Source organism: Coregonus clupeaformis, unplaced genomic scaffold, assembly GCF_020615455.1.
Source record: "Coregonus clupeaformis isolate EN_2021a unplaced genomic scaffold, ASM2061545v1 scaf0238, whole genome shotgun sequence".
Lineage (NCBI taxonomy): Eukaryota > Metazoa > Chordata > Actinopteri > Salmoniformes > Salmonidae > Coregonus > Coregonus clupeaformis.
The window spans coordinates 230,016-374,194 of NW_025533693.1; the positions used below are offsets into that span (position 1 = coordinate 230,016).

General features: G+C 42.9%; 4 protein-coding genes across 7 annotated transcripts; 3 read left to right on the top strand and 1 right to left on the bottom strand.

The window, feature by feature from the left end:
* Positions 1-31,467: 31,467 nt before the first annotated feature.
* On the top strand, positions 31,468-35,937 carry LOC121557687 (fibroblast growth factor 3-like). The gene is made up of 3 exons (XM_041871190.1): positions 31,468-31,999; positions 33,454-33,557; positions 34,253-35,937. Exons 1-3 carry the CDS (start codon positions 31,723-31,725, stop codon positions 34,658-34,660), a joined length of 789 nt encoding a protein of 262 aa, XP_041727124.1. The 5' UTR covers positions 31,468-31,722; the 3' UTR covers positions 34,661-35,937.
* Positions 35,938-44,655: 8,718 nt separating this feature from the next.
* On the top strand, positions 44,656-52,097 carry LOC121557693 (fibroblast growth factor 4B-like). Its single transcript, XM_041871195.2, has 3 exons — positions 44,656-45,244; positions 47,810-47,913; positions 48,603-52,097. The coding sequence occupies exons 1-3, from the start codon at positions 44,944-44,946 to the stop codon at positions 48,777-48,779; spliced, it is 582 nt and encodes a 193-aa protein (XP_041727129.2). The 5' UTR covers positions 44,656-44,943; the 3' UTR covers positions 48,780-52,097.
* A 4,961-nt stretch (positions 52,098-57,058) lies between these two features.
* On the top strand, positions 57,059-74,610 carry lto1 (LTO1 maturation factor of ABCE1). 4 transcript variants are annotated; one of them, XM_045214341.1, is made up of 5 exons: positions 71,109-71,510; positions 71,671-71,776; positions 73,367-73,437; positions 73,528-73,666; positions 73,902-74,610. In XM_045214341.1, the coding sequence occupies exons 1-5, from the start codon at positions 71,458-71,460 to the stop codon at positions 73,977-73,979; spliced, it is 447 nt and encodes a 148-aa protein (XP_045070276.1). In that variant the 5' UTR covers positions 71,109-71,457; the 3' UTR covers positions 73,980-74,610. The 4 variants fall into 4 exon arrangements, 3 of the variants coding, with proteins under 3 accessions (XP_041727120.1, XP_045070276.1, XP_041727121.1); XM_041871187.2 differs by having other exon boundaries at positions 71,114-71,510; positions 73,549-73,666; XR_005998370.2 differs by lacking the exons at positions 71,109-71,510; positions 73,367-73,437; positions 73,528-73,666; positions 73,902-74,610 and adding exons at positions 57,059-57,361; positions 58,217-58,320; positions 58,988-59,362 and having other exon boundaries at positions 71,671-72,184.
* Positions 74,611-80,593: 5,983 nt separating this feature from the next.
* Positions 80,594-88,037, bottom strand: LOC121557697 (G1/S-specific cyclin-D1). Its single transcript, XM_041871199.2, has 5 exons — positions 87,510-88,037; positions 85,919-86,134; positions 85,304-85,463; positions 84,147-84,295; positions 80,594-84,005 (listed from the first exon to the last, which is right to left on the bottom strand). The coding sequence occupies exons 1-5, from the start codon at positions 87,705-87,707 to the stop codon at positions 83,850-83,852; spliced, it is 879 nt and encodes a 292-aa protein (XP_041727133.1). The 5' UTR covers positions 87,708-88,037; the 3' UTR covers positions 80,594-83,849.
* Positions 88,038-144,179: the final 56,142 nt, after the last annotated feature.

Below are 144,179 nucleotides of genomic sequence, written 5' to 3' on the forward strand. Positions count from 1 at the left end.
GTATTATTCTAAGGCCCTTTATGTTCGTCTCCATTTGTGGAATCTATGGCACTGAGAAAGAAAACACTACACACTTGAACCACAGAGCCAGCGACCTAGACAAACTGTTGTGAAGAGTGGTTTCCTTTCAAAAGCACACGTTAGGCATAAATAGAATCAGTAAATGTTCCTATTGAGAGTGGCCAAGTGAGGTGTTTTTTCTCGTAACTGTTTGAGCAAGGAAACACAGGGGAGACTCGTTGATTGAGCTATTGAGCAAAGTCTGGCTGCAAAAAAATAAGAACATGTAACTCTCTGTAACTGTAGCCACCCTGTAGGTGGCATAGTGGGTTTACAGTGAGGATACCTGTCTTACACTAAAACTCTCCCATAAAGTATCCACACAACCTACCAATATAGAATATACAGTGAGGGAAAAAAGTATTTGATCCCCTGCTGATTTTGTACGTTTGCCCACTGACAAAGACATGATCAGTCTATAATTTTAATGGTATGTTTATTTGAACAGTGAGAGACAGAATAACAACACAAAAATCCAGAAAAACGCATGTCAAAAATTTTATAAATTGATTTGCATTTTAATGAGGGAAATAAGTATTTGACCCCTTTGCAAAACATGACTTTGTACTTGGTGGCAAAACCCTTGTTGGCAATCACAGAGGTCAGACGTTTCTTGTAGTTGGCCACCAGGTTTGCACACATCTCAGGAGGGATTTTGTCCCACTCCTCTTCCAAGTCATTAAGGTTTCGAGGCTGACGTTTGGCAACTCGAACCTTCAGCTCCCTCCACAGATTTTCTATGGGATTAAGGTCTGGAGACTGGCTAGGCCACTCAAGGACCTTAATGTGCTTCTTCTTGAGCCACTCCTTTGTTGCCTTGGCCGTGTGTTTTGGGTCATTGTCATGCTGGAATACCCATCCACGACCCATTTTCAATGCCCTGGCTGAGGGAAGGAGGTTCTCACCCAAGATTTGACGGTACATGGCCCTGTCCATCGTCCCTTTGATGCGGTGAAGTTGTCCTGTCCCCTTAGCAGAAAAACACCCCCAAAGCATAATGTTTCCACCTCCATGTTTGACGGTGGGGATGGTGTTCTTGGGGTCTTAGGCAGCATTCCTCCTCCTCCAATCACGGCGAGTTGAGTTGATGCCAAAGAGCTCCATTTTGGTCTCATCTGACCACAACACTTTCACCCAGTTCTCCACTGAATCATTCAGATGTTCATTGGCAAACTTCAGACGGGCCTGTATATGTGTTTCTTGAGCAGGGGGACCTTGCGGGCGCTGCAGGATTTCAGTCCTTCACGGCGTAGTGTGTTACCAATTGATTTCTTGGTAACTATGGTCCCAGCTGCCTTGAGATCATTGACTAGATCCTCCCGTGTAGTTCTGGGCTGATTCCTCACCGTTCTCATGATCATTGCAACTCCACGAGGTGAGATCTTGCACGGAGCCCCAGGCCGAGGGAGATTGACAGTTCTTTTGTGTTTCTTCCATTTGCGAATAATCGCACCAATTGTTGTCACCTTCTCACCAAGCTGCTTGGCGATGGTCTTGTAGCCCATTCCAGCCTTGTGTGGTCTACAATCTTGTCCCTGACATCCTTGGAGAGCTCTTTGGTCTTGGCCATGGTGGAGAGTTTGGAATCTGATTGATTGATTGCTTCTGTGGACAGGTGTCTTTTATACAGGTAACGAGCTGAGATTAGGAGCACTCCCTTTAAGAGTGTGCTCCTAATCTCAGCTCGTTACCTGTATAAAAGACACCTGGGAGCCAGAAATCTTTCTGATTGAGAGGGGGTCAAATACTTATTTCCCTCATTAAAATGCAAATCAATTTATAACATTTTTGACATGCGTTTTTCTGGATTTTGTTGTTGTTATTCTGTCTCTCACTGTTCAAATAAACCTACCATTAAAATTATAGACTGATCATTTCATTGTCAGTGGGCAAACGTACAAAATCAGCAGGGGATCATATACTTTCTTTCCCTCACTGTATCCTATTTGTCTGCCTCTTCAGTCCAGGGTGCATTGCATGGTGCCGTTGTGAATGTCAGAATCCACTCTGTGAGGCACATTGATCTGCAGGTTGAACATGGTAAAATTGTATATTCCTAAATTGATTACATTTACATTTACATTTTCGTCATTTAGCAGACGCTCTTATCCAGAGCGACTTACAAATTGGTGCATTCACCTTATGATAGCCAGTGGGACAACCACTTTACAATATATTTAAAAAAAAAAAATTTGGGGGGTGGGGTAAGGGGGGGTAGAAGGATTACTTTATCCTATCCCAGGTATTCCTTAAAGAGGTGGGGTTTCAAGTGTCTCCGGAAGGTGGTGAGTGACTCCGCTGTCCTGGTGTCGTGAGGGAGCTTGTTCCACCATTGGGGTGCCAGAGCAGCGAACAGTTTTGACTGGGCTGAGGGGGAACTGTGCTTCCGCAGAGGTAGCAGGCCAGAGGTGGATGAACGCAATGCCCTCGTTTGGGTGTAGGGACTGATCAGAGCCTGAAGGTACGGAGGTGCCGTTCCCCTCACAGCTCCGTAGGCAAGCACCATGGTCTTGTAGCAGATGCGAGCTTCAACTGGAAGCCAGTGGAGTGTGCGGAGGAGCGGGGTGACGTGAGAGAACTTGGGAAGGTTGAACACCAGACGGGCTGCGGCGTTCTGGATGAGTTGTAGGGGTTTAATGGCACAGGCAGGGAGCCCAGCCAACAGCGAGTTGCAGTAATCCAGACGGGAGATGACAAGTGCCTGGATTAGGACCTGTGCCGCTTCCTGTGTAAGGCAGGTTCGTACTCTGCGAATGTTGTAGAGCATGAACCTACAGGATCGGGTCACCGCCTTGATGTTAGCGGAGAACGACAGGGGTGTTGTCCAGGGTCACGCCAAGGCTCTTTGCACTCTGGGAGGAGGACACAACGGAGTTGTCAACCGTGATGGCGAGATCATGGAACGGGCAGTCCTTCCCGGGGAGGAAGAGCAGCTCCGTCTTGCCGAGGTTCAGCTTGAGGTGGTGATCCGTCATCCACACTGATATGTCTGCCAGACATGCAGAGATGTGATTCGCCACCTGGTTATCAGAAGGGGGAAAGGAGAAGATTAATTGTGTGTCGTCTGCGTAGCAATGATAGGAGAGGCCATGTGAGGATATGACAGGGCCAAGTGACTTGGTGTATAGCAAGAATAGGAGAGGGCCTAGAACTGAGCCCTGTGGGACACCAGTGGTGAGAGCACGTGGTGCGGAGACAGATTCTCGCCACGCCACCTGGTAGGAGCGACCTGTCAGGTAGGACGCAATCCAAGAGTGAGCCCAACTCGGAGAGGGTGGAGAGGAGGATCTGATGGTTCACAGTATCAAAGGCAGCAGATAGGTCTAGAAGGACGAGAGCAGAGGAGAGAGAGTTAGCTTTAGAAGTGCGGAGAGCCTCCGTGACACAGAGAAGAGCAGTCTCAGTTGAATGACCAGTCTTGAAACCTGACTGGTTTGGATCAAGAAGGTCATTCTGAGAGAGATAGCAAGAGAGTTGGCTAAAGACGGCACGCTCAAGAGTTTTGGAGAGAAAAGAAAGAAGGGATACTGGTCTGTAGTTGTTGACATCGGAGGGATCGAGTGTAGGTTTTTTGAGAAGGGGTGCAACTCTCGCTCTCTTGAAGACGGAAGGGACATAGCCAGCGGTCAAGGATGAGTTGATGAGCGAGGTGAGGTAAGGGAGAAGGTCTCCGGAAATGGTCTGGAGAAGAGAGGAGGGGATAGGGTCAAGCGGGCAGGTTGTTGGGCGGCCTGCCGTCACAAGTCGCAAGATTTCATCTGGAGAGAGAGGGGAGAAAGAAGTCAAAGCATTGGGTAGGGCAGTGTGAGCAGGACCAGCGGTGTCATTTGACTTAACAAACGAGGATCGGATGTCGTCAACCTTCTTTTCAAAATGGTTGACGAAGTCATCCACAGAGAGGGAGGAGGGGGGGGGGAGGAGGATTCAGCAGGGTGGAGAAGGTGGCAAAGAGCTTCCTAGGGTTAGAGGCAGATGCTTGGAATTTAGAGTGGTAGAAAGTGGCTTTAGCAGCAGAAACAGAGGAAGAAAATGTAGAGAGGAGGGAGTGAAAAGATGCCAGGCCCGCAGGGAGTCCAGTTTTCCTCCATTTCCGCTCAGCTGCCCGGAGCCCTGTTCTGTGAGTTCGCAATGAGTCGTCAAGCCACGGAGCAGGAGGGAGGACCGAGCCGGCCGGGAGGATAGGGGACATAGAGAGTCAAAGGATGCAGAAAGGGAGGAGAGGAGGGTTGAGGAGGCAGAATCAGGAGATTGGAGGGAGAAGGATTGAGCAGAGGGAAGAGATAATAGGATGGAAGAGGAGAGAGTAGCGGGAGAGAGAGAGCGAAGGTTGCGACGGCGCATTACCATCTGAGTAGGGGCAGAGTGAGTAGTGTTGGAGGAGAGCGAGAGAGAAAAGGATACAAAGTAGTGGTCGGAGACATGGAGGGGAGTTGCAGTGAGATTAGTAGAAGAACAGCATCTAGTAAAGATGAGGTCAAGCGTATGAGTGTGAGTAGGGGGGGGTGGTGAGAGGGTGAGGTCAAAAGAGGAGAGGAGTGGAAAGAAGGAGGCAGAGAGAAATTAGTCAAAGGTAGATGTAGGGAGGTTAAAGTCACCCAGAACTGTGAGGGGTGAGCCATCCTCAGGAAAGGAATTTATCAAGGTGTCAAGCTCATTAATGAACTCTCCAAGGGAACCTGGAGGGCGATAAATGATAAGGATGTTAAGCTTGAATGGGCTAGTGACTGTGACAGCATGGAATTCAAATGAGGAGATAGACAGATGGGTCAGGGGAGAAAGAGTGAATGTCCACTTGGGAGAGATGAGGATTCCTGTGCCACCACCCCGCTGACCAGACACTCTCAGGGTATGCGAGAACACATGGTCAGACGAGGAGAGAGCAGTAGGAGTAGCAGTGTTTTCTGTGGTAATCCATGTTTCCGTCAGCGCCAAGAAGTCGAGGGACGGCAGTTCCAGAGGCTGCCGAAGACCTGGAACTCCATGTGGGTTGTGCGTGCAGGGACCACCAGGTTAGAGTAGCAGCAGCCATGCGGTGTGAGGCATTTGTATAGCCTGTGCGGAGAGGAGAGAACAGGGATAGATAGACGCATAGTTGACAGGCTACAGAAAATGGCTACAATAATGCAAAGGAGATCGAAATGAAATGAACTAAACATCTGGGAAAGCGAGAGAGCAGGGCCTCCCTCACTTACGTTTCACTGAAACACTCAAATATAACTCTCCCAACTTCCACTTTAGAAATTATAATTGTTGTAAACTACAGCGGTTCAATGTTTTCTAGGAATAGACTAAATTAGTTTATTCAGGAAGCTAACTTGGTACAGTATTCTTCCGTGAAAACCATCCAGGGCACCGAATCCTATGACGCCATAGCCAACTAGCATGCCAGGCTCCAATAACACGGTTTAGCACCAATATTCGGTTACAACAAACCACCAGTGTGTTAACACGCCAAGCAGATCATTCGTGTCCGTGTCTAACGTTGTGTAATGTTTTGGGTTAGTTTTGACAGTTTGAGTGAGTCCGTCGTCAACTTATTCAGCCAGTTAGTTAGCTAGAATAGTTAGCATACTAGCTAGCCATTGCTCTCTGCCAACGAAAAAAACCCTCCTCCCACGGCACGAACACACAGAGAGAGCCAAGCTAACGTTAACTAATCACCCATGTCCCGAATTCCCTTGAACGACTCTGGTTACCAGTATGTAAAAACGAAACACAAATGTAGGTTATAACTTACCCTTAGTAGCTACTGTTAGCCAGTTAGTTAGCTATCCAGGTAGCAACAAGCTAGCTACATTTCGAGTACAGTAGCTACTAACTACCTAACGTTAACGTTTCAGATAATGAGGTTAGAAAAACAGCTGAATGGTAGGCAGCTAGCTGGCATAATTACAGGTACTCTTAAGCGTGCAGTTTGTTTAGGCGATTTTACAGCTAACTAGCTACTTCACATGCTGATATTGACTTTGGTATTATTGTGTGTAGCTACCTAGCTAGATAGCCAGCCAGCCCATAAAGAGAGCATTGCATTGTGGGTTTTGTAGTCGACTTGAGTTGCAACAGATTTCCACAACGATTTTCACGTTGCTACCAACCTTATTATAATGACGAAATGAAACATTTGTTCACAAAAAATATTGTTCTCACATATTAGTGTTATGTAACACTGTAAATTATAGGAATTAGTGATTTTGGGAGGATTTTTTCCTTTAAGTGTAAACCACAACAGCCAGAAAGATCAATAATAACAGATGCTGTTGTAGCTCTATAGGAACTGTTATAGCCCATCCATGAACACACAAGAGTCATACCAGAGCAGAAACTTCAGCCCACCTTTTAATGAAACCGACTCATTCCTCTGGTTAAAAAACCCTTGTGTGGTTTAGCAATATGGGACGACTTCTAGTGGCAGACTAAACTTAAAAATAGTAACACCTGCTATAAACCACAAAGCTCAGGCCCAAGGACAACACACACACAAAAGGTAGAGAGGGAGAGGCTGTCTCCTGGAGATGAAAGACACCACGAGAAGGCTTTTCTTCTTTTGATGGAAACAAGAACCAGACGATTGAGAGCAAAGAGAACCTGCCATATCGTGGCTACGTTCAAAAGCCACACCTGCTGTTTGCAGTGGTTGTCTCGTCACTCCTGGTGCACAGACGAAACAACACATACAAAAAGTTCACTTCAAACAGTCCACTGTGTCCTGCACCCAGTGCCACACCCACAAAAAGAGAGACAATATATTTTTTACAAAGCATAGAAATCAATCGTTTTTTATTCCCATGTTACCTATACTGAGGGTTTAAACAAGTTAGATAATTCATGGCATCTGTAGTTTCATAAACATTTTAACATCAATGGCAACCATAGGAGATCTATGAGTTGGAATAACTTTGAACCTATGGAGCAGCATGAGGGTGATGACAGTCAGTAGACCATAGGTTATCTACAACTGGAGGGGCACTAAAAGTGGGGGTGAGGGGCCAAACACCCTGCTAAGTGAGCTTCATATGATTATATTTAGCTGGCCATGTCCTTGTCCCCTTTGAGGTGTCTCAGCACACAATCAGGCCAATTGACATGCACACACCGACTCCACAGTGAGGCCACAAAGCCATGTATACCTGAAAAACCTACTTGATGCACTTATTATGAGGTTGTCTACAGTCTTTAGTTGACAGCACTCACCTTGTAAGATTCATCCCATCACTTTACATGAGAGAACAAATTAAACAATATTCTTCAACAGGGAGAAAAACTCAGATGGGGTCTAATTTCAGCAGGAAATCATTGGGGAGGAAAACACAAACAGACACCACACATACACACCCAAACACACATAAAGAGTAAGGTCATGTTGCAGACATCAGAACACACATTCTTACAGCGCTGCGGTGACCACATCAAGAGGCCAACAGACAGCCAACTCCAAACAAAGTGCTGCAGCAAAGGGAATGGAGACGTCAGAGATTAGAGATCTACAAGGTGCCCCAGGAAAACAGCAGGTTCACAACAACAGCATCTAGATACAGTACAGTACGCCTCTCTGTGCCTCTATCTATCTACAGACTGCTGGAGTCCACACAAATACAGGAGAACGTTTCTAATCATGTTCACCTAGAACACCGTAGAACACTTCAACCCCTGGTCACCTACAGGCAAAGATTCAAATCAGAACAGATGAGTAGGTCATTTATTTTCCCAAAAGTAATATTTACTATAAAATGTATTACATCCAAACAAACACCCATACTATTTTGTTTCTGAATGACTAAGGGTAAGATTCTCTGAAATACTAATTCTCTGTTACCAGTGCAAAGACATGCTGTCTAACACAAGCAACAGATAAGCTTGGGACGGTTTCCTGACATGTTCCTCACCATCCTCTCACTATATATGTGCCCATGTCAAGCCTACAATGGTCACACACAGATCCCTCCCCCTCCAGCCCTGATGTAATTGTTTGTGTGTGTACCCAGCAGGAGAGGGGAACAATTTGGGAGGGAAGCTGGGGGATGTCTTGCTCTTTCTTTTGAGTTGTAGTGTCTGAAGGGGTTCCGCTTGCCTTAGGGGAGGGAAATTAATTTGTAGACTGCACACACTCCTGCACACTTTGAAACTAGAGTGGGCCTGGCACTGTGAATGGCCCGAGGCCTTCACCAGTCTCCCCCAGCCCGATTCAGCTCTGCTCAACCCCAGTCTGGTCAGTCTAAATGGAAATGGCTGGCCAATCTAGGCCACATAGCTGATCTCCCAATGGTTACCCAGAGCAGGGAGTAGAAACTGGTTGTACTCTGGGTATGTCATGATGAACAATCTCTCTGGCCCCATTCCCTCTGTTTGGGTGCTTCTGATTTTTTTTCTCCTACAAAGCTTTCCTTTTTGTTCTGCCTCTACCATGTCAGCCATTGATGTCCCACCCAACGTTTTTTTTTCTTCTTTTGATTCCTTTTTTTATCCAGGGATACCTGCATAGAGCTCTGTAAAGAGTGGGAGCGAGAGAGGGAGGGAGGGGACTCTGCGTTGACACATAAAACCTGAGTTTCTCAGTTTTCAAATGTTTCATTGAGCCTCTCGCTGCTTTGATATTTTAAGTAGGTATCACAACAAAGGAGCAACAAATGGCTGGAAAGGTAATTCAGAATATTAAGGCTGCTAATGGCCCAGGCCCTCTGGAGCAGATCTGCCCCGAAAGGAGAGCCCTGTCCCATGGGTCCTATTTGGTTTCCAAGGGGAGGGCAATCCTTCTTCCTGGTTACACTGGGCTACCCTCTGCATGACAAACATTCAGGCATTTTTCCTGTGTTGTGAAGGGCCGCTGACTGACATAGCAACCAACCAAACCTCACATACTTAGCTCATTTGACAGGTTATGTTATGCAAATGTTATTCCTTTAATAATCAGTTTAAGATTATTCTATGTGTATATTCCCTATCTCCAGAGAAAAACCCTTGCATTTGAAAGTTGCCCTCTAATACAATGTCTTAGCAAAATGTTATTGTACCACCGAGACATTGGTCAGGGAAGGGTGTCATTTCTTCTTTGTTGATCAAATCTATGATAAGATCGATAATCTCTGACTCGTGTATATCTGTATACCAAGCCTTAGCCATTACTAAAGCCACTTCTGAATATCTAAAATGTATATCTAAAATATATACAATTTAAAGGTGGGGCTGCCTCTCTCAACAACCTCTCTTCAACAATCAGTCTTATCTAGACTGACCTGGAAGCCTGCCAATTTGCCACCTCAACTCACACCAGGGATAAGAAGAGGAATCTGTGGAGCAAGTCAAAGGGAGCCTGTGCTTTAGATTCCCCTCCCAACTCACCAAGGTTGCCAACTGGATGTTTAAAAGATTAACTTCTGGTGTCATTTCCCAATGGAGGATCCCCTCTTTAGTCAAGGTATCAATCTGATTCAATTTTGAGACGGTGTGTTACATTTTTGTTGTTGTAAAATGTCTGTTTGCGGGTTTTTCACATACCACAAAAGTTGTCCACTTCCAGAAGGTCTGTGTGCCATATTGGCCTTTTGAAGGTTATGTCTGGATATCCTCAAGATGTGCTTATAGCACACTCACAATAAAAATGGGTGAATATCCAAATATGGTGAATAACATAGAACATGGTGCATGGATGATTACTTCTGCCTGGGCTGTCTTCATGCAGGTGGAAACACACTATGAAACTCGGAAGAGAGTCTTCAAACAGGATGTCTTGGGCTTTATTGGGGTATGCTATGCATTATAGCATCACGCCTCCTAACTGAAGCATATTGAGCAGAGCTCTGCTTTTCATTAGCTGCCCACCACCCTCCTCTGCTGCACCTATTCAGTTCTGTCTGAGAATAGCACTCCTGCATGATTAGTGTGTTTGAATGTGTGTTTAGGTGAGACGTGTTCTAAAGCTAGCCTGTGTGCCTGTCTGAGATTTTAATTTCACACCACTCAGTCTGGAAGCCACTCGATTGAGTTAGGATTTATCAAAGCATAAGAGAGGGAAATATGTAGCCAAGATACAATGAATGGGGTTAGCAATTACTGAGATTGGGCATTCCATGCTAAGTTTCAGGACAGAACTGTAAATGTAGTTAATAACATGATGATACATCTGCTCTCTAATTCATGCATAAGGAACAGCAAAATATAACTAATATATAATTTGCCATCACTGACGGCCTTTGTCAGTGGATCATTTGTGGTAATTTCTACTAGCAACAAGTAAGTTTTGGATGTCAACATCTAAATTCTCAAGGAAACTGTGTTCAAGGAAAGAGAGAAACAACAATACTTAACCCAGCGGTTCCCAAACTAGGGGTCGCGGTCCCATGTGGGGTCGCCTGATATGAAAATGGGGTCGCGGGAAAATTTCCAAAATCCCCCCAAAATATATAAATAAATATATTGTCTTTGTATCTCAAAATCATTGTAATGTGGTTAACCTTAAAAATCTAAATGAAAATTATTGAAATCTAAAAGATAAAATTAAACCACAGAATGCCTTTAGATCAGGGGTTCCCAAACTTTTTTCATCCACAACCCCATTTTGATATCTGAAATTTCTCGCCACTCCAACCATGTCAAAGAAATTCTGTAATTAACAGCCAATGTTAACTTATTTATTTGGGGCTATGGCAGTCAATTGCAAAACATTCTAACAGTATTTCTGATTCTCTTCTTAACGCACGATTATATACTTTTAATGTGGGGCTATGACAGTCAATTGCAAATTAGTCTGACATAATTTCTCTAATGCCGCATTCAAAACAACTGAGAACTCGGAAATTGCCGACTTCCGACTTCAGTGCGTTCAAGATAACTGGGAACTCGTAAAAAAATGATCTCCGACTGGGAAATATATTTTGGAACGGTCATCCAACTCGGAATTCCAAGTCGGGAACTCGGGCCTCTTTCTAAAGCTCAGACTTTCCGACCTGAAGATCACTGACGTCATGATTTGACCTAGTTTTTTTTTTGAGTTCCCAGATGTCTTGAAAGCACCATTATCTCACCAACACTAATAAGATGGGTGTGATTGATGCATGTCGCGTTGGAGCTTCTGTCAACAGTGCGCACCTCATTTCTGCTGTCACATCCAACCTGGATCGATATTTGGTTTTAATGCAGACGAGAGCACTGCTGAATCCAGCTTCACACAGATATGAGCTGGCGAAGGGTACCATGAGTTTTAATGCTCTAAGGGAGACAGCAGGGTATTATTCCCTTTGAGTCATGAACCAAAACTCCTCCGTAGTGACCTGTGAATGCATAGTTTGCAGCATTCGGTCAGCTTGAAGGCCCCCACTTGACTGTTGCAGCATTTTCCCACAATCTAAGGGCACTCTGGTTGAATTTGATCTTTTAGATTTAAATAATTTTCATTTTTAAGGTTAACCACATTACAATGATTTTGAGATACAAACACAACATATATTTTGGGGGATTTTGGAAATTCTCTTGCGACCCCATTTTCATATCAGGCGGGGTCGCGACCCCTAGTTTGGAAACCGCTGCCTTAGATCGTGGGAAAAGGCCGCACTTGACCGTTGCGCTTGAATCGGAATGATTTAAGTGCAACAGTCAAGAGGGGCCTTTCGAGCTGTCATGTGACCGAATGCTGCAGACAATGCATTCACGGGTCACTACAGAGTTGTCTTGAACGAACTGAAGTCGGAAGTGGGAGATTTATGAGTTCCCAGTTGTTTTGAATGCGGCATTAGAGAAAATGGAGAGTGACCGCATTTCGGCCGTGCGTAATTGGCCGACTCCAACCACAGTGAAGGAGGTGCAGCAATTTTTGGGATTTGCCAATTACTACCGGAGGTTTATCCGGGGCTTTGGTCAGGTAGCGGCTCCCATTACCTAATTGCTGAAGGGGGGACCGGTGCGTTTGCGGTGGTCAGCTGAGGCGGACAGGGCTTTCAATCGTCTGAAGAGCCTGTTTACCTCGGCTCCAGTGCTGGCTCATCCGGATCCCTCCTTGGCCTTCACGGTTGAGGTGGACGCGTCGGAGGCTGGGATAGGTGCTGTACTTTCCCAGCGCTTGGGCACACCACCCAAGCTCCCCCTGTGCGTTCTTTTCTAGAAGCTCAGTCCGGGGCGGAGCGCAACTATGATGTGGGGGACCGAGAGCTGTTGGCCGTGGTCCAAGCCCTGAAAACGTGGAGACATTGGCTTGAGGGGGCTAACCACCCTTTTCTCATTTTGACTGACCACCGCAATCTGGAGTACATCCGGGCAGCGAAGAGATTAAACCCTCGCCAGGCAAGGTGGTCAATGTTTATCACCCGTTTTTGTTTCACCCTTTCGTACAGGCCAGGTTCCCAGAATGCTAAGGCAGATGCTGTCCCGACTGTATGACACGGAGGGGAGTTCCATGGAGCCCACTCCCATACTTCCGGCGTCGTGTCTGGTGGCATCGGTGGTGTAGGAGGTGGACGCGGACATCGAGCGGGCGTTGCGTAACAAACCCACTCCTCCCCAGTGTCCAGAGGGTCGTGTATCGTTCGCTGGAGGTCCTTGATCGGTTGATCTATTGGGCTCACACGTCACCATCCTCTGGTCATCCTGGTATCGGTCGGACAGTGCATTGTCTTAGTGGGAAGTACTGGTGGCCCACCTTAGCTAAGGACGTGAGGGTTTATGTTTCTTCCTGCTCGGTGTGCGCCCAGTGTAAGGCTCCTAGACACCTGCCCAGAGGGAAATTGCAACCCCTACTCGTTCCACAACGACTGTGGTCCCACCTATCGGTGGATTTCGTGACGGATCTTCCTCCCTCACAAGGGAATACCACGATCCTGGTCGTTGTGGATCGGTTTTCTAAGTCCTGCTGCCTCATTCCTCTGCCCGGTCTCCCTACGGCCCTACAGACTGCTGAGGCCCTATTTACACACGTCTTCCGGCACTATGGGATACCTGAGGATATAGTGTCTGATCTGGGTTCCCAGTTCACCTCGAGGGTTTGGAGGGCGTTCATGGAACGTCTGGGCGTCTCGGTCAGCCTTACCTCAGGGTTTCACCCCGAAAGTAATGGGCAGGTGGAGAGAGTCAACCAGGAGGTGGGTAGGTTTCTGAGGTTGTATTGCCAGGACCGGCGGGGGGAGTGGTCTGCGTTCCTCCCCTGGGCAGAGATAGCCCAAAACTCACTCCTCCACTAACCTTACTCCTTTCCAGTGTGTATTAGGTTATCAGCCGGTTCTGGCACCTGCGGTGGATGGTTTCGGCGCTCGCAGGAGACCTGGAACGCTGCCCATGTGCGCCTGCAGTGGGTCATCGGGCAGCAGAAGGCGAGCACCGACCGCCACCGCAGTGAAGCTCCGGTGTATGCACCGGGGGACCGGGTCTGGCTCTCGACCCGAAACCTGCCCCTTCGCCTGCCCTGCCGGAAGCTGGGTCGGCGGTTTGTGGGGCCTTTCAAAGTCCTGGGGAGATTGAACGAGGTATGTTATTGTCACGCCCTGACTCAGGGGACTCTTATATGTTGAGTCAGGGTGTGTATATTCTTTGTTGTGTATGTTCTATGTTGTACGATCTAGTATGTATGGTTCTATGTTGGCCGGTGTGGTTCCCAATCAGAGGCAGCTGTCGTTCGTTGTCTCTGATTGGGGACAATACTTAGGCAGCCTATTGGCACTAGTGGGTTGTGGGATCTTGTTCTGTGTAAGGTTTGTTGTGTGTTACCTTAGGACTTCACGTGTCGTTGGTTTATTGTTTTGTCGTGTGTTTATTTAGTAAAATAAACATGTATGCATATCACGCTGCGCCTTGGTCCGTCCCGTCAATCAACGAACGTGACAGAAGATCCCACCAGACCTGGACCAAGCAGTGTGCCGAGGAGGAGCAGAGAGGATGGACTTGGCAGGAGATAAGAGAGGATCTGGCAAGAAAGATGGAGGCCCTGAAAGGGATCAGGGTGGAGAGGCAACCCCAAGATAATTTTTTTTGGGGGCACACGGTGTGGACGACGAGGCAGCAGGAGCCGCGATAGGGCGGATCTGCTGGTTAGGAGAGGAGGCCACCAGATTACGGGGGCTATTGGTTCAGAGGGAGCAGGAGGTATTCGGTCAGAGGGAGGCGCTACAGGAGGCTAGAAGGGAGAGGGAAGGTGTAGAGGCACGGCGAGAGGAGCTGGTTAGGCAGCAGAAGGAGCGGGGGTTAATAAAGGAACCCAGTCCTGCTCCTCGCACCAAGCAAGTGGTGCATGTCGCCAGTCCGGTCCGGCCCGTTCCTGCTCCCCGCACCAAGCCAGTGGTAAGCGTCGCCAGCCCGGCCCGGCCTGTTCCTGCTTCTCGTACCAAGCCAGTGGTGCGCGTCACCAGCCCGGCCCGGCCCGTTCCTGCTCCTCGCACCAAGCCAGTGGTGCGCGTCGCCAGCCCGGCCTGTTCCTGCCCTTCGCACCAAGCCAGTGGTGCGCGTCGCCAGCCCGGCCTGTTCCTGCCCTTCGCACCAAGCCAGTGGTGCGCGTTGCCAGTCCGGCCCGGCCCGTTCCTGCCCCTCGCACCAAGCCAGTGGTGCGTGTTCCTAGTCAGGTCCGGCCCGTGCCTGCTCCTCACACCAGACCAGTGGTGCGTTTGTCCAGTCCGGCACGGCCCGTGCCCGTTCCACCGGTGCCTGATCCAGCTCCGGTCAGCGGCTCCACTCCGGAGCCAGAGCAGTCCGCTCCACCGGTGCCCAGTCCAGCTCCGGTCAGCGGCTCCAGTCCAGACCATGACGTCAGCCCCTCTCCAGGTTCGGGGTCTCCCACACCAGGGTCCAGACAGGGCCTGGCGTATCGTGGGAGGAAGGAGAGGGGAAGTAGCGCGCCGAGGTCCAGACCAGACCAGGGGCGCAACAGGGAGGCGGAGAGTGAGAGGTCGTCACGCCCCGATCCGGATCCGCCTCTGAGGCGGAATGCCCACCCGGCCCCTACCCTGTTATGTTTATGTTGTGCGGTCGGAGTCCGCACATTTGGGTACTGTCACGCCCTGACTCAGGGGACTCTTATATGTTGAGTCAGGGTGTGTATATTCTTTGTTGTGTATGTTCTATGTTGTACGATCTAGTATGTATGGTTCTATGTTGGCCGGTGTGGTTCCCAATCAGAGGCAGCTGTCATTCGTTGTCTCTGATTGGGGACCATACTTAGGCAGCCTATTGGCACTAGTGGGTTGTGGGATCTTGTTCCGTGTAAGGTTTGTTGTGTGTTACCTTAGGACTTCACGTGTCATTGGTTTATTGTTTTGTTGTGTGTTTATTTAGTAAAATAAACATGTATGCATATCACGCTGCGCCTTGGTCCGTCCCGTCAATCAACGAACGTGACAGTTATAGGTTACAGCTTCCTCCTGAGTATCGTATTAACCCCTCGTTCCATGTGTCTCTCCTCAGGCCGGTGGTAGCTGGTCCACTCCAGGGGTCTGAGATACGGGAGGTCCCTCCGCTCCCACTGGACATCGAGGAGGCACCGGCGTACTCGGTCCGTTCCATCTTAGATTCGAGGCGTCGGGTGGGAGGCCTGCAGTATCTCGTGGAGTGGGAGGGGTACGGTCCGGAGGAGCGGTGCTGGGTCCCTAGGAGGGACATCCTCGATCCCTCCATGTTGAGGGATTTCCACCGTAGTCATCCGACTCGCCCCGCACCGCGTCCTCCTGGCCGTCCCCGAGGCTGGAGCTGCGAGTCGGGGGTACTGTCACGGATTCTGCCGAGGCTGCCCCTCCTCCTTGCTCGGGCAGGCTGCGCCGTTCGTCATCACCGGAATACTAGCTACTGCCGATCTATGTTATAGGTGTCTATGTTGCACCTGTTGTCTATGTCACACACCTGTTTCCCATTTGTGTAATCACGCCTACCCTATTTAACCCAGTGGCTCCCAATGTGTCTTGTGCGTGGTTGTTTTTTGTGTCGTTTGGTGAGCGGGTTAGTTCCTTCCTGCGTGAAGGTATTGCTGTGTTTTCTTTACTCAACTTCAGTAAAGTACGTTTCCTCGAGTTCTGTGTCCTGCGCCTGACTTCGATCCACCGCATTACACTGACACTCGTTACAGTCAGACTAATTTTCAATTAACTGTCATAGCCCCACATTAAAAGTATGTGATCGTGAGTTAAGAAGACAATCAGAAATACTGTTAGAATGTTTTGCATTTACTGCCATAGACTCAAATAAAAAAGTAAACATTGGCTGTTAATTACATAATCTTTTTCATATGGACATTTTTTCCATGTTAATTTTTTTCACAATAATTTTCAGATATCAAAATGGGGTTGTGGACGAAAAACCTACTTGCTACTTTGCAACTACTTAGCATGTTAGATAACCCTTCCTCTAACCCTAACCTTAACCCTTTTAGCTAACCCTTCCCCTAACCTTAACCCTAACTCCAACCCCTAGTATAGCTAACGTTAGCCACCTAGCTAGAATTCGTGACATATCATATGTTTTGCAAATTCATAATATATTGTACTTTTTGCAAATTCGGAACATATAATACGAAATGGGAGATGAACATTCCCAACTTAATACTTACCATACGAAACATAACATATCATACTAAATGGAGTGTCTCGGATTTACGTCCAAAATAATATGAAATGCTCTGAGACCAGGTTGATGAAAAGGCTGTAAATGGAAAACATTAGCATTGCTGTGGTTTCCAGCTGTACTGTCTAATATCATATGCATGCTTCCTGCAACCAGTTACAGCTTTTTAACTCTTTGGTTGATGTGTGCATCCTCAGTAAATATAAGCACTCTTAACTACCATTATGGCATAACTATACACATCTGTGACATTTCCATGAAACATTGGTAGAACGTTGAAATAGAAACCAATAACCCTTTTTTGCTCCTAATACAAATTGTTGTTATTCCCTAAGGGGGTGGATACAAGCTGGTTAGCGTCTCTGACCACGGAGGAAGAATGCGTGTGCACACATACGTATTCTAGAGTTACCACCCAGTATGTCAGAAGTAGCGACAGTCTCCGCATTCAGATAGGCAAAACTCTCCCAGTGGCCATAGACTGTGCCGGGCCACATAATAGGAACCCCCCTCTTCTGTCCCCTGAAATCAGAGAGCAAGGCCACTGGCCTCTAGCTTTACAGTCTGCAGCTCCGTAACACCTGTTCTCAGTCTAACTGACAAACAATTGTGTCTTTATTCATCACTAAAGAAGCCAGGCCAACCAGCCAACCGGCCAGGCTGACCAGTCTAGCCCCTAACCTCAATCTAACATATAATTTACATTATCCTTTCTATAACGATTCCTGCGAAATGGGGTGTCAGGAATGCTTTTTGACAGTGTAAATTGACAAAGCAGGCTCCAGGTTGGAAAATTGGTTTCAACACATTTCCGGCCGGAGTTTCTTTACAGGTTCTAAAGTACTACATCACTAAAACCTTGTGTTTGTGTTGTTTGTTTGATGCATATCATTGTATATTTTCTGGAGAATCAAAAGTTCCATGGCTAAACCCTGCAATAAGTGTTTCATTTATTTATGACCATCACAATACTGCATAAACTATAATATACTACTACACAAACCAATTTTAAGTTACGTATTCATATATGTTGTCAGTGCATTATTGCAGAAACGCTAATTCCTTTGCTTTTGACAAGAGTTTACGCTCCCTCTAAGAGCTCTAGGTTAAATCTTTGTTGTATAGTGAATTCAATGATAATCCTAATCCCCTCTTCACAAACAAGAGTTAAGAGGGAGAGAGAGAGAGAGAGAGAGAGAGAGAGAGAGAGCAAAAGCCAAGCCTTACCACATGCTTCAGTGTTATCACTAATTGCAATGTTGTATGTTGTCCTTTATAATGGCCTCAACATTTACATAAATTGCAGAGAATACAATTGGAAGTATGCAAGGAATTAATGGCATTTCATCTCATTTGGCAATCTTTTCCACAACCACTTTCTAATAGAGGATCAACTTCAGTCCCTGGGTTGGTATGCTTCTACATTTCATTCAGAATCCAAATCAAATTATTGGTTGCATGCACATATTTAGCAGATGTTATTGTGGGTGTAGTGAAATGCTTGTATGTGGCAGGTTTTTTTCTGATGTATACTATGACTGTGACTACAGAGAAGAGTAATCATCCACTTGTGTTCATGTATGCTGTAGCTATTGTCTGATTCCTAGGAACAGCACCACATATGCCCTCTCCCCTTCTTAAAGGTACTATATCCAGCAGGGTGATGAATTATGTGGAACCACTTCACACACGAGGTGCCATTTTGGGAGAGTCACTCAGAACCCATAAGAAAGAATGGTATTAACATAGCTCAGTCTTGTCGGCTGAAAGACATCAGCAAACAGTGCTTTGGTGCTAAGTACCTGCAGGACAGAGATCTGTCAGTGGGCCAATTTGCTCAAATAGTGAACGCGGCCAGGGAGAGACACTCTAGGAAGGTGGCCCAGTTCTAGGGCAGAAGCCTACTGTACGTATGGGTACACTCATTGAAAAAAGGGTTCCAAAAGGGTTCTTCGGCTATCCCCATAAGAGAACCCTTTTGGGTTCCATATAGAAACCTCTTTGGAATTTAATTGGATTGTGTGAAGACAAATCACAACCATCGTCCTTCCTTGAGTCATGTCATAGGTCATCCTGGTCTCTTCCTTGGACCAGCCAGGTGTTGATGGATACCAGCCCACCCAGAAACCCTGCAGCACGTGGCCCTCCACAGGTCAATGCAAACTCCACAGACACGCCAGCCAACTGCTCTATGGTGCAATCACCTTCACGCTTGGGTTGATTTCATGCCAAAACTGGTTATCAAAATTCCCATCCATAAAAAAACACCGAAACATGATCAAGCCTCATCAAGCTCCTTCCATCCTCAAATACAAACACAAACCTCTTTTTAATCATTCCATATATCTAAAATGTAATGACGCATACATCAATTTAATGAAGTATAACAGCTTAACCATCTAAGCATGAAGCTAGGGCCATACTCATGTGGTCTCTGTGGTGTTTTCTTGGGTTTCTATCGTGTGTCTCCCTGGAGGGGGGCACAAAAGAAGCCCAGAGTAAAAGTCCACAGAGGGTCCATATAAATGTCACTGAGAAGCTTTGAAAAGGAGACCTGAGAACAATACACCATGCTATAAACACTCCTCTGCCATCCGTCTTTTACACTATAAACATGCAGCTTTCTTATGCAGTGGCCCCTGTGGAGTACCCCACCGCTTGTGTCAATGGCCTTATATTAAAGGGAAATTAGGTGACATTGAGTTTTAAATGAGTTCCCGACATCTGCTCCGTCGCTGTCAATCCACACCATTCGTCTCGCTGCGACAAGGGGACGGCATTGCCCACCTCCCAAGCCCTGATGGTAAGTCCAGCCACTTGAGGGGAGCGCAAAGGGTGGGAATCACAGAGGAACTTCTCTAGAACCAGTGAGAGGAGTGTTTGACTGATAAACTAAAAACGATCATTAGATAGAATGTTTGTAATTAATCTAGTTGTATTGCAAAATGAATGGGTTTAAATGGAGCAATGGTTGTGGGTGTGTTAATATATGACTGTGGCTGTCTTTTTCATCGAACAACTGGATGCCTTTTGAGTGAGTTTAACGATTTGAGGACATCTGTATTGGAGCACTTGTTATCAACCTGTGACAAGAAATGGGCTACTGTTTTTGTCCCTCCCACAGGCTAACCCTTGCCCCGTGACTGTTTGGTGTGTGACATCCATTGATGGCTTATAGAGTTACAACCCACCACAATCATTTTACTGTTGGAAGGTGCAGTGCACTCCACTGTCCCACCGAAAGGTATTTGAGATCTGCAGGTAGGAATCAAAGGGCTAGAAGTATAGGACAGCCCTATCCGGTTTCAAGCGGGACAGAGTGAAAAAGCGAGAGAGAGAAAAAGAGAAAGAGAGCGAGAGAGAGCGAGAGAGAGCGAGAGAGAGAGAGAGAAGAAAAAAAATCCTCTTACCAGGACACAACTTGAAGTACTGCTGTTTAATCAGGCACAGCACACAGATCTGTACCTGTCTCTCACAAAAGGTACGTGGATGAAGTCTGCTCACCCCTCAAGCCATCCATGCTCACATAGTGCTCATATATCCAGTGCACTATATCAGAGCTATCCTGCACAAGGGGAAATGTGCATGAAGGTGACACGATATTATGTTTTTACATCTACAAAGTACCTGCTCCTTGCTTGAGTGCTGCAGTGGTTGCACCTTCAGTTTGAAGTGACTTTGTAATAGACCTACTTCTCATCATAAAAATAACATCCCTTTTGTTGTCCTTCAAATAAACAAATACATGTCAAAGGTTCAGCACTGAACCTGAGCACCAATATGACATACAGTACCAGTCAAAAGTTTGGACACACCTACTCATTCAAGGGTTTTTAGTGAAGACATCAAAACTATTAAATAACACATATGGAATCATGTAGTAACCAAAAAAGTGTTAAACAAATCAAAATATATTTTATATTTGAGATTCTTCAAATAGCAACCCTTTGCCTTGATGACAGCTTTGCACACTCTTGACATTCTCTCAGCCAGCTTCATGAGGTAGTCACCTGCAATGCATTTCAATTGACAGGTGTGCCTTCTTAAAAGTTAATTTGTGGAATTTATTTCCTTCTTAATGCGTTTGAGCCAATCAGTTGTGTTGTGACAAGGTAGGGGGTGTATACAGAAGATAGCTCTATTTGGTAAAATATCAAGTCCATATTATGGCAAGAACAGCTCAAATAAGCAAAGAGAAATGACAGTCCATCATTACTTTAAGACACGAAGGTCAGTCAATACGGAACATTTCAAGATCTTTGAACGTTTCTTCAAGTGCAGTCGAAAAACCATCAAGCGCTATGATGAAACTGGCTCTCATGAGGACTGCGACAGGAATGGAAGACCCAGAGTTACCTCTGCTGCAGAGGATACGTTCATTAGAGTTACCAGCCTCAGAAATTGCAGCCCAAATAAATGCTTCACAGAGTTCAAGTAACAGACACATCTCAACATCAAGTGTTCAGAGGGGTGTCACGATCGTCAGGTGATGAAGCGAACCAAGGCGCAGCGTGATATGCGTACATTATTTTATTGCAGTACACAACACGAACCAAAACAACAAAACAAACGATACGTGAAGTCCTGGGTTGAACACAAACCTTCCGGAACAAGATCCCACAAAATAACAGTGCCAAACAGGCTGCCTAAGTATGGTCCCCAATCAGAGACAACAAGCTACAGCTGCCTCTGATTGGGAACCACCCTGGCCAACATAGATATACACGAACTAGCACACAAACCTAGAAAACTAAACAATAGAAAATCCACACCCTGGCTCAACATTTAATAGTCCCCAGAACCAGGGCGTGACAGTAACCCTCCCAAAGGCGCGGACTGCGACCGCGCCAACCAAACACAAGAGGGTAGGGGCCGGGTGGGCATTCCGCCTCGGCGGCGGATCCGGCTCTGGGCGTGACCACCCCTCTTCCTCTACCCCCCCGTAGCGCCCCTGGTCTGGACCCGCTGGCTGGAGCTGGACTGAACACCGGTGGAGCGGATTGCTCTGACTCTGGCGTGGAGCAGCTGACCGGTGCCGGACCAGGCACCGGTGGAACAGGCACGGACCGTGCTGGACTGACGACGCGCACCACTGGCTTGGTGCGGGGAGCAGGAACGGACCGGACCGGGCTGACAACGCGCACCATTGGCTTGGTGCGGGGAGCAGGAACAGGCCGGACCGGGCTGGCGACGCGCACCACTGGCTTGGTGCGGGGAGCAGGAACGGGCCGGACCGGGCTGACGACGCGCACCACTGGCTTGGTGCGGGGAGCAGGAACGGGCCGGACTGGACTGACGACGCGCACCATTGGCTTGGTGCGGGGAGCAGGAACAGGCCGGACCGGGCTGGCGACGCGCACCACTGCCTTGGTGCGGGGAGCAGGAACGGGCCGGACCGGGCTGACAACGCGCACCATTGGCTTGGTGCGGGGAGCAGGAACAGGCCGGACCGGGCTGGCGACGCGCACCACAGGCTTAGTGCGGGGAGCAGGAATGGGCCTGACCGTAATGGGAACACACACCACTGGCCTTGTGTGGGAATCAGGAACGGGCCGGACCGGACTGGTGACACACACCACTTGCTTGGTGCGAGGACGGGACTGGGTTTCCTCATAAACCTCCGCTCCCTCTGCTGCCTACTCAGTTCCTCTCGCCGTGCCTCCACACTCTCCTTCTCCCTCGTGACCAGTGGCCCCCGTAACCTAGCGGCCTCCTCTGCTAACCGGCTGAACCGCTCTATCGCGGCCTCCTGCTGCCTCGTCGTCCATGGCGTGAGCCCCCCCCTAAAAATTTTTTGGGCTTGTCTCTCCCCCGTGCTCATGGCCTCCATCCCTCTTGCCAGACTCTCACTCATCTCCTCCCAGGTCCATCCTCTCTCCTCGTCACGCTGCTTGATCCAGTCGAGGTGGGATCTTCTGTCACGATCGTCACATGATGAAGCGGACCAAGGCGCAGCGTGATATGCGTACATTATTTTATTGCAGTACACAACACGAACCAAAACAACAAAACAAACGATACGTGAAGTCCTGGGTTGAACACAAACCTTCCGGAACAAGATCCCACAAAATAACAGTGCCAAACAGGCTGCCTAAGTATGGTCCCCAATCAGAGACAACAAGCTACAGCTGCCTCTGATTGGGAACCACCCTGGCCAACATAGATATACACGAACTAGCACACAAACCTAGAAAACTAAACAATAGAAAATCCACACCCTGGCTCAACATTTAATAGTCCCCAGAACCAGGGCGTGACAGGGGGACTGTGTGAATCAGGCCTTAATGTTTGAATTGCTGCAAATAAACCATTACTAAAGGGCTCCAATAAGAAGAAGAGACCTGCTTGGGCCAAGAAACACGAGCAATGGACATTAGACCGATGGAAATTTGTCCTTTGGCCTGGAGTCTAAATTGGAGATTTTTGGTTCCAACCGCCATGGCTTTGTGAGACGCGGTGTGGATGAACGGATGATCTCTGCATGTGTATTTCCCACCGTAAAGCATGGAGAAGGAGGTGTTATGGTGTGGGGGTGCTTTGCTGGTGACACTGTCTTTGATTTATTTAGAATTCAAGGCACACTTAACCAGCATGGCTACCACAGCATTCTACAGCGATACGCCATCCCATCTGGTTTGGGCTTAGTGGGACTATCATTTGTTTTTCAACAGGACAATGACCCAACACACCTCCAGGCTGTGTAAGGGCTATTTTACAAGCAGTTAGAAAAGCAAAGGCTAGCTTTTTCAAACAGAAATGTGCATCCTGTAGCACTAACTCCAAAAAGTTTTGGGACACTGTAAAGTCCATGGAGAATAAGAGCACCTCCTCCCAGCTGCCCACTGCACTGAGGCTAGGAAACACTATCACCACCGATAAATCTACAATAATCGAGAATTTCAACAAGCATTTTGCTATGGCTGGCCATGCTTTCCACCTGGCTACCACTACCCCGGCCACCAGCTCTGCACCCTCCGCTGCAACTTGCCCATGCCCCCCCCCCCTCCCCGCCCCGCTTCTCCTTCACACAAATTCAGACAGCTGATGTTCTGAAAGAGCTGCAAAATCTGGACCCCTACAAATCATCAGGGCTAGACAATCTGGACCCTTTCTTTCTAAAAATAGCCGCCGAAATTGTCGCAACCCTTATTACTAGCCTGTTCAACCTCTCTTTCGTAACATCTGAGATCCCCAGAGATTGGAAAGCTGCCGCGGTCATCCCCCTCTTCAAATGGGGTGACACTCTAGATCCAAACTGTTACAGACCTATATCCATCCTGCCCTGCCTTTCGAAAGTTTTTGAAAGCCAAGTTAACAAACAGATCACCAACCATTTCGAATCCCACCGTACCTTTCCAAGCTGGTCATGGGTGCACCTCAGCCACGCTCAAGGTCCTAAACTATATTATAACCGCGATCGATAATAGACAGTCCTGTGCAGCCGTCTTCATCGACCTGGCCAAGGCTTTCGACACTGTCAACCACCGCACTCTTATTGGCAGACTAAATAGCCTTGGTTTCTCAAATGACTGCCTCGCCTGGTTCACCAACTACTTCTCAGATATAGTTCAATGTGTCAAATCGGAGGGCCTGTTGTCTGGACCTATGGCAGTCTCTATGGGGGTGCCACAGGGTTCAATTCTTGGGCCTACTCTTTTCTCTGTGTATATCAATGATGTCGCTCTTGCTGCTGGTAACTCTCAGATCCACCTCTATGCAGACGACACCATTTTGTATACATCTGGCCCTTCATTGGACACTGTGTTAACAATTCTCCAAACGAGCTTCAATGCCATACAACACTCCTTCCGTAGCCTCCAACTGCTCTTAAACACTAGTAAAACTAAATGCATGCTCTTCAATCGAACGCTGCTGGCACCCGCCCACCTGACTAGAATCACTACTCTCGACGGGTCTGACCTAGAGTATGTGGACAACTACAAATACCTAGGTGTCTGGTTAGACTGTAAACTCTCCTTCCAGACACACATTAAGCATCTCCAATCCAAAGTTCAATCTAGAAAAATCGGCTTCCTATTTCGCAACAAAGCCGCCTTCACTCATGCTGCCAAACATGCCCTCGTAAAACGGACTATCCTACCGATCCTTGACTTCGGCGATGTCATTTACAAAATAGCCTCCAACACTCTACTCAGCAAATTGGATGTAGTCTATCACAGTGCCATCCGTTTTGTCACCAAAGCCCCATATACTACCCACCACTGTGTACGCTCTTGTTGGCTGGTCCTCACTACATATTCGTCTCCAAACCCACTGGCTCCAGGCCATCTATAAATCACTGCTAGGCAAATCTCCGCCTTATCTTAGCTCATTGGTCACCATAGCAATACCCACCCGTAGTATGCGCTCCAGCAGGTATATCTCACTGGTCATCCCCAAAGCCAACACCTCCTTTGGCCGCCATTCCTTCCAGTTCTCTGCTGCCAATGACTGGAACGAACTGCAAAAATCTCTGAAGCTGGAGACTCTTATCTCACTCACTAACTTTAAGCATCAGTTGTCAGAGCACCTTACCGATCATTGCACCTGTACACAGCCCTTCTGAAATTAGCCCACTCACCTACCTCATCTTGTTAATTATTTTGCTCATTTGCACCCTAGTATCTCTATTTGCACATCATCTCTTGCACATCTATCATTCCAGTGTTAATACTAATTGTAATTATTTTGCACTATGGCCTATTTATTGCCTTACCTCCATAACTTGCTACATTTGCACACACTGTATATATATTTTCTGTGGTATTTTTGGCTTTATGTTTTGTTTTACCCCATATGTAACTCTGTGTTGTTGTTTTTATCGCACTGCTTTGCTTTATCTTGGCCAGGTCGCAGTTGTAAATGAGAACTTGTTCTCAACTGGCTTACCTGATTAAATAAAGGTGAAAAAAAAGGGCTATTTTACCAAGAAGGAGAGTGATGGAGTGCCGCATCAGATGACCTGGCCTCCACAATCCCCCGACCTCAACCTAAATGAGATGGTTTGGGATGAGTCGGACCCCAGAGTGAAGGAAAAAGCGGCCAACAAGTGCTCAGCATATGTGGGAACTCCTTCAAGACTGTTGGAAAAGCATTCCAGGTGAAGCTGGTTGAGAGAATGCCAAGAGTGTGCAAAGCTGTCATCAAGGCAAATGGTGGCTATTTGAAGATTTTCAAATGTAAAATATACTTTGTTTAACACTTTTTTGTTTACTACATGATTCCATATGTGTTATTTTATAGTTTTGATGTCTTCACTATTATTCTACAATGTAAAAAATAGTAAAAATAAAGAAAAACCCTTGAATGAGTAGGTGTGTCCAAACTTTTAACTGGTAGTGTATACACAGAGATCGTCAGAGCTTTACCTGCAGTAAGTCAATAGAAAACATGGCAAACATAGATATTGAGAGAGAGGTTGATATCCACATCCAAAACTCCAGCACAGATGCTGTGGCAACCATACATCCAATGTGTCTCGCTCCAGTGCCCCGGATACTATTTTAGATCAAATAATTTCGATTAAAAAATATATTTATACTGCTAAAATATCTGGCCATATACATGGCAACAATAGGGCACCCTAAAAGACGTGATATAATTTCTATGCTGTCTAACAATTACAATTTCAAATGGAGCCAGTTAATACAAATAGGACCACAACCATACTATCTAAATCTATACGAAGATTTGGGGATTAAACTCCATCAGAATAAATATATAGTAGATGACTATAACTTCCCACAGTCTATTACAAAATAAATCTGAATGGGGAAGCCAAAATCATGTTCCGTTTACAAATCATTGTACAATCACTAAAAGTGTTGCAGAAAATCAATGCGGATGCGAAACTAGGGTTAACATTTTCAAACCAACTTGGGTTAAAGGGGTATGAGAGAAGAAAATTGTTGCCAATTTGTTTGCAATGCGTTCGAACTGTACGGGAGTTCTTTCTTAGTCTCTGACAAGCAGGTGAGATCAAAGTGAAAGTGGACAAAAGAGGCTCAGCAGTGATTTGTCAGGGGACGAGAAGCATTCCCGTCTGGGAAAGTGGCTGCAGCCTTGGCCGGGCCCTCAGATCACTAGCTCACTAAAGAAACCATGCCATGAGAAAAAGTACAGCAAAAAAGGTTCAAAGGTCACTTTGATTTGGTCTGGATTATTGGTGCCTCCTTTTTTCTGCAAAGGGGCCAAGAAAAGGACCTGTGGCTAATAACCTTTGTAATGTCAGAAAATACCCTATTGTGCACTTTTCTGGGAATTTGGGGTCAATTAAAAAAGAAGCCCTGAAATTCTTGCTTTCATTCTTCAAGTAAAAAGGTTCAAATGTATGTGTTGGTTGCACTTTATATAGCAGTTTTTAATAATTTGTCAAATGAATGATAACCACTTGGGTGCAATAGTTGGGTGTACACTCTTAGAAAAAAAGGTTCTGGATAGAACCAAAAAGGGTTTGATTACCTTTTTGTAGGGTTCTTTGATCAGAACCCAAGGGGTTCTTCTTCACTGAACCAAAATTGGTTCCATATAGAACCCTTGGGTTCCATATAGGGTTCTATATGCAACCAATTTCGGTTTGATGTACACTGCTCAAAAAAATAAAGGGAACACTTAAACAACACATCCTAGATCTGAATGAATGAAATAATCTTATTAAATACTTTTTTCTTTACATAGTTGAATGTGCTGACAACAAAATCACACAAAAATGTTCAATGGAAATCAAATGTATCAACCCATGGAGGTCTGGATTTGGAGTCACCCTCAAAATTAAAGTGGAAAACCACACTACAGGCTGATCCAACTTTGATGAAATGTCCTTAAAACAAGTCAAAATGAGGCTCAGTAGTGTGTGTGGCCTCCACGTGCCTGTATGACCTCCCTACAACGCCTGGGCATGCTCCTGATGAGGTGGCGGATGGTCTCCTGAGGGATCTCCTCCCAGACCTGGACTAAAGCATCCGCCAACTCCTGGACAGTCTGTGGTGCAACGTGGCGTTGGTGGATGGAGCGAGACATGATGTCCCAGATGTGCTCAATTGGATTCAGGTCTGGGGAACGGGCGGGCCAGTCCATAGCATCAATGCCTTCCTCTTGCAGGAACTGCTGACACACTCCAGCCACATGAGGTCTAGCATTGTCTTGCATTAGGAGGAACCCAGGGCCAACCGCACCAGCATATGGTCTCACTAGGGGTCTGAGGATCTCATCTCGGTACCTAATGGCAGTCAGGCTACCTCTGGCGAGCACATGGAGGGCTGTGCAGCCCCCCAAAGAAATGCCACCCCACACCATGACTGACCCACCGCCAAACCGGTCATGCTGGAGGATGTTGCAGGCAGCAGAACGTTCTCCACGGCGTCTCCAGACTCTGTCACGTCTGTCACATGTGCTCAGTGTGAACCTGCTTTCATCTGTGAAGAGCACAGGGCGCCAGTGGCGAATTTGCCAATCTTGGTGTTCTCTGGCAAATGCCAAACATCCTGCACGGTGTTGGGCTGTAAGCACAACCCCCACCTGTGGACGTCGGGCCCTCATACCACCCTCATGGAGTCTGTTTCTGACCATTTGAGCAGACACATGCACATTTGTGGCCTGCTGGAGGTCATTTTGCAGGGCTCTGGCAGTGCTCCTCCTGCTCCTCCTTGCACAAAGGCGGAGGTAGCAGTCCTGCTGCTGGGTTGTTGCCCTCCTACGGCCTCCTCCACGTCTCCTGATGTACTGGCCTGTCTCCTGGTAGCGCCTCCATGCTCTGGACACTACGCTGACAGACACAGCAAACCTTCTTGCCACAGCTCGCATTGATGTGCCATCCTGGATGAGCTGCACTACCTGAACCACTTGTGTGGGTTGTAGACTCCGTCTCATGCTACCACTAGAGTGAAAGCACCGCCAGCATTCAAAAGTGACCAAAACATCAGCCAGGAAGCATAGGAACTGAGAAGTGGTCTGTGGTCACCACCTGCAGAACCACTTCTTTATTGGGGGTGTCTTGCTAATTGCCTATAATTTCCACCTGTTGTCTATTCCATTTGCACAACAGCATGTGAAATGTATTGCCAATCATTGTTGCTTCCTAAGTGGACAGTTTGATTTCACAGAAGTGTGATTGACTTGGAGTTACATTGTGTTGTTTAAGTGTTCCCTTTATTTTTTTGAGCAGTGTATATAGAACCTTAAGGGATGCTATATATGAAGCAAGCATAGAACCATTTTTGGTTCTATCCAGAACCTTTTTTTCTAAGAGTGTGGTATATAATGAAGCAGTCTTGCTAACAGATTTAACCAAATGGACCATGGAAATGACACATTGTTTAAAGGAATAATCCACTCATAAAAACTATATTTTGGTATTTTTTTCATTAGCCCATTGTTGACACACTCCCAACATGTTTTGCATGTCATGTTTTGCATCATATGATGGAAAACGCATCATCATTATTATTATATTATTATTATTATATTATTATTATTATTATTATTATTATATTATATGATGCAGCAAGTTACAATTTGTTTTTTGAAAGTCCTATATCTTGAAAGATTGATTGCAGACATGCAAAACATGTTGGGACTGTATCAACAGTGGACTAATGAAAAACATACCAAAATATAGTTTTGGAGTGGATTATTCATTTAACTTACTTGTGGATAAAACTGGGGAACCATAACCAAAACACAACTCAAAACAACCAAATCCAGCCATATAATCAAGCCGGACATTTACAGTCTGGTTCAATTGTTAAAACTTGATTATGCCCAACTTAAGGGGGTCTTTATTCCAAAAGGTTTGATGAAAGATAGGTCAAACACTGTGAAGGATAGGTCATATTAAATCAATATTGAGTTTGTCACTAAGTTTTATAACAGTTTTATTACATTTTCAAACCATTTAGACATTTATAATGAAAAAGTATTTTTAAGAATAATTTGAGCATCAACCATTCAGTGTATTTCTTCCTCCCTCTCCCTCTGTGTGTGTGTCGCACAAATCAGACTGTTCATACTGATTATTACTGAGATGCTTTGGGGGCTGCTATAGGCCATAATTAAAATACTTTCTGAAAGAAACAGCAGACCACATCTTAAGTCCCAGTAACCCACCCTCTGTCAGAATCAAGCCACATCAAGACAGTCTCTCTCAGAAATGTTCACCAGCACAAAGTATGATATACATCGGTTGGCTGATGTTTTGGTATGTTGTCTGACTCGCAGGCGTCTACGATGCGCAATGCTGAGTATGTTATTGCCACCTTTCTATTGATTCAAGTAAACTACTTTATTTGACAGACAGGGCTACCACAGTACTGTATCGGAAGGGAAGACAAATGAACAGTTCACTCCTTAGGGAGTTTTGAACCATGGGCTTTATAGTATGCTCTGGAGCAGCGCCAAATGGCAGAGAGATTTGTAGATGGTGCTAATTACGAGAATGGTAACCATAATGCGACCAAGATGGAAGCAATTTAGGCAGTAGTCATTTGCGTGTTACTCTTCCGCCCACCGGCTGCAACATAGCCTGAGCCTTAATATTAGGAATAGAATAGCCTAGGACTTCACAATCTCAGACAGAGGAATGAATGCGCATATTGTGCAGGAGGAGACAATACAATTGTGGACTGCACTGGGGACTCAAACATTGGATTAATGCCAATAATGGTGCATCTCTGCTTAATAAAAATCTGCTGGAAATGTATCATGGAGAATAATAGAAAAACACGTCGATATTTTTAGGTCAATATGGAATTTAACGGTTTGCTCTCCAGGATGGCGATTATATAAAATTCTGAGGATACGGGTCTGTGACAAAAGGTCGATTCCCAAAAGTTATTCTGTAGCTTGCCATGTTCAGTCCCCGTGCGTTTCATGAGTTATTGGAGATAGGCGATGCTCTCCATCAGAGGCACATTGCTTGAAGATTCCGTTGTGAAGGGATCTCACCAAAAGAAAGATTCGGGCAAATTATAATATACTAAAGCTTATAATAATAAATGTATTGCGTAATCTTTAATGACACCTATTAGCGTAAATAACTTGGTAGGACAGTCACTTAAGATATTTGGAACACTCTAAAAATGACTGAATATTTAAACGAATATATTTCGATTATTTGAGAGTATGATAGTGGAAACACCTCATATATGTTAGGCTGGTTAGATAATCTGATCAAAATCTAATAGGAAAAAGACTGAAATGTAACATAATTATGCAAATAATTGACACAAACCAAAGGCATGATCAAACAAATGAAATGCTCTGGAATGCTCAGTTAAATCACTTAGACAAACCGTAGCCTAATATATAATATTATGTGAGACACTATTTTAATACGGACCTAATAGGCGAAAGAAACTGAACCCTAAAAAGTTGGTTTACTGATCCCTGTGAGTGCTTGGTTAGGATAATTGAAATTATATAAAAGTTTGCAGATGTTTCAAATAACCCTATTTTTGAGCCACGACCAAAATATTTTGTTTCGTTTAAGACTCCTACCTTCACCTGTTAAACTGAATTGACAGGGTACTTGGATAAGCACAAATGTCTTAAACCACGGTGTATAATTTGGGATGTAATTGGTCTTTGGGATACTTCAAAAGAGGAGTTCAGAGGAAAACTCTGCCATCAGATGCCTGGCTCGCTCTTTGTGATGCGGTTTTCCGCAATAAGCCACTGTGTGTAATGCTGTGTAATTTTATCCACGCTGCACTCTCTTGATTCACACAAGGCTGATACCTTGCCTCCCCCTTTCCTTTGTATCAATTGGTCGGAGTTCAGGCTATTGTCACTGGAAGGTTCTTTTATATCTGTGCACGCTGTCGATCAGCGAAATCTCCCGATTGGCTCCTTGTAGGATCCAGAAGTTTTTACAGTCCGCTGTAGGGAGAGCAAAGGAGACGACAACCGCCTGAACGAGACCACACTGTTGTAAACGCGCCGGCCCTAATCGATGACCACGGCTTCACCAGATCACTTCAGATAAAGAGACGGCTGGGGAACACACCTACTTGCCAATGTTTCTTGGGCAGGATCATTGGGTTTTGCCGACACTACGGCAAAGGCAAACGCCAACTCTTTAATGGGACCCCGGATGCCATTTCTATCCATTCTTGCCAGAATCTTACGATATACAGCCATGCCACAATGGTTATAATTCAGCTCCTGTTGTTGCTGAGTTTCTTGGACCAAAGCAAGCAGGATTATCTGTCTCCGAGGCTTGCTAGGACATCAGGGGCGCCTTGTGCCAGGGGCCAGGCGTGTGACCCAAGGCAGCGGAGAGATGCTGGGGGACGCGGTGGAGTCTACGAGCACCTCGGAGGAGCACCAAGATGCAGAAAACTTTACTGTGCAACTAAATATCATTTGCAAATACATCCAAGCGGGAAAATAGACGGTTCTCTTGAGGAAAACAACCAATTTAGTAAGTATAGGCTTTAATTCATGTTGTATTTATTTTATATGTGTAGCCTACACTTAGAAAAAAAGGTTATGGGTAGAACCAAATAGGGTTCTATGCTTGCTTCATATATGGCACCCCTTAAGGTTCTATCAAGAACCAAAATTGGTTCCATATAGAACCCTATGGAACCCAAGGGTTCTATATCGAACCGATTTTGGTTGAGTGAAGAAGAACCCCATACAAAAGGGTTCTATATAGAACCTTTAGGGGTGCCATAATATATGAAGCAAGCAATATAACCCTTTTTGGTTCTATCTAGAACCTTTTTTTCTAAGAGTGTATATATTTTGTTTTATATTGAAGATATCATGTGGTTAAAGAACACTGTTTGTCTTTATAAGCATTTGAATAACTAAATTATAATGGAAATATCTGTTGAATGCAATAATTTATGTTTTAATTGTGTGGCGCTGGAATTACCATTCCATGCGATTTTGACTATTTTTCATGAAAGATGTAGAAATGTGTGTGTATCTTAAAGTGTATATTTGCCTCTGTGGGAAAACGTTGGTTTAAAATAGGTCAGGCATGCTCTATATAAAACAGAATTACCCTATGGGGTACAGTAGATCATATAGACGACAACACCAGTAGGTAAGCTGTCATACTTGTGAAGCAATCTTTCCAAAACTGATCACTTCCCACTGTTCCCCACGTAAACTGCCCCCAGGCTACTTCATCAGGGTCACAATTACGGCGTTCACAGATAATTGGTATGCTGAATGGTTTTCTCTTGCACATTTGACTTGGGCAGTGTAATCATGTTTGTATATCTTTGAAAACGTGACCAGAGGACACTTGTTACCTGTTTTATTAAACACTTAGGCCTAGTCACTTATCAGGCAATAGAGCGCCCATTAGCCAAACCCAAACTCGAAAATGAGGCCTATTTCCATATGAACATCAGAATTAACAGACTATGAGAGACACAATAGCTGGGTCGTAGCGGATGTATTTATCCAATCAATTACGATTATCCGAAACCACTGAATAACCTACATAGACTAATCAATGGATGATGGAGCAAATAAACCCAAATGTAATATTTTTCAATCTTACATCTTCTAAACATCCAATTGGCTTTTAATAAATCAAAATTATTTGTGCGCAAATTGACTTTTGTGATGACATTACAAACAACAATTAAAAAATGTACACAGTACAAGCTATGTTATTAACATTTCATAGTCGTTGTGTTTCTACATCCGGCACTTTACCAAAACGCATAACGTTTATTATCCAGATAAGCCCAATGTTCTGTGCGTAATGGAGCCCGAGAACTGGGAACCCACTGCATGTCATCAAAATGATAGCGTCATGAAGGAGAGTACTACTACTCCTATAGTCTACTATAGCTGGATGTAAATGTTCTTCAGAATGCATCAATGCATAACATTTGGTCTCATCTTTTTCAGGCATCATGGAGATCACAGCAGTGGATGTTGGAGTGGTCGCGATAAAGGGGATATTTTCCGGGAGATATCTGGCTATGAATGATAAAGGACGTCTATACGCCTCGGTAAGTGTTATGCCACATTTGCCAAGATATCTAGATATGCATTTAGAGGATTCGGGTAAAAAGGAACGCTATTTGATTCCATCTAGCCATTGTGGTGTTTATCTTGCATAAAATTGCACCAAATTGTAGTGATTTCCCTATTCAACCTCTCTTATACAAGGCTTGTGTGACTGCTCCAACTAATTGGTCACTGCTATAGTTCTCAAGAGTTTGAAGCAGCCCATCATCCTTGTAAGGCAATATGATCAATCAAATGGAATGCCTTTGTGTGGGTGTCTGTGTTTGGTTTTACTATCTTTGTGGGGACCAGAAAGGAAAAAGGCAATTTTAGGTTTAGGGTTTTGGATTAGAATTACGGTTAGAATTAGGGTTAAGTTTAGGGTTAGGTTTAGGGTTTGGGGTTAAAGTTAGGGTTAGGTTTAGGGGTTATGGAAAATAGGTTTTTGAATGGGAATCAATTGTTCGGTGCCCACAAAGATAGAAAAACAAACCTGTGTGTGTGTAGATGTCCGTGAATCAAGGAGGCCTAATTGAATAGCTTTCGCAGTAATCATGTGAAATTGTGATTTCATAGATTCATGTCTATTTGAGTATTGGTCCAAGGCCATAAATGAAAGGATTAATGAAAGGACTGATTGACAATGATGAAAGGTTGACCATGATGAAAGGTTAATTGACATTGTGTTCTCTTTCAGGATGTGTTCAACCAGGAGTGTGAGTTCCTGGAGCGGATTCATGAGCTGGGCTACAACACCTATGCTTCACGACACCACTCCACCCTGCAGCCCCCTGCAGGGGGTGGCAGTGGCAAACGACGAGCCAGTGCCAAGAGGCAGTGGTATGTGTCCATCAATGGGAAAGGCCGGCCAAGGAGGGGCTTTAAGACACGCAGCACTGACAAAGCCTCCCTTTTCCTGCCTCGAGTGCTAGGCAATAAGGACCATGAGATGGTGCAAAAGCTCCGTGACAGCCAGAGGCACCCAGCTGGACAGCAGAGTCCCCCTATGGACCGGGCTGAGCACCGGAGACGGAGACACCGGGCCCGGGGTAGAAAGGGCAGAACCAAGAGGCCTGGTGACAGACTGACACTAGCCACTGTCTGAGAGCAGTAGGCCCTATTTCTCAGCTGAGGAGCACCAGTTTACGGCACATGAAACTGACCAAAAATGAAATATCTGCCTTAGAAGGAGAACATTTCACTTGGATCAGTCAGTGGCAGCAAGCTATACTTTGTTGTACAAGCTCCCGCCAAAATCCTTGCTTGAGATACATGCAACTTGAACCATCCCCCACAACTATTGCAATACCGACACAAGATTTGCCTGGGAATTCGAGTTAGGCAGATACAGCTAAAGTTTGATCTACCACTACACAAGTATGAAAGGATGATACGGTTTGTGTTTGTTTTGTACATACACGTGTGAATGTGACCAAAGTCAACCCAGCTGGATATCTTCTTATTGTTGTATTACCTGGAAAAAGACAAATTGTTTTTGTGTTCTTGTGGAACTTTTTAAAGATCATAAATAATATATGTATATAAGTGTACAGTTCTTTTTAATATCAGTTTCATTTATCAGCAGCTTTAATTTTGGGAAAATGAGTTAGAGTAAGACCTGGATATCATTCATGTGCTTACAGATACCAAGGAGGTGGTATGCTCCAGAGAAGTAGAATTACAGCAAAGCACTTTTTCATATTAGCGTAAAAAGAAAACAAGTAAAAACATGGGAACACATTTATTTTGAAATGTACTTATGATGTGATAGTCTACTGTCTGTAAACTGCGAGAAGTACTTTGTAAATTACTAATGATATGAATATTTATTTGGTACCTGTGTTTTTTAAGTTATTGATGAGATTGTTTCTACATTTACCAATGTTATTATTTTTTTACTTTGTTGTAACCAACCAGGCGTACCCCTCACTCAAATGTATGGTAACAATAGATATTGTCAAAACAAATGGTCAATCTGGCTTGTCAAACATTACTTTGTTTTGTTAATTGGTGTAACTAGCTAGTACAACTGAACAGACAAAATACATCAAATTTACTTACTGAATCCTATTTGTCCCTTTTTGGGCATGAGACCACACTCAGCGGACTCCATTTTGTCCTGCCCATGACCATGTTTTGCACTTCACCACAGGTTGGGTTCATCTCTGTCAGTTCTGACACCACTGTTCCTACACCAGGTAGACCTAGCTTTGGCCTTCCATGTTGCTCGTAGATTGCCGTTCTGTTCAGAGCATGGGGGATGCAGCTTTGTTCCACTCTATGTTAACACAAATATGTAATTGTCATGATTTTTTTCACCACCAATCAATTATTTTATGGTGAATGTTGAGTCATGAGGCTATAGTGAACACTGTAACATGTAAACAATAAACTATCAAGTATTTGGATTAATGTCATAAGGAAATATTTAACCTGTGAACGTTGTGTTTAAAAAGGCTTCTGGGGTTAAGAGGGGGGTCTAATTTTAGCATCTGAGTTACTCCTGTCAAGGTGAGGTGATTATTACACAGTTTCAAAAACAATATAGGCTACTGATGGCAAAATGTACATTTTAAAAGCTGAATGGTTGTTTCTTTATTTTCAAGTACCAGGACTTTGTAGCTTGCCTTCACCAACCCCACTAGTGTGATCCCACAGTCCTGAAGTAGAATGCTCTCATGGCCTCCAGCAGAATGGAACTCTCTCAGGGGAACCAATCCCTTCTCTGTGCAGTACTGTACCCTGCTCACTCATTCACAGTGACTGCACCTGTTTTAATGAGAGAGAAAGTGTTAGGGATACAATAAGATATTTTTTTCAAAGTGAGTGTTTTTTAATTGCAAGCACTGAATCTGTCTTTGAATGTCTAATTAAAGTTTATATGAAAATCTGAACCTAGCAACCAACCACTAACTGTGTTGCTAAATCTATAGGAGCATATAAAGAAGTGTTATCCTATACCTTGAGGGTCTGAAAGCTTCCTGAGCATGACAATAGAACGTCTCTGGGGGAACCTGGGAAGCCGTGTCGCCCGAGACATTCTGCTTTTTTTCAACACTGACCAAAGCCTCAGATCCAATAAACAAGGAAATCCCTCCTGAAAAAGAAAATGTGTCATAGAAAGTGTAACACCTTGCTATAGGTTGTTATGAATGCCAAACTCTAATATTACTTAACAGGAATGTGGGACTTCGGATAAGTGGAAGTACTTGAATTAGCCTTTGTCAGCTGCATCTCATCTAATCTGACGGGACAAATCATCATATCTTCATCTCCATAGCCTATTGACTAGGGCCTAGGCTAAGCGGTCGCCCTACAAAGATATGCATTTATCAGCCGGACAATAAAATCTACATTCTGATGTAGCCTAATATCCACTGGCTGACGAAAATATATGATATTTCCCGGGAAAGCATTAGACGAGAATTATATATACTGAACAAAAATATAAACGCAGCATGCAACAATTTCAACAATTTTACTGAGTTACATTTCATAAGGAAATCAGTTAATTGAAATAAATACATTCATTAGGCCCTAATCTTTGGATTTCACATGCCTGGGCAGGGGCGCAGCCATAGGCCCACCCAATTGGAAGTCTGGCCCACCTACTGGGGAGCCAGGCCCAGCCAATCAGAATGAGTTTTTCCCCACAAAAGGGCTTAATTACAGACAGAAATACTCCTCAGTTTCATCAGCTGTCCGGGTGGTTGGTCTCAGACGATCCCACAGGTGAAGAAGCCCGTTGTGGAGTCCTGGGCTGGCGTGGTTACACCTGGCCTGCAGTTGTGAGGCTGATTTTCCAGTATGAAAATGTATGCACTCACTAACTGTAAGTCGCTCTGGATAAGAACGTCTGCTAAATGACTAAAATGTAAATGTAAAATGATTGGACGTACTGCCAAATTCTCTAAAACAATGTTGGAGGCGGCTTATGGTAGAGAAATGAACATTCAATTATCTGGCAACAGCTCTGGTGGACATTCCTGCAGTCAGCATACCAATTGCACGCTCCCTAAAAACTTGAGACATCTGTGGCATTGTATTGTGTAACAAAACTGCACATTTTAGAGTGGCCTTTTATTGTCCCCAGCACAAGGTGCACCCGTGTAATCATGCTGTTTAATCAGCTTCTTGATGTGCCACACCTGTCAGGTGGATGGATTTTCTTGGCAAAGGAGAAATGCTCACTAACAGGGATGTGCACAAAATTGGAGAGAAATAATCTTTTTGTGCATATAGAACATTTCTGGGATCTTTAAAAAAAAAAAAATATTTCAGCTCATGAAACATGGGACCATCACTTTACATGTTGCGTTTATATTTTTGTTCAGTATAATTAACCAACACAATCAATAAATTCACCCATCATCAATGTGGGACCCCCTGGCACTTTTGAAGAGGAAAATAAAGAGACAGGATCCATTTAGTTTGAGTGTAAAGGTTGTAGTCTGCCATTATAACTGCAACTGGGTTATTCACTAGGCCTATATTTTAGACCCACAATTACACCCCGCCAACAAACAATGTACAAAAATGAAAAATTAACGGTTGATAACCCCCAATTAAATGTTGATATCGGCTTTATGGGACATGTTCATTCAACTTAATAGGAAGCATACAGAAATCAGGAGTTAAAACTGATTTAAATTGTAGAAATTGAGGCTACCATGCAGCTTGGCCCCTTCTGCATATTCCCACACAGATCATGTTTTTCTCCTGTTCCCCTTTGTGCTCCCGCAGAACATCTATTCAGGCACATGGCGCTCTTATTAGTTCAGTGGCATTAAGCAAGTAAACAAAAGCTCAGTAGTTAGTTTGCGTCTCAACCGGGCGACTTATGTTGACCCGCACAACACAATGATGTGTCTGGCTGTCGCCATGTCAAGGGGAGATGCTCATTAGCGCACTAGCAAACTTTCCCTCCCACAGTCGACGCGGTAAAACCTGTAATGACATCCAGCGATTGAAGGCATTATATTCCACAACTACGGCAGACGGCGGGATACGCCATAGGCTATCACAGGTAAGGAAGCACAGACTTTTCCCATCTATGGAAAGCATCTCTTGTGTTAACTTGTAGACACTGCACCCTAGGGGTAGGACGTTAGGCTAGTGGTTTCCTAATAAGACAAACGCTTTACAGAAAATTACAACATAGCCTCATTTTTCTATTCATTATTAGGCCAAACGTTTACAACGTGAAACATTAACATTAAACGTTTTACACTTTTCCGCCAAACAAAGATTGTAATAATGACGCATGCACATCAATGTGGCACCAACTTGGATTTTTCAGCAAATACAGTACCAGTCAAAAGTTTGGACACACTACTACTCATTGAAGGGTTTTTCTTTATTTTTACTATTTTTTACATTGTAGAATAATAGTGAAGACATCAAAACAAATAAAACATAAAAACAAACAAACAAAATAAAACAAAAAGTTTTAAACAAATCAAAATATATTTTATATTTGAGATTCTTCAAATAGCCACCCTTTGCCTTGATGACAGCTTTCACACTCTTGACATTCTCTCAACCAGCTTCACCTGGAATGCTTTCCCAAAAGTCTTGAAGGAGTTCCCACATATGCTGAGCACTTGTTGGCTGCTTTTCCTTCACTCTGCGGTCCGACTCATCCCAAACCATCTCAATTGGGTTGAGGTCAGGGGATTGTGGAGGCCAGGTCATCTGATGCAACACTCCATCACGCTCCTTCTTGGTAAAATAGCCCTTACACAGCCTGGAGGTGTGTTGGATCATTGTACTGTTGAAAAAATGATAGTCCCACTAAGCCCAAACCAGATGGGATGGCGTATCACTGCAGAATGCTGTGGTAGCCATGCTGGTTAAGAGTGCCTTGAATTCTAAATAAATAACAGACAGTGTCACCAGCAAAGCACCCCCACACCATAACACCTCTCACACATGCGGAGGTCATCCGTTCACCCACACCGCGTCTCACAAAGCCATGGCGGTTAGAACCAAAAATCTCAAATTTGGACTCCAGACCAAAGGACAAATTTCCACCGGTCTAATGTCCATTGCTTGTGTTTCTTGGCCCAAGCAGGTCTCTTCTTCTTATTGGAAACCTTTAGTAGTGGTTTCTTTGCAGCAATTCGACCACAAATGCCTGATTTACACAGTCTCCTCTGAACACTTGATGTTGAGATGTGTCTGTTACTTGAACTGTTACTTGTAGCTCAATTGGTAGAGCATGGCACTTGTAACGCCAGGGTAGTGGGTTCGATCCCCGGGACCACCCATACGTAAAAATGTATGCACACATTCGCTTTGGATAAAAGCGTCTGCTAAATGGCATATTATTATTATGAAGCATTTATTTGGGCTGCAATTTCTGAGGCTGGTAACTCTAATTAACTTATCCTCTGCAGCAGAGGTAACTCTGGGTCTTCCATTCCTGTGGCGGTCCTCATGAGAGCCAGTTTCATCATAGTGCTTGATGGTTTTTGCGACTGCACTTGAAGAAATTTTCAAAGTTCTTGAAATGTTCCGTTCTGACTGACCTTCATGTCTTAAAGTAATAATGGACTGTTGTTTCTCTTTGCTTATTTGAGCTGTTCTTGCCATAATATGGACTTGGTATTTTACCAAATAGGGCTATCTTCTGTATATAACTTTTAAGAAGGTACACCTGTTAATTGAAATGCATTCCAGGTGACTATCTCATGAAGCTGGTTGAGAGAATGCCAAGAGTGTGCAAAGCTGTCAAAGGCAAAGGGTGGCTATTTGAAGAATCTCAAATATAAAATATATTTTGATTTGTTTAACACTTTTTTGGTTACTACATGATTCCATATGTGTTATTTCATAGTTTTGATGTCTTCACTATTATTCTACAATGTAAAATATAGTAAAATAAAGAAAAACCCTTCAATGAGTAGGTGTGTCCAAACTTTTGACTGGTAGTGTATATGGAGTGCAAATACTTTTTATTTGAAACGTCAAATGCTTATATACGCATATATGACAGGAAATGTGACCTATATCAATCAACAATGAGCTTATGAACAGCAAGTCATAATTTGAGCAAATTCAATATAATAACCAAGCGATCATCAGAATAATGATAAAAAGAAGAGGAGTGATGATGCAAAGATGAAGAAATCGAAGAATTTGAATAAGCTACTATTATTGTTGTTGCTATTGTAGTTTGAACATGCAATCTTAACAATCAGTGAAATGTGTCCTACCAAATTAAGAGTGCAGGCATTCAGTGTCTCTCCAAGAGGAGACAGGCCCTTATGCCTGCCTAATTGGTGTGGCCAGGAATTCCGCCTTCACAGAACCTGGGATGCTTTTGTCTCTGCCCTCTGCAGGCCGTCTGCACTGCTTACCATGAATTCTCAGCCAAAGAGACACTTCACTGTTTTGGTTTTCAAATATTTTATTTGTTGAGCATCTTCCCATAATGGTCAAATAACTTGACTGAGAAGTGACATATTGATGTGAACTAAATTGTGCTTATATAAATATAAATATAGACACCATTTCCAAATTGTGTGAGACTCTTTGTCTCAAATAATATTTGGTGCACATCAGCAAGTATTTAGAAGATGCCATCAAATAATGAGCAAAAGTGTTACAATCACGACTTATATCCTACAAGAGTGATAGGCCTACTTCAAAGCCCTATTGATCTATTAACTTTAAAATAAAAGTGATGTAGCCTACCTGGAAAACATCCACCCCTGAGTCAATACTAAAATTTTGTTATACTATTTTTTTTCGTAAATACATTTGACACAATTAGTGACATTCACTTTCAATTTCATTTTCTTTCACCAGCAGAACTAAAACTATAAAGAAATTATAGTCACTGAAATGGCTGATTTGTCCAGCTACTGCCAGTTAGCCTGGCTGACGCAACCCACGTGATATAGGAGGTCTTCGAGTTTGGTATCAGCAGTAACTGCCAGTAGCAGGCATTAAAGAAAATCAAACCAGGATGATTTCTCCCTTTAAAGATTGACACAGGCCAAATCAAACTTGAAAATCATCAAGTGGTTGGTATTCAAATTAACAATTGGGAAAATGCTAAAAGTTTCAGCACTGAGGAAATATTAAACAAATCGAATACAGCTTTTAATGATTTTACTCATAAAATACATAGTCGAGTATGTTAGGTAATGTGGTGCACTATGCAAAATGCATACTCCTAGACCTAGAGCATGCTAAAATGTTGTCATCATGTTCCTTTTAACAAAATATATTTCAAATAGGGTTATCGAGTGTATAGCTTGTACGGTTTGTATCTGTTTTTTTTTATGACTAATGTGCAGTTATGGGTAACAGAAACACCTAAGCTCAAAACACTGAAGTGTGACTATCACAGCTTATCAACGCATAGCCTACAACTCCAGTGTATAGATCACAGTTGCATGCAGTTTGGTCAATGTCCTTTCAAGCTTGCACATTTCTATTTCTAAACGCCGATTACAACAAAAACAAAAGGTTTAAAGTTGAGTAAATGGAACTGTGAACAGTCCCTTGCATAATACACTATAGGTCTCTGCCAGCTGTCTTTTGTAAGGGGACAAGGGGTGGGTTTTCACGTGCAGACTTGAGGGCAATTTAAGTTTACGGTGTCCCTCGATCTCGTCAGGTAAAGGGCGAAAGCAGAGGACATCACAGACACTTGTCGATTGCCTTGCTGACCAGGAGAGATTGAACCAAGGGAACAATAGATTTGGACCAAAACAAACTACAACCACCTGCCAATTGATGAAAGTGCTGCCAGATTCAAGGTATGATGCAAACATCCTCTTTACACATTAATGTTGTTCTTATTTAACACGTTTAAAGACATGCTCAAAAGTTACAGGCTTAGTTGTGGAGTAACCTCAAGCTATCAAGACGTCGAAAATGTATTCAGTCAAATATGTCAGTGAAAAGATATTGAGCAACCGAACTAACATGAACACAGTTAAAAAGTCAAACAAAACATTACCCTTTCATAGCGAATCCCTATGCAGCGCGATGTGTAGCCTACTTAAAAATGCGGAGACAAATTACAGTACCATGGAGAGCGGTACCACAGGACTACATGAAAGGAAAAACGTCACTTCTTGAAGTATGGGCAAATACCGTGCATCTTCAAAGGACAGTTAGAAACCGTGTAAGTCCATTATATTTGCTTGAAAAGTCTGCAAGTTATTAAATACATTATTAAAATATTTGTTTGTGTTGTTAGATCTTTGTCCAGAAAAGCTTTTTGATGTATGTCTGTTTCATTTACACAATAGTTTATTTCCCATCAGTTATAAGGAATTGATCCAAAACGAAACCAGGGGAAAGTATAGGCCTGAAGCTCAGTTGACATGGGGGAAAACCTCCAGAGTCGACGCTCAAACGTGTACAAATAGACCAAAGTTGTACTGGATGTGTACAATGGTAATGAATGATAATCCACAGTGTACCTCAGTGATCGCTGCCAACGCAACAACAAATGTCACTCCCGATCTTTTTGATTATCCATAAGGCAGAGAACAAACAGCCCACTTGTGTGACACAGAAAAATATCAAATGAACCGACTGAAAAAGACGCGTCTTCTGTGTCATCAGCAGGCAGCGTTTAGTGAACTAGCGAACCCAGGAGAGAGGGGTCGCCAAGCTAAAGGTTGAGCAACTCGAGGTACGGCTCCAAGATCTGACTGCATTCAAAGTTCCAATTTGCAGCATAGAGTGACGGAATGTTATTAGCCTATACATTGAGGATTACCCAAACGTGAACATGAGAAAACGTTTTCATGAGAATCATCAGCTTGTGACTGGGGGGTTCAGGGTCCCCAAGAGCGCTTGTAAACCAATCAATGATTTCCAAGGGGTGTTTCTTTCTCTAAGCATTGTGTGCATAGAGATCTCTATGTTATTAGAGATACACGAAAAGGCAAAACAACTTTTTTATTAGAGATGAAGGAGGGTACTTACTGTTCACAACGCTATATGGCACAAGTGCGCATTCAAGATGAAACATATTTTACCTAACAGTTTTGACTAGCCAAATGAAAATGTTGTTTCCCCCAATCCATTTCACCAACGTGTAGAGATGTAAGTAAGTCTTGTAGAAGCAAATTGGTGGCTTATAGTAGACAGTTCACGCAGACTGTCACTGATGGAATTTGGGCATTATTTGGACACACTTTCATTGCTTTGGGACACCCTGATATTGGCTATGTAACACAAACCTTTCTTTTCAAAAAGTATTAACTAAGCTTATTGTCCACATTCTCAAAATGATCTTTCTCCTAATGAAGCATTGGCACTGCAAATGAATTCGTAAATTGAGTAATAATTGTTTATCATTATCAGTGATGTTATAGTCTACTACTTTATTTATGTTATTATAACTTCAGAACTATGACAGAGCTAGAGCCAGCAATAGCCCAATGACTCACATTGTCGCGATATCCTCTACAAGGCAGGCAATGAACACTGAATAAATCGTGAATGGCTTTTCTGTGCCACTATTTTCACTGTGCAGATTATCAGTCGGAGCATCTACTTATCATGCTTTTCATATTCTATTTAGTCTCACCATTGTTCTCTTTAAGAACCGGGGTCATTTTTTTCTCTCTGCCAGTCTTAAATTAGTGTTTTCGATTCGTTGAATTCAACTTTTGTTTTTTCCTGTTATTGTTCATTTATAGAACTGTCTCCTGTCTGACACCGCAGTTTGTAAACTTGGCTATTTCCTATTTTACATCCTCCCATACATAAATTATTTCATTTCAGTCCGATAATGAAGGAAGCTTTACACAAATAAACCCTATTACAAAGTCTTTATTCTAATTTCCACTATTAGATAAGGGCATTATTTGTATAGACAACTTCCCGCGGTCTTGCTTGTTTCAATATGAGTGAACACTGGCAACTGTTGTTTTGTTATCTGGGCAAGTCTAGTTTTTACATTTGTTAAACGCCCCCCTCCCTCCCCACCCTTGGCACAGCATGTACATTATGAGGGATCCGTCTGTTTAGAGTGGCTTAGAATACTGTCCCGTGATGCAGTAGGTAGTGCGTGATGTAATTTCGCAGCAGATATAAATATCGTCGGAGAGGGAAAAGCGGCATGGCTGAGCCGCGCTTGCCTAGACGGCCAACACTTCTCAACTTATACTTGGACAAGTTCGACTCGAATCTATACACGTTACCTCGGAGAGAACAGTCATACCAAGTAAGAATAGATGTCGCACCAAAGGGAACTCATCATCTTTGTCTTGGAATGAGAGTCTTTCGTTGCTTTTTTTCATTCGTTCGTTTTTTCTTATTCGGAGTCCAACTTAAAGGCCGGCACAGTGGTGATATTTTTTGTCCCTTAAACTCCCTCAACAAACACTGTAGGCTACTGCAGTGTTGGTAAGGATGGCCTTTCAATCGGCCCTCTTACCAATAGGCCTATTGGTCTTGGGACTGATGTCTAGTTTGGTGCGTTGTGCCCCCTTCCCTGGCAGGCTGAATGGCACAGTGGAACGACGCTGGGAGACACTGTACTCGCGGTCCTTGGCTCGGATCCCTGGGGAGAAACGAGAGATAAACCGGGACAGCGACTATCTTATGGGCATTAAACGGCTACGACGCCTTTATTGCAATGTAGGAATTGGGTTTCATATTCAAGTTTCACCCGATGGGAGAATAACAGGAGTGCACAATGAAAACCGTTACAGTAAGTTCAAAATGATTATTGCACTTTTACGCATTAGATTGTCTTCTCACATTGGTTGCATGTACCTCTTGTGCTGTCATTCCCAACCTGAACTCTGGCCTGCCTGGTCATTCCATGCACTTATAGCCCGTTCCCGTGCGAGCCATTGGTATTAGAATAGGCCTTTCATAAAATGAAATCAAATATTTAATATTTCATAACATATTTCATGCAATCAATTATAAAGAACTTAAGTGACTTACGCAAATGTTTTTTTAATTAGATGTATAAAAACATGTTTTTATGTGCCACTTGTGTATTCCAATTAGCCTATAATTATTTGAAGAGACTGCTAGATCGTGTCTTCATCAACATATTATCACGATATGAATATCTGGCATATTATGTGATAGTGTCAGTGTCGGGGCAGGGTTATCTTGGCACGGTCTGAAATGCCTCACCAATGTGTTTAATTTGAAAGTGGAATAGATATGACTTGATTGCAGTTTTAGAATTTGCTTCTTATTTCACTGCTGATGAAATACGTTGTCTGTGTGGCATCGGTAACATGCAGTGCTATGCTAGCTAGCTAAAAAGCAATGCCTATTAAATAAACAGGCCTAAGTGTCTTGTGTCAAAGGAGAGAATAAGGTAGGTATGCGTTGGAACATCTGGAGGCTAAAAATGATGTGTGGGTGCTTTCCACTCTGAAACCAGTGTCTGAAATAAGAGATTTCTAGGAACCAAGCCAATATCCAATACGTCCTAAAGTTAGGACGGCGATCTGTTACGGTAAATTAACCCCTTGGCCTTACGTGTCAAATTAATGTCCCATCGAGACAAAGTCATATTCGATTACATTTGCAGACACAAAGAATAACAAACATTTACTTGTCTAACAGTTGTCATTGCAAATATGACCCTGTATCTTCTCAACGATATAATGTGACAAATACGCCCCTATCGCCTATATCGACAAGGTTTGCCTGTGAACTTAAAGGTTGTTTTGTGTTCCCTTGGCCTATTTTGAGACATGACATAAAATTCAAGGGAGATACATTACATAGATACTGTTTGAACAGCTCTAGTCGCCATAAAAACACCTTTAAAAAAGGGAGCCAGACATCATTCTGGACTCAAAAGTCCAGGATGTAAAGTACAAGTGAGGACTTAAATTGGACATTAGTTGACATATGATGCTTCAGTTAGGACACTTTTAATAAAAAGGCACAAGAACAGCATCAGAGGTCCATAGGCTGCTTGATTGACCTTATCTGTAACAAATGATGTGTCAATGTTTGTTAATGCACTGTCAAACATTTCCTGTAAAATGTACACTAACTTACTGGCAGTAATTGGCCAGTAGGTTACTCTAATTTATTTTACAGTACAGCTACTGTTATCCATTTTACGGTAATCCATTTTACGGTACCAAAAATGTTACTGTAATATACTTTACAGGATTTTACTGGAATTACCCATGCAGCGACATGTTACCCAGTGTTCTTTGCAAGTTTTCATTTTTACATTGACATTTTGTTCATTTAGCGGTGCTCTTGTCATTAACAACTTACAGTCAGTGCATTCAACCAAGGTTGATAGCAAGTAAAAAGTAATAGCAAGTAAAACGTTTCTGTAACCGTTACTGAAAATGTTGTTGTAGTTGAGGATACATTGGTATTCAAAATAATTATAATTACAACAAGATATCTTATGAGAATTCTCTGACTATCTGTGGATAGTGTCAATACAATACTGAGATATTCATGGTAACTTGATGCCAGAGAAATGAAACACAGTGCAATATGTTACAAGTCACTATTAAAACGGTAAGACAATTATTTCTACAGTATTTTACTGTAATTACAAGGGATTAGAGCAAGCAAGTTGGCTGTATGCATTTGCATATTACAGCATACTAATGAATACTTGGTGTTTTCTATCACTTGCACTTCTAGAGGCCTAAACAAAGGCTTCCAAACTGTCCGTGATTACAGGGCAAAACAGATCAAATGGACATGGGTAAATATTCAACCATTAAAAGGTTTAAGACCCGCTACCACTCTGATCTGTTCCCTATATACATTTAATTGTTAGGGAACTACTACCACATATCACTTAAATTGGTACAGGACTCTCACTATCGGATGCAACCAATATAGCCACTACAAGGCATGCCTTAAGATATGTTAATGAGCCAGCAATTCTTTCTCCTGCCACAATATTTCTCCACAATGCACAATCATTTACAGTATGCTGCAGTAAATACATAGCAAAACAGCAATACAGTACTTTATTGTTGAATTCCATTTAATATTTCATATTCACAATTGCTAATAGTGAATATTTAATTATATATTACACTATACCAACTGATATTTTGGTGTTATATTTCACTTGCACTTTAGGCCTTAACAAAGGCTTCTAAATTGACAGCGACTACAAGCCTCTTTCTTGGAGGATGCATGCTCGCGCAATTTGAACATTTGTTTCTGTCTCCAGACATGAGTGAAATCAACTGATGACGTGATATGAAGATAGTTGCATGTGAACCACATACAAGACTATTTGTTTTCCTCTTTCCAGGTCTCCTTGAGATATCTCCAGTAGAGAGAGGAGTTGTGACAATCTTTGGCGTCCAAAGCGGTCTATTCGTGGCTATGAACAGCAAAGGGAAGCTGTACGGATCTGTGAGTGTATGAGATGATCTACGGTTGATTTCCGCCGGTAGATGTTCTTATCGGTAGCCTACTCGATGACATGTCACCACTTGAGCTGTAGCAACCACTCCCTCTGCTACATACACCACAGCACCCCCGACAGCTCCTTTCCGTGTCACATTGTTGGGCTGGGTTATGGCATGCTTCCAGTGCCTGGCCATGTTTTCATTGTGGGCCGGATAAACCCAGGAACGGTAGCGCAGTAGATCATTCAGACTGCGCATTCCATTCTTAGCATTGCCAGCCACCACATGCACCTACTGTCCTTCCCAGAGTAAAGATGAACTGGCCCAAAATACCAACCACACACACTGTCTATAGACCCCACAACACAGCACATTCATTAATGTTCTTGATGGGATAGTTAAATAGTTGGATTGTGGCTCTAACATAATCGGTTTTATCACCTGCCCTGGTTATCCCTACCAAACAAAAGCATCAACATTAAAGACAAAACCAAGCAGTCAAATGGACTAGCCTACCCCTATGGCATTCATTAAGGATATATGGAATATAACTGTTAGAAACATTATACACTATTTTGTCAAGTTTCAATTTCTACAAAGTAGGTCACGTCTAGGTCATGTCTTTGCCATTATACTGCTCATACTAAACATATAGCCTATAATTAAACATCTTTCTAATCTTCTCTGTTTTAGGTTCATTACAACAACGAGTGCAAATTCAAAGAAACTCTCCTGGCAAATAATTACAATGCTTACGAATCGGTGGCATACCCGAGGATGTACATTGGACTAAGCAAGACCGGTAAAACAAAAAGAGGAAACCGAGTGTCACCAGCCATGACGGTGACGCATTTCTTGCCAAGAATCTGAGTCACTCAGAAATAGACTTAACCTCAATAAGGTGGGGTGAGGGGGACTCAAAACGATGCACTTTCAACTGGAGTTTTATGCAAGACTAAGTGTATCATCCTGCTTAAATGTTATGTATAAGTTTGTATATCAGTTTATTTATTATGTAAAACTATTTTGTATTTGGGGGAAACAGGTCCTGACTTCAGGGGGAATTTCAGAGATCAACACATTTATTTATGTTTTTTAACTTATCAGAAGTCTGCTGCTAATAAGTGTTTGGGTAAGTGAGATTCCTTTGTTGAATTATGGTTTTCTTTGCACTGTTTATAGACAAAATATTATACAGTGACAGAGCAAAGGATACTTTTATATTACTTATTTTTCTTCTATGGAAATAACTTTTAAGTCTTAGACGGAAGTTCAAACAAGTGAAATTATATAAAATTATTGGTTTTAGAAGCAGAAGCAATTGTCCAATGGCAGGACTCTTTGTATGGCATTGGAGTCTAATTGAAACAGTATCAGCTTACTACTGGTTACAGAAAGAGCCGCGTTGAAGTCCTACCCTCTCAAATCTGTTTTTAGCTCTGCCAGGGGGTTGAACTTTGAACTTTTCTGCAGTCAATCTTTGTCAGATCTATAAGACTCTGGATAGAGAGAGGCATCTTCTTGACATTGTATAAGCAGAGAATTTTAGAGTTTAAAGGCAAGGTCAGTGTGCTGACACACAAGTCAGAAACCATAGCCATGGCTCTATAACATACAGCTTTTATGATGGGAAGTAAAAAATCAAAGTCCTCAGCAGTATGGAGGATATTTGGATCTCAAAAGGATCAGAACTCCTCCCTGAGTGCAAAAAAAGAAGCCAAGATAATGTAATGATTGTCACAGGTTATGTTTTCCCCAAGTGTGTACACCGAAAAGCTATAAATTATTTTTGGGGGAGACATGTATTGGCTCCCATTTCTTCCCATTGCCCCACTTTCCTTGTTATCTATCATCTACCTCACTTAATCAACAAACCCACCAAAAAACCTTTCTAGAGTTTGTCCTGAAGTCATTCTATTGAACCAGTTTGAGATTAGCCCCAATCTCTTCGGAGCACCATGCCATAGGCAGAAGTGCAGGCAGCCATTTCGTCCTAGTTGCGCCTTGTCACGTTTGAGCTATCTTTACCCTGTGATTTACTTTTAGAAAGGATGATCATGGTGGAAATATTTACAGACAGCTGTTAGACTGCACTATATGCTCAACCAGTAACCCTATATTTTTCTTTATATATTTTGTAAATATAACCCCTGGTAACTGGCAGAGCATAGCGAAGCTGCTTCAAAGTCTGTTATTCCTCCTTTGGGAACATTCATTCAGACTAAGGGGATTGACCAGGAGATGGTCCATGCCATAGGGTGTCTCTCTCTCTCTATAGTCCTAGTCGGTATTTACGTAATAATAAGGAATTCCCCTCGACCACGCCCACAAATTGGGGAAAACCAACATTCTTTCCTATTGACCCCCATTGTAAAAGAAGCAACTTCGTCATCGTTTTTTTTGTCATACAGAAATAACAAAACATGCCAAAAAGCTGCTGTGTTGTTCAATGTAACCAGGTAAAAAAATCCTGACCTATGGTTCGCAATGCTCCCACGTAGGGAAATAGAGCCTGCAAGAAGAGCGCTGTGCTGTGGCTTCAGGCTATTTGGCGTGGGAGAGCGGGAAATGTGGGGACCCGGTGTCCAAGTAGGCATCACGTAGCTAAGTGTGTGGAAAACATTTCATCACAGGTAAGACATTTAACTTGTATAGTATAGTCTGTTTGTAACTCCACTCATTACTTGTAGCTGTATAGTCCGTTTGTTTGTTGTTGGTCTTGGCTAACGTTCGCTAGCCAGCACTCACTCACTCGGCTGCTAGCACTGTCATGAAAAGGGGCATAAGGGAAGACCTACAATATTACGTTTTTTCTAAGTATTGAGAATGCTAGGAAGCTGGCAATGTTGAAAATTAATCTTTAGGCATGTTTTACTTTTCTTAAATGTAGTTTTGGAATTGACTAAGACAAGCAGACAACAAAAAATTGCGTTTGAAAAAGGTAAAGTTTTTACTCTGAGCCAATAGGGTAACCTATGTACCCACCAGTTGTTTTCCCCACAAGCGGGCAGGGCCGCAACGTTCTATCAAATACCGACTGGGACTATTAGAATAGTTCTAGATTGTACGATGGTGTTCATTCTCCTCTGAGAAGGTTCCATCTCAGGTTCAACATTCCACATACCATGGTAGTTTACAATGTACAGTACTGATTTTAGATAACTCAAACTGGAAGCGATGGCCCATTGTTCTATATTCAATATAACAATAGTAACAATAGTGTCCAAATCCTAAGAAATCTAATGAGGCGTAACTTTGAAACAGCAAATAGCTTTGCTAAATTCAGTCAATGGAAAACACATAATTTGCTACAGCAAATATCTCAGGGTGTTGTTGGTGAACTCTCTGTGTCCATGTTTAAACACCTGCTGTGGAAGTCTCTGTCTCCCATAAAACAATCCTATCCTGGATGCAATCTTCCCCTTCAAAAAGACTGGAGCACATGGCAGCCAAAATGAGTCAAGACTATGATGCTCTTGCATACCATCCAGCTCCTGAGACTGAAGAGTCAGAGAGCTATCCAATGCTGTACCTGACTTAATATTGTCACATATGACCTGGATGCTCAAACACCTGTTGGTAATATTATTTAGTCACCCAAGACATCAGGCTGCACTGCCAATCCCATAATTATTTTCCTTTGCCACAGCTGTGCCAAATGTTCCCCAATAGACTGTTTTGCATGGCTCACCATAATGTTTACAAAAGACTGAGAAGCCACTGGCAAATATTCTGTGAACCCGGTTCCATCCTCAGTAGAGGCACCTCATTTGCTTATACAGCAAGTGTACAAGCAACACAACACAATGTTCTGAAATATGCACCTTATAGACAAGACATTAGTTTGAACAATTGTTCAGACATTTCATCTATCCCTGAATCTTTCTGATGAGATGGTACAGAGACAAGAACTTAAAATGCAGAATAATTAGCATGTTTCAGTGTTAAATGTTGAAATGTTCATTATCTATTGTCTCCTATGGGTGCTTATTTCTTCCATTGCTGTGCTGTTTCTGCTCTTGGGTCTCAAGTAACACGTGTCTTTGAGTCCTGTGGTCTTGTTACTCTTGTTTCCATTGTCTTTTTTATATTTACTAGACATTATCTGTAGTTTTATACAGGTCTTGTTAAATATCTTGATGTATGTGCTGTGCACATGACTAATGCCTAACTTAAATTTGAAGTTAATAAAACTCCCACTGTTGTAAAAAATGACTCTTTCATGTCTGAACCCTTGTTAGTACAGGTCTACCAAGACTAATACTTGTTTCTGACAACATCAATTGTACAATAATTGACTGAAAGGTTTGGAAAGAAGTGTGATAACATAGGAGTTCAGAATTCCAATGGCTCTCTAACTTTTCAAACTAATGTTACATCAAATTATATTGTATCTATCGTACTACAATACACATTATTCAATGGAGAAACCAGAAATATATTTGTCAAACTGAGGAGAGGAAAGCAAGTTATGTAAATTCCAAGTTATTTATTTGTTGAACTGTCCATTTTGATAAATGCCTCTTAAAGAAAAATAGCCTTGGAAGAGTGAGACAGGTGTGGCCACTCAATACACATGTATTTCTGTCCACTGGATAGCTTGAGCTAAATGGAGCTAAATGGAGCCTTGTCTTTGCCTGAAAGAATTACAGCTTTCTGCTCCAGTAAACTGAAGTTGCAATGTTTAAGGATTGTAAACAATCCCTAAAAATAGTGGCTACACTCTATCTATCTGCCTTGACTCTATTGTCTGTCAACCAAATAAACATCCATCCACCCAGGGCCAACATGTCTTTCTAGTTCAGATGTGCCTTTCAAGTTCTGTAAAACACAAAGACTTCACAGAGACAGCCAGGGGAACTTGCAACGATGTGTTCGCTAGCAGAGATGGGTAATTGAATGGTTGTTCGATGGTGCTATGTAAACTGGCAGCAAGGTGTTGGAGGATTCCAGCGAGGTAGGATGAAGGCAGCCATTCTACATTTCCAATGTGATTTTGTCCCTCTGCCACAACAGATGTCAATGAATACAAGGGGTTCAGCACTGGGGAACTGACACAAGGCATGTGATGTGAGGTAGAGTATCAAAGTCTGTTAAATAAACAGCAAAAAAATGCAAAATAAAAGTGAATATGCAGAATTGTGAACGGCATAAACAATCTCCACAAATTATGTTTTTCACTGCCAAAAGCTATTTAAGACTGACACCTGCACGCATGCACCCCCAACATATACATTATACACACCAATCAGTATTTTTAACTCCAAGATCAACAACAGTGTCCAAAGTCATCGGTGTAGATCCCAGTTGTAAAGAATGATTAAAACATCATGCTGCATTGGGATGAGGCCAGGCGTGTTGCTGACTGGCAGGGGCACCTTGAGCACTTAGTTATCTAGGCCCCCTCAGAGTCCCTGGATTCCATGGGTATCGCACCTTCTAAGCCCCAGCTTATAGGGTTTTGCTGCTTTATCCTGCAGGCAAACACAAGCGAAGCCTGAGTCTTTAACGCTAGTGAGACTGGATCATCTCTGGGGAAAAGGGGCAATGAGAGGAGATGGATGAAGCGGGACAGGGCTCAGTTGTTCCCTACTGTCAAAACAAAAGGAGATTGTGTGGGGCTATCCCTCATAAGCACAGAACAGAGAGGATATAATGGGAATGTTTCTGGTGGTTGTTTTCTTTTACTAAGGTTGCATTATTCCCTGCTATTCAACCACAATATAGATGCTTCAGATTTACTAACTTCTCTCAAGACTTCAATAAGTGGAGTTTTGATCTATGGCACTATGACACTGTTAATGGGCTCAGACAGAGCAAACCAAAACAGTGAGGCACTGAAGCACATCAGCCAGACGCAAGGACATTCAAATAGCCACACCTGGCCTAAACCACAGGCAAACAACCGTTTGTGCTAATAAACACCTGGTGTAGTATCAGGTGACTGGCTCCTCAGTGTTACCCTTGGTTTAGCTTTATTCAGCCATGATAGTAGGCGGCATCTTTGGCAGACCGAGTGGGGTTGCAGAACTTGGCACGTGGGAGGGCATCAGAGCCAGGGCGTGTCACCCTGCTGCACATTTCAGAGACGTATTATTATATCACATAATGTTTCAGTGTAACACAGTTATTAAAACCTTGATAGTGTCTCACTTGAAATGTACTACGACACTGACTGAGTGATGGAAATGAGTATATTTTTGTTCTAAATGGCTAAATCACACTATGGATTGAATTAGCCAAAACTCGACTTGAGGGTCAGTACTTTTAAGTCGAAATGCACTCCACCCATAATGTTTGCACCGCGGTGATGAGCGTGGGATATGGCTCGAAAACGTACCTCAATCCAGGGATGGAAGATGTTGCTGTACTCCTAATTATCCCATTATCCAAAATGACAAATCGAGAAGATTAAAATACTGCTCGTTTTTTATTAAACTGCCTTTTTCGTCCCCATGCTATCCTAGCTTTAGCATTTGCTAGCCTAGCATGAGAACGAAAAACGTTTAAGACATATCTCGTGCTAGTCGCCGCGGTGCAAACATTATGGGTGGTGTGATCTGTCTGGGGGTCTGGGCCTGAGGGAGTAAAGGGGTACTTAAATAGGGTGTTTGTACCCCATACTCTCTTTGTAGGGCCAGCTGTGAGGTGTCTGTTTGAGATCCTCCTGATGTTTACCTATAAAGACAAGGTACTTCAAAAGGTGCTGAAAAAACTCCCCCTCTTTCACTTCCATGCTGTGTAATGCTTTCTGTACTGGGGCATTTAGGAAATGACATGGACCATTGCCCTGTAATCAAGGGGCCGATGGTCACCATTTCAGCAGAAACAGTGGAGGCCATGGGCCACTTGCCTTAGTTCATGCACAAACACATTTCCCTGGAGCTTTAGAAAATGGTTAAGCCTATTTCTTGGGAACTAGAACATGACTTTGAGTAACACATGAGTATTATGCAGCCTATGACATCACTTGGTGTGTGTGTCAACTTGTTTAGCAGTTTTCCCAATGCACTACAAAAGCTGTGCATTCTATGCACAAAATCCATCTGCAGTTTAAGGGGGGATGATGGTATCCTTTATATGCTCTACTCTTTTCGCTCTGAATATTTATATTGTAAGAAGGTCTATTTGAATGAGCCCCAAAAGGAGTGGCCTCAATAAATCTTGGCCAACAGGTGATCAACACTACCTTACACTATGTTATCCTATGTTCCAATAAAACTACAATATATGTATAATAACGGATAGGAGTTGCCTGCCAGTGAGTGCATTAGCAGAGCAATCAACTCTCATTTGATGGGGAATCAGGATGACCACATAGGTCAATAGTACTGTACATCAGTAGGCCTATGAATGTTACATCCTCTGCACTGCACATCACACAGAAGCCATGCATTCACTTCAGCATGACATCATTTTTCTAAAGTCTTTCACCAGACAGTTCGGCCTGGCAAGAGAGCCTAGTTTAACCGTGACTCAAGCAGTGCAATGAACATTATTCACTCATCCAAAGCATGAAGGCATTCTCTCAAATGTCACCATCAGGTCACAGCACAGGATTGCAGTGCAGGCCTTCAATTCACTGTTGTTGAGGAGGCAATTGGTCGAGGCACGCCAACTGACTCTTACTAAGAGGTCTGGAGCAAACATTCCACGAGGCCTACCACCCAGTAAACACAACATTTTTGTCGCCATTCGATCATCAGAGGGCAGAAGCCTGTGTGAGACTATGGGAATGATACTGACTGACAAGGCATACTGATCAAAAGTAAAAAGACAACAACAGCATGGCAATATGACTTTTCCTTTTCGGTATGCCTACAATTAAATGTAGCTCTAAAAGTTAAGGCTACCATCTAATGTCGTTATCCAGCCTAGGTTCCCCTACTCACCATCACTCTCTATCACCCTGAACAGACAGCTAGCCTCCGTGCAAATAAGGAAGGCACCTGCGCAGTGCACCCAATTCAAGGTGTAAAAGTGCGCAAAAGTAGGCCTATCCTATCCAGCATACGTGTAACCTTTGAAGATGTCGTTGGCGCGAACTTCACCAACCAATTGCATGTGTCAAGGTAAGACTACATGGAGCCCACAACGCTCACGAAGACGCTTTAGAATGTAAAATTGATAATGTGGTATTGTGCGCCACCTAGTGAGTATAATGACATGGACCACTGAGTGAAAATAAATCTGGTTTACAGAATAAGTAGGCTATTTATTTTAGGCAGAGCACGGTCTGTAGTGGTTAGTCACGGGTTAGTCAGTAATCTTCAAGTAGTCTCCCGTTTAGTCGGTCAAATCGGTCAAATCATAATGTTATGAATAAAGTTAAATACATCAGTTTGATAAAAAATTCTAAACATGTATTTTGACAAATATTGTCCTACTGGAATAAGCTACCCACCGATGGACGGTCCACATAGTTTAATACTACCTGATCTGATATATTGCGCTTTGGAATGTAGGTCCTCCGCTGCATTTTCATGAATGGGGATATTTGCTCTAAATTACTGTTTAACTTTTATGTAGCCTACATTTCACATTTCACGGAGGAGTTTGTCAATTGACAACGCTTGCGCACTAAGCATCGGAAACCCTCGGTCAAAATTAGATAACAGAGGGGTAAATCTGTTATTTGTGCTTGTTGACCAAGTCCAACAAGGACATATATGCTCCTGTGCCAGAGCTGGTTTGAATTACACATGACTTGCAGTGTACACCTGGCATTTAGTGAAATAACTAAATGCTCCCCCTGATTGAGCAATGGCAAATTTAAAAAGGTTGTTGTTATATTATAATGACGAGTGGATGGCTAAACTTTAATCCAGTAGCCTATAATTCACTTCAACTTCTCAAGACCTTATAAATCACATAGGGCTATAAATCAAATGGAGTATACATATTTAAACTAAACATATCATTATAATCAATTAATTATAATACATTATGATCATCAATGTTTTGACTTTGATAACTAAAGGCCTAACTTCTCTTATAAATCCTTGGTCGTGGCATGTGCCACCAGTCACCTATGATTTTGTTGCATGTCGAGAGGGTGTGTTACGTTGTTCCAAGAATTGGCTTTGGGAAAAGGGTTATCGATCGGACTGATAAGCAGCACATTTAAAAAGGCTGGGACATTGTCTTACTAGAAAATAGCGACAGATAGAAAGAAGGCAGAGGGTCTGGGATAATAGACAGAGAACAGCATCAGGAAAGAAAATTTGACATAGTCATGAGCAAAATGACACTTGCAGTTACTGCAGTATGCATGGTCAACATATTTTTTGCAGTTGGAGTTTGTCTGCCACTGCCAGACTCCGGGCCTCATATAGCCAACGGATGGGGACAGACGGTCCGGCTCAGACATCTGTATGCGGCCAAACACGGTTTGCACTTGCTAATCAACGAGAATGGCAAGGTGCACGGATCTCCTGAGCAGAGTTCTTACAGTAAGTAGGCTACCACTATACATAGAGCAGCAATTAAACAGTTTTATTTTGTTGAGACATAGGGGCCCTATTAACTTTGCCTTTGCTTTGCCATCTTTCAATATCACTGGCAAGGTCATTCACAATATTGATTGGAGACTGCATAACCAAAATTAATATTCTGGATGGGTTGTTCTGATGAAAGAGGTGGTTACTTTTGGTTGAGCATTGTATTGGCATCCTTTGAAAAAGTCATTTGAAAACGTGTGATTATGAATTTGAAATTTGTGGATTATAAAATGGTAACTCTATTAGGTTGTACATAATACTTACATACATCAGAGATATGCCTAATAGTCAATACAATACATTTAGAAAGTGTGTAAACCTGTCTAAACTCCAAAAAGTAATATCCACTTATAAACTACACTTACTGCAGCAAAAAATGCCACTTTGAAAGCATGGTTTGATCAGGAAGCTCACTTGAACAATCTGTGGATCTATAATTGTCATCTTAACCCTGGAGAGATCCACCGCTAGAATCCACAGAGCTAAAGCCACAACAAGATCCACCTAGCCCTCTGCCTTCTCCTTCATAACATCCAAAATAAGGTCAGCTCATGACCAAATACTGAACTTTTCCCATTTCATCCCAAATTTGAGATATTATTCTGATTAAGTACAATATAAACTTATATTTCTGTCTGTTTTATATGTTTTGTCTTTGTCTTTTTATTTTATTTGTATTATCATGTGTTGTGGTTGTCTATTGGTATGTCTTTATGTATTGCTGTCACTGTTTTATTATTATTTGGAAATATAAATATATAACAATAAAAAATAAAGTAAACTGAATGACCTGTTGTGTTTATACAGGTTTGGTGGAAATCCGACCTGTAGACACAGGCTGTGTCGCAATCAAAGGAGTAGCAGCTTCGCAGTATCTCTGCATGGAAGGGAATGGAAGACTGTACGCATCCGTAAGAGCACTCACATTTGATATTTGACTGTAAAATTAACGTTCACAATGATTGGAATGACTAAAACTTCACAATTTCAGATGCAGCACCGACTTGTGAATAACAGCAATTCATAGTTTGGAGGAGCATTAATAAATCGACATTTATATAAAATTAACTTAAAAAAATTAACATACTCATTTTGAGAAAGTGTTTGTGACAGTTTATCCAATTATCTAAAAATGATCTAAAAAATCATCCTTCATCAGATGTCTATAATCTTAAGGTTTTGATATAAATGCATATAGTAAAATATAGGCAACAAAAAGATTATAGCTCATGATAGTCAAATATTTAATACCTTTCCTTGCATGAAATGTTACATTAACATTTGCATACCAGATTTAAAATACATATGGCAAATACTGAGAATTATATGGTTTATTATAGGTCATATGTCACTGCAGCAACCTTTGTCCACTGGTAGGGTATATATTTAAAAGTTAAAACCTTTTTGGAAAGGAACTGGAAAAACAACCTTGGCCTCTAGTGACTCTGTATACGCTATGCAAATAGCTCTCGAATAACTCCTGGCAGGAGTCAGTCAGGATGAAGAGGGTCTGACAAATAGCCTGTGTGTGTCACTCCATATACACTAGATGTTATTTTCTCCCTCCTCTTCCCATAGCAAACCTATATGAAAGATGACTGCTCCTTCAAGGAAAACATCCTCCCAGACGGCTACAATATTTATGTCTCCGACAAGCATGGGACCCTGGTGAGCCTGGGTGGCAGCAGGCAGAGGCTCCAAGGGCGAGACAGAGGCATTCCTGCACTGTCCCAGTTTCTGCCAAGGGTGAGCACCCTGCCCCTGGATATAACAACAGATTTGGGCTTGTCAGCCCACCCTGAGCAAGGCCCTCAGTCAGGCCTGGACATAGACACTATGGATGCCTTTGGGAAACTTTCACAGATCTCGATCCAAAGCCCCAGTTTCAATAAGAGATGAGCGACTGATGGTGCTAACATATAACCTACACTAAGAAGCTTCTATATCTACAAGGTGTCTCCAAACTCATAATTTGCACATGACATTATACACCACTCCAAACATACAGGCCCAAGAAGAACTGGATTGAAATCATTTTGTAGTATTTATTTCTAATTTTTTTTCTTCTATTTTTTTCTTTATTTAATTTTATTTACTTTTTAGCCATATTATGTAATGAAAATACTTGATCCATGTATTTTGAAAAACAAATATGGGAATTTGTATGCACTTTTTTGTCTACATTTTTGTAGATATTTGTAAATACTTATATATTTGTACAGCTTTTTATATATATATATATATATATATATATATATATATATATATATATATATACATACAGTGGGGGAAAAAAGTATTTAGTCAGCCACCAATTGTGCAAGTTCTCCCACTTAAAAAGATGAGAGAGGCCTGTCATTTTCATCATAGGTACACTTCAACTATGACAGACAAATTGAGAAAAGAAAATCCAGAAAATCACATTGTAGGATTTTTAATGAATTTATTTGCAAATTATGGTGGAAAATAAGTATTTGGTCACCTACAAACAAGCAAGATTTCTGGCTCTCACAGACCTGTAACTTCTTCTTTAAGAGGCTCCTCTGTCCTCCACTCGTTACCTGAATTAATGGCACCTGTTTGAACTTGTTATCAGTATAAAAGACACCTGTCCACAATCTCAAACAGTCACACTCCAAACTCCACTATGGCCAAGACCAAAGAGCTGTCAAAGGACACCAGAAACAAAATTGTAGACCTGCACCAGGCTGGGAAGACTGAATATGCAATAGGTAAGCAGCTTGGTTTGAAGAAATCAACTGTGGGAGCAATTATTAGGAAATGGAAGACATACAAGACCACTGATAATCTCCCTCGATGGGGCTCCACGCAAGATCTCACCCCGTGGGGTCAAAATGATCACAAGAACAGTGAGCAAAAATCCCAGAACCACACGGGGGGACCTAGTGAATGACCTGCAGAGAGCTGGGACCAAAGTAACAAAGCCTACCATCAGTAACACACTACGCCGCCAGGGACTCAAATCCTGCAGTGCGAGACGTGTCCCCCTGCTTAAGCCAGTACATGTCCAGGTCCGTCTGAAGTTTGCTAGAGTGCATTTGGATGATCCAGAAGAGGATTGGGAGAATGTCATATGGTCAGATGAAACCAAAATATAACTTTTTGGTAAAAACTCAACTCGTCGTGTTTGGAGGACAAAGAATGCTGAGTTGCATCCAAAGAACACCATACCTACTGTGAAGCATGGGGGTGGAAACATCATGCTTTGGGGCTGTTTTTCTGCAAAGGGACCAGGACGACTGATCCGTGTAAAGGAAAGAATGAATGGGGCCATGTATCGTGAGATTTTGAGTGAAAACCTCCTTCCATCAGCAAGGGCATTGAAGATGAAACGTGGCTGGGTCTTTCAGCATGACAATGATCCCAAACACACCGCCCGGGCAATGAAGGAGTGGCTTCGTAAGAAGCATTTCAAGGTCCTGGAGTGGCCTAGCCAGTCTCCAGATCTCAAGCCCATAGAAAATCTTTGGAGGGAGTTGAAAGTCCATGTTAACCAGCGACTACCCCAAAACATCACTGCTCTAGAGGAGATCTGCATGGAGGAATGGGCCAAAATACCAGCAACAGTGTGTGAAAACCTTGTGAAGACTTACAGAAAACGTTTGACCTGTGTCATTGCCAACAAAGGGTATATAACAAAGTATTGAGAAACTTTTGTTATTGACCAAATACTTATTTTCCACCATAATTTGCAAATAAATTCATTAAAAATCCTACAATGTGATTTTCTGGATTTTCTTTTCTAATTTTGTCTGTCATAGTTGACGTGTACATATGATGAAAATTACAGGCCTCTCTCATCTTTTTAAGTGGGAGAACTTGCACATTTGGTGGCTGACTAAATACTTTTTTTCCCCCACTGTATATACAGTGGGGAGAACAAGTATTTGATACACTGCCGATTTTGCAGGTTTTCCTACTTACAAAGCATGTAGAGGTCTGTAATTTTTATCATAGGTACACTTCAACCACGAGAGACGGAATCTAAAACAAAAATCCAGAAAATCACATTGTATGATTTTTAAGTAATTAATTTGCATTCTATTGCATGACATAAGTATTTGATCACCTACCAACCAGTAACATTTCCGGCTCTCACAGACCTGTTCGTTTTTCTTTAAGAAGCCCTCCTGTTCTCCACTCATTACCTGTATTAACTGCACCTGTTTGAACTCGTTACCTGTATAAAAGACACCTGTCCACACACTCAATCAAACAGACTCCAACCTCTCCACAATGGCCAAGACCAGAGAGCTGTGCAAGGACATCAAGGATACAATTGTAGACCTGCACAAGGCTGGGATGGGCTACAGGACAATAGGCAAGAAGCTTGGTGAGAAGGCAACAACTGTTGGCGCAATTATTAGAAAATGGAAGAAATTCAAGATGACGGTCAATCACCCTCTGTCTGGGGCTCCATTCAAGATCTCACCTCGTGGGGCATCAATGATCATGAGGAAGGTGAGGGATCAGCCCAGAACTACAAGACAGGACCTGGTCAATGACCTGAAGAGAGCTGGGACCACAGTTTCAAAGAAAACCAATAGTAACACACTACGCCGTCATGGATTAAAATCCTGCAACGCACGCAAGGTCCCCCTGCTCAAGCCAGCGCATGTCCAGGCCCGTCTGAAGTTTGCCAATGACCATCTGGATGATCCAGAGGAGGAATGGGAGAAGGTCATGTGGTCTGATGAGACAAAAATAGAGCTTTTTGGTCTAAACTCCACTCGCCGTGTTTGGAGGAAGAAGATGGATGAGTACAACCCCAAGAACACCATCCCAACCGTGAAGCATGGAGGTGGAAACATCATTCTTTGGGGATGCTTTTCTGCAAAGGGGTAAGGACGACTGCACCGTATTGAGGGGAGGATGGATGGGGCCATGTATCGCGAGATCTTGGCCAACAACCTCCTTCCCTCAGTAAGAGCATTGAAGATGGGTCGTGGTTGGGTCTTCCAGCATGACAACGACCCAAAACACACAGCCAGAGAAACTAAGGAGTGGTTCCGTAAGAAGCATCACAAGGTCCTGGAGTGGCCTAGCCAGTCTCCAGACCTGAACCCAATAGAAAATCTTTGGAGGGAGCTGAAAGTCTGTATTGCCCAGCGACAGCCCCGAAACCTGAAGGATCTGGAGAAGGTCTGTATGGAGGAGTGGGCCAAAATCCCTGCTGCAGTGTGTGCAAACCTGGTCAAGACCTACAGGAAACGTATGATCTCTGTAATTGCAAACAAAGGTTTTTGTACCAAATATTAAGTTCTGCTTTTCTGATGTATCAAATACTTATGTCATGCAATAAAATGCAAATTAATTACTTAAAAATCATACAATGTGATTTTCTGGATTTTAGTTTTAGGTTCTGTCTCTCACAGTTGAAGTGTACCTATGATAAAAATTACAGACCTCTACATGCTTTGTAAGTAGGAAAACCTGCAAAATCGGCAGTGTATCAAATACTTGTTCTCCCCACTGTATATATTGTGACGTCACGAGAGGCTACACAGCTTTCAGCGGGATTGCTCAAGTAGTGCAAGGAGACAAGGTTCAAACAAAACAAGGATTTTATTATAGGTCTTGGGAAATTAACGAAAATATAACAAAATTCTGTTCTCTTGTGGCTCTTTAAGGGTTAACAGTTCAGGGATGTCTCTTCCACATCCAAAATCATAATTCTCACTCGCTCAGATAACTTTTCCCCAGCCTTACTGTAGTCCACGTTGCAGCTAGTGGCCAACCCAGCAAAAAGTCCTTCCAAATGTCTCTCACGTATTTCCACAGGTGCATATATCCAAAGGTGAGTATTTCCCAAAGGTAAGTATCTCCAAATCCTTATATTCCTCATGGAAGTGGACGTGCAGCACTCTTGTCCTCCCGAGAGCCCAGCTTGGAGACTGTGTCTCTTCCCTTCCCAAACCTTCAGCTCATCAGCTCCTCATTTGTTTCAGCTGCGTGGGAAGATTGGCCATAGAGGGGTGGAGTTCCCGACCATACCAGCAGATGGAGCCATAGCTGTCTGGGTTTGCAGCCACCTCAGGGGATGTAACGTCCCTCCAGGACACAGCCTCTCGTGACATCACACATCCCCCCTCCTCGGGACCGACGTCCTCGTCGGGGTAAAGGCAGCGAAGAAGGCATCACGCCGGGAGAGGGCGTCTGCATTGCCGTGGTGCTTGCCAGACTGCTCTCTCTTCAACTCCTCCAACTCTAGGACCAGGGACTCAGCCTCCTGTTGTCTCTCCTTGAGTTTCTTACTGAACGCATCAGCCTTGGTTTTAGCAGAGTTTAGCTTCTGTTGAGCAGCTTTCAGTTCCTTCTCTCTCTCTGCCTCCGCATTCTTCATCTTGTTCTCCAACACCTTGTACTTCTCCTCTGCCTTCTTCTGGACCTCCTTACTACTGCGCAGGGTCTCCTCACACTCCTCGATGGTCCTGCGCAGCCTCTCCAGCTCCTCCGGTTGCTTAGGGAAGGAGCTCTGTTGGAGTTTAGCCTGGAGGATATCTAACTCTTCTGTCTTCATGTCTAACTGTTGCTTTAACAAACGATACCTCTCAGCGGTCCCCTTCAGACCAGACAGTTCTTTGTCCAGATTCTGTAGCTCCGTCTCTGTGTCGGTCTGGGCACCTGCCATCCCTATCAGAGCCCGGGCGGGAGTGAGTAACTCGGAGGATTGCACCGGAGCCTTCCCAGGATGAGTCTTGCCTCTCCGTTTCCGAGGTACTCGGGTTATCCTCTCCTGAGACTCTCTCCAGAGTGGGTAAAAGGCTGGGCAGTCTCGTCCAATTAGGACAGGGACGGGGAGGGAATCAACCACCCCCGCCGTCGTGTGTATGGTTCCCCGTGTGCTGGTCATTGTAAGTTCAGTAATGGGGTATTCTCTGGTGTCCCCATGGACACAGGAAACTGGGAGGACTTTCCCCGGGGTCAGACACGTTGGGCCCACCAAATCCTTACGCACCAGGGTGGCCCGGCTACCAGAATCTAGTAAGGCCTCCACATCATGGTGATTCACAGTTACCGGGCAGGTGGGGGGTCGATCTGGGCCGCCATCTACGACTCCCAAGAGCGAGGCAAAACCGGTGTGTGGGTGCTGAGCTGGAGGACTCCGCAGTGGGCATAGGTTCATCGGCTGGTTTCCCACACTGCCAGGAGATATGTCCCATCTCCCCACACCGGTAACACTGTCGAAGTTTCCCCCTCCTGGTGTACTCTTCTTGGACCCGCCTGGTTTCTGGCTCCCCCTGGAGCCGGGATAAGTCCTGACGTGGCTGGGTTCGAGACCTTGGGGTCCTTTGGACGGGTTCTTCCCATTTGTGGTGGGGCCGCACTCCTGGGGTCTTTTCGGGAAGCATTCAGCATCTCCGCTGTGGACTGGTACTTTTCCACAGCTTCCACGGTCAGATCAGCCGTGGTCAAGGCCTGTTGACTGATGAACCGTTTTGCCTCATAAGGCAGGGCGCGTGAGGTAACGATCCACCACAACGGCCTCCACCACCGCCGCTGCTGTATTCCTCTGCGGATCCAGCCATTTCCTTGCGATTCGGACAAGTTCATGCATCTGCGCCCGAGGAGGTTGGTCTGGTTGGAAGGTCCAGCTGTGAAAGCGCTGGGCCATACCAAACTTTGTGAGTCCATATCTGCTGAGGATCTCAGCCTTCAGGGCATCATAGTCAGTAACCTGGTCAGGGCCCAGGTCCCGGACAGCATTCAGCGATTCCCGGTTAGAAAGGGGGCTAACAGACCAACCCACTGTTGCTTGGGCCAGGCTTCCCTAGTGGCCGTGGCCTCAAATGCATGCAGGTATGCCTCAATGTCATCGGTAGCTCCCATCTTAGATATAAAGTCACTTGCCTTTATTGGGCGGGTATTTTGGACCACCCTCTGTCTCTGCAACTGCAATTCCTCTGCCTTCAGAAGGTTGGCTTTCTTTTGCTCCTCCAAGAGAGCCACGTTTGCTTGCATCTGGGCTTGCTGGCCAGCAACAAGGGCTTTCAATATGTCCTCCATTTCAGTCGGCGGGGAGCCTACGGCCAACTTGGAAAACTGGGTGATCAAACCTTCGGTATCCTCCTCTGACATGCACTATTAACGCTTGAGCGTGCCCGTATTCTCCACCATCTGTGACGTCACGAGAGGCTACACAGCTTTCAGCGGGATTGCTCAAGTAGTGCAAGGAGACAAGGTTCAAACAAAACAAGGATTTTATTATAGGTCTTGGGAAATTAACGAAAATATAACAAAATTCTGTTCTCTTGTGGCTCTTTAAGGGTTAACAGTTCAGGGATGTCTCTTCCACATCCAAAATCATAATTCTCACTCGCTCAGATAACTTTTCCCCAGCCTTACTGTAGTCCACGTTGCAGCTAGTGGCCAACCCAGCAAAAAGTCCTTCCAAATGTCTCTCACGTATTTCCACAGGTGCATATATCCAAAGGTGAGTATTTCCCAAAGGTAAGTATCTCCAAATCCTTATATTCCTCATGGAAGTGGACGTGCAGCACTCTTGTCCTCCCGAGAGCCCAGCTTGGAGACTGTGTCTCTTCCCTTCCCAAACCTTCAGCTCATCAGCTCCTCATTTGTTTCAGCTGCGTGGGAAGATTGGCCATAGAGGGGGTGGAGTTCCCGACCATACCAGCAGATGGAGCCATAGCTGTCTGGGTTTGCAGCCACCTCAGGGGGATGTAACGTCCCTCCAGGACACAGCCTCTCGTGACATCACAAATATATATATATATATATATATATATATATATATATATATATATATATATAATGCATTTAGCTTAAGCCTTAATTTTAACTCGTATGTGTTTGCAGTTACATTTTCAAATTGACCAAAGACATACATGTGAAATAATATGTCATAATGTTATTGGAATGCATTTTGATCATTCCATCAGTCATCAGCTCTAGAAAGCCATATTGATGATTCGTTTCTCACAGCTATTTTTCGTTCAACAAGATTACCACATGCCACAAGCTGTGTGCAAAAAAGGTGTTTATTATTGGGACACAATGTAGTAAATTGTAGCACACTGAATGTTTTCGAAGTCACACAATTCTTTATCAGTTTTGGAACTCTAAAAAACATCATTATCATTCATTCCTCTTGCACGCTCTTGAGTTTGTCCAGAGTAGCTTTGATGATTCAGTGTATGGGCTTATTGTACACTTGAACGCCTATCATTCATACAACAGTATCAGAGATGTAATCTGTGATAGTATTTTATTATGATTATTTCAAATATGACTTGTCACAGGGGGTTGTTTGTACATTTGACATTTTAGTCATTTAGCAGACGCTCTTATCCAGAGCGACTTACAGTTAGTGCATTCATCTTAAGATAGCTAGGTGGGACAACCACATACAGTGGGGGAAAAAAGTATTTAGTCAGCCACCAATTGTGCAAGTTCTCCCACTTAAAAAGATGAGAGAGGCCTGTAATTTTCATCATAGGTACACGTCAACTATGACAGACAAATTGAGGAAATAAAAATCCAGAAAATCACATTGTAGGATTTTTTATGAATTTATTTGCAAATTATGGTGGAAAATAAGTATTTGGTCACCTACAAACAAGCAAGATTTCTGGCTCTCGCAGACCTGTAACTTCTTCTTTAAGAGGCTCCTCTGTCCTCCACTCGTTACCTGTATTAATGGCACCTGTTTGAACTTGTTATCAGAATAAAAGACACCTGTCCACAACCTCAAACAGTCACACTCCAAACTCCACTATGGCCAAGACCAAAGAGCTGTCAAAGGACACCAGAAACAAAATTGTAGACCTGCACCAGGCTGGGAAGACTGAATATGCAATAGGTAAGCAGCTTGGTTTGAAGAAATCAATTGTGGGAGCAATTATTAGGAAATGGAAGACATACAAGACCACTGATAATCTCCCTCGATCTGGGGCTCCACGCAAGATCTCACCCTGTGGGGTCAAAATGATCACAAGAACGGTGAGCAAAAATCCCAGAACCACACGGGGGGACCTAGTGAATGACCTGCAGAGAGCTGGGACCAAAGTAACAAAGCCTACCATCAGTAACACACTACGCCGCCAGGGACTCAAAATCTGCAGTGCCAGACGTGTCCCCCTGCTTAAGCCAGTACATATCCAGGCCCATCTGAAGTTTGCTAGAGTGCATTTGGATGATCCAGAAGAGGATTGGGAGAATGTCATATGGTCAGATGAAACCAAAATATAACTTTTTGGTAAAAACTCAACTCGTCGTGTTTGGAGGACAAAGAATGCTGAGTTGCATCTAAAGAACACCATACCTACTGTGAAGCATGGGGGTGGAAACATCATGCTTTGGGGCTGTTTTTCTGCAAAGGGACCAGGACGACTGATCCGTGTAAAGGAAAGAATGAATGGGGCCATGTATCGTGAGATTTTGAGTGAAAACCTCCTTCCATCAGCAAGGGCATTGAAGATGAAACATGGCTGGGTCTTTCAGCATGAGAATGATCCCAAACACACCGCCCGGGCAACGAAGGAGTGGCTTCGTAAGAAGCATTTCAAGGTCCTGGAGTGGCCTAGCCAGTCTCCAGATCTCAAGCCCATAGAAGATCTTTGGAGGGAGTTGAAAGTCCGTGTTGCCCAGCGACAGCCCCAAAACATCACTGCTCTAGAGGAGATCTGCATGGAGGAATGGGCCAAAATACCAGCAACAGTGTGTGAAAATCTTGTGAAGACTTACAGAAAACGTTTGACCTGTGTCATTGCCAACAAAGGGTATATAACAAAGTATTGAGAAACTTTTGTTATTGACCAAATACTTATTTTCCACCATAATTTGCTAATAAATTCATTAAAAATCCTACAATGTGATTTTCTGGAGAAAAAAAATCTCATTTTGTCTGTCATAGTTGACGTGTACCTATGATGAAAATGACAGGCCTCTCTCATCTTTTTAAGTGGGAGAACTTGCACAATTGGTGGCTGACTAAATACTTTTTTCCCCCACTGTATCACAGACATAGTAAGTACACTTTTCCTCAGTAAAGTAGCTATCAGCAAATTATTTAAGATACTCTTTGAAGAAGTAGGGTTTCAGGTGCTTTCGGAAGATGGGAAGGGAAGGGGGGGGGGGGTCAATGTAAATAGTCCGGGTGGCCATTTGATGAAATGTTCAGCAGTCTTATGGCTTGGGGGTAGAAGCTGTTAAGGAGCCTTTTGGACCTAGACTTGGTGCTCCGGTACCACTTGCCGTGCGGTAGCAGAGAGAACAGTCTATGACTTGGGTGACTGGAGTCTTTGACCATTTTTGGACCTTCCTCTGACACCGCCTAGTATCGAGGTCCTGGATAGCAGGAAGCTTGGCCCCAGTGATGTACTGGGCCATATGCACAGCCCTCTGTAGCGCCTTACGGTCGGATGCCGAGCAGTTGCCATAACAGGCGGTGATGCAACCGGTCAGGATGCTCTCGATGGTGCAGCTGTATAACTTTTTGAGGATCTGGGGACCCATGCCAAATCCTTTCAGTCTCCTGAGGTGGAATGGACCACGATAGTTTGTTGGTGATGTGGACACCAAGGAACTTGAAGCTCTCGACCCGCTCCACTACAGCCCCGTCGATGTGAATGGGAGCGTGTTCGGCCCTCCTTTTCCTGTAGTCCACGATCAGCTCCTTTGTCTTGCTCACGTTGAGGGAGAGGTTGTTGTCCTGGCACCACACTGCCAGGTCTCTGACCTCCTCCCTATAGGCTGTCTCATAATTGTCAGTGATAAGGCCTACCACCGTTGTGTCGTCAGAAACTTAATGATGGTGTTGGAGTCGTGCTTGGCCACGCTGTCGTGGGTGAACAGAGAGTACAGGAGGGGACTAAGCATGCACCCCTGAGGGGCCCCTATGTTGAGGATCAGCATGGCAGATGTTGTTGTCTACCCTTACCACCTGGAAGTCCAGGATCGAGTTGCAGAGGGAGGTGTTTAGTCCCAGGGTCCTTAGCTTAGTGATGAGCTTTGTGGGCACTATGGTGTTGAACGCTGAGCTGTAGTCGATGAACAGCATTCTCACATAGTTGTTCCTTTTGTCCAGGTGGGAAAGGGCAGTGTGGAGTTCAATTGAGATTGCGTCATGTGTGGATCTGTTGGGGCGGTATGCGAATTGGAGTGGGTCTAGGGTTTCCGGGATGATGGTGTTAATGTGAGCCATGAACAGCCTTTCAAAGCACTTCATGGCTACCGATGTGAGTGCTACGGGGCGGTAGTCATTAAGGCAGGTTACCTTCGTGTTCTTGGGCACAGGGACTATGGTGGTCTGCTTGAAACATGTAGGTTTTACAGACTCAGTCAGGGAGCGGTTAAAAATGTCAGTGAAGACACTTGCCAGTTGGTCCGCGCATGCTCTGAGTACACGTCCTGGTAATCCATTTGGCCCTGCAGCCTTGTGAATGTTGACCTGTTTAAAGGTATTGCTCACATCGGCAACGGACAGCGTGATCACACAGTTCTGGAACAGCTGGTGCTCTCATGCATGCTTCAGTGTTGCTTGCCTCGAAGTGAGCATAAAATACATTTAGCCCGTCTGGTAGGCTTGCGTCACTGGGAGCTTGTGGCTGGGTTTCCCTTTGTACTTCAGAATAATTTGCAAGCCCTGCCACAGCCTAGAGACCAGAGGTGGCAGAACAGAGTGCTCGGGTTGGGGTGTAGGGTTTGTGCATAGCCTGAAGGTAGGGAGGGGCAGTAGCCCTCTGGTCCTCTGTAGCTCAATTGGTAGAGCATGGTGCTTGTAACGCCAGGGTAGTGGGTTCGATCCCCGGGACCCCCCATACCTAAAAAATGTATGCACACATGACTGTAAGTAAAAGCGTCTGCTAAATGGCATATTATTATTATTATTATTAGCCTACTAAAGATATAACACAAATATACCACCATAGGGAAAGTACTAGGCCAGTATGATAACTGATAGGTCTACCCATGCATGGACAGAAATGCAGCGAATCCTGTTATTTTTTCATCAATGTTTTGTCATTCATATATACAAATAAATATTTGTTTGTTTTCTGTATTTTCCGGCAGCTTTCATCTCCTGGTAGGCCTTTTTAGGGTAAAGGAAATGCGGACCTTCCTTGCACTCCGTGGTGGAAAAAGTACTCAATTGTCATACTTGAGTAAAAGTAAAGATACCTTAATAGAAAATGACTCAAGTAAAAGTGAAAGTCACAGAGTAAAATACTACTTGAGTAAAAGTCTAAAAGTAGTTGGTTTTAAATATACTTAAGTATAAAAAATAAATGGAATTGCTCAAATGTACTTAAGTATCAAAAGTAAAAGTATAAATCGTTTCAAATTCCTTATATTAAGCAAGCCAGACAGCACAATTTTCTTTTTTTATTGACGGATAGCCAGGGGCACACTCCAACACTCAGACATAATTTACAAACGAAGCACTTGTGTTTAATGAGTCTGCCAGATCAGAGACAGCAGGGATGGCCAGGGATGTTCTCTTGATATGTGTGTGAATTGGACCATTTTCCTGTCAAAATTAAACGAGTACTTTTGGGTGTCAGGGAAAATGTATGGAGTAAAAAATACATTATTTTCATTAGCAATATAGTGAAGTAAAAGTTGCCAAAAATATAAATAGTAAAGTAAAGTACAGATACCCCAAAACACTACTTAAGTAGCACTTTAAAGTATTTTTACTTAAGTACTTTACACCACTGCTTGCACTGGGTGCTGCTAGAGCATAGAGTCATTGAGATACCTTCATTGGCTGTTATTACGTGGCACTGTCCATGGTGTTAGTCGTCATGTTCATTGCGATATGTGACAATGTAGCGCTAAATGTAATGTTTATTTTCAGCACTAGCATCTCTTTACTGCTTTTAACTGGAACCTCGGCTCCAACAAACTCCAACACAGTAGATGGCAGTGATGCGCGAGCTAACTGTTGGGCTGTCCAAAGCAATGCTGTAGCCACAAACTGATGTTTGCGGAAGCGACAGATGTTGGCTAGATAGCTAACCAAGTAAACATTTTAATAGGCGATACTCTTTTAATACTCTTCGAAAATGGCCCACAAAAGTGAAGATTTATTTGACTGTATTCTCATGGCTGACGACAGGTAGGCTAAACACTGCCTTGCTCTAGTTTATTTAGCTAGCTAACGTTAACTAGCTAGCCAGTACTAGCATGACGCCTGTCTGTTTATAGTTAACGTTAGCTAGCTAGTTAGAGTTGGAACAATGTTCATTGATTAACGTATGAGTTTTTATTAATTTCAGGTTCCATGGAGAGGGGTACCGCGAGGGGTTCGATGAAGGCACGCGACAAGGAATGATTGATGGTCGTAAACATGGAGCATCACATGGCGCCAAGCTTTCAATGGAGGCAAGTTGAGCATCACTCACCCAAGGTCATGTCTAAATTGACGTCAAAAGTTGATATTTTTTTGCATTTGAGCTAAACCTAACGATTTGCCTAACCTTAACCTAATTATCCTAACATGCTACGTTAATTATCGTAACCTACCGCGTAAATTCTAACATGCTACAAAAAGTCAATTCTGACATAAACTGTAAACCATCTAGTCAACAAAATTACACATTGGTTTCCTTACCCTGTAAGCAGTCTATGGACAAGGTATGACAGCAATCCATGATTTGGTTTAGTTTCGCTGGCACTGCTTCCCCATGCTAACGTTCTTCCAAGTCGGGAATGGAGTAAGTATCAAATCAAATTTTATTGGTCACATGCGCCCAATACAACAGGTGCAGACATCACAGTGAAATGCTTACTTGCAGCCCTTAACCAACAGTGCATTTATTTTTAACAAAAAAAGTAAAAATAAAACAACAACAAAAAAAGTGTTGAGAAAAAAAAGAGCAGAAGTAAAATAAATTAACAGTAGGGAGGCTATATATACAGGGGGGTACCGGTGCAGAGTCAATGTGCGGGGGCACCGGCTAGTTGAGGTAGTTGAAGTAATATGTACATGTGGGTAGAGTTAAAGTGACTATGCATAAATAATTAACAGAGTAGCAGCAGCGTAAAAAGGATGGGGTGGGGGGGCAGTGCAAATAGTCAGGGTAGCCATGATTAGCTGTTCAGGAGTCTTATGGTTTGGGGTAGAAGCTGTTGAGAAGTCTTTTGGACCTAGACTTGGCACTCCGGTACCGCTTGCCGTGCGGTAGCAGAGAGAACAGTCTATGACTAGGGTGGCTGGAGTCTTTGACAATTTTGAGGGCCTTCCTCTGACACCGCCTGGTATAGAGGTCCTGGATGGCAGAAAGCTTGGCCCCAGTGATGTACTGGGCCGTACGCACTACCCTCTGTAGTGCCTTGCGGTCGGAGGCCAAGCAGTTGCCATACCAGGCGGTGATGCAACCAGTCAGGATACTCTCGATGGTGCAGCTTTAGAATTTTTTGAGGATCTGAGGACCCATGCCAAATCTTTTCAGTCTCCTGAGGGGGAATAGGCTTTGTCGTGCCCTCTTCACGACTGTCTTGGTGTGTTTGGACCATGATAGTTCGTTGGTGATGTGGACACCAAGGAACTTGAAGCTCTCAACCTGTTCCACTACAGCCCCGTCGATGAGAATGGGGGCGTGCTCAGTCCTCTTTTTTTTCCTGTAGTCCACAATCCCATTGCCAAGTAAAGGTTGGTTTAAAATTCTCTGTGCTATGCTTAACATGACCTACGTAATAACGCCTATCATCCAGCTGGAACAGTAATAATGACTAGTAACTATTTTTAATAGCTAGTCAAAACCCCAGGGCAGACATGGCAAGCCAGTGTTGTTACAGCAGCTGATTGCTACTCAGCTGAAGTCATACATATGATTTTGTTAAATGCACATTACATGTATATGCTTACTGGTTTGTGAAAACAGCTTAGTTAAATAAGTGTGATTTGTGTTTTTACAACTAATTTCTCCCCAACTACAGATAACTTTCTAAACTACTCACCTCATTTTATAGGTTTCCTTCTATTATGGATTTGGAATCACTTGGAAATGCCTTCTTCAAAACAACACAGATGTGAAGTCCAGGTTTGACCTCTCATCAGCAGTAATAAAATACCTATCAACTCATTAGTCACTTGTTCCTGTTGGCTTTCATGCAAATAAAATGATCTTCAGTTTGTCTATTTTATGTTTAAGAAAAAGGCTGAAAGCTTTGGAATCTCTTCTTGGGTTGATTCAAAAGTTCCCCCATGAAGAACCTCATTATGAAAATCTCCAGGAGGACATGGAGAAGGTTCGGGCCAAGTTTAGACAGGTAGGACTATCTCACTCAAACCACAAGTCAATTGTGTGAATAAGCTCTTAGAAACAAACAAATGGTTGACTCAACCATTTTTCAATGTGAAGGTTCATGGCCTTTAGATTATCCATGACCTAAACTGACCACTGGTTAGCAGTGTTTTTCATGCTCTTATTTTGATGTCTAAACTAATGTCTACTGAAAAACAAGGTACTGATCTTTGGCTCTCCTTAATCTCTTTCACCTTTAGGTCTGCTCTCTTTTAAATGTGCCAACAGACTTCAGTGATTATGTGAAGACTGGAGGGTCTGGAGGGATATCCTTCTGAAGAGAACTGGCAACCCTGAAGTCAACAGCTTGTGGATCTCAAGGGGGTTCCTTGAATGCAACCTTTCCTGTGAAGCATTGTGGCTTTGAAGACGAGAAGATAGGAGAACAGTTGAGGAGGAGGAACCTGGAGGTGGGCCTGCTTTTATGTAAACAGGAGGTCCTGAGTTGGTCTGTAGTGTAGTTAACTGACTTTTAACGGGTGGAGCATGAAGTATGCTATCGATTGGTACTATGAAGAATTGGTGTTTACGAATGACAAAGGTTAGGATATCAATTGATGGGGCATCAGTCTATTTTAGAAATATGGAGTGCCACTGAAAACACAAAAGTGAACTGAAAGTGCTACATAGGCCTAACTGGTATTATATAGACCATAGTCCTGGATGTTTAGTGCTTTGTCTGGGTGGTAAGAGAGAGCTGAGTTGCATCAATTATTTTGTCATTCTAAGGATTCTATATAAAACAAGTGAATGTTTTATTTATTTTATCTACAGGAATCATGATGTACACTCTTTGGAAAAAAGGTTCCAAATGGAACCAATAAGGGTTCTATTGCTTGCTTCATATATACAGTGAGGGAAAAAAGTATTTGATCCCCTGCTGATTTTGTACGTTTGCCCACTGACAAAGACATGATTAGTCTATAATTTTTATGGTAGGTTTATTTGAACAGTGAGAGACAGAATAACAACAACAAAAAATCCAGAAAAACGCATGTCAAAAATGTTATAAATTGATTTGCATTTTAATGAGGGAAATAAGTATTTGACCCCTCTGCAAAACATGACTTAGTACTTGGTGGCAAAACCCTTGTTGGCAATCACAGAGGTCAGACGTTTCTTGTAGTTGGCCACCAGGTTTGCACACATCTCAGGAGGGATTTTGTTCCACTCCTCTTTGCAGATCTTCTCCAAGTCATTAAGGTTTTGAGGCTGACGTTTGGCAACTCGAACCTTCAGCTCCCTCCACAGATTTTCTATGGGATTAAGGTCTGGAGACTGGCTAGGCCACTCCAGGACCTTAATGTGCTTCTTCTTGAGCCACTCCTTTGTTGCCTTGGCCGTGTGTTTTGGGTCATTGTCATGCTGGAATACCCATCCACGACCCATTTTCAATGCCCTGGCTGAGGGAAGGAGGTTCTCACCCAAGATTTGACGGTACATGGCCCCGTCCATCGTCCCTTTGATGCGGTGAAGTTGTCCTGTCCCCTTAGCAGAAAAACACCCCCAAAGCATAATGTTTCCACCTCCATGTTTGACGGTGGGGATGGTGTACTTGGGGTCATAGGCAGCATTCCTCCTCCTCCAAACACGGCGAGTTGAGTTGATGCAAAAGAGCTCCATTTTGGTCTCATCTGACCACAACACTTTCACCCAGTTCTCCTCTGAATCATTCAGATGTTCATTGGCAAACTTCAGACGGCCCTGTATATGTGCTTTCTTGAGCAGGGGAACCTTGCGGGCGCTGCAGGATTTCAGTCCTTCACGGTGTAGTGTGTTACCAATTGTTTTCTTGGTGAAAATGGTCCCAGCTGCCTTGAGATCGTTGACAAGATCCTCCCGTGTAGTTCTGGGCTGATTCCTCACTGTTCTCATGATCATTGCAACTCCACAAGGTGAGATCTTGCATGGAGCCCCAGGCCGAGAGAGATTGACAGTTATTTTGTGTTTCTTCCATTTGCGAATAATCGCACCAACTGTTGTCACCTTCTCACCAAGCTGCTTGGCGATGGTCTTGTAGCCCATTCCAGCCTTGTGTAGGTCTACAATCTTGTCCCTGACATCCTTGGTGAGCTCTTTGGTCTTGGCCATGGTGGAGAGTTTGGAATCTGATTGATTGATTGCTTCTGTGGACAGGTGTCTTTTATACAGGTAACAAGCTGAGATTAGGAGCACTCCCTTTAAGAGTGTGCTCCTAATCTCAGCTCGTTACCTGTATAAAAGACATCTGGGAGCCAGAAATCTTTCGGATTGAGAGGGGGTCAAATACTTATTTCCCTCATTAAAATGCTAATCAATTTGTAACATTTTTGACATGCGTTTTTCTGGATTTTTTTGTTGTTATTCTGTCTCTCACTGTTCAAATGAACCTACCATTAAAATTATAGACTGATAATTTCTTTGTCAGTGGGCAAACGTACAAAATCAGCAGGGGATCAAATACTTTTTTCCCTCACTGTATGTATGTATATATATATATATAACATCCCTAAATGTTCTATACAGAACCCAAATTAACCTTTTTTTTCTAATAGTGTAAGTCAATTTTGAGTGACCTGGTTGAGAATGAGTGCTGTGAGATTGCTAAAATTACTGGTTGATGTGTAATAATAATAATAAAAAGCTATTTCTTTCAAATACTTGTGTGAAGTATGTATGTTAGCATATTCCAATACATTTGTTTCCTTTTGTATTCACACTTGCTAAAACATTTTGAAATGGTCGCAAGGAGATGCATAATTTCAGCGGTTGAAATTATCAACAAGTAGTTGGAAGTCATATGGATAGCCAGAAACTTCAACTCTACTACAACATCCCCACTGTGTGGTCAATGAAAAATATCACACCCATGTTTTAGGGAGCTCCTCCTGCTGTGATAATGTAGAATGGAGACGGATCTCCTCCATCAGCTACGGTGTATTAGTTTACAAGCATTAATTCAACTCACAATTATATGAAATAAGTGACCGAAACCACAATTCTTTACTATGCAATACAAACTGAGGTGGTATGTGTTTCTAAGCAATTTTTTGTAGTAAAACTACTTTATATACAGTATGACAGATGACAGGAGAGTTGATTCACCTGCCAGAGGCACAAAGCAATCACTGTCTGTTTGTTTTGTTTAACCAACTTCATCCCCATAAAATTCCACCACTGGGCCTTTCAGCCTGATTTCAAGGGTGGTCACTAGTCGATTAATGTTCGGCCCCTTCTCCTGGGTCATGTGTGGGATTGGTCTCTGGCTGTAACAATGGCATCAAGAGGCAACAGCGATGGCAGGGGCTGCGAAGCGCTTGTTTTTGTTCGAGGCCCCCCTTTCTATTCGATATACAGATCAAAATTCAGATAGACAAAACCAGATGGGGAGGTGGGGGGGCAATAGTGATGGTGGGGGCCAGTGGCAGCTGGTTGGTGCACTGTGCAGCAGCAGGTGAACACTGCCCCGCGGCACCTTCTGAGGGGGACAGATAAAGCCCAAATGAGCTGGAGGGAAGAAGGAACTGCCAGTGCACTGCTTATCTTTGTGCAGTCAGACCTGATTCGTAGTTACTTGTGTGTGTTTGAGTCCAATGCAAAAAAAAAAAGAACAGAGAGAGCGCGATGGTAAGCCAGTGAATGAAAGCTGTTGCAGCACTGTTTCTTTGATTCTCCATGTTAGGCGAGCAGACTGGATGGGGCCAAGGAAAGGGAGGAGGCAGAGAGGGCTATGGGGGCACTGGAGGGTTTAGAGAATGTTCTGGAATTTCTGGAGCAGGTGGCGAGTGGTGACATGAAAAGAAGACGTGACAAATGAAACCGCCAGGCATTTCGAGGAAAAGCATCCCCAAACTAATTGGTGGCATAGAGTTTTTCCCTGCCTTGGTGCCTCATATGCACCCCCCACTCCCCATCTCTGTGATGAACTGCCTGCATTGCATGATTCATGATAAATGTGAACTTCCCATTCAAAACACATACAATAAGTGCCAGGCCACACAACTGAGACAATGGCCCCTATTTCATGCTAACATCAGGCCATTCCAGTCCTGGGGGCAGATGGCTATAGCCCATTATGCAGTATGTCTGTAGATCTGAAGGATTCCAGTATATGTTTTCATGCTTTTGTTTTTTGAACATTCAGAATCAGCTACTCAATTTAATATTTGAATGTTGATATGTATCACTGTGAAAGTCAGGATAACTTTTTAAAAGACCTTGATCGACTAACCTGTGCCCCCGCACATTGACTCTGTACCGGTACCCCCTGTATATAGCCTCTCTACTGTTATTTTACTGCTGCTCTTTAATTATTATTATGATTGTATTTTTTTACTTATCAATTTTTTACTTAACACTTATTTTTCTTTAAACTGCATTGTTGGTTAAGGGCTTGTAAGTAAGCATTTCACTGTACAGTCTACACCTGTTGTATTCGGCGCATGTGACAAAGAGGATTTGATTTGATCCATGATGTTGTCACAAGCTGCTCAAAGGCAAGGAGGGATCAGGTCAGCACAGCATTCTCCTATGTGGCTGCCTGGCATAGAAACTGTTTACCAATGGCATGAGTGAGAAATGCCTAATTCTCAGTTGTGAAGGTCTGCACTGCATCATAGCTACAGACATGGGTAAAAATGTTGAAAGTATACCACACTGAGATAGCATGTCCTGACGAGTCCATCCCTGTACCCTTTGATGGCACTTGGGGAGCAATGTTGATCCTTCCTCTGAAACCGCAAGCGCTAAGATGTCAGAGGCTGAGGACACCGTATTAATGCGAACCTCAGACGCCCACAGGTTTATGTGAAATACTCAAGAGTTCCTTCACAAATGCCCAGGGCCTTAGATCAGTGGGTACCATCTTTTCTTTACTCTGGCCCATCTGAAAGCCTTTGACATTTTATTGTGACCTACCCCACAATCAGTTGCTTTTACACAGTGGTGTAAAGTACCTAAGTAAAAATACTTAAAAGTACTACTTAAGTCATTTTTGGGGGTATCTTTACTATTTACATTTTTGCCAACTATTACATTTGCTTCACTACATTCCTAATGACAATAATGTAATTTTTACTCCATACATTTTCCCTGACACCCAAAAGTACTCATTACATTTTGACAGGAAAATGGTCCAATTCATGCACTTATCAAGAGAACATCCCTGGTCTTCCCTGCTGCCTCTGATCTGGCAGACTCACTAAACACAAATGCTTCGCTTACAAATTATGTCTGAGTGTTGGAGTGTGCCCCTGGCTATCCGTAAATTACTTATATTTATACAGGGTGGGTCACCAATGAGACCAGGGTCTCATTTGCAAGGGAGCCTTGTGAACATGTTGTGAAAAGTGTTATTAAAATGTAATGTCATGTAATATTTTAAATTGTATATAACTGCCTTAATGTTGCTGGACCCCAGGAAGAGTAGCTGCTGTCTTCGCAGGACCTCCAGAACCAGCCAGTCCAGAGAGCGGGTCTAAAAATTGCTGGATCTCCAGTTAATACGTGCGCTGAGGTAGTGGGGGAGTATATGAAGAACAACTTTACATACAAAAAGTAGCCAGTACTGGGCCCTTCTGATAGTCAGATACTCCCAGCCAACAGAACTATACAAAATGCAGGGATGTGTACGAAAATTGTCTCCAGTGATAAAATGCAGTGCTGATTATTGGCAAAAGAGCTGATCTGGTCAAAGGACCAATTAGTATAAAAATATCAGAATTTGGCGGCATATGGTAATGGTCAGATATGGATGCAAAAGGTTTACGATATAATCAACAACAGGTTAAAGCTAGGGCTAGTGTTAATAAATCTCCTGTACTCCTGAGTGGCGCAGTGGTCTAAGGCACTGCATCGCAGTGCTAACTGTGCCACTAGAGATCCTGGTTCGAATCCAGGCTCTGTCACAGCCGGCCGTGACCGGGAGACTCATGGGCGGCGCGCAATTGGCCCAGCGTCGTCCAGGGTAGGGGAGGGAATGGCCGGCAGGGATGTAGCTCAGTTGATAGAGCATGGCGTTTGCAACGCTAGGGTTGTGGGTTCAATTCCCACGGGGGGCCAGTATAAAAAAAATATGAATTCACTAACTGTAAGTCGCTCTGGATAAGAGTGTCTGCTAAATGACTAAAATGTAAATGTAAATCATTAGTAAAACAGTTATAACCCTGGGTTAGAGTAGACATTTTATGATAGTTGTTTTGGTGCTTGTCAAATAGTGAGCATTATGGCTGCAGTTTTATTAATCCTTTAGTTTACAAATGCTATAAGATACATTGTGGCATGATGTTGAGAGGGAGAGACAGAGAGAGATGTCTGTGTGCCAGCAGGGATTTGGTGCCGCATTGCCTTATGTGCTGAAACCCTTTATCCACTGTTTGTCCAGCTCACGATTGCAGGGCTGTGGGAAAGGATTAGAATTTCACGCCTTTTTCTTTATAGAAAACCCTGATCAAAGGAATGATTTGCATAATAAATCAATGAGTACTGTCACACACTCATGCTTTAACCAATAGCATGGGTAATCATTAGCCCCACAAAAACATTTCTACTTTAGATTTTGGAAAATGTCCTCAATATCATCATGTATATATCAATGTTGCTTTAAACTATTCAGTCAGTGTCAGTAATCTATAACTTCCTATTCAAAATGGATGATTACTGATCATAACTGAGGAATGTTCATGTAATTAGGTATGTATGGAATACAATAACTGTTTGTTTTAGAAATAAATATGTATCATGTGACATTGTAAAAGACATCAACATGAACATTCTTTTTTTGTTTTCCTGTCAAGAAAAGACAAAACAGGATGTTTTTTATCCACTTTTAATTCTAGTTTAGTTTGATATTTAAATCATGTTTCTAGAATGGATCTGCAAAAGGTTGTGCATTTCAGACATCATAAAGCAGACATTTCAGAATCTTTGCTTTATTTTCTTGGACCCCAGATGACCTTTGACCCATTGCAATGAACACAGATCCTGACCCACAGCTCAGTAAGAGGGGCGACCCACCCGACCGTCATTAACAATAGAAGCAATGGTAAAAAGCTGGGGGGGTTGGTGGTGGCGAGCACTGCAGCACATTCTGTTGAAACGTTTGGACAAAGATCTCCACCCCTTCTGTTTTCTTTTCACTAACAACACTTTTTATTAATATGACAAAAATATGTAATGTCATCTTTAGTTGAGCACAGGGGCATCAACATGTATTTTTTCCATTTTTTGAGGTAACAATTATTCCTTACACTAGACAGAAAAACAATATTTCCATCCTGGGTCCTTTGTTAGCGAGTAGAAATTTCAGCAGCTTGCAGCAACATCATTTGTCAAATACTTGGCAACACTAGACCTACCTCACATCTACAACCGGAACATATAGCAGCATCATGTCTATGGCTAAGTGAACCACTGTTGGCTCTCACACTCATTACTCTGATTGAAGGATGTCTGGGTCAAATGGAAGTGTGCCAATAATATCTGTAGCCCATTCTTTTGGTTCAATGTTCCAGTAGCGGATCAGTTAAGAAAAAACTGCAGTGATCCAAGATTGAATCTATTTACCGTTTATTGTGCAGTTGACACAAATATAAATATGCTATGCTTCTTGGTGGAGGATAAGATATCTAGAATAGCATGAACTGAACTGTGTGGAATAACGGCATGATGATTTGAAAATAATTCTATGGCTTGGTATTTAACAAACTCAAACTCATTAATGGTTTTAACTCGAGCAAATGCTTTATAAATATAAAATAGATGGGCCTTCGGGGGCCTAAAGGGGATAAAGACTTTCAATGAGACAGCTTAACACTCAAGAGTTATACAATCCAGTCTGTTATGGCACCAGTTTCAATCAATGCTCTCTCTACTTGCTCACATCAGGACCCATTTGGATAATGATCAATGCATTACCATTAGCAGTTTAAACAGGACTATCAGCCACTGAACAAACAAGTAAAATAAAAAAATAACTAAAAAAAACTAACTAAATTAAAGATAATCTTGACTGTAATATGAGGTATTGTTGATAAAAACCATGTCTATTGTCTAATTTTTCCTCTTTTTGGAATAGCACTGAAATCATATTAAAGTAAAAACTGATGACAAAACTACAAAAACAAAGATGTCAACATAATTTTCTCATAGAAAATTAAAAACCTATTACATGGCAGTATATTGACATTTATATGTATAAAAAAAAATATAGCAGCAAACAATAGGATAAAAAGCATTGTTTTTTTCTTGTTGTTTTTCATTTTGTTTTACACTTTGCTGGGAATTCCTCCATAGCAGCTCAAAAGGAGGAGTGTGCTCTCCCATTATCCTGTTCTCTCATCTCTTTTTCTCAATGTACAATCAAACACCTTAATTCAGCAATTCAACAAAAACTTGTTGCTGTCAAGCTGTCACCCTTTTTGCCTCCCTTTTTCCCACTCCCACTTTTCAACGTTACCCTTCCCATCTTAGTGATCCACTTCTCTTAGGCAAGCCACATAAACATAGCCTAAGTCTTCAGGTTTGTGCAAAATCATCTCTAAAACATTTTTTTTGTGTTTTTATCCCCTCAACTACAAATTCTAAACAGCATTTTAACTATGGTGTTTTCTTTCAGTTCTGTATTGAGAAAACACTGTCATACATGATTTTGAGGGCAGGCATGTGTTAAGCACTATGGTAAATAGTTGTGTACAAAATGTTAGAGACATACTTTGGCATCCTGTCTCTAATCTGTACTGGCTCCAATAGTAAAATATGCAATAATAAACACACTTAATCTTTGTTTTAGCGTTCAAGTTTGATACTTTAGTGTTTCAAATGCTCTGGATGCCGTTCAAGCGATGGGATACAGGATGCTGAAACATGCCACACACAATCCTCATCTCACTATAGACCCCTCCTGTAAGAACTGTGGCATAACAATCTCCAAAATAATACCCTTCTACATCAAGGGTACACGGGATTGCTGCTGGGCTGCGTTGACTTGTACGCAAAATTGTAACACACAGAACACCACAGTTAAAAGAGACCTGCTCCACTCCATTCCATTTTTTCTAATTTTTTCTGTGATTTTTTTTTATGAGTCAGAAAAAAACTGACTAAAAGTGCTTTTAAAAATGGAATGGTATTAGAAAGTAAGATATAACCACAAAAAACGTAACTGTGGATTGCATGGTAAAGATTTGCAATTCTTGCTAGACTTTAGCTTATCGTGTCATTGCTAGCTGTTGAAATATGTACAATGAGGAAAAAATTTATCACAAATCAACAGCCAAACAATGCTGGTTCATTCAATTTACTCCTAATTGAATATAAAGTAATTGTCCTTATATTGAAGAATAAATTAACTTATTTGGCAAACCTCAGCACCAGCAATCCACAATCATCTAAACAATAAAACAGAGCAATATATACTAAAAGTATACTGTTGAGTTATACAACCCAGTTAAAAAGAGAAGAGGCCAAAACTAGGGGCTCAGAATTTCTTTAGAAGTCTAGACAATATAATAAAGTGACTAAACGCATAAGCAAGCGGGGATCCACAGATGCCCAGACTGCAAAAAAAACAGGGGAGCTTTGATAGCAAGTAAAATGCCTATCTAATAGAGAGAAAAAAATGCCCCTTCTCTTTTATAAATGAATTTATACTTCAAATAAAAACCTAGACACAAAGACAGACTAAAAATACCTACTCGATGTTATTTTGAATGTTTTAAGTAAGCATGTAGAGTCAGTCTATGGTATTTAAAAATCCTAGTTCAACATTAGGTGGTAAGAATGTATATTTCTGTGGCTTACTCTTGCACATGAACTATAATGTTTTCATTTCATCCATATAGTTGTGTATCTTTCATAAGAATTCGTTTTTGCTATCATCCTTGTTGATGTCTTGAGCCAGACAGGATGGGAGAGTGAGAGGGAACATGACTGGTGGTCTCAGAAAAGTGAGGTGTTCAGTCTTTTCTTGACAGCCCTGGCTGAGGGCGGCCACACGTCACTGGGAGGCCATATAGGCCAGGGCACCGTAACAGGTGTGGCACAAAAGCGTTTGCCAGAGGGTGTTCAGAGGGTGACGACTCGAGGGTGCGCTGGTGTCCTCTTTTCCCAGATGGCCTCTTGGTAAGGCCAGAGCCTCAAAAATATTTCCAAAAAAATGAGGAGGATGACACTCAAATGTTAATGTCCCTCACATCTGTAGGGGTGCAGGACAGGTCCACGTCCTCATCTACCCTTTTTGTTTCTGTGGAGACATTATGTTGCTGTGCCTGTCTCAGACTAGACTCAAGCAGAGACTCAATCTGTTCCTGACATGACCTCAGGCAGTCCTGTGACGAGAGAGAGGTACTGTCAGCATAATGATGCAAAATACCTTAAAGACAATAGTAGCGAAAGGGTTTGTGACAAACAGTCAATGCAAGCATGTGTGTGGTGCAATGTAAAGGTATGGGGAGCTGTGTTTGACGTACCGGGTCACTCCTGATGACTTGGGACAGGAAGTTGGTTAGGTTCTGGGATGACAGTGCACCGTCTTTGATCTTTAGGTACAGCCCCTGTACCGCTGCTGCCACACTGCCCGCTGCGATCATGGAGGGAGGGTTGGCAATGAATTTGACATCTATAGGGAAGACAAAAGAAAGAGAGATGGTAAGTACTTGAGTCGTAAAGCAAAACATCTGAAACAGATCATTGGCTAAATGGTACACCTGAGCTTTCAATAGGATTAATGTGGTAAATAAAACAGAGCTATCAAGTATTGTATTTAGGGGTAGAGAGAGAGACCACGGCAGATGGAGGGTATGTGAGGAAGGCCATTCTAGGCTGTGGCAGAATGAGGTAGGGGACAATGGATATCCTGTTGCTCCTTTCCACTCACAATATCCTGAATGTGCCTTATTTCACAACCAGCCATTGACAGGACACCAGTGCTTATGCACACACACACACACACACTTCCAATAACAATACATCTAGCTCATGGACAAAATAGAACAGGTACAAAAGTACTTCCAGCACACTCATTCAATGGGTACACCACTTCAAAACTTTTTCCAAGAAGAAAGGAAATACCACTCTCCTTCCTACCCGTTTCCCTCACATACATTTTAGTTTTAAACCCCATTGAGCTGATCTCCTCTTAAGAGGTTAGCACCCCACTTCCAATAGCCCTAAAACATACCCCCAGTGACAACTGATTCAAATTCTATTGAGCAAACCCTGACTTTGGGGAGAAACAACTAAGCAAACAAACCAATGTGGTGAGAAGCAAACTCATAATCACATAAAACTGATCTGGAGAAAAAGAGATCACTGACTCCATTCCAGTATCTCCTCTACTTCTCCACACTACAAAGTGACTGAGACACCCTCCATAAAACATGCTAGGCCTTGTACACTCAAACATTCCTGCACCAGAGCCCATACCCCCAACCAATTAGATTGACCATTGGCCACTTGGGGGCCTTCAAGGAGGAAGAGTTATCCTCAAAAGTGGTAAAAAATGCAGACAAAATGTAAATCTTGCATCTGACATATATATTAGCCATTGGTCCCTGAAAAAGTGGTTATGGAGCAGTGACAGGAAAAAGCTCACACTTAACAGACAATGGTTCATGCCTGGGCCTACCTGTTGCACAGAGAGCCACGAATGTCTGGGCATGCTTGCGCAGAATCTGCTTCGTGTTCTGATGGATTGGTAGCTTGGAGAGGAAATGGTCTATGAAATCGTGCGGTGTTACTGATGCTAGATCCCATTTCAACTTGTTTAGAGTCAGTAGTTCCATTTGCTACAAAGAAAGACAGACGGGCGCAATGAGACAATCGAACTTCACAAGTGGCTTCACATAATTTCTTCTACATTTTACGTTATATCCACTAGAGGGAGATGTCGCCCTCGTCATGTAATTGCGCTACACTGGCCTAATGGCTGTATGGTACCATGTGAAATGTACAAGAAACCAAACTCTTTCTTTGATGCAAACTTTCTTTAAAATGAACAACAAATTATGCAATAATGATTTAGATCCAGTCGAAGAGAAACTAAGACAAGTAGTAGGCCTATAGGCCTACAAACTGGATGCATTGTAGTAGGCTACATATAGGCATAGGCCTATATGCTACCATTGCATTATGAGATAGCCTACTATAGAAATGCTCATCAAAATAGCCTGGCCGATATTAAATGGATCATAACTACAGCCATATACAGTGTCTATTTAGAAGATTGACATTGCTCATTTACCAATAGATCGATGGGCCGGATGGAGTTGTCGGTGTAAATGCACAACTTCTCTGCAGTTAAAGGGACCGTTTCCTTCATCTTTGAGGCCAAAAACATACAAGTAGCTCCCAGGAGTTGTAATCTGGTTTTATTTGTGGGCTCCACAGACAAAAATCTATCCAAGTAGTTCATAGCCAGGGGAAAAACCTCCTCCTCGCATTTCTGTTCCTCGCACACCTAGAAGTGAAAACAGCAATTTAGCCTATAGCCTCAAATTACAGTAGCCTATAATATAGGACTATAAGTGCATTCAGGTTGATTGTATATACCAATAAATATGCCTGTCCATAAGTGAAAACGAAATACTGTAATGACAACACAACACATTTTTTGCATTATCCTTCCATTCCTAAAGGCTGTCCTTAAAACAATAGCTATGGCCTAATTATAGGCTTCAGGTGGCGCAAAGTAGGATATAGTCTGCCAATGCAATTAACATAAAATCATGTATTTCGAAAAACTGAAACAGTTGCTTAGGCCTAATTAAAACGGAAATTGAAATAGTTGAGAATTTAGGCTGTTTTCAGTCGCTTCTTACTAAGGCACAAAGGTGGCGTCAATGCAACTTTCCCCTTAAATTTCTACTTCGTCATCTTTTCAAAAAAGAAAAGAAAATATGTAAAAATTGTCCCGGTTTGTCAAATTAGCATGTAAATGATCCTTATGATATACCTTATCGGATAGTTTCAAGATGTGTCGAATTTTCATATAGGAAACATATGAAAACAATTTAATTTTCACGACACTGCTCTTTCTCGTGGAGCCTGCGACATTAAGATCTTGTGCTGACTCACAATTTCTGAAATTAATAAAAAATGTATGTCGACATAAGACTCAATCTCTAACTACATGTAAATGTTGATTAATCGATATAGTATCATATCCGACCATTTAAAATGCATTCTTATTTACATTTTTGGTGAAAATGATCATGTTTCCAGAGCGACCTTCAGAAACTGCAGCAACAGCAGCCTGATTAGTAAGCCGAAACAAACTTTATGGTTTTATATAATCATTTTTCGCTATCCGTGCGACAGGATTATAAGTGCATACCCAAGATATACTTTTCGACTTGCTGATTGAGTTACTGTCATTGCTGTCATTATTAAAGATTTTTAATGATATTAAAAACCTACGCATACGACAACAAAGATGGCGCATAATACTGGCAAGAGTAGGACTGCATACGTGTACATTGGTATTAATTTGGAATGTTTTTTCAATATAAATACATTTCCTAAGTCTCCGACAAAATAAAATAATCGAGCAGCTACATTGCAAGTGTTGTAATTACTGAACACACACAATACATGGGAAATAGCCTAATATGCTACGACCGTGTTCCAAATCTATTTTAGCCTACTTGGACAACCGTACACAAATGAAACATTAGCCTACTACATGTCAGTATGTTTACATAATATGAATGATCATGCTCATAAAACGTAAGATGCATAAAACGACCAATTCAATACATTGCGTCCAAAGGGCATGGTTAGTGTTTGGACACAAACTTTTAAGCAATACATCTAGACATCATAAATATACACACCTCTAACATCCATGTAGCCACAATTTTCCTCATTTTAGGTATTATTTCTTTCTGGACACACTTGAAGTAATTCGGAGACGGAAGGTAATTTTCCTCTGCTTTGAGCATTGTCTGTAGAACTCGGTCATTTAGTAAGTTGGCATCTTGGTAAGCTCTTCTGATGGTTTCCACTTCACAGCACAACAGCTGGTGTTCCATGTCTTTTGCGGTAGTAGCTTGCGTTTTAGGGCTGAATAAATAATCAAAAGAGGTGCTTCTTGTTAGGAGTGAGTGAGCCTCGGTAGATGCTGCTTGCTGCTCCTACAGTGTAAGCCCTCTGAGAGCTCCAACGCTTCACCCTACTAGACAAAACTCCCCTTCAGAGGGCTATGCGATGACGTTAACTGTTGTTAAGGAGGAGATCAAAGCAAGAGCGAGTCTGAGAGAGCGGAGCTAAGGAGTCTATAGCGAGAGGAGGATAACTCTAAAGAACTACCCCTCTAAAGTTCCAAGTCCTTCCCATCGCTGCTGATCCACTCCTATAGGTATGGAAATGGGAGGTCCCAGTATTCTGGGTGGCGTAGCCTATACAGCCGAGGGGAGTCAGGAGGGGGTGAGGAGAAGGGACGCTGAGTGGTGGGGGTTTGAGGGAGGGGGGATATAGGGCTAGTGTCGGTATAGGGAAATTGGTTATGCAGAGATGAATGTGAATTTGTTCGATTTTGATAGGGGGCGGTATAGACACATTCATGAAAAAAGCCATCTGAGAATAGCCCCGGCTTCTCTTCTCGTCACCCTGTCGAACATGAGGTGAGCACATGGGCAAGCTTCTACCACACAAAGACACTTAACAGTAGGACATGTCTTTTTAAAATAACTTTAACGTAATCATTATACAGCAATTTATATAGTTGTTCAGATTGGAGGCATATTCAATAGGCCTATGCATCACAAAACCTATAAAAAGCATTTAAAACTATCAGAGCCATTGAATCAGGCAGGCTATTGAATATTTCAAGAGTAAATCATGATGTGCAAAGTCGTTTACGTTAAAACCTAATAATAATTGCATTATAAACATCTCTAATTTAGACATAGTAGCTTATTAACAATATTGATTTCAGGTTTCAGTTGAATTTTATGTCATTACGACGAAGCACTAATGGGAGTGACGACGAAGCACTAATGGGAGTGTTGAAATGTTTTATTCAAATTAAAGTTATCGATAATCATGTGATTGGTTAAAATACCATTGGCTGTAGGCCAACTAAAAACGTGTTGAATTTATGTTATATAACATTCAAAAAAATTACAAAAAAATTAAGTTTGAACAGAAAGGGATGTTCTTTTGCCTTTAGAACAGTTGCAAGTCATGGGGAGTGGAAGATCAATATTAGTGTTGTTGTGTGGAAGAGGATCTAAATAAGGGATCAATTCTGTGAATAGTCGAAATCAGATTTGTCACAATTTTTCTAAGAGTGGCAATAACATTTAATCTCACAGTCGTTTCAATAGGAATAGGAGCTTTTCACATTCTTAACATTCCTCTCCATAGGCAATTGAATAGCTACCGTAAAACTACCAAAAGAGGCTTTCTTTTTGTCAAGACTTACTATTGCTGACTGAATGTGGGTGACTCTTTCACCTTGACTCTTTCACTATTACAAGTTTTTAAACGAAACTTATTTTCAATCAAAATCGATGTTCATTGCATTGTGCTTTTTATCACTAACCCATATGGCCTAAAAGGTAGGCCTACTATTCTTATAACCCAAGGTGCACATTATTGCACTCTTCAACTTTTTTCATACTTACCAAAAGCCCTACATATTTTCAGCAGGGGCTTCAGCTAAACGTAGGGTATGGCAAAATTACAGTGGGGATTTCCTACCACAGCCATCTTCCACCTCTGCACTATTTTGAGAGAAAAGTCATGCTGTTCCCTGCAGCGGTGTAAATCCACTCTCCATAGATGGGTTGGCAGACAAAGTCACAAAATAATGCGCACGCATGGATAGGGCCAGAAGCCCTGCTTTGTTGTGATTCTGAATGGTCAGATAGCTAGAAACAATGACAAGAAGCTGCCATGTGGGGAATGGTAGGTGGCTTAAACTCAAACTGAAACTGCCTGACGGGTATCCTACGAAGCAAGCTAGATCTACTCAGGGTTTTCTAAAGCTAACCAGCTTCAGTTAGCTTCACATTCCAGCCCAGGCTACGTCCGTACTACGATGGTGGATATTGCTCAACCGCCTGCCGCTAACTCTAGCAGGCTTGTAACTGCGCATGCATGTTGCACATGGCTCTTCATTGAGACAATGCTGAAACATAAATCCATGGGCAATTTTATTTTTGAAGATAAGTTATCTTGCAAATTCAGCAGGCTATGGTGTAAAATAGGCTTTTAGAAATCATTTCCATAGAAATGTACCTGGCTAAAAGGTGAGCCACTTTTGTATGACCTGTTATCCCGAGTTGAACTCAGAGTTGACCAAAGTTACCTCGCTAACTCCTCAAAACTGCTTCGTAGGATACCCCTCTGGTATTGTTTTGACGGATTTCATTTCAACGCTAAAATGGCAAAAATTTGCTAGCTAGTTAACCAAGAACTGTAACGATGTATATGAGGGACAGCAAGTGCTCATTGTGCAAATGTATTTATATCTTCTCAATAAACATTTGGAAACGAAATATACACTGAACAAAAATATAAACGCAACATGCAACAATTTCAAAGATTTTACCGAGTTACAGTTCATATAAGGAAATCAGTCAATTTAAATAAATTCATTAAATCTATGGATTTCACATGACTGGGAATACAGTTATGCATCTGTTGGTCACAGATACCGTTAAAAAAATGTAGGGATGTGGATCAGAAAATCAGTCAGTATCTGGTGTGACCACCATTTGCCTCAAGCAGTGCGACACATCTCCTTCTAATAGAGTTGATCAAGCTGTTGATTGTGGACTGTGGAATGTTGTCCCACTCCTCTTCAATGGCTGTTAAAAGTTACTGGATATTGGCAGGAACTGGAACACGCTGTCGTACACGTCGACCTAGAGCATCCCAAACATGCTCAATGGGTGACATGTCTGATGAGTATGCAGGCCATGGAAGAACTGGGACATTTTCAGCTTCCAGGAATTGTTTACAGATCCTTGCGACATGGGGCCGTGCATTATCATGCTGAAACATGAGGTGATGGCGGTGGATAAATGGCACGACAATGGGCCTCAGATCTCGTCACGGTATCTCTGTGCATTCAAATTGCCATCGATAAAATGCAATTGTGTTTGTTGTCCGTAGCTTATGCCTGCCCATACCATAACCCCACCACCACCATGGGGCACTCTGTTCACAACGTTGACATCAGCAAACCGCTCGCCCACACAACGCCATACACGCTGTCTGCCATCTGCTCGGTACAGTTGAAACCGGGATTCATCCATGAAGAGCACACTTCTCCAGCGTGTCACTGGCCATCGAAGGTGAGCATTTGCCCACTGAAGTTGGTTACGATGCCGAACTACAGTCAGGTCAAGACCCTGGTGAGGACGACGAGCACGCAGATGAGCTTCCCTGACACGGATTCTGACAGTTTGTGCATAAATTCTTTGGTTGTGCAAACCCACAGTTTCATCAGCTGTCTGGGTGGCTGGTTTCAGACGATCCCACAGGTGAAGACATCGGCTGTGGAGGTCCTGGGCTGGCGTGGTTACACGTGGTCTGCGGTTGTGAGGCCGGTTGGGCGTACTGCCAAATTCTCTAAAATGACATTGGAGGCAGCTTATGGTAGAGAAATGAACATTAAATTCCCTGGCAACAGCACTGGTGGACATTTCTGCAGTCAGCATGCCAATTGCACGCTCCTTCAAAACTGGAATCATCTGTGGCATTGTGTTGTGTGACAAAACTGCACATTGTAGAGTAGCCTTTTATTGTCCCCAGCACAAGGTGCACCAGTGTAATGATCACACTGTTTAATCAGCTTCTTGATATGCCACACCTGTCAGGTGGATGGATTATCTTGGCAAAGGAGAAATTCTCACTAACAGGGATGTAAACAAATGTGTGCACAACATTTGAGAGAAATAAGCTGTGCTGCTGCAAATCCCAAAACAAATAGCTGCCTAATGAGAGGATTACAGATTGTCAATCACTTAACATAACGCCCACCATCTCCCAGCCACTGCCTCCCCCCACTTCTCTTTGTCTTTGATGATTGCTCCACGTTGACACTCATCAAGCCCCCCACTTGTTGTGCGTATGGAACATTTCTGGGATCTTTTATTTCAGCTCATGAAACATGGGACCAACACTTTACATGTTGCGCTTATATTTTTGTTCAGTGTAGTTTACATGTTGTCATCAATCTAAGCCAACCCCGTCTGTTTTGCTCCATAGTTGCGCACGGTAAGCCTATTGTATTGGGTATGCCTATTTTATGTCGCATGTAAACTAAAGGTATATTATTTTTAAAGTTGTACAAAGGTTGTCAGTCTACTAAATGATCCTTGGACATATTAAAGTGAGAACTCTGTATCTTTGTAGTGACTGGGTGTATTGATACACCATCCAAAACCTAATTAATAACTTCACCGCGCACAAAGGGATATTCAGCGTCTGTACCAATCGGTGCCCTTCTTTGCGAGGCATTGAAAAACCTTTGGTCTTTGTGGTTGAATCTGTACTTGAAATTCACCACTTGATTGAGGGACCTTACAGATAATTGTATGTGTGTGGTACAGAGATGGGGTAGTCATTCAAAAATCATGTTAACCACTATTATTGAACACAGAATGAGTCCATGTGATTTGTTAAGCACATTTTTATTCCTGAACTTATTTGGACTTGCCATAATAAAGGGGTTGAATACTTATTGACTCAAGACATTTCAGCTTTCCGTTTGTTATTATTATTTTTTTAAATCTACAAACAAAATTCCACTTTGACATTATGGGGTATTGTGCGTAGATCAGTGACACAAAATCTAAATTTAATCCATTATAAATTCAGGCTGTAACACAATAAAATGTGGAAAAAGTTAAGGGGTGTGAATACTTTCTGAAGGCACTGTATGTGCATTTTACTACCACATTAATAGACAGGTATTTGAGACACTTATTGTAAAATGGGACCCATCATTGGCAAGTATCTGATTCATGAATAATGATGACATCCATAGGCAACTTTAGTTCATTCCCTCTGCAGCTGCAGCACACAGTACCACTCCTTCCGTCCTTTGTTAGCATGATCTCACACTGGTTGACATGCATACTTCTTTTTCACATGTCAGAGCTTTGTGGTAGATTATTGCATGGCCCTTCTGTTGGTTTAATGCTTCATGAGCACTAGGAATTCACTCCTTTTTCATTCTTTGTGATAGCAAAGCTACAATTATGTGCCTCTCCCCTTCTGAAAGAAAGCAATGCCGTTTTTTATAGCCGTAGAAGTGAGATGATATGTAGTCTCTTGAAGGAGTTCTGCTTTGTTAGTAACATACAATACGAGTGCTCTTCCATGTTAATGGAGGGTGGGTGGTATTATCTACTGTTTATAGCTAGTACTGTGTGTTTGTATTGTGTTTATGTTAATATATGAAATATATGTGTTTTAAAGAGGACATGCTCACTGTCTAAATGGACCACAGTCATTTATCAGAGAGGGAGAGAGAGAACAAAGAACGATTTTCTAGGAATTAGAATGCTGCTGTGTAGTGGAGGGTGGCCTGACTCTGTGTCCAGAGGCCCTGCTGCTGTTGAAACTCCCTCCCACAGGTGTGCAGTAAATCAGCTGTAGGCCAGGTGATGAATTCTGGTGTCTTGCCTCCAACCTGTGCTGCTGCATATCCCAAAACAAATAGCTGCCTAATGAGAGGATTACAGACACCCACCTGACCACCTCCCACCATCTCCCAGCCACTGTCTCCTCCCACTTCTCTTTGTCTTTGAGGATTGCTCCACGTTGACACTCGTCAAGCCCCCCAACTGTCTCCACTCTCCGCAATGGACTCAGATGCATTGAGTTCACTTTCTTTCCTCAGAGGGTGTCATGCATGCACCCTATGCTAATACAGGGTCATCCCTCAAGACATCCTTGACCTATAGAGGTTAACGACTTAAGGGCGGGGCGACATTTTCAGTATAGCCTATGGATTGTGAAATGTGCTTCGGTAAACTTCTGCAAAAGTTTGCTGGTCATGAAGTTTCAGTTTTAGTAATGTGTGTGTCTATTGTACATTACTGAGCGAGATTCCTGCCCAGTTGATAATTGCACACATATTGAGCTGTGAAAATGGAAGACTTTACACTAATAGGCTACTGTTAGTTAAAGGCTCTGTTGTGTGAATATGCGAATCAGAGTAGATGTTTTATTTCCATTGATGGATCAACTCTCTCAGTGTCTTACTCTTCAGTGAGTAGTAGTTTAGTATGGGGACCTGGTACTGCAGAGTTCAGAACCAGCTGGTCAATGAAGGTCCAGGCCTCTCCTTCATTAGAGGGGCTGGTCCTACGTTGAGACGTCTCTGAAAGTATAAATCGTGGCCCTTGGAAGCAGACCACCTCAGGGACCCCCTGATGCCACAATAAATCACAGACCTATAATGGAAAACCAACTACACAAGGAGTGCTAAAGTACTGTGTAGCAGGTATCAAAGATTAATGGGCAGCATTCTCAGTCTATGGGCTATGGCAGTGCCCGACCCCCACCGACCCCTGCTGTAAATCAAAAGAACAGCTCTGAAGTCTGCACTGCACAAAAACAAAACTTGAATGGGGAATCTGAATATCTTCCACATAACAATGTTAATAAGTGAAAGCTCAATTTAAAGAGGTCATAATCAATCATTTTTGCCACCATCATTATAAACTAAACACAAGTTTTGTAGGTTGATGTTGATCTGGTTTGGCTGCCACAGAGCTAAGCCACCATGTTTAGTTAAGTACTTGTTAGATATTACTGCACTGATGGAGCTAGTAACACAAGCATTGCGCTCCACCCGTAATAACATCTGCTAAATATGTGTATGCGGCCAATACAATTTGATTAGATTAGATTTTGTACATACATCTCTCTTTTACTTTCTCACTCTCCACTGTTTTTTCACTTACACATAATAATGTATTAACATACATGGCCCCTCGATTATTGAAATAACATTTATTCCACACAAATTACATCATCACCTTTGCATGCAATTTGAAAATGAGACTCACAAGATTTAATCTCATTGTGAGAGGCCCAACACTCCCTCACACCACTGTCTCTGTGATCCATCTCTCCACCACTCCCAAAGACACTCTCCCCTCAAAGCCACCTTTTATTTGGCTTATGGTGATCAAGATTAATTTGGTGCCAAATGAAGTCAAATGGATTCCCAACTCACCCCCAGTGGAGGCCAAACCCTGGGCAGACCCCTCTCTTTCTGCAGAGATTAATGGAGACGTGGCAGATTGCTCTCTCTCTCTCTCTCTCTCTCTCTCTCTCTCTCTCTCTCTCTCTCTCTCTCTCTCTCTCTCTCTCTCTCTCTCTCTCTCTCTCTCTCTCTCTCTCTCTCTCTCTCTCTCTCTCTCTCTCTCTCTCTCTCTCTCTCTCTCTCTCTCTCTCTCTGTGTGTGTGAAAGACAAAAAGAGTCAAACTCAAATGTTTGGTTAGACATAAAACTCACTGAGTAGGTGAGACACTGGCTTTGCCTTGATCTATCTGACTGACCAATAATAGTAAATAGATTACTGATGGGACTACCATAGTAAGAATTACAGTTCCGCAAAGTGCTGTTTCTCAGAAGTGTGGTTGCTTGAATGGTTCAATGAGTTTTGAGACGCTCTGACTCCATACATCAGACTGAGAAAGACAGGAATCTCTGTTCTCGAACAGGGGCTCTGGCAAAAAGGCCACAGGGAACACATTTGATATTCAGTAGGTCCATTTATACAGAGCATGGTTGACACCAGAAGTATCTCCGGGTTCATGGGTCAGAGGAAGCCTGCGTGCCAGACATAACTGCTTTATGTTGGCCATCTCATGTGGTCAACTCGTGCTCATGTAAAACTATAATGTACACTGTAAAGGGGTAGCATTGAATTTGACAGTAACTTACAGGCAGCTCATTGGCAAGTAAGTTACTGTATTTCATGTTGCAGTACACCTACTATAATCTAAATACAGTATCAAAGCAAGTATTGTGTAATGACACACAGTACACTAATGTAGAATTGACTGTATTATACTGTAAAAAAGTAAATGCCACTGTAATCGAAATGAATGAGTGAATAAATGGATGAATGAAATTCATTGTGGGGAGGTGGGGTTTGTATTTCACAGTATTTTACTGTAATTACATGGGATTGGTGCAAGCAGATTGGCTGCTAGGTAATGTGTTTACACATACAGCATATCAATGAATATTTTGTGTTTTATATCACTTACACTTCTAGAGTAGCCTGACGACTTACACAAAATTATTCCGCTCCTCTGTCGTTCGCTATATACTTTAGTCTGAGACTGCAATCATTGAAGTTGTTTGTGGTGAGAAGGGGCACGAGGGGCGTTGTACAAAACAAAGTCATCAGCGATTGAATTGTCTCTAACCAATCCAAGTTTCAAAGCAAATGACGAATTTTCAAACTGCCGCTTTACCCACCCGAGTTCTGGCTCTGGCCCAACCCATCGGTTTTTGGACCAATCAGACGGCCCCGAATGTGTTCACATTTTGTGAACGGTCGGGGAGGTACTCAGATCCAGACTCATTTCAGAGAAGAAACTAACATCTGTGGGCGTGGCATAGCGTTTGGCCAGAGCAAGGAGTCTGGGTAGCCAGGTAACTTCTAGAGGCCTTAACAAAGACTTCTAAACTGGCAGCAACTCCAGAGCAAAACAGACCAAAAGCACATGGAAAAATGCTCAACCATTAAAGGGAGACTGCACTTCCTGATTTGGCATCATTTTAGATTTGTTTCATTAAGAAATGCTAGCGGCCATGACATGATTAAATTCAAACGTGAGTTGGTTTCCGGGTGTGGTTAAATATGGGTGTCTCTTGTGTGTGTTCGCAGGTGTGAAGAGTTAGCCTAATTATTTCACCAAAAAACTTCAGCCGGCTGGTGTTTTACCGTTGCAAAGTTGGTTTGCCTTTGGATAGCCTATCTCTGGGGATAGATAGGACCGTCAATAAATGTAAATTGGACAATATTTTCATGTTGCACATCTTTTAGTTGTCTCATTAAATGCTTTCAATATTTGTATATGAATTTCTACAATAAGTTGGTTTGAGGTTTTTAAGTCATTGAAATTTGGAGCTATTGACCTTTTAAAATATTGTCCCATGTACATTGTGTAATTTACTGATGGTCCCTAACTAACCCCATAGGGATATCGAATGTCAAACCAAATTGACCATGGGCATTATGCAGCCCGCTCCGAATTGATGATTACTTGGGTGTTGCCAGCTGTGGGGATGTGGGCAGGATTAAAATAAACCCAACCCACGGAAAACTGTTGATGTATCCTTCATTCCGTGACATACAATTTTTACCTATCATCTCGCAAATCTCTGTTTTGGACGAGACTGACTTTATGACCTAAATTATTCTATTTACACTTTGTAGTTTCTGACTCATATTGATGCCACATAGGCCATTTTCAAAACGAGAAGTTGCTTTTTAGGGGCAGTTGCGCTTTAAAGGGTTAAGACTTGCTGCCACTCCAATCTGCCCCCTATCCATTTTAAAGTGATGTGGCACTACTACCACATATCAACTAACTACTACAGCACTCTCACTAACGGGTGCAACAAATTTAGCCTCTTACAAGGCACACCTCAAAATATGTTAATGAGCCAGAAACAACAATACCATGTAACCACTAGTGGTCAAAAGGATTTTGGCGCTCCAAAAGTACGCTACGGAACTGTATTCTCTTGGATGGAATTACAGTATCATTCAAAATACAGCAATTATTTCCCTGCCAACAAAATATGTTTCACTGTATTTTACTGTTGAAAATACCCAGAATTACCATTATAAATTACAATTTTCCGTTACAGTGTGTCGCGTAAGTGGTGAAATAGATAGTGTGTTGTGATAGAAGTGTGTGTGATTTTGAACTGCAAAACTACAAATATGCCTTTAAATAGTGCGTATCTACCTTGATCATCTCACTCAGGATTTAACAGATTGCATTTTTGATGATCTTGTCTCATATTGTTGGAACTTGCCTTTAAATTAAGGGTCTGGAGTGGGTAGGTCGCTCATTCAAGTTCTTGTTAACTGAGTCATGAAATTGGCTTCACACTCTAATAATCTGTTAGTGACATTTTGATGAATAAATGCCTGCTACTGTCAGTATAGCTTTGTGTCATGTCTGTCAATTTAACCAACAATAGTGTCCTCCCACATTATGGGTGTAACGGTGCAAAAACACTATCATTAGAAGATTTACTCACGATTTTCAGTGAAATTTCAGTTACTGGAAGCACGTGGCATTCTTAAATTGTAATCTTTGCATTGACCAATGAATTACATTATGTCAGCTGATTTAAATTGAATAACTTTATATTTATGTATATCTGTCACAACAATCGTCTGTTGCTTTACATGTCATGGAATATAATTAGTATCTGACAACTGTACCTAAGTTGTTTTGATTCTCTAAGAATATAACTTATAAATGCCTCTTGAGATTAATTCAACTGTTGCACTCCATAACCCAAAATTTAAACTTTACTCTGTTTGAAAAAAATTTATAGCCTCAAAACATGTTTAAAACTATAATGTTAATATCATGGATGGTCAGTCCTTGCATCCATAGCTCTGTCTATGAATTTAAGAGTGGTTACATTTCTCCAGCCCCATCCCTCAGCTGTTTACCAAAACAGTGACCAGTTGTTACATAAAACATCCTCCATTCAGGCTGCAAAGACATCTGTTTACTCCTTAACTCAATTTAATGGCCCACTGGCCTAAAAAAACAGGTAAAATATGCATACTGTCACCACCATGCTAGATTGACTAATGCTACTTACTGATGTTGTGCACCACATTCAGCCAGCAATAAACAACAGACTGCTGCAACCGCTGAACGCGGTGTGCAACATCCGAAAATGGTGGTGGAAATGTGGGTTTTATTAAGACAGTACAAACATTTTCTCCGTTTTTTTAGGCCAGCGGGCCATTAAATCAAATGAAGGAGGAAACTGACGCCTTTGCAGCCTGAATAGAGGACGTTTTATGTAAGAAACGGTCGCTGGGGGACACCAGTGTATTACCAGCTGTGCCGCTTAAAGATGCAATATGCAGAAATTGCTCCGCCATTTCCTGGTTGCTAAAATTCTAATAGTTTGCCTAATTTCAGTTTATGTGACAAAACAAGCAGTCACTGTGTAGAGAATCATTGTACCATCTAAACCATGAAATATATTTTCCATAACCAAAAATATTGTATTTTCAGCTGTTTGAAGCTGGTATACGAAACCGAAAGTAAAAGATGCAAAAACAAACTCAAGAACACGAAGCATAGAACTAGATTACATAGAACTAACGCTTCTTAGACTTGGTTTCAATGAGAATGACAGATCTGTAATACACATTTCTATGTGAATTTGGTGGGGTCACCCAAAAAGTTAGATATTGTAGCTTTAATGCAGGACGTCAATGGCAATGACAAATGACGTAAGGAATAATAGCGCCATCTGGCGGCAGCAGGGCTACGATTTCCCTAATAATCCTGTTTACATGGACACATCTGAAATCAGGCTACCTGAAGGGACTTTGATAAATCGTCAATCAAAATAAACATTCTACCACAGCGACCATATAACGTTTGTTTGAGTTCGGACATATAAAGTTTGTATGTGAAAACTATTTCTAAGATGCATACTTTCTGTTTCTTCCGAACTCACTTCACTCGAAGCAAAAGAGGGAGTCTTGGTCTGCTGGTGCTAGCACATGCACAGCTCAAATACACCGCTGGAACTCCGATTAAGGTATTTACATGTCCCAATAATTCAAAATATTGCTCAGAAAAAGAGGTATCGGCGTATACTTACTTCTTTATGACCTTACGCCCATTAAGATAAGCAGAGTAAGGTGTTTACATGACTAATGCCATACTCGGCCTACTGCCATAATCAGTTTAATATTGAATTATTAGTGTGCATGTAAATGTACTCCTTGATAGGTATATTGACAGTTGGTTTGAATATTGAGGATGGGGGGGGGGGGGCATTCTCACGCTCAGTCTATCTCCAGCTTTGATGTCCTGATTCCTCTTCATATCCTGGATGTGTGCTCCAAAAAGGGAGAAGGCCTTGCAATAAGAGACACATAGTCTGTGAGGGCTTTTCTTTTAACCCATCCGCAACCCCAAAAAAGCATAATGAAAAAAGAGAGAAAAGTTTTCCCACTGAAAGAAGCCCCTTTCTCAACTCTGGGCAGCTCCACAATGCCCCATGAAAAGATGGATAGAGTGATTGTCCTGTTTAGTGATCCGCAAACTGTGAGAGGTGGGGGTCCAGTCTGGAGGGCAGGCCTGCGCCGTGCCTGACCTGACACCACTGGCTTGGGTGGGTGGTTGGGGGCCATGTCCAGCCAAGGGCAGCGATGAGAGGAAAGGTCCCCTGAACAATGGAGGCCGTTGGGAGAGAGAAGGACCTTGTCCCTGCCATGCGGGGGCCTACAGAGCCTTGGAACATGGGGGACTCCAGACAAGAAATGGGATAAGCATAATGAAGGAAAAACTCATACTTATATGGCCCATATCTGCTACGGAAGAAAGTTGGAGCCTGTGCTATGATTTCGGGGCACAAAGGATTGCAAAAGTTAATGGGCCCCCAAAATCATTCACGAGCGTGCATTTACGTGCACACATACACATACTGTACACACCATACAGTCACAGTTTTTGGTTTGGACGGAAATAAAAGCATTCAGCGATCTGTAGTCAGTTGGTTGCTCTTTTGACAATAATGTGTCAATTAGCCCCCATCCTGACAGCCCATGGTGCTGATGGCAGGATTGTCTTGTAGAAGCTTCTGGCAGCTCAAAGAGGATTCCAGGTCCTTTCTGTCTGATGGTCTCAGAGCTGTAAGACTGACGCTCATTTGCTTCTGAATAACTCTCCTTCTTCCCTATTCTCCTATGTATACTGGGGGTGGGGTGGGTAGATGGGGGGGGCTCTCTTGCTTGACTCATGAAATACACATAGTCATGAACATCTTGAAATATGCATGTGCTATTTACCCTTAAACAAATACTTACATTATCTTGATATCTAAGAACACCATTCACGCCCCTCCAAAGTCATTTGCATAGACCTTGAACACTGAGAATGGAAAAGTACTAGAGTAGTTGAGTAATAATAGAAAGAGTAAACGAATGATACAGAATTGGGAAAGTTTTGATATTGACTAGGATCCCTCTCACTCCAAATACAAGACCTCCGCCACGCAGACCCTAAACACGGGTGCCCCTTAGGGGTGCGTGCTTATTCTCCTCCTGTATTCCCTGTTCACCCACGACTGCATGGCCACACACGACTCCAACACCATCATCCAATTTGTTGACGACACGATGGCGGTAGGCCTGATCACCGACGGCAATGAGACAGCCTACAGGGAGGAGGTCAGAGACTTGGCAGTGTTGTGCCAGGACAACAACCTCTCCCTCAACATCAGTAAGACCAAGGAGCTGATCGTGGACTACAGGAGAACGAGGGGAGAGCACGCTCCCATCCACATCAACAGGGCTGTAGTGGAGTGGGTCGAGAGCTTCAAGTACCTTGGCGTCCACATCACTAAAGACTTAACATGGTCCACAAACACCCGCACAGTCATTAAGAGGGCACGACATCACCTCTTCCCCCTCAGGAGGCTGAAAAGAATTGGCATGGACCCTCGGATCATCAGCAAGTTCTACAGATGCACCATCGAGAGCATCTTGACTGGCTGCATCCCCGCTTGGTATGGCAAATGCACCGCCCTAGACCGGAAAGAGCTATAGAGATTGGTGCGGATGGCCCAGTACATCACTGGGGCCGAGTTCCCTGCCATCCAGGACCTCCATATCAGGCGATGTCAGAGGAAGGCCCAAAAAATTGCCAAAGACTTCAGCCACCCAAGCCATAGGCTGTTCATTCTGCTACTGTCAAGCAAACGGTACCGGAGCGTCAGGCTCTCGGACCAACAGGCTCCGAGACAGCTTCTACCCCCAAGCCATAAGACTGCTAAATTGCCATAAGATTGCTAAATAAATAGTTCATTAAATGGTTACCCACACTATCTGCATTGACCCTATCTTGCACTGACTCTATGCACACTCACGAGACTATATATACACACTATATACACAACAACTCACACACACTACACTGACACTCACACAAAACCCACACACATTCACATACACTACATACGCACACATAACACATACATGCATACCGACACAACACACACACACACACACTTTAACAATCATCATATGCTGCTGCTACTCTGTTCTTTATTCTTACTCTTATTATTATCTATCCTGATGCCTAGTCACTTTACCCTGCCTTTATGTACATATCTACCTTAAATACCTCGTACCCCTGCACATTGATCTGGTACTGGTACTCTCTGTATATAGCTTCACTCTTGTGTATTTTATTCCTCTTTATTTTTATTTATACTGTATATATTTTTTAAAACTCTGCATCATTGTGAAGGGCTTGTAAGCAAGCATTTCACGGTAAAGTCTACACCCGTTGTATTAGGCGCATGTGACAAATAACATTTGATTTGAAATCGTGTTATTTAAACTTCCAGGACAATGTAGTGTCAGCAAATAGAAGAAAATCAACATTGCAGGTCCTTGTCAATTTGAGGCCAGCTCAGAAAAGCAGTAAGGCTTATTAACACCTTCCCAGGCAAAGAACTCAGAGGAGACAGACTCCCAGAACACTCAAATGAGATGGAGCCTTACAGGCATCTTTAATTATGATTCAACTGAATGCTAAATTGGATTTCACCTTTTGGATCAGGAAACTCCATGGGCAAAACCAGGAAGAAAAGAAGGAAGCATGTTCATTCAGGGATTCTTTTGAGCTTTCATGAAAATGTTGGTCTGGATGTGACACGTTCCACGTTGGCAATTTGCATAACTTTGAATGACTTTTGCATTGGCTGTCTAAAGCATAGCAATGTTCCTTTTCGTGCTGATATGTGACTCAGGTCACAGAGAATTGTTTGAATTGTTCAAATGTACGGAAAAGTACTGGGAATCCCTTTATAGCAGCATCATTTAGCCATTCAAAATTACTTCAGCATATTGTGGTTTTTGATGCATAAACACTGCATAATCATCTGTAGGCTATGTGGTCTAACACTGAAGAGTGAATGGGGTTTAAAATGAGTCCGTGTATAAATAATTTAACTGGGGAATTTTATACAGTCATCTCAAGCATATACAGTACTTTTGATTTAACCTGAGGGATTGGATAATTATAGATAAAAAGCCAAAACATGTTTTAGTGTACATGAGTAATCAACAAGGCTATTAGTAGGCTATTGATTTAATTGTCAACACTGTTATAAAACATGATGATGATTAGTTGTAAATAGATGGAATAAGATAATGCATAGTCAGCATTATCATTGTTATTGTGGTTTAAGTGGTAGGCTAATTAGTGTGTTAAACATTAAAAGTTGGTCATAACAAAATACCTAAAACTTAAATAATGGGGTTCTGTCCTGGCGCTAACACATTTTTTATTGTCTACAAAACAGGACTGAACCTTTCAACTGTTTTGTTTGCTTTTAAGCTTTAAAGGGATAGTTTGAGATTTTGGCAATTAAGCCCTTTTTCTACTTACCCAGAGTCTGAACTTATGAATAAAATGTTTATGTTTCTGTATGCAGTGTGAAGGAAGGTACTTTCCAAAGCCATTGCTAGCGTTGGCAAGTAAGCCATTGTCTACAGTCTACAGGAGCAGCTACCTTCAACTTTCTTCACACTGCACACAGTATCCATGAGTTCATCTGACTCTGGGTAAGTAGAAAAAAGTGCTTACTTGCCAACATGTGGAACTATCCCTTTAAACTACATGAGTCATATGTCAAACAGGTGCCCTAGGAAAGAAATAGCAACAGTTCACATGCATTGTGACTCATACTTCTGTTTTATTCTCTCTGTACAGAGCCAAGTATTTAAAACCTGATAATAACACAATCATTAATTAAAGCTATGGCTCTTTGATCTGGCTCACTGTAACTACCACATTCCTAACAATACTTAAGGTCTGATGTCACTGTCAGAATGACATGTTACAGCAGCACCAAATCCTTTTTTACCTCATAACTTATATGATGTGTGGGAGGAAGGGAGAGGTTTCCCACCAATGTTACCCCATCAGCTAAATCACACAAAGTATTGCCTGCATGCCTGCCTCTCTCGCTCTGTTTCTCTCTGTCTGTCTCTGTACACAATATGACATTCTTGTGCTGGGAGCCCACGCTCTTGTCCTTTTGAATGTCATTAGGGCACCAGAACCACATCGGACAGGCTTATTATAAAGAGTGGACTTGGACCCTCTCTCATCCTTTCTCTTCTCTTCCCAGTCTCTCTTCTTCTCCTTTGGGTTAGCCGCCCTGCCATTTAGGATGCTCCGTCTTCTCCTCTCTTCCCCTTGTAAAAGAGGACGTAATCCCATTGTAACTGCTGCCCGGGTCAGGGACAAAACTGAGCATAAACAAACAAAGAGAAGAGCGATGGGAGCCTATAATCAGGTTAGCCCTGTTCGTCCCGCTCTATCCGCCGGCAGCAGAAACCGCCAGGACGGCCGTCCAGACCGTCATTCCCTGCTCCATTCCTCTTTATGTTCTAAAATAATACTCAATGTGTACACTATAGACAGTGCTGACTAGGGTTTAGCCACCAATGAACTCAATTATGTTAATAATTTCAGAATGACAACAGTGTTTAAGGAAAGTTTCGTACAAACGACATATTGCGATGTGTGTGCGTGTGCGTGAGTGCTCGTGTGCGTTTGTGTGTGTGTGCTGGTAGGAGGATGTCTCTGGCATTAAATCCTTATAAATATTAATTGTGCCAGTTAAGGGCCAGGGAATGTGACCTTTTGCTGAGGCTTGAACATATCTTCCTCAAGCAGCTTACAAAGCGTCCCAGTTCAAAGTGATCCGACTAGCATTTTGGAGACCCATCGTCTCCCTCTGAAAAACCAAAGTTATCTATACTGTAGAAGAAACTATAGAAGAAAATTCCCAAGCCTACAACTTTTTTATTGTCATGGGATTGTTCAACTGAAGCAGACATAAGGCTAAGCAATATTTAAAGTGGATTCATTTGTTATACAGAACGATTGGTACTCCAGGCACTATAGCCAGCAGTTAAGGATGGTGGTTTGTATTACAGAGATTCTTGAAAATAAAAAGCTTGTTTATTTATTCTTCTTTCCGCGCGTAATAGGGCCTGTTCTCACCCTTGCAGGTCACCAACCTTTTACATAGAGATTCTGGGATGTTGACAATAGAGACTTGATTGTTGAGCATTTAAATATAGAGGCATGGGGCCACAGGTCCTTCTAATGCAGTCATTAGGAGTTTAGCATTCAAGTCCATTTGGCTCATCACTGAGTCTGCATACTTTGGGTTTACATGCATAATCCCGTGTAGCTCAGTTGGTAGAGCAAGGCGTTTGCAACGCCAGGGTTGTGGGTTCGATTCCCATGGGGGGCCAGTATGAAAATGTATGCACTCGCTAACTGTAAGTCGCTCTGGATAAGAGCGTCTACTAAAATGTAATAATGTAACACTTGCCAGTGGATAGTGGCTGAGGCAATTAGTGTAGCTAAACGTTAGAATAATGCAAACAGTGTATGGTATCAAACTGAAATTCAACACTTGAGTGTCAACACATTTCAGTAAAGGTTTTTATTGCAGACTTTCTTGCTTCATTCTCCTTAAGAATAAAGTACTGAGTCAACCAGTTAAACCCCCGTTGACCATCTTCTCCCAACCTCCTCCAACCTCCTGCCAACCTCCCCCATCCTGATCCTTAATAAGGGGCCAGGGGACAATAAGCTCTGGCCCTCTGTTGGTTCGAACATCCATTAATTAGTGTTTCAGTAAGTGCCCCTATTGTGTTTTTCACATTTTTGAGGCGGTGGTGGTGGTGGTGATGGTGCTTGTTTTGGTGGGGGGGTAAACGTTCCTAAGGAGAGAGGACGAGCCCCCTTGGCTGACGTCACCCAAGCCCAGCCCACGTCAAAAGGCACCACCACAGGCACATGAAAGCAGTGGTTGGGCCAACTTTAACAGGCTGTCCTGATGGACGTTTACGACCGCCATAGCTCCAGCGGAGCAGCAGCTAAAGCCATCATGGACCAACCGGGGCATCCCCCTCACCCCGACCCTCTAAACGCAAACAAGGTTTCAGGGAGTTGAAATGAAAGACATGGGGAGTCAGAGAGAAATACCTGAAACGCCTCCATGTCATTCCAGCTCCATTTGGTCTTGCGGCAGCCGGAAGATGTGCCATTCCCATGATCCAAGCTTCAAGGTTCTGTATAATGATCACAATGCCAAACAACAAGAGCAAGAAGGCTTAGAGACAGTCTGTTCTTGCCCAAGCTTTCAGCATGTCTCAATGCAAACACAACAACTTATGTTTGATAAGGCTGGTCACACTGCATTTCTGAACAACCACAACTGACGTTGTAGTGGTGCAGGGACCCATTTATGAAGTCAAAGCAAACTTTGATTTACAGCGTGCTTGTTGAGATGTGCAGAATGCCTGTGGTGTGTGAAGGTGCCCTAGGACATTTCACTAAGTCTCGATGCTAACAACGATATTAAGCAATGTGATCAAAAACATTGAATAGGGTTGGCTATAACTGCTTTTCGCATTGGTGAGGTCTATACCACATTTATAAGTTACACTACATGACCAAAAGTATGTGGACACCTGCTCGTCAAACATTTAATTCCAAAATCATGGGCATTAATATGGAGTTGGTCCCCCCTTTGCTGCTATAACAGCCTCCACTCTTCTGGGAAGGCTTTCCACTAGATGTTGGAACATTGCTGCAGGGACTTGCTTCCATTCTGCCACAAGAGCATTAGTGAGGTCGGGCACTGATGTTGGGCGATTAGGCCTGGCTCGCAGTCGGCGTTCCAATTCATCCCAAAGGTGTTCGATGGGGTTGAGGTCAGGGCTCTGTGCAGGCCAGTCAAGTTCTTCCACATTGATCTCGACAAACCATCTCTGTATGGACCTCGCTTTGTGCACGGGGGCATTGTCATGCTGAAACAGGAAAGGGCCTTCCCCAAACTGTTGCCACAAAGTTGGAAGCACAGAATCGTCAAGAATGTCATTGTATGCTGTAGCGTTAAAATGTCCCTTCACTGGAAATAAGGGGCCAAGCCCGAACCATGAAAAAAAGCCCCAGACCATTATACTTCTTCCACCAAACTTTACAGTTGGCACTATGCATTGGGGCAGGTAGCATTCTCCTGGCATCCGCCAAACCCAGATTTGTCCGTCGGACTCCCAGATGGTGAAGCGTGATTCATCACTCCAGAGAACGCGTTTCCACTGCTCCAGAATCCAATGGCGGTGAGCTTTACACCACTCCAGCCGATGCTTGGCATTGCGCATGGTGATCTTAGGCTTGTGTGCGACTGCTCGGCCATGGAAGTCCATTTCATGAAGCTCTCAACGAACAGTTATTGTGCTGACGTTGCTTCCAGAGGCAGTTTGGAACACGGTAGTGAGTGTTGCAACCGAGGACAGGTGATTTTTACGTGCTACGCACTTCAGCACTCGGCGGTCCCATTCTGTGAGCTTGTGTGGCCTACTACTTTGCGGCTGAGCCGTTGTTGCTCCTAGAAGTTTCCACTTCACAATAACAGCACTTACATTTGACATGGGCAGCTCTAGCAGGGCAGACATTTTACGAACTGACTTGTTGGAAAGGTGGCATCCTATGACGGTGCCACGTTGAAAGTCACTGAGCTCTTCAGTAAGGCCATTCTACTGCCAATGTTTGTTTATGGAGATTGCATGGCTGTGTACTCAATTTTATACACCTGTCAGCAACGGGTGTGGCTGAAATAGCCGAATCCACTAATTTGAAGGGGTGTCCACATACTTTTATATATACAGTGCCTTGCAAAAGTATTCATCCCCCTTGGCGTTTTTCCTATTTTGTTGCATTACAACCTGTAATTTAAATGGATTTTTATTTGGATTTCATGTAATGGACATTCATAAAATAGTCCAAATTGGTGAAGTGAAATAAAAAAAAATACTTGTTTCAAAAAATGCTAAAAATTAAATAACGGAAAAATGGTGCGTGCATATGTATTCACCCCCTTTGCTATGAAGCACCTAAATAATATCTGGTGCAACCAATTACCTTCAGAAGTCACATAATAGTTAAAGTCCACCTGTGTGCAATCTAAGTGTCACATGATCTGTCACATGATCTCAGTATATATACACCTGTTCTGAAAGGCCCCAGAGTCTGTAACACCACTAAGCAAGGGGCACCACCAAGTAAGCGGCATCATGAAGACCAAGGAGCTCTCCAAACAGGTCAGGGACAAAGTTGTGGAGAAGTACAGATCAGGGTTGGGTTATAAAAAAATATCAGAAACTTTGAACATCCCACGGAGCACCATTAAATCCATTATTAAAACATTTAAAGAATATGGCACCACAACAAACCTGCCAAGAGAGGGCCGCCCACCAAAACTCACGGACCAGGCAAGGAGGGCATTAATCAGAGAGGCAACAAAGAGACCAAACATAACCCTGAAGGAGCTGCAAAGCTCCACAGCGGAGATTGGAGTATCTGTCCATATAGGACCACTTTAAGCCATACACTCCACAGAGCTGGGCTTTACAGAAGAGTGGCCAGAAAAAAGCCATTGCTTAAAGAAAAAAATAAGCAAACACGTTTGGTGTTCTCCCCAAACATATGGAAGAAGATACTCTGGTCAGATGAGACTAAAATTGAGCTGTTTGGCCATCAAGGAAAACGCTATGTCTGGCCAAACCCAACACCTCTCATCACCCCGAGAACACCATCCCCACAGTGAAGCATGGTGGTGGCAGTATCATGCTGTGGGGATGTTTTTAATTGGCAGGGACTGTGAAACTGGTCAGAATTGAAGGAATGATGGATGGCGCTAAATACAGGGAAATTCTTGAGGGAAACCTGTTTCAGTCTTCCAGAGATTTGAGACTGGGATGGAGGTTCACCTTCCAGCAGGACAGTGACCCTAAGCATACTGCTAAAGCAACACTTGAGTGGTTTAAGGGGAAACATTTAAATGGCCTTGTCAAAGCCCAGACCTCAATCCAATTGAGAATCTGTGGTATGACCTAAAGATTGCTGTACATCACAATTTGAAGGAGCTGGAGCAGTTTTGCCTTGAAGAATGGGCAAAAATCCCAGTGGCTAGATGTGCCAAGCTTATAGAGACATACCTCAAGAGACTTGCAGCTGTAATTGCTGCAAAAGGTGGCTCTCCAAAGTATTGACTTTGGGGGGGTGAATAGTTATGCACGCTCAAGTTTTCTGTTTTTTGGTCTTATTTCTTGTTTGTTTCACAATAAAAAATATGTTGCATCTTCAAAGTGGTAGGCATGTTGTGTAAATCAAATGATACAAATCCCCCCCAAAACTATTTTAATTCCAGGTTGTAAGGCAACAAAATAGGAAAAATGCCAAGGGGGGTGAATACTTTTCGCAAGCCACTGTATGTTGTGTACTGTAGATCTGGATTTGCAAAGCGTTTGACCTTCTGTAAATTTATTTTCCAGATGTTGGTAAAGGATAAAGGGTAAAAGGGTAAAATAAAGGTCAAGGGAGGGAATAGATAAGACATTAAAAGGTTAGTTTGAGGTTTGTTTACTTAGCTTGTTAGCGAGTATGTTAGCCATGGTCTAGCTATGGCTTATCATTAGCATCGTTGAGTGCAGAACAATGGGAGTCGTAGGGCATGAGGACCATTTAGTTTTAGCTTTGCTAAGCTTATTTTTTTGCTTTTTGTTGCAATGTTTTATAAATCAGGCACATACATGTTTACCTCCCTACACTCCGTAGCTAACATATGAACATGAAGATGTATGCTTGTGCTACATGTAGGCCTATGTGTTCTACATTTATTTTGATAGAAACAAGTAGCGCCTGTTCCTTTGATATGTCTTATCTATGCCTCAGACCCCAGTCCCATATCACAGAAAACCATCCTTTGACTAGTTCAACTCCACTGTAGGGTGTGTTTGCTGCTAACATTCCCATTTAGATCATGTCCAGATCAGAACTCACGGTTCAACATTTCTGCATTTGTGTGTTGTTGATACAAGACAAAAGTGACATTGTGTGTTGAATGATGAATGTCAGTCTTTGTGAAGGTAGACAGCAGAGTTATGATTTATGCCTCTGACAGTACAGTATTTACCTACAGTAGTCTACTTACCTAGCCCATTGAATTAGATTCCCAAAGCCCATTTTTCAATGAAACCAAGAAACTCTCCACAAACCCACCTCCTGCTTCCTGAACTTTATCAAAACACTAATCTCGAAGAATGGGGGTCCCCATACACTCATGCTTTCAATTATGAAATTAGGGGCGCTTTGGTGACTGGTTTGGCTTTATTGAAATTTCACTGCCCTGGGCTTAGGTCTGCCTCAGCTTCCCCCTGATCTCCCAAACACACATAAGGAGGTAGTGCAAAAACCGTTTGAAAACCTCTTATTGCCCTCCTCAGGCGAATGTGCTCAACTGGCTCATATTTGACTTGTATCTCGAGCAGTCAAATGGTCCCTCACCCATAGCCTACACCTAACCTTATGTTAAGCATACCTCCACTGGAACTTTGCAATAAATGGCCACCAGGCGCTCTATATTACTGTAGCAGTATGGTGCATGGTGGTAGCATGGGCCCCCTGATCTGATTCCCCTGAGGTCTCTGAATATGGCTACTGCAAACTACTGCTGTAACGACTGACTGGGGGTGCACATTCCCTGGGGTTCTTAACTAGATGGACACGTTTTATCAGCACAACTATCACACACATACACGCATGCACGCACAACACACATGTAAGAGGCCTTAAACAAAAGTAATTTGTCTGCACACGCAGAACATGCGTGTTCCGAAAGAGACGAATGACATCAACATGAATAATTTTGAAGAATGAGAGAAAAGGTCTGTGCACCAAGGCCCCCTGTCTCCATAGGAACAGGTCTGATGTTATTTTTGGCCATCACGACCCCCCCCCCCTCCCAAAGAGTTCAGCGCTCCAGCAGAGTTTGATGGGTATTTAATGGGGGAGGGTGTTTTTCATCTGGCCCCAAGTTTAGGGAAACCTTTCTCATTTTCTCATATTCCCACCCTCAGTCGCTCGCTCACAAAGCCTCTTTAAGTGGTTTCAGATTCTATACCATGTCCTGGGCACCATCTCAACATGTGCTAAGTTGGGTTGGAGGGGCAGGGGGTTGGTCAGCCCTGAGAATAGCAGGTAAATGCATAGAAAATCACAGCTTTAATGTCTGTGTGCACAGTCTGGTACCCATTATGTTGTATCCATTATCGGTGTGATGGCTGTCCACTGAAAAGTCTCCCTTTTTGTTACCCCATGGCTACAGTGCCTGAAATGCAGGTTCAAACACATTATTTGCATTGCTTTAATATGCAGTTTTTACACACTTCAACATACTAAGTAGACAAGGCTTTAGTTTAGTTGATTTTACAGCATCCATACCTCAGACCTCTTTCAGACACAGCAGGAGACCTTCATAATGGCAGCAAAATATGCCAAAGATCTTTATGAATGGAGTTTGACTCATGAATCATTAGGTCAGTGCCCATGAAAGCACTTTACGGGTTGACCTAAAGTGCCACTTTGAACTCATGCCAACATCAGCGGTCTCACTTTAACTAGCCAGAAAGTCACACTCCAATTAGACTAATTGGCATACCACTTACCGCCAATCGCTGCCCTTGATTAGCCAATTAGAGCGTTATCGAGCAACAAGCAACAATGAAGGAAATTTCACTCACTGATTTTTCTTTGTAAACTGCAGCATATGTAAGATGACTATTATGTTGTCTCTGGTGAACTGGTCTCTGAGGGCAAATGAGGATGTCCGTATTAAAAAGTCACACATGTACTACAGAGAAATATACAATGATGATTTCCTATCTTAATGTTGTATAATGGGGTAGATGGAAGACACGACCCCCTACCTTTACAAAAAGGCTCCAACACAATTATAGCTCATAGATCGGGTAATACCTTGGGGCTCTGTCTAACATGATACAGTGCTATAATTACAGTTCAGGTTATTTTTCTTCACCACCCTGACTGAGGCATGTCAGGCACTTCCTCTCCCCTCGGAGCAGAGGCAGGAGGTTCCTGTCCTTCAGGTCCCCAGGAAGCAGGCGCCACCACACATCACCACAGCCCCTGGCCAGGGTCACCTGTCATTCTACCACTTCCGGCTCAACCACACGGCCCTGGAGCTGTCTGCTGCATGGGGACATACTGTACTGTAGACGAGGTGCCCCAATCTGTATCTATATCCAATCTGCCAAAGGGCTCTGTCTTTAACTACTATGCTTTCCATGTTTTACTACATGGGGATGTTAGTGCAACCTCTTCTGCCTGATGCTAGTTAGCTAGCTATGTCGTGATTTTCCTGTGTATAAAAGATACAGGTCTGTGTGGCATTTGTAATATTTGCAGGATGCTACGTTGATGAATAACAAATTATTTCCTGCCTAACGTATTCAATTTATACAATAGTAAATTATTTTAGAACGGCTAATATTGAATCCCAGTTTCATGGCAGCCACTGTTAGTATTTTGTATCTACCCTGAGAGGATGACATACTTAGAAGAAACCAGAACAGCCTCTTTCACTGCTTATCAAAAATTGCTACGGCATGCTTTGTAATCATAACAACTAGATTGCAAACAGATAGAAGGATGTTAAATGTTAAGAACCCCTATGTAATCCATACCTTGCAAATACAGGCCATGGGAGGGAAAATGCAGGACTTTTCAGCTTTTTTCCAGGGTAGGGGAATATGGACTTGGCTGTCAGATAGCATTTGCGTGTTTAGAGTTCTACTCTTTATTGATCTATGGCATCAGTCGCCTCATTGACTTGGCCTCTGAAAATCTGCACATGGTCTGTCTCTACGGTTCTGTGTTTATGTGAATATCAGGATAATTGGGTGTATGCTTTGTCCTTATTGATTCATCTTCCACTAATATTTGTCTAGGATTTTGCTGGTTTTGAGAAGGGCATTTGCTGTCAAGAAAAGGCGGGCTAAGTAATTGACCTCTGTTCCCAAGCATAGATGATTGCATGGTAATGAGCTTTGGGCTAAATCCGGTTACTTATGTTTGAAACAGATCAATATATATTGTATTCACAGTTCATTATATTTCACAACAACAGATATATAAAAATAAAGCTTGGAACTCCATGTCCTTGATTTTTTCCCCCTTGAAATTTCAGAAACCTGAATACAGTAACTGTACTTGATGAATGTTATGCTTCTCGTGTGTTTTTGTCTGTGAAGGCCAATACAGTGAGGGAAAAAAGTATTTGATCCCCTGCTGATTTTGTACGTTTGCCCACTGACAAAGAAATTATCAGTCTATAATTTTAATGGTAGGTTTATTTGAACAGTGAGAGACAGAATAACAACAAAAAAATCCAGAAAAACGCATGTCAAAAATGTTATCAATTGATTTGCATTTTAATGAGGGAAATAAGTATTTGACCCCTCTGCAAAACATGACTTAGTACTTGGTGGCAAAACCCTTGTTGGTAATCACAGAGGTCAGACGTTTCTTGTAGTTGGCCACCAGGTTTGCACACATCTCAGGAGGGATTTTGTCCCACTCCTCTTTGTAGATCTTCTCCAAGTCATTAAGGTTTCGAGGCTGATGTTTAGGAACTCGAACCATCAGCTCCCTCCACAGATTTTCTATGGGATTAAGGTCTGGAGACTGGCTAGGCCACTCCAGGACCTTAATGTGCTTCTTCTTGAGCCACTCCTTTGTTGCCTTGGCCGTGTGTTTTGGGTCATTGTCATGCTGGAATACCCATCCACGACCCATTTTCAATGCCCTGGCTGAGGGAAGGAGGTTCTCACCCGGTATATGGCCCCGTCCATCGTCCCTTTGATGCGGTGAAGTTGTCCTGTCCGCTTAGCAGAAAAACACCCCCAAAGCATAATGTTTCCACCTCCATGTTTGACGGTGGGGATGGTGTTCTTGGGGTCATAGGCAGCATTCCTCCTCCTCCAAACACAGCGAGTTGAGTTGATGCCAAAGAGTTCGATGTTGGTCTCATCTGACCACAACACTTTCACCCAGTTCTCCTCTGAATCATTCAGATGTTCATTGGCAAACTTCAGACAGGCATGTATATGTGCTTTCTTGAGCAGGGGGACCTTGCGGGCGCTGCAGGATTTCAGTCCTTCACGGCGTACTGTGTTACCAATTGTTTTCTTGGTGACTATGGTCCCAGCTGCCTTGAGATCATTGACAAGATCCTCCCGTGTAGTTCTGGGCTGATTCCTCACCGTTCTCATGATCATTGCAACACGAGGTGAGATCTTGCATGGAGCCCCAGGCCGAAGGAGATTGACAGTTCTTTTGTGTTTCTTCCATTTGCGAATAATCGCACCAACTGTTGTCACCTTCTCACCAAGCTGCTTGGTGGCCCATTCTAGCCTTGTGTAGGTCTACAATCTTGTCCCTGACATCCTTGGAGAGCTCTTTGGTCTTGGCCATGGTGGAGAGATTGAAATCTGATTGATTGATTGCTTTTGTGGACAGGTGTCTTTTATACAGGTAACAAACTGAGATTAGGAGCACTCCCTTTAAGAGTGTGCTCCTAATCTCAGCTCGTTACCTGTATAAAAGACACCTAGGAGCCAGAAATCGTTCTCATTGAGAGGGGGTCAAATACTTATTTCCCTCATTAAAATGCTAATCAATTTATAACATTTTTGACATGCGTTTTTCTGGATTTTGTTGTTGTTATTCTGTCTCTCACTGTTCAAATAAACCTACCATTAAAATTATAGACTGATCATTTCTTTGTCAGTGGGAAAACATACATAATCAGCAGCGGATCAAATACTTTTTTCCCTCACTGTCTTTCATATAGACCAAAAGGCAAACACAGTGAAATTAAAAATGCATCTCCAATAGGAATCTAAAACTCATGACAGAGTTGTGCTCCCAGGCCCCCTGCTAACTGCATCATTTATATAGGCCCCTTATCATTTGTCTGGCTTTGTTGCCCCCCCCCCCCCCAAGGACAAATAAACACTCTGTGTCTCTAGGGAAGATGAAAGGGAAATGTGCAAGATGGGGGCATTTTCCACTCAGGTAGTGTTTGCAATAGTTTTCTATGGATGCTTTGAGTGCGGCTGGGATGGGATCATTCAGTAGGATGAAGTTTGAAATTCCCCGGCCCATATATTTCCTTTTAGATTATAATGATTGTCTGATGAGATATTACACTCAGAGGGGAGAGAGAGAGCATGAACAGACCACCAACCACCCCACCAAGAGTCAGTATGAAATGCTGATGTTAGAGGAGGACAGCGAGGAGGAAGAGGAAGAGGAGGGGGGGACAGACGGCAAAGACCAGAGTGGAAAACGAAATAGCCAGACCGTGTCTACTCTATCGAAGAGCGCGGGTGCCTCTTGAGCCTTGTCCGCAACTATTTTGTTGCACACGCTCAAAACCTCTGGTTCTCCCCCTCCATTGCCCTGTGAGTCAGTATTTCAGCCTGTCTCTGCATGCCTCTCACCACATCAAGAGTACAGGAAATGCACAAAGCATGTCGTTACATCCTGGTAAGCCATACCCCTCAATCGTTCTGATGTGTGGAAAGAAACAAATTCAAAGAAACTATGAAGGTGCCAAACAGGTTGCCCCTCAAGGAGTAAACAACTTCAACGTTTTCAATACTTGTCATGGAGCTAAGTGAGAGTCAACCATTGTTGGGAATCATCAAAAAGGGATGTCTTTACCATGCATGATCTGGTAGACAGTGGCCACACTGACCTTCAGGAACCAATTCAAAAGTTATCTTTCCTTATATACTTTATCTTTATCATTCAAGTGTCCTGTTTGTGTCTCTGTGATAAGGTCGATCTGATAGCCATGCTACACAGGCCTTGTGTCCCATGCTCATTCTGTCACTGTCCGGCCAATGATCCCACAAAGGAGACCCATACACTGCAGCTGATGACATTAATTAAGGTCAATTTCAGGATTGATATTGGTCTTTCTAAAGCATCTTAGCAAGGACTTCAAAGTTCTGGAAGATAATTGCTGTTTGTTACATTGTCTTCAAGATCCTGATAGGCCTACATAGATAATGCCAGTTTCAAAATAACTGTTGGATGTCGCCATGAATTCTGAGAAAATTAACATGACTGAAGATACACAGTTTCTGATAAACAACAATTCAATAAAAATGCAATTGTATTTAATTAATTTCATGATTGATAAGTGTCAAAAGTAGTTAGTGTTCACCAGATATTTGCTATTAAGCCATAGCATGCTGTAACTCCATAACTTCTCCCCCACAGGCCAGGGGAAGGCAAACAAACATATTTTCTACTGGAACCCTGGTCCTCTGTAAGAAAACATGTTCTCATTCAGCATTTTTTGAGACGCTGTATTCTAAGAAAGTGAAGTTGATTATAATACAATTTTCCACAGTGGACACAGTCCTCCTCCTCCTGCCACTGCCACCCTCCATTTTGATGATTTGTTTCTGTTTCTGGGAGCTGTTTCAATAGTAACAGCTAGACGGCCCAGAATGCCTGTGGCGGGCCCACTTCCTCCCTTGGTGCCCCTAACTCATCACTGATTGGCCCTGCCGCCTTTCATCTGAGCTCAGGCCCTAATCAGAGGGGCTGGTGTGTGTGTGTGTTTTTTTTAGGTTTGTGTTCTGGTTTTAGCAGTCTTGCCAGCCTGGGGGGCCAGCCAGCCGTTGCTCTCTCTCTATATGTACACACACTTACACACTCACACAAATTTGGCAGCTAGACTAACAGTGACATCACATGCATTCAGTCACATAATCAGACTCATACTCTCTCTCACACAGACACACAAGCATATGCACGTACACACCATGCACACATACTTTTTACAGACAGTAAAATATTATCTTTGAAGTGATTCCATAGAATGGGAATACATCAGGAGGTCCAGCATTGCTAATACATTATGTATACTATAATTAGGGTGTCCAATCAAAAACGCATCTTTTGACCAATGGGTAAAATAATATGTTAGATACAAATAATTGTGTAGATAATCCTCTAAGAAAACCAATGGTCCAAACCTCATGTCTCTATCATAACTCGTTCAAAAGTTATTGGAGTTTTTACCCTTGTAGGATGGTCAGAATTAGGGTGACTATATCAATGGAGGCCAAAGAAAAAAAAGTGGGCAAAAATCTGGAATATTGCATCGAGTCAGCTATGCTGGATTCTGTGCAAGAATTACTGGCTACCTGACAGGCTCACTTTCCCGTTGAACTTGTCATCTTTCCTCACAAATCCGCAGGACATAAAACAATGTAGATGTAAGATGGATATCAATTTTGAGACATGACGTAGGATTTTCATATTTTAGTATACGCTTTTCATATTCATTAGAAGATTCAAAGATTTCTCACAAAAATAACAGTTTCTCTGTGAAATGTCAACGGAGCACTGAGCGTATACCAAGCTTTTTATTTTCAAAGCCTTTTACATTTAATCCAGTTTGTGTCATGCTAATTTAGCTTTTTGATACCCCCAGAAACAACTTTGAAGACAACGACCACAAAATGTAAAATCCTCAAAAGTTGTTACGAGAAACCTGTACCACTATGTCAACAGAGCTCGGTGCTTATTATCGGATGTATTAGGTTACGAAATCCGACTTTTTGGATATAATGCTAATGATATGTTAGAGAAAGACCCCACTGAACTATTCAGAACATGAAAAATCATATCTGTCTTGGTAAAATGTATTTTATAACAGAGTGGGCAGTGGGTGGACAGCCTACTATAATACTGTTGAAATTAGTTCAGGTATACAAAACAAGGGTAAAGATGTCCCTCACACAGTCCTGTGTTCTCAGACCTCTTTTATGATCACTGCTTCTGGTCAGACATGAAAAAAGAGGCCTCGGACCACATGAGCAAGAATACATTAATCACTGGAACTTCCTGTCATGGGGGAATAGTGTTTCCTGTTCTGGCACTCATCAATCATGTCTAATGTTGCGTTAAGGTCCTCCATTAATCTAGAGAAGATACTGTGTTCACTTCCACAAATGCATTGGTAGGAATGAGAGGTGAGTTTTGCAACAAACAGCACCTCTTTTAAGCGTGTTGGGTACTGGACTACATAGTGGACTGTAAGCTAGTTAATTATATTTTTATCCTTATCCCTCAAAGCAGGGGGCCTGCCTGTACCATATTATTAAACTTTAAATCTATATAGTGAGTAATCGTCTGTTAATCTATGAATGTACTTTTATATGCATCATGAACTTATCCAAAGCCTTTGCAATATGCCAGGTTTCAGATGGCATATGTGTGCTTAATGAGTACAGGGTCAGGGGCCACAGCCCCTGTCACTCAGATGTCCACCTCCCCGTTCAGCTGCTAATAGGATCAAACCAAAAAGGTCATGGCCAGAAATCTTCTTGGGCATTAATGCTGAACGCGCGCCACCCTGGCCCATCTGCCCCAGAAGGGGGTCCGAATGGTCCCCTCGAGGATTAGGTGTGTGTTGGGCCTGGTGTGTTTGTTGCTGGGCGGGGGTGTCCATCTAAGTGCGGATGGGTATGGATGATATGTAATTACACAGCAGATGATCCCTAGTTAAGTTTCCATTGTTCGCTCTTGACTTTCGAGGTGACACGTCCAGGTGGATTATCCCCCCTCATAGCCACAAATCCAGCAGCCAGAGATGGGGACAGTCCTTGTGTCCACTCCATCTGGGACCAGGGAGCACACTACCCAGCTAACTACTTAGGCCCTGGGATGTGGCCCTTTTGATTAGCAGGATAGTCCTTTATGGCGCAAATGGCAGACAACTAATTACCAGAAATACTGTCCTGCTGGCAAATTATTCAAGGACAATCTACCGGTCATATTTGAATAGAAATGAGTCAACACAAGTGGAAATTGTGCACAGGGGTGTTTGTGTGACTTCGAGAATTACCGATAAACTAAATTGTCTTCGTATTCAGATGGTTTTTGTATTCTACATTGTTCAACAAGTTTCCCAATCAGAGACCCAAACTATTCTAATGTTAATGAACAACACGCTTTTTTAATAGTTAGAAAGACAGAAGGAGAAAGAATGAGTGGGCTGGAGGAGAGGAAAAAGAAAAGTGGACATTTGTCAACTTGGTTGGTCTTGCTTCTCCTCTCAAAGCCCCCTCGTTGCTGGCTGGTCCCTGGCAATTGTCTGGAGTTCTTTAGTGCTTTTTTCCCTGCAGTGCTATGTGACCCCTGACCCTCCTCTTTGTGCCTGTGTTCAGTGTTTTTAGTCCTGGTTCCTCTGAACTGCTCTCTCTCTTTATCACATACTTGCCCACTAGAAGATGATAAAAGAGAAGTGAAGGACAATTCTGGTTCTCTTTTTCTTTCCCATCTGATTCTGCAAGTTTCCACATCTCTAGTAGCCCTTGTAACAAAAACTGACAATTTGGGGAAAGAAACACGACACAGAATATGACAAAGACAAGGAAACAAATCATGCATTTTAATGAGATGGGAAGTGACTAAGAGTAGTGTAGTAGGTAGGTGGTAATAGGACCTACAGTGGCTTGCAAAAGTATTCACCCCCCTTGGCATTTTTCCTCTTTTGTTGCCTTACAACCTGGAATTAAAATGGATTTTTTGGGGGTTTGTATCATTTGATTTACACAACATGCCTACCACTTTGAAGATGCAAAATATTTTTTATTGTGAAACAAACAAGAAATAAGACAAGAAAAAACAGAAAACTTGAGCATGCATAACTATTCACCCCCCCAAAGTCAATACTTTGTAGATCCACCTTTTGCAGCAATTACAACTGTGAGTCTCTTGGGGTATGTCTCTATAAGCTTGGCACATTTAGCCACTGGGATTTTTGCCCATTCTTCAAGGCAAAACTGCTCCAGCTCCTTCAAGTTGGATGGGTTCCGCTGGTGTACAGCAATCTTTAAGTCATACCACAGATTCTTAATTGGATTGAGGTATGGGCTTTGACTAGGCCATTCCAAGACATGTAAATGTTTCCCCTTAAACCACTCGAGTGTTGCTTTAGCAGTATGCTTAGGGTCATTGTCCTGCTGGAAGGTGAACCTCCGTCCCAGTCTCTGGAAGACTGAAACAGGTTTCCCTCAAGAATGTCCCTGTATTTAGCGCCATACATCATTCCTTCAATTTTGACCAGTTTCCCAGTCCCTGCCAATGAAAAACATCCCCACAGCATGATGCTGCACCACCATGCTTCACTGGGGGGATGGTGTTCTCAGGGTGATGAGAGGTGTTGGGTTTGCGCCAGACATAGCGTTTTCCTTGATGGTCAAAAAGCTCAATTTTAGTCTTATCTGACCAGAGTACCTTCTTCCATATGTTTGGGGAGTCTCCCACATGCCTTTTGGCGAACACCAAATGTGTTTGCTTATTTTTTTCTTTAAGCAATGGCTTTTTTCTGGCCACTCTTCCGTAAAGCCCAGCTCTGTGGAGTGTATGGCTTAAAGTGGTCCTATGGACAGATACTCCAATATCCGCTGTGGAGCTTTGCAGCTCCTTCTGGGTTATCTTTGGTCTCTTTGTTGCCTCTCTGATTAATGCCCTCCTTGCCTGGTCTGTGAGTTTTGATGGGCGGCCCTCTCTTGTGGTGCCATATTCTTTAAATTTTTTAATAATGGATTTAATGGTGCTCCGTGGGATGTTCAGAGTTTCTGATATATTTTTATAACCCAACCCTGATCTGTACTTCTCCACAACTTTGTCCCTGACCTGTTTGGAGAGCTCCTTGGTCTTCATGGTGCCGCTTGCTTGGTGGTGCCCCTTGCTTAGTGGTGTTGCAGACTCTGGGGCCTTTCAGAACCGGTGTATATATTGTGGTCCTCTGTAGCTCAGCTGGTAGAGCACGGCGCTTGTAACGCCAAGGTAGTGGGTTCGATCCCCGGGACCACCCATACACAAAAATGTATGCACGCATGACTGTAAGTCGCTTTGGATAAAAGCGTCTGCTAAATGGCATATTATTATTATATTATTATATACTGAGATCATGTGACACTTAGATTGCACACAGGTGGACTTTATTTAACTAATTATGTGACTTCTGAAGGTAATTGGTTGCACCAGATCTTATTTAGGGGCTTCATAGCAAAGGGGGTGAATACATATGCACGCACTACTTTTCCGTTATTTATTTTTATTTCACTTCACCAATTTGGACTATTTTGTGTATGTCCATTACATGAAATCCAAATAAATGTAAATTTATTACAGGTTGTAATGCAACAAAATAGGAAAAACGCCAAGGGGGATGAATACTTTTGCAAGGCACTGTATTAGGTGGAAGCAGGGAAAGCAAATGTTTTTTTAGCAAATGTTTTGTCGTTCGCAGGAGATTTTTGGTGGAGAGTGAGACTCAAATACATTTTTAGAGTGAACAAACTATCAATGAACTATAAATTAATAACAGAATATTGAGGCTGTACTGGTTCAGTCATATAACAATTTTTTATTTGAAAATATAACTATTCAAAAATATTTGATTTCTCTTCATAACGAAGGGCTGGTGATCCTGGCTCCTTCTGTCTTTATTAATGAGGAGATGAGAGGGGTGCTTCTGACTTGGGAGTAGGCTTGGCGGGAGTTCTGAATTGGGAGCAGGCAGAGTTGGCGGGAGCTGACCCATGATGGCCCTGTCACTCTGGGCCAGTGGATAGGTGGCTGCGAGGAACAATGACACGTCTCTCTTCTTCCGGAGCCATGCACTGCTCCCGCTCAGCTTGCATTCCTGTCTGCTACATGACGAAGGCAACTGGCTGCTTGTACATCACGCTTAACACAGTAAGTGCTTGACCTAATGAAACGAGGAGTGAATAAGGCACCACATGTTACCCCATATTTCTATCTCAAAGAACATCCTGCAGATATGAACTGCTAGCGTTTGGTTCACATTCTTCTAGCCCACGCTCCAACCAGGCCAGGGGGAACAATGCAGAGCCTTCTTCATGGGCCCCTGGGCCCCAGCTGTCCATGGACAGACAGACAGACCCTCATGACCTTCGAGAAATCTTACATATCGACGGAACCACAATCGTCAGGGCTGCTGCATAAGGCTCTGTCACCCAAAAATGAATTATGATAAAGGGAGCCAAATCATGGTTGTGGTCATATGAGATCCGTCCAGTCAGTTGGAGTAGTTATGACTCTGGTTACTGACGTCATATGACCCCAAGAACCCCGGTATGACAATGAAAGGAAGGTGAAAGATCTTGTCCAGTGGCTTCCTCCCTAGATATATGGTTTATACAGGTGGCTGAATGGAGGAAGGATGAAAATATTTGCAAATAAAGACAAGAGAGAGCAAAGATCCCAAATGAATGCCACTGAAAACCCATGGGAGAGACAAGGATCCAATGTATTATCAAGGGGAATTAACTGATGGTCTATCTCCTAAAATGATATAAAGAAAAACATATAACTTAAAACTCAAAAACTGTTCAAATAAACAAATCAACATTTTGTGATATTGTGAGGTGAGGTCAGACGGTAAAACCAGACATCAATGTGGAGCGTCTAGGAAATGTTTCGTTTTTTGTAGGGTACTATGATTTAATGCTTATTGTTGTGTTATTTTTAACCTCAAATGGCTGCCAAGTATTTTCATGCACATATTTCAAATCCCAAATCATTATCTACCAAAGAAACAATAGTCAAAGGAAAACAATTATTTTACTATAAAATCTTATTATAAAATCTTAAATAATCAAATGATTATGTCATTGGCTGTAATTCTAATCAAAACTAAAACTCTACATGGACACAATATATAATGTTTGTGGACATGGCAGGATACAACATGGTAAATTTGAGTTTAATGTTTTATCAAAACACACATTGTTACACAAATATTTTCATAGTTTCCTCATTCCTCTCGTGCAAATCCAAGTGTGTCCACACACATTTGATGAACAATGATTTTCCATTTTAATCTGAACTTCAACGTCAAGCAAATTCTGCCAAACTGTAGTCACGACAATACTGTTATCATCTTACGTGACACATCAGTTTCCTTTGGTGACATATCTTTATTTCAATTGGTCCTGAGCTAAAGTATGTGACACTCTTTTGTACATATTTGTCCAAGGAATGAACAACTAGCATGATGAATAATCTAGCAGCAAATTCCATGCGTACAGAAGAGTCAACCATCAACAAGAAGAACAGACTGTTCTGATGAAGGCTTTTCTTTAACCTCTTACAGCATTAGACTTCATTAAACCCTGTTGTTGGAGATGAGATGTATAAGCTTTACACATGCCCTCTGTGCTGCTCAAACAATAGCTTAATCATTGTACTGGCGGGAATCAATCAAATCACATTAATGTCCCGATTAAATGATTAAGTGTCCAGATTAAAGTATTTCACTGCAGGCTCCAATACTTAGTGGATGAAACAAGGGTCATGTAAGGCAATAGTTTTTTAATTAGAAATATCAGCGCCCTTACGATCACGTTGAGTGGTAAAACTGGGCTTGATGTACAGTAATCCATATCGTTAGATTAAATCTATGAGCCCCGTCTCGAACCACAGATGCTGGACATATTGATTATCACACGTCTATCAATTAGCCTGCCAGTGGCTCTCCCCCACAGGACCCTCTCCTTTACCAATAATCATTTAGATAACATAATGAGTATATCCACAAGCAGCACGGCAGAGCATTTTATATTTATATGACAAGAAAGCTAACAGTTTATGTATTTATTGTTTTAAGGAGGGGATGGGAATTCAATCATAAATACTTAATTTAATACTTACACTATTATGTTAAATATATAATACACTATTAAATACTTACACTAATGTGTGAGATCCACATCTCACTCTTCAAATGGTTATCAACGGGTTTATTAATGAACAACCCAGTAAATCCTGCCAAGTATCAATCTCAGAGTCCCATATGTCAACGGGTTAGGAACATGAGCATAAGGGATTCTCCTGAATCCTGAAATAATGCATGGCCAATGAGCCCAATAGGCTGCTGTGATTACTGGGTTAAGCCCTCAGAAACAATGCAGTGAGAGAGCTAATTCAGGTTGTGACTGTCCTACAACGCCACAGGACACAGCAGGGCCATCCAGGATTTCTACAAGCCCATGCAGCTTGTTTAGGCTGGCAGGAGATGCAATCAATTTGGTTATTAGGACCTTACATAGGTGCCAAAATCACCCAGTGTTGTGTAAAGCTCTTGCAAATAAATCTGGGTCTATTTTCACTACATGACCAAAAGTATGTGGACACCTGCTCGTCTAACATCTCATTCCAAAATCATGGGTATTAATATGGAGTTGGTCCCCCCTTTGCTGCTATAACAGCCTCCATTCTTCTGGGAAGGCTTTCCACTAGATGTTGGAACATTGCTGCAGGGACTTGCTTCCATTCAGCCACAAGAGCATTAGTGAGGTCGGGCACTGATGTTGGGCGATTAGGCCTGGCTCGCAGTCGGCGTGCCAATTCATCCCAAAGGTGTTCGATGGGGTTGAGGTCAGGGCTCTGTGTAGGCCAGTCAAGTTCTTCCACACCGATCTTGACAAACCATTTCTGTATGGACTTCACTTTGTGCACGGGGCATTGTCATGCTGAAACAGGAAAGGGCCTTCCCCAAACTGTTGCCACAAAGTTGGAAGCATAGAATCGTCTAGAATGTCATTGTATACTGTAAGCGTTAAGCGTAAAGATTTCCCTTCACTGGAACTAAGGGGCCTACACCGACCCATGAAAAACAGCCCCAGACAACTATTCTTCCTCCACCAAACTTTACAGTTGGCTCTATGCACTCCGGCAGGTAGTGTTCTCCTGGCATCCGCCAAACCCAGATTTGTCCGTCAGACTGCCAGATGGTGAAGCGTGATTCATCACTCCAGAGAACGCGTTTCCACTGCTCCAGAGTCCAATGGCGGTGAGCTTTACACCACTCCAGCCGACGCTTGGCATTGTGCATGGTGATCTTAGGCTCGTGTGCGGCTTCTCGGCCATGGAAACCCATTTCATGAAGCTCCCGACAAACAGTTATTGTACTGAAGTTACTTCCAGAGACAGTCTGGAACTCGGTAGTGAGTGTTGCAAACGAGGACAGACGATTCTTACACGCTACTCGCTTCAGCACTGGGCGGTCCCGTTCTGTGAGCTTGTGTGGCCTGCCACTTCGCGGCTGAGCTGTTGTTGCTTCTAGAAGTTTCCACTTCGCACTTACAGTTGACCGGGGCAGCTCTAGCAGGGCAGAAATGTTACGAACTGACTTGTTGGAAAGGTGGCATCCTATGACGGTGCCACATTGAAAGTCACTGAGCACTTCAGTAAGGCCATTCTACTGCCAATGTTTGTCTATGGAGATTGCATGGCGGTGTGCTCGATTTTACACACCTGTCAGCAACGGGTGTGGCTGAAATAGCCAAATCCGCTAATTTCAAGGGGTGTCCACATACCTTTATATATACAGTGTAGCTAGACTAGGTTTTCTTCTCGAATGGTATTTACTCCGACAAATTAAATGGCACTATGACTTCCCATCAGGTGTTTGAGCATTTGAGCAAAGTTGCTTTGTAGACATTAGAGCTGGGAATTGCCAGGGACCTCACGATACGATATTATCACAATACGATATGTATTGCGATTCTCAGGATTCTCAGGATTCTATATGCATTGCGATTCGACACTGTGATTTTATTGCGATTCGATGTTCCAAACATATTGCTCACCATATGTCTGCTGCAGAGGGACAAGAGAGAGCCATGAGAAAACAAGTTTTGATCAGTCATGGAAATAAAAGTGCTGAAAGCCTTTGGTGCAGGTACAGCCAACTATCGCAAAAATAATATTGCGATATTGTCAAAACGATCGATATGCTATATCGTCAACAACAACAAAATCCCGATATGTAACTGGATCGGTAGTAAGAAAACAATGACTTGTTTTAATTCAAATATTCCAAATAATAATGATTAACATACTAAAACCACTGAGTCAATTTTCCAACTTTGAGACAGATCTATACAGTGACTAAGTGGATGGTAGTGTAGTTACATAATAATTGTCTACATATGCCCCACTCCACTAACTTCATCCACTGGCTCAGAGCCTGAGAGGAGGTGGCCCAGAATAATACTGCTAGTTTTATGTCTCATATCAACAAGTGTGATCAGCCACCTTCCCCCTACCTTCCCCTGCCCTGCTCTGTTCTCCAATCATTCCACATGCCAAATTGATTTTGATAGCTCAGCGCCTTGGCCTAGTTCCATGAACAATAGACAAGGGTCCAAACCGCAGACCTCCATGCGCCCCCGACAGTTTGGCTGAGGCCAGTTTGCATGGGAGGCCAGTCTGTGGTCCATCCTCAATGGTACCACCCTATAAGAGGAGCCCCTCCAGCCCTGATCCCCACAGCCCAGACCCCCAGACCCCCAGCCATGTGCTGCAGAGAGGTCCCAGCTGAGACGTGCCCTCACAATCCCCTGTCCCTGTCTTCCTTCCAGTTACACAGTCTGACAGGTGGATGCCATGCCCCCCCATTTGGGTGGTGGAGGCGGTGTCACTGCCGGGCCCCACTAATGAGCACTGAGGGGAGGAGGGAGAGGGAGCTGTGTTCCCCTGAAGACAACTGGGAGCTTGTTTCAGGAAGGCCAAGGCTGGGGCGGATGACAATGGGTGGTGCAGGCAGATTTTTGGCGGTTTTGGATGTAGGGTGTTAGATGTATGCAGCGGGAGTTGGTTTAGGGAGGCGGGGGAATGGGGGGTGGGTTCCCTCCATTCTTGGAAGATGCAGTAAGACCCTCTATTAAGACCAGTGAGGTTATTGATCCACTTATGCTTGATTATGTCTGAACAGTGAGGGACACTGGAACACTGTGTGAGTCTGTTCGGCCTCCTCCGTACACCCGCATCTCTGCTCGTCTGCATCTCATTTGAGACAATGCAACGGCCACTCGCTTTACAGGCTCATAAAAGAACATCAAGCCCGCTGCAGAGCTGAAAGAAATGCCCATTGTTTCACATGTATTAACATCAAGTTCAAGTTCAAGTTTGTTTATTAGACATGTTTCCATATGGGGAAGATATGGTGGCTGGTTTGATGCTAATGTTCAGACACCAACACTAGAGGTTTTTAATGGTTGCAGAGTGTCTGCATTTGCACCATCTGGAGGCGTTTGCAGATAATTATGACACAAAAGGGGGCAGAGCTCATGAAATCCTGCGGCTGCATTGTTTACAGCTCCAGACTGCAGCGCTGCCTTTGAGCTCAGTCTTTATATTGGATATAAAGCAGCGTAGATTAGATCATCCGGCTGCTTACATGGGAAAGTACACTCTTAGAAAAAAAAGGTGCTATCTAGAACCTAAAAGAGTTCCTTGACTGTCCCCATGTAGGAGAACCCTTTTTGGTTCCAGGTAGAACCCTTTAAGTTCCAGGTAGAACCCTTTTGGGTTCAATGTAGAACCCTTGCCACAGAGGGTTGGTTCTACATGGCACCCAAAAGGGTTCTACCTGAATCTAAAAAGGGTTCTACCTGGAACCACAAAGGGTTCTCTTACAGGGACAGCTGAATAACCCTTTGGAACAATTTTTTCTAGGAGTGTATAAAGAAAGATACTACAGGGCAGGGCATCAAACTGGTTTCAGCATAGAAGACCAAGGTAGACAAGATGTCAACATGTTAGACTCTACTAGAGTCATAATGTCCAAAGGGCAGGTTTATAGCACCTGTGTGCATCTCTCTCTCTCTCTCTCTCTCTCTCTCTCTCTCTCTCTCTCTCTCTCTCTCTCTCTCTCTCTCTCTCTCTCTCTCTCTCTCTCTCTCTCTCTCTCTCTCTCTCTCTCTCTCTCTCTCTCTCTCTCTCTCTCTCTGTGTGTGTGTGTGTGTGTGTGTGTGTGTGAGAGAGACAAAGACAGAGACAGAGAGAGAGTAAACAGGAGCAAGTCATTACACTACTCTAAGCTACAAAGCAAACAAAAACATAATTAGAATTTCTACTGTTTTGACTGGACATAGTCTTATCATACAAACTTTATGTGTCTTCAATCAGACTGCTGTAAGTTAATTGTGAGCCAACTCTGTTATTGAAAAACATAACTTTTATTATAAGGCTCAACGCATCTAACTAGACCTCCCATGAGCCAGACACTTGTTTTCTAATAGGACACCACTAAATGCCAGATGCCAGTTGAATGTCAAATATTTTGATGGGCCAAAAGAGCAAGCCCCACCCACCCACCCACCCACCCATCCTCCAGACTGCTTCTGCGCTACCCCATACCAATACATACCACATGCAGTATCGTATCTACAGGAAACTGCCCCAAAACTCCTCTATCTGCCTTTTCAAGGGGGACAATGACTCACATTTGGGCATAGGACCACATTTTTGAGGAGGGTCTTGAGTCACACTCTCATTCACAACCAAATGTATTCAGCTGTATTCAGCACACCGGATTTCCAGGGAGGACCCCACTAAAAGAATGAAATAAAAACAATGATATCAAAACAATTAGGGGACTTCTCAAATGAAAAGTATAAACAGACAAAAAAATGGCACAGACAATAATAAACATGCAATCAGGGAAAATACATTTTACTGTAAGATAAGAAAGTTAAATTGTCCCAGAGGCATTTCCAGATTTCAATGGGTCATATGGGGCATCAAATAATGCCTCTTGTTAGAGGAATGAAATTAAAATAAACAAAACAAAAAGACTGTGTGACTCAAGAAGCATGCTCCCTACCACTGCACGGAAACTCTGACCAAAAAATTCAAAGAATGGAATTCTTTATGCCACAGAAAAGCCTTTCTATTAATGTCTAAAAGGGTCAGTTGACTGGACCACAATGACCAGTTAATTAATTTAGCAAGGAATCTCATTTTCGGTGAAATTGCTCTGCAATAAAACAGCAAATACAATGCTTCTTTAACAGTCTATTCACAAGGTGTTAGGGTTAGAGTAAGTAGGGTCAAGGTTATACAGTACTATGGCAGTTCATTCCTTAAAGGAATTAAAAGAAAACAAGTGCTAACCTGCTCTGCAACACTGCAACGTAATCGCCCAAAAGACAACTATTCAATTCCAAATCCAGTCTCAAATCAGTTGTTTGTTTGTTGTGTATAGCCAGTGTTGTGCAACTAATCCTAAACCCTTATGGGAAATCTTAGATTTAGATTATGGACAGATGTCTCTTACGATTTTAGGAAAAAATGTGAGTCACAGGTGAACGGAGTGAAGAGTGAAAACAATTGAGCAAATTCAGTGTGGGTGTTTTTCTGAGCTCAGATCATCAGTAAAGAATGAAATGTATATACAGTATGCTGAAAGGAAAGTGTAAATAAAGGACACACACTGACTAAATCATTACATTTACAACACATTTCCTTTCACCCTCCCATGAGAATACTCTGGCTGTCTAGAAAATCTACAAGGCTTTTGAGAAACAAGGGATGTTGTGCAGCTAGAGACATGAGTTCAATTCCCAACTCAATAGTCTGAGGATGTATAAGGCCATGTGAATTCCTCAAAGACCTCAAAGATTAGATTATGTCAATAAAGAGAGAGAGAGAGAGAGAGAGAGAGAGAGAGAGAGTCTTGAGACTCTTGAGTTCATACATCAGCTAGTCCTCTATTTCTTAAGAAAGAAAGAGGATTTAGGCAACAGACAGTAGGAAGTGAAACCTTGAGGGGTTGAATGAGATGCCTGCAGAGGAAGGCGTGCTGGGATGTGATAGCCACCACATTCACTGTACTTCCTGTGCTCTCACTCAGTTACTATGTGCCTCTGGATTTTCATGAATGGCTGCAGAGTGGGGCCCGCCTATTGGCTGGGCTGACACCCAATCACAAGGAGGGATGGTGTCTACACAGTGTGCAACAGCCTCTGCTCTTTCAGATATACTGCTGCCTGCTTTTAATAGGTAGCTGAGAAGAGACCTTCCTCCATTCACTTACTGCCTTCTCCTCATCTCTCTCATTAATATTTCTTTAAAGTTTCACCTGACAGCTTAGTGGTGGAAGAGTGTCTTTCTTGAGAAAATGTGCGGTTGGCTGTAGCCAGTCCCACAAGTCTCCTTCTGTGCCTCTGAAGGTATCTGTTGGCATGACAGGAAAAAGCAGTTAAATGGCCATAAATTCCGCTCTTCGCATGTGGTCGGCATACAGGTTTTGCTGGGCGGAACTCTCAAAGGAAAGGGCTGGTGCAGTGAAAATAGCTGGCACATGGGGGAGGATAGCAGGGATAGAAGGAGGATTTTGCAAAATGGAAGGTAGAGGAAAGAAGGCATTGAGGTGGAAGGGAGGATTTGTCAGACCAGAAACTCTTTGTATGACTTCCCTTAGATCTGCTTTATGTCAGGTTCTTCCTGTCTGAGAGGTGCACTCTCATTTTGAGAAAACAAACAAAAAGTCGGATGAACTCCATGATGAGCGTTAGATAGCCTTTATTGTGTTGGCGAGTCATCATCAATGTAAATTAATGTAAACATATTTTTTGAGCAAGAGATTAACCATTTTCATATGTTTTAGATCAGCACTGTGGATGATTTTTCAAAGTTATAAATGCTGGGAAACTTTCTGTTAAGCTTAAAGGGGGGGGCTGAATTCACTGATTGCACCTTGGTTTTCCTCCTCCTCATTAAGAAATTGAACTGTTGAAATCAGTTGAAAAGCTGTCCCTTGTTAGTGGACATGTGGGCATGATTGTGGGCATGCTTGAAATCCAAACCCAACCTTCAATATCCAAGGACATCGGCAACGTCATGAATTTCTTAAATCTCGCAAAGACAGTGAGGAAAAAAAGTATTTGATCCCCTGCTGATTTTGTACGTTTGCCCACTGACAAAGAAATTATCAGTCTATAATTTTAATGGTAGGTTTATTTGAACAGTGAGAGAGAATAACAAACAAAAAAATCCAGAACAAAATGTTATAAATTGATTTGCATTTTAATGAGAGAAATAAGTATTTGACCCCCTCTCAATCAGAAAGATTTCTGGCTCCCAGGTGTCTTTTATACAGGTAACGAGCTGAGATTAGGAGCACACTCTTAAAGGGAGTGCTCCTAATCTCAGCTTGTTACCTGTTTAAAAGACATCTGTCCACAGAAGCAATCAATCAATCAGATTCCAAACTCTCCACCATGGCCAAGACCAAAGAGCTCTCCAAGGATGTCAGGGACAAGATTGTAGACCTACACAAGGCTGGAATGGGCTACTAGACCATCGCCAAGCAGCTTGGTGAGAAAGTGACAACAGTTGGTGCGATTATTCGCAAATGGAAGAAACACAAAAAACTGTCAATCTCCCTCTGCCTGGGGCTCCATGCAATCTAACCTCGTGGAGTTGCAATGATCATGAGAATGGTGAGGAATCAGCCCAGAACTACACGGGAGGATCTTGTCAGTGATCTCAAGGCAGCTGGGACCATAGTCACCAAGAAAACAATTGGTAACACACTACTCCGTGAAGGACTGAAATCCTGCAGCGCCCGCAAGGTCCCCCTGCTCAAGAAAGCACATATACAGGCCCGTCTGAAGTTTGCCAATGAACATCTGAATGATTCAGAGGAGAACTGGGTGAAAGTGTTGTGGTCAGATGAGACCAAAATCGAGCTCTTTGGCATCAACTCAACTCGCCGTGTTTGGAGGAGGAGGAATGCTGCCTATGACCCCAAGAACACCATCCACACCGTCAAACATGGAGGTTGAAACATTATGCTTTGGGGGTGTTTTTCTGCTAAGGGGACAGGACAACTTCACTGCATCAAAGGGACGATGGACGGGGTCATGTACCGTCAAATCTTGGGTGAGAACCTCCTTCCCTCAGCTAGGGCATTGAAAATGGGTTGTGGATGGGTATTCCAGCATGACAATGACCCAAAACACACGGCCAAGGCAACAAAGGAGTGGCTCAAGAAGAAGCACATTAAGGTCCTGGAGTAGCCTAGCCAGTCTCCAGACCTTAATCCCATAGAAAATCTGTGGAGGGAGCTGAAGGTTCGAGTTGCCAAACGTCAGCCTCGAAACCTTAATGACTTGGAGAAGATCAGCAAAGAGGAGTGGGACAAAATCCCTCCTGAGATGTGTGCAAACCTGGTGGCCAACTACAAGAAACGTCTGACCTCTATGATTGCCAACAAGGGTTTTGCCACCAAGTACTAAGTCATGTTTTGCAGAGGGGTCAAATACTTATTTCCCTCATTAAAATGCAAATAAATTTATAACATTTTTTACATGCGTTTTTCTGGATTTTTTTGTTGTTATTCTGTCTCTCACTGTTCAAATAAACCTACCATTAAAATTATAGACTGATCATGTCTTTGTCAGTGGGCAAACGTACAAAATCAGCAGGGGATCAAATACGTTTTTCCCTCGCTGTATTAGTTTAGGAAGATACTGACTTTATGACCAAAGTTATCCTACTTACACTTTTTAGTAAATTGTGGGAATATAATTGATGTTTATGACCACTACCAATACCACATAGCCTTTTTCAACCAGAGAAATCGTTTTTTGGGGTTCAGTTGCTCTTTAACAATTTGAAAACCATCAAAAAAAATGTCTACTCTTGAGGTCTTGACCTAAAAAGAGGGCCCTTGCAGGTTGTGGATGGGAGTGTTAATAATGACAGTGCATTTCTCAATGTCTGCTTCAGTTACAGGCCCACCTAAATTCAGCAGAAACACAGTATCAAGAATACGCTTATCAACACCCTTGGCATGAGAAACAATTGGGCTGCTCCCTGCTTCACTGATAAGAGCCAGCTTTCGCAGTTGGCAATGGGTGTACATGTTTCGTGATACTGTACATGCAATAACTATGAAGAACAAGCTTCTTAAAACGAATATGTGGGGAATAACGCCAGATAATGAAAAATCGAAAATAAAACTAGTGATGTGGAGGTTGACATATTTAGACACTTGCTTTGGTAGTTTACCATACCCATTATGCAAACATATATTGTTTTAGTCTTTGCCTCCCCTGTACCATTAATTAACTTTAATTAGTGTTGTTTTTCATGTTCATGTTTTATGAGGCACCTGCATGTCATTTCATGGAACATACTCTGAGAAAAAGCAGCACAGCTGTTCGTTTTTTTTTTTTTTTCTACTCCTGTGTTGTAAGCGGATATCTAAAACAGGCTCCCTCCATGGCCAATTCTGAATGAGTGGTTGTGTATGGATAAATAAATCATGGTCACACTTTATTTGGATAATCCGTATTTTCCATCTGTAGATTCTCTAAAGATGGCCATACTATCAACAAATGATCTGTTGATAAACAACTGCTTGCTAAGGTTACGGTTAGGGTTAGGTTTAGAATAAGGGTTAGGGTAAGGGTTAAGTTTAGGGTTTGGATAGGTTTAAGGTGAGAACACCTCAAGCAGCAAACAGAATGAAAAATAGATCAACTATCATATCAAGGGAGGAATTTTGGGGCACATTTGATATCATAGAAACTCAAAAAGAATAAAAATATTTGGGAAGTGATTTTGGTAACATTTTATTTGGATAGTCCATCTGTAGATGCTCTACAGACTAGATAGGTACCTAACCAAACCCTAAACTTAACCCTTACCCTAACCCTTATTCTAAACCTAACCCTATCCGTAACCTTAGCAAGCAGTTGCTTATCAACTGATCGTTTGTTGATAGTATGGCCATCTTTAGAGCAGGGTTAGGGTTAGGGTAAGGGTTAAGTTAGGGTTAGAGCTAGGGTTAGGGTTAGTAGATAGTTACAGTAGTTGAAATGTTACTGATAGTCTGTAGATAGTCTGTAGAGCATCTACAGATGGACTATCCAAATAAAATGTTACCAAAATCACTTCCCAAATATCTTTATCCTCTTTGAGTTTCTATGATATCAAATGTGGACAAATATTCCTCCCTCGATATGATAGTTGATCTATTTTTCATTCTGTTTGCTGCTTGAGGTGTTCTCACCCTAAAACAGAATATAAAACATTTCTGTCTTAACTGGCTTTCCCTTAGCTGCACCGCGTTCTCCCAGTGAAAAAAAATACACAACTGCTTCCCCCATTTCTCCATTAAACAAAGCTGTTTGCATGATTTCAGAAGTTCATTAGGGATGAATGGCTCCCCCTCTCTGGGCCTTGGGAGAAGGAGTGGTGACAGTGCACACAAAAGATAAAGGGGATCGAGGGGAGATGCGGCGTGAATGGCCCTGGCCAAGTGGGTGGCTTTAGTGAATTCCAGGGATGTCTCCGGCTACTCGCCAAGCCTGGGGGTGGGGAGAGAGAGAGAGAGAATCTATGGCAGAGGGGACCACATTGTTTATCTCACCATAACCTGTGTGTTTACAGTCTCTGTTTCACTCAGGGAAGGAAGACCAGAGAGAGCAGAGCAGTCCATTGTTTCCTCTTTCATGATGTCCAATGGGCAGTGTGACCCCATTGTCATTGTCAGATTCTTCAAATTAGTTTTTATCCATCGAAATGTAAAAGGAAAAAGGATTGATATTGAACACCCTGCTTGTGAGGTCATGGCATAAGATTCTATATCATCAATATTTGTGACACAGGAAAGATAGTTTTGTTGATTCAATAGTTCAATAAAACATAATCAAATGATTTGTTTAGGGCCTATAAATGGCTACAGGGCTTCACCTGCTGTATTTTATGCCAAATAGGTTTTCTCCCTTTTGAAGAACCCTTCCTTCCAACATTGGGAATTTTACATTTGTGGAGATTGTGAGGATATATGCAAATGTTTTAATATGCTAATAGTATTTCCTGGATGATTCTGGTTTATAATAAACCCATGGTTCGGTTTCAGTTATTCAAATGCCTGATTTAGTATTAAGAGAAAGACTGTATGTACTGTAAATGTGTGTGATATAGATTTCCATTATCATTACCAAACCACATTTTGTCACACAATGTCTCCAGTGAGAGTTTAATAAATTTGCATCGTCAAGTCAAGGTCCAGGTAAAGCAGTAATATGATAACCACTATCTAGTTTTTGCTTTCCAAAGCCACTCAGGAAAACATGAGAGGGAGGCAATGACAAATTCCTTGATGTTCATCCTCTCTAACCCTAAACCCAAAACCCCAAATCGTTCCACTAACCAAACCCCACCAAACCCCACTGCCCAGTCACCCCTCTAGGACTCCTAAAATGAATATGAAGAAGCCAGGGACCCACCTGTGGGGGGCCTTAAAATGTGGGGCCTGCATTCTATTGGTTACCTATTGAAAGACAAACAGTTTATTTGAACATGCTTCCAAGATGTCCCTGATGGCAGTCCCCTTTTGATTTGGGACTGAGCAAACTCATTAGGATTATGTAGGTGGAATGGAAGGGTGAAAGGGTGTAGGAGGAATGGGGAAATCAGGGGATGAAGAGGTGAAACCACCCGCACTGATAGAGGAGCATAAGGGTGTATGCTTTATGCAAGGGTGTCCTTTTTATTCTGTCCTGCAACAAACAACACTCTAACAAATGGCCCTGAGCAGAGTGTTGAGAGATTAGGGACGGGTGCATTCTTTGCATTTACAGATTGTAATGGGGCAATGTGCTTGAGTAATTAAAAGCATATTATCAAGCACTCTCCTTTCAGAGGTTGTTAGCCTGTTTAAGTGGTGTAAACAAAGAAGAGAGATATGTAAAGTACATGTTTGTTTTTTGCCTTTAAAGATGGTAGGCGGAAACAGCACCACTGTCCGCCCAATCACCATTGTTTTTGTTTTGTTGACGAAGTGGAGCTGAGGAGCGTCGTGCAGTTAAGTAAATGATTCATTTGAAAACCACAAACATTTATAATTGTACTGACTTTGGAACATAGGTTTCAACAGGATGTTGTAAGTACAATTGAGTATCATCAACCTATACAATGTTCCTCAACAGTTGAGAGGTAAGCTGAGACCCCTAGTCAGTGTATCTGATGGGGTAGCCTTGGAACACTGCTGGTATAGCAGACATGGTAAGGACAGAGGTAAGGTGAGAAAAGTGTCACGGTAAGACAGATGTGTCAGGGGTAGCTTTAAGGTCTTTAATGGGGGGAGGGGGGGGAGGGAGGGGGGGCAGGATAGAGTTTGTGGTAAAGTGACACTGTTGCCCAGCAGAGGATAAAAGAAACAGAGGACAACAGAAACAGATAACTTATTATTTCTTATAATGAATAGTTGTATAATTGCTCACATCAAAACAATGAAAGTGTTGGAGGATAAGTGACGGTGCAAAATGTTGGCTAAGCATAGTTCAAGTCTGAAAGCGGTGAGAAAAAGCCTGAAACTGCAGAGCGAGAAACAGAGATTGAGGAAGAGAAATACTGAAGGAGGAGGAAAAGATGGAGTAGGAAAAGCATTTTTTCAGAGTGGGTTGCCTCTTAGATGTGGTGCAGGCCTTTATTTTAGAGGTGGGGGATGCAGAGGGCTGTGTTTATGGAAGCCCTCAGGGTACAGCTGTCCCCCAGTTCAACCGCTGCACCCCTTTGGGCGCCCCTCGCTCTCACATGGGAGGCTTAGTGGTTGGGCTGGAGCGGGCCAGGCCCAAATCACAGACACATGCGACGACTGGGAGAGAATGCTTTGATTGTGCTGCATAGAATGCGATCATGGCCACACTCCTGGATCTATTTTAGCCTGCAGACTGTGCGCCGCTGCAGTTAGTAACACACCACCGCCCGCGTTGAGTTGAATTCCACCCCCTTCTCTTTTCTGTCCCCCAATCTCTTTCCCAAAGTCTGAAATGAAACATTTCCCCAACCTAAAATGTGGTTAAGGTAAATAGATAACAAGTGAAAGTCGTAGTTATGTTTTAACTATGTGAATGACTTTTGTCACTTGGGAGGAGAGGCGAGGACCATTGAGGAACACATACGACACCAGGACACTAATACCACTGCCTCCACCAGCTATTGGACCCTCTTCTCATCTGTGGGCCGTAGTTAACTCTTTACCGTCTCCCCACTGTTGAGCAGCTTAAGTGTTTTGTTAAAACCCAGGCAACCCAGGGAGTTCTGCTGGGAAGTCTTTCACCTTTCATTCACTGATCCACCACTAAGAAAGGTGGCCGCAAACTTAATTAAACCACCAAGGTTACACAATCCTATCACGGGAAGCCTGTTTGAAGTAATCAAGTAAGGTGAACAATTCAAGTGAATAGTTGCTCCCTGACGTTGTGAAAATATGCATTAATTCCTATAAAAATGATGATTCAAGAAAGCATAATATGGATGTTTTCTAGCACTAATGGATCCATTCCCTAAAGAGACCAGTTAGAGCCCTTGATGAATTTGTTTTATGTGAAGTAATGTTTACTTCCTCTACAGATTAGCCATGCTATCTCCTTATCTGACAAAACTGGAAATCCCGCTCAGAAAGCTCTCTGTTTCTATGTAAAAAAACGGCACTTCTATTTGTTCAGATGCTATTACTGATGTGACATGGTGTGTGGGAGAACACGTTTTAAAGACTGATACCATTAAAGGCTTTGAGGTCCAACACTCCCTCTCCACCAATTGCATGCTGCCATTGTTTAGATAGGTAGTTCCAATTACAGTGTTTGGTGGGGAACAATCTGTCATATTGCTCATTCTATCAAGACAGGAACTTTGTGTCTCCTGATCGGGAGGAGTACGCTCAGTTTGGGAACCTTTTTGTGTTGCAGCTTTGAAGCTGTAATGGTATCCAATAAGATGGACAAAACGCTGAGCAGATTAAGGCCCTGGCCACGATCAGATGAGCTTATCTCAACTGGACAAATATTTGAGCTGTCACCCCTAGTTGTGGAAGTTACCCACCTCCTGAGCCCCTGGTTACTCTTAACCCTGCAACATGATTCAAACTAGGGGGCTTATAGAGGCTAAATGTATTTAGTAATGTGTTAACTATCCACTGCAGAGATGATAGGGCTACTAGCTAGCTCTACAGGTGGTAGAGCCACTGTCAGGCTCACATTAGCATTCACCGATGGAGGGCTCTTAGCATTCCCAACCCATGCAATGTTGTAGTATACTTAGAAAACCTGCATGAGAGTGTACATTGCAATAATAAAGAAAACAACTCTTGAGAACTTACATATCACTACTTAAATAAATACAAATCACCGAAAGATTCACTCAATGAAACCAGAGTGATGAACAAAGGCTTGGAGCTTGGAGCTGCTCTCAGTCCTCTCAGGCCGAAGCAGCAGCAGGATAAATGACCTCCCTCCTTCCTGACCTCCCACATTGGCCTTTCATGACTTCCAAAAAGAGTCTCAGCCTGCTAGAGGAAGTTTCCAATTTCGGCCTTGCATGTGGGAAAATATGTATGTTACTGAGATAATCTTTTGTCTGGGGAAGTAATGTGGATGGGGGTGCAAAGGTCATTAAATGCAGCGTGTCACCAACGCCAAGCAGGAAGGTACTGGACTTTTGAAATGGCACTTTCCTCTTTCATGTCATAACATAAATAAAACCACTCTAAATTATTGGTGATCTTGAAGTCCACCTTGAAGCTTCTGGAAGCCTCCAAAATATTTAGTAGGCCTATTTATGTTTAGAAGAGCCCTTGTCCATATATAGGATGTCAGAATTTAACCCAGCTGCTGAAGGGTGGCAAAACAAGGCAAAGACCAACCTGTCCAGTCGCTGCCTGCTTATAAAAACACTACTACCACTTTAAATGACAAACAGATTTTTTCTCTGCTTCCCCTCAGTGGTAAAAGTGGAAGAAAGTGTGATATACAAAGGAAAAAAGACTTGTAAATTCCTCTCACACAAAAACGGAAGGAGAAAGCACTGCACACAAGCACTTTACACAGTTCCTTGATTAGCCCACGGACAGAGGAAATAGCAGCCTTGTTTCACCCTTCGGATAAGTCCCCTGTAGCTCAGTTGGTAGAGCATGGCGCTTGCAACGCCAGGGTTTTGGGTTTGTTTCCCACGGGGGGGGCAGTATGAAAATGTATGCACTCACTAACTGTAAGTCGCTCTGGATAAGAGCGTCTGCTAAATGACTAAAATGTAAAAAATGGATATCCAACGAGGTATCCACTGAAATACCTCAGGTTTTATTTGCAAGGTACTGTATGTCAGTCAACACAGGTTTTGAAACGTGACACAGTAAATGTAAGGTTTCCTGATGGAAATATTACATAATTGATCAAGATTTATTATGGCCATTTGCTTGGAAAGTGTAAAAAAAACTATTACATGAACTAGGCGACTATGGAGCGTTAACCCCCAGGTTCAGGGTCTGTGGTGAGAATCCCAAAGCTGCTTCAGTGGTACTTCTTTCACTCGACTCTCTTGACCCGCTCAGGACCCTGCAGTGGTGGGATACTGAGTAGGGGGTTGCTCCTTTACTCTATTTTCCATTGATAACCTCAACTGCTGTCACCCAGCCTGCTGATTCAGCTGAATGGGGGGATATTCTCATTCATTTTGAGGGACCACTCACTGGCTCACACCACACACTCATGCAAGCAAGAAAGCACGCTCGTACACACACACACACACACACACACACACACACACACACACAACACACACACACACATACACATACACACACAGAGAGATGAGTGTGTGGTGAAATTCCATGGCTTGCGTCCCCTCATGACCTTCTCAGTAAAGGGTCACTGTTCCCAAATACTGAGGAGTCTGACAGTGGACCCTGCCCCTAGCTGTTCTCCAGTCCCACAGAAGCCTGGCCCTGGGGAAGGCACCATGCCCCTGTAATCTCAGACAGGAATGCCCCTGCCTCCCCCTTCCCCCATTGGGCCCAAACAAAGGCCTCCTTGGTATCATCCATCCATATGTCAATCCCATGCGTCCAGCACGGAGCTCCCTGGGCCTTGGCCCTGTGCCAGCAGCCTGCTCTGATCTGTGGATGTGGTGCCTGCCTGCCTGCCAGCAGCCTGCTCTGATCTGTGGATGTGGTGCCTCCCTGCCTGCCTGCAGCCTCGCACTTCCTTTGCAGTGAAAGTGAGATCAGAATACTTCCCCTCCCCGTCCGTTTCCCTGTGGCGGCTGGAAATGAGATCATTGTATGTGTGCTTCTGACCTGGATGCGGAAAATCAGTGGAAAAGGGGGATGTGGTGGAATTTGATTTAATGCTGCATCTGAAATGCTGCTGGACTCCCTCTATGGCAGCCTCCCTCCCCACCTCCAGCCCCAATGGGCAGGACAGGATGGCTATAGCTCTTGTATTTCCGTCCAGGGGAATCTCAGAGGCTGGGTCTAATAGATTTCTGTTGCCAAATTACTGGACTGGACGCCAAAGAAAAAACATTCTCTCAATATATAATGTTTCCGTTGGTATGTGCTGTCATAAAGGAGGACTGCTCATGTGTATTTGAGAGAAAGCGAGATAGAGAGAGAGAGAGATAAATAAATAAATGTTGCATGCATACAAAGACCCACTCATTCACGCATACAAAGACCCACTCATTCAATTACAATTCAATTTGTACAGAAAGGATACAATTAGCTTGTAAGGTGTAGCAAATCCAAACCTCTACCATTACTATGGACCACAACCAACCACTGGATATGCTAAACTAGCCGCAACAATTTACTTCAGTCACATGGGCTTTCACAGGCAGGGCTGAAAAAAGGACTCTGTCTCCTCTAAGCCAGAGTGGACTGATCCTCTGCCCAGGCCAGATTCCAACCAGCCACTGTTGCATGGCAACAGCAAGCGCGGTAAGGTCTCAGAAATGACACAGAGTCTAAAGTCACATTCACATCAACTCATAGACTTTTCAGACATCATTTAATGGAATTATTCTCTAAGGGAGATGTTTTTTGCAAGGTGGGTTCACATTGCAGATGGCAAAGTCATTGCTTTGTTAGCACTCAGGCCATTTCCAGTAAGGCCGAAGACCTTTGCCAAAGCACTCCCACAGTCATTCCAAGTTTATTGGGACACCTACAAAGCTTTTAACAGAGGGTGGGAAACAAGACAATAGACCAATCGAAGCTAAGAAACATTTATTGGTCACATGGCTTTATTCCAGACAGATTGATCTGTTTTACTACATACAGTGCGGGGAAAAAGTATTTAGTCAGCCACCAATTGTGCAAGTTCTCCCACTTAAAAAGATGAGAGATGCCTGTAATGTTCATCATAGGTACACGTCAACTATGACAGACAAATTGAGGAAAATAAATCCAGAAAATCACATTGTAGGATTTTTTATGAATTTATTTGCAAATTATGGTGGAAAATAAGTATTTGGTCACCTACAAACAAGCAAGATTTCTGGCTCTCACAGACCTGTAACTTCTTCTTTAAGAGGCTCCTCTGTCCTCCACTCGTTACCTGTATTAATGGCACCTGTTTGAACTTGTTATCAGTACAAAAGACACCTGTCCACAACCTCAAACAGTCACACTCCAAACTCCACTATGGCCAAGACCAAAGAGCTGTCAAAGGACACCAGAAACAAGATTGTAGACCAGCACCAGGCTGGGAAGACTGAATCTGCAATAGGTAAGCAGCTTGGTTTGAAGAAATCAACTGTGGGAGCAATTATTAGGAAATGGAAGACATACAAGACCACTGATAATCTCCCTCGATCTGGGGCTCCACGCAAGATCTCACCCCGTGGGGTCAAAATGATCACAAGAACGGTGAGCAAAAATCCCAGAACCACACGGGGGGACCTAGTGAATGACCTGCAGAGAGCTGGGACCAAAGTAACAAAGCCTACCATCAGTAACACACTACGCCGCCTGGGACTCAAATCCTGCAGTGCCAGACGTGTCCCCCTGCTTAAGCCAGTACATGTCCAGGCCCATCTGAAGTTTGCTAGAGTGCATTTGGATGATCCAGAAGAGGATTGGGAGAATGTCATATGGTCAGATGAAACCAAAATATAACTTTTTGGTAAAAACTCAACTCGTCGTGTTTGGAGGACAAAGAATGCTGAGTTTCATCCAAAGAACACCATACCTACTGTGAAGCATGGGGGTGGAAACATCATGCTTTGGGGCTACAAAGGGACCAGGACGACTGATCCGTGTAAAGGAAAGAATGAATGGGGCCATGTATCGTGAGATTTTGAGTGAAAACCTCCTTCCATCAGCAAGGGCATTGAAGATAAAACGTGGCTGGGTCTTTCAGCATGACAATGATCCCAAACACACCGCCCGGGCAACGAAGGAGTGGCTTCGTAAGAAGCATTTCAAGGTCCTGGAGTGGCCTAGCCAGTCTCCAGATCTCAACCCCATAGAAAATCTTTGGAGGGAGTTGAAAGTCCGTGTTTCCCAGCGACAGCCCCAAAACATCACTGCTCTAGAGGAGATCTGCATGGAGGAATGGGCCAAAATACCAGCAACAGTGTGTGAAAACCTTGTGAAGACTTACAGAAAACGTTTGACCTGTGTCATTGCCAACAAAGGGTATATAACAAAGTATTGAGAAACTTTTGTTATTGACCAAATACTTATTTTCCACCATAATTTGCAAATAAATTCATTAAAAATCCTACAATGTGATTTTCTGGGATTTTTTTTTCTCATTTTGTCTGTCATAGTTGACATGCACCTATGATGAAAATTACAGGCCTCTCTCATCTTTTTAAGTGGGAGAACTTGCACAATTGGTGGCTGACTAAATACTTTTTCCCCCCACTGTAAGTAGCTTACTGCATTGAGGTAGATTGAGGAGGAATGGAAGAACCCAACCCATGTTAGAGTACTTAGGTCGCAGCGGTAGCCTCGAGGTTAGAGCGGTGGGCCGGTAGAGGGTTACCGGTTCGAACCCCTGAGCTGCCTGTGGGGAAATCTGCAGGGAGTGATCTAGACATGATCCATACATTCTTATGTTCTTTTCCCCTATTTCCCTCCACAGATCTGCACAGCGAGTGGAGTTGAAACTGCTGCTGCTGCTGTGTCCCTGTGATCTCCTCTCATCTGCTCTCCTCTGTTCAGCTGTCGTGTGTAAATCAGTGACAACATCAGCACACTGTCCGTCTGCTCCTGTCTATTGCTGCTGGGTCAGGTCCAAGCAGTAAGCGATTACACAATGTAAAACAGAAATCACAGGAGTTTTCAGAATATAGGGGCAAATGTGTTGCTGTTGTCCTCCTGAAGCAGAGATGACAGAGGCAGAGAGATATCTTGCTGGGCTGGGGAGACCAGAATACTAGAATGAAGTCTGTCTTGGTAACAGCTGCTGGTGAAGGTTGTTGGAAAGTGGACACTAGAGAAGCATGGATTCCAGAGTGCTGTAATCAGGGAGATGGCAGGGTTTCTTGGTGGCGCCTGTAGCTTTAATCCATTGTCTGACTATCATTCACTTTCACCTCATCATTTATCATTCACTATCATTTACTTTAACCACAGCTAAGCTCAATGGCACAGGTTTTCTTGAATTCTTAACACGATTTAGGCACTAGTGTGTTGTAGAGTGCTGTATTCAGGGAAAGAGGCGAGATGACAGGGTTTCTTGGTGGCCCCTGTGGCCCAAGTGTTTCTGAGGGCCCCATTCGTGACATCACTGATCGAGAGTTCATGGAAGGCCTCTCTAGACACAGCTGCTGGTCCCACACTCAAGCAGGGGATCCCCCCCCTCCTCTCAGCTTTTAGGGGTACTCCAGGGCCCCAACACATGAAAGGGGGAGATCCTGTGTGTGTGTGTGTGTGTGTGTGTGTGTGTGTGTGTGTGTGTGTGAGGGGTGAGGGGGTGAGGGGTGAGTAGAGGAGGGCAGATGTGTGTGGACGATCAAGAATGCATGTGGTCCATTGGCCACTGATAGTTACTCAAGCAGAAACAGGCAGTTGTAGACAAGAGAGAGGGAGAAAGTGAGATACAAACAGAGACAAAGAGGGAAAGAGAGAACACACAATGCCTGAAGAAAGTCACTTTCAGAGGGTGACAGTTTTATACAACACTGATTTTCCATCAGTTTCAATTCCTGTGCTTGAAGTTTGAACTATTTCAAAATGAGGACTATTTTGTTCAATTCCATTGTGCCACCTCTGATATTGCACTGACCACTGAATTTCAGTTATGGGAAGTGACTCCAACATTTCCTTGTGTCAGAATCCCTCATGTGTAACAACCAGCTACAATATTCTTCCAGTGTCAAGTAAACTGTTGGCAATTCAGTAACAGAACCCTGGTGCCAACCCTCATAAACCATCAGTGTGTCACCCTGGCATGGAGAATCACAGACAGTAAGTCAGCTTGTGTCACAAGGGCATCAAGCCATCCATACTTGGTTATTCAAGGATAGGCAAAATACACCAGTGATTTTGATACAGAGACGGAATTCCAAAGTCTCAGTCAGTTGACCACTAATATGGTGAGTAATTCAACCAATTTGTAAAGTCATGGTAGAACAACACAGGCTGTGGTTTTTAACTTACAACTCATGGTCTGGGGCAAATGAGT

Excerpts from the sequence above, each read along its gene's own strand:
- lto1 (XM_041871186.2), top strand. The coding sequence starts at position 57,145 with ATGAGCAAAATGACACTTGCAGTTACTGCAGTATGCATGGTCAACATA. Across the intron at positions 57,362-58,216 it reads TCCTGAGCAGAGTTCTTACA|GTTTGGTGGAAATCCGACCT; the intron begins GTAAGTAGGCTA and ends GTGTTTATACAG. Across the intron at positions 59,156-71,670 it reads TGTCCCAGTTTCTGCCAAGG|GTTCCATGGAGAGGGGTACC; the intron begins GTGAGCACCCTG and ends TATTAATTTCAG.
- LOC121557697 (XM_041871199.2), bottom strand. The coding sequence starts at position 87,707 with ATGGAACACCAGCTGTTGTGCTGTGAAGTGGAAACCATCAGAAGAGCT. Across the intron at positions 86,135-87,509 it reads TGGCTACATGGATGTTAGAG|GTGTGCGAGGAACAGAAATG; the intron begins GTGTGTATATTT and ends TTTCACTTCTAG. Across the intron at positions 85,464-85,918 it reads TCCGGCCCATCGATCTATTG|CAAATGGAACTACTGACTCT; the intron begins GTAAATGAGCAA and ends CTTTCTTTGTAG.
- LOC121557693 (XM_041871195.2), top strand. The coding sequence starts at position 44,944 with ATGGCCTTTCAATCGGCCCTCTTACCAATAGGCCTATTGGTCTTGGGA. Across the intron at positions 45,245-47,809 it reads GCACAATGAAAACCGTTACA|GTCTCCTTGAGATATCTCCA; the intron begins GTAAGTTCAAAA and ends TCCTCTTTCCAG. Across the intron at positions 47,914-48,602 it reads AAGGGAAGCTGTACGGATCT|GTTCATTACAACAACGAGTG; the intron begins GTGAGTGTATGA and ends TCTCTGTTTTAG.
- LOC121557687 (XM_041871190.1), top strand. The coding sequence starts at position 31,723 with ATGGTTATAATTCAGCTCCTGTTGTTGCTGAGTTTCTTGGACCAAAGC. Across the intron at positions 32,000-33,453 it reads TGAGGAAAACAACCAATTTA|GCATCATGGAGATCACAGCA; the intron begins GTAAGTATAGGC and ends CATCTTTTTCAG. Across the intron at positions 33,558-34,252 it reads AAGGACGTCTATACGCCTCG|GATGTGTTCAACCAGGAGTG; the intron begins GTAAGTGTTATG and ends GTTCTCTTTCAG.